The sequence below is a fragment of the Natator depressus genome, chromosome 3, assembly GCF_965152275.1.
Source record: "Natator depressus isolate rNatDep1 chromosome 3, rNatDep2.hap1, whole genome shotgun sequence".
NCBI classification, from domain to species: domain Eukaryota; kingdom Metazoa; phylum Chordata; order Testudines; family Cheloniidae; genus Natator; species Natator depressus.
In genome coordinates, this window is record NC_134236.1 from 154,125,660 (window position 1) to 154,269,838 (window position 144,179).

Here is a 144,179-nt window from a genome sequence, read left to right on the forward strand (position 1 = left end):
ATCCTGCAGGACCTAGGTTCCCCAGGGTGGGTACTTCCAGCCCCAGAGTCAGACGAACACACACACACTCTAACAGAGCACGTCTGAGAGGACCGGGTTAATCAGCACTCCCAAGCTGACACCTTAGATGTCTCTGGCCTCCGTAGGCTGGATCGAGCAGCACTTCCAAGCTGTCACCCTCATATGCCATCGGTACCGCACCAGAATGGAGCACGCCTGAGCAGGCTGGATCGAGCAGCACGTTCAGTCTGCCACCCTCATATGCCCCTGGACTCAGCACATCCCTAGCCCCACTTGCACATTACGATTGTTCTGGTAGTAACCCACTTGATGAGCAAACCCCACAGGATTTTTGGGCACTGCAGGGATCTTTTAGCTTAGGTACGAGAAGCATTGCTGCAGAGCAAATGAGGAAACCAAAAAAAAAAAAAAAAAAAAACCACCCACGAAAGGGAGAGAGCGAAGCAACCAGCTTAATCATTACAGTTATTTATTGCCAGGTAATAACCATAAGGGAGCCAAACAAACAGAAGAGTTATAATATTAAATCTAATTTAAATTTGATTATAAAAGTCAGGTTTAGAAAACTATAACAGATCACACAAATCAGAGTCAGAAGGCTAGAGAGAGAGAGAGAGAGAGCTGGGTTCTCACCACTCCATGAAGCTTGAATAGATCAGGGGTCCCAGGTGGTGATGGTAGATGAGGGTCCAGAGTGCTGGAGACAGGCAGAGCCCCCAGCACGGTCACTCAGGAGAAGATGAAGTCCCAATGAAACTGATGCAGATTTTGGATCCAGGCGTCAGAACACTTACTTGAGCGTGGGTAGGGGTTTTTGTAGAGAAAGGACAATGGTTCAAGGGAGAACACTAGATTTGTTTATGTGTAAACAAGGGAGAATACCAAAGTCCTTTTGTTCAGGCTAGACATGGGGGCTGATCATTCCTGGCTTTGGGCGGTGTTCCTTGGAGGGAGCTCATAATGCAATTAGGGAGCTTCACTATGTTGCATACCAATAAATGATTTGTTACTAGAATTGGTCTGATAACTACTGAGCTGGGTGTGTGCAGGTGTGGGTTTATTAACATCTGGAGCAGAGATCCCCCATCATGCAGTGCTTCCCTGCTTTTCTGGTCCCAGAGTTAAGTGCAGTTCTTGCCTTAGAATCTCTGTTCTCCATTCTGTATGCTAATAGAGATGCCTCCTTGTCCCATCTTCGATGGAAATGAGGCTAGGGTAGTTTCCTTAATTCTGTCACCCTTGTCCGGAGGGGTTTAAGTGTGTCTCCCACTGCCTTCTCATTGCTTTTTGTAAGTCTTTCTTCTGATACAGATTTGGTTCGAGCAGAGGCTGGGGGCGGGTCTTTCGTGAGTCAGACAGGCTGGGTACTGCACCCTGGTTCCCCAAGAACACACAGCTGCTAGCTAACACCATTTCCAAGCACTAGTTTGCAACGCAGGATACTAGATCCTTAAATGATTTGATCTTTACTATAGTCTATGCTTGTCAAGGCTGAATCCTCACTCTGACCTTCAAGTACAGAAGGTGGGGGCTCGCAAGGATTTTAGAAATTAAATCTTGCCATTCCAGGCTTGTATTAAACTCCCACGGTTACAGCTTTTCTCTGACCTTGGCTTGGTAAATGCTGCCATCACCGAAATGCAAAAAAATCCCTTGGACCCAGGAAGGAGTATTTGGGAATTCCTCCCTGTGGTGTATCCTCAAGCCCTTTCAATCCCTCTCCGGGGAAGAGATGAGAAAGAAAACAAAGAAAATTAGCTGTTGCTAACAGTTAATCAAACATGCACAAACCTCTTAGGACACCAAAAATCCAATCCTGTTCTTAAAAAGGTAAATTTTATCAAAAACAAAAAAAATACACCTGGAACTTAGGCTTCTGCTAGATTTTAAAAGAGCAATTCTAAAAATTAAGCACCCAAAATAGCTTTCTTGGGGGTTCATCTTAGAGGTTACAAGCAAACAAAAACAGAGGTGATCCACAAGCCAAAAGAAAGAAATAAACCTGATCGCGTCTATCGAAACATTCCTAATTTACTTACATATTTGGGGCATTTCAAATAAGTAATTCTAGATATGATCTGATGATTTCTCATACCTGGCTTAAAGCTTTACACAGCATTTCTGCTTATAGCATTGCTGCTCTGTGTCTCCTTCTCCAGAGAACAACAGTCAAAGAGGAAGTTTCTTTCCCAATTTTAAAAAGTTCTAGTCTTCCCATTAGCTCTTTTGGTCAGGTACCCACTCCTTTTCTTTTATCTGTGGGCTTGTTAACCCTTCCAGGTAAAGCAAGCAGAGAACAGACACCAAGAGGGATTTTACAGCTAACTGGCTGGCTGGATGTCCATAAATGGGAGCTAGCCCCACTTCATTTATCACAATGCTCTTACAATTATTTTTTTTAAAACCCTACATCTCTCACTGTTTGTTGCTCTGTAACCATTGGACCATGAAAAGAACCAAGCTGCACTGTGCTGTCTCTTTGAAGGCAAGCTGAATTTATTGCGTCAATAGCACAAGGTAATGATCCAGCATTGTCTTTACATGCTAAGCAATGGCTCTATTTGACACCATCAGTGGTCCCCCTTTGTACCCTCTATTACATTTCTTTCAGCCTTCAGGGATTTGCTTTTCAGGGGTCAAGAACAAATCCCTGTTGATATACTATAGACAAGCTATAACAAGAAGTCCCACAAAATCTCCCTGAATCTATGCTAGGGTATGTCTACACTGCAATTAAAAATGCATGGGTGGCTCGTGTCCGCTGACTCAGGCTTGAGGGGCTCGGGCTAAGGGGCTGTTTAATTGCAGTGTAGACATTCAGGCTTGGGCTAGAGCCCAAGCTCTAGGACCCTGTGAGGTGGGAGGGTCCCCAGAACTTGGGCTGCAGCCCAAACAGGTACACTGCAATTAAACGGCCCCTTAGCCCGAGCCCTAGTCAGCTGGCATGAGCCAGCCACGGGTCTTTAATTGCAGTATAGATCTACTCCTAGTCTCTCACACAATTATCTGAGCCAACAGGATTTTCCATAACATACAACACAGCCTGGGTGCTGAGCATTTCTTCATCCAAACAATATTTACAATTAGCAGGCTTTATTCTCCTGCTTGATGAGAGCATTTCCATCCATGGTTTATTGGGTGAATAATGTGCATTTATAATTAGGTTTTTAAATGCATATTAAAGACCTAATTGCCTGTAGCAGCCTTTTGGGAGGCACTTTACAACTGTCTCCTGTCAATACATATTTAGGCATATAATAAAAATCCTCCAGTGATTTCTTGCTGCACTGACCATTATCCAAGATTTAAAACATGGCCACTTTAAAGGACTAAAGAAACGCACACAACAGCAAGAGGAATTAGTCTTGATTATATGTGAATTACACACCATTATTTTTTAACCTCAAGATTGCTTAATCCCCTGCAATTTCCACACCGCAGTTTTAGATAGATTTCAGAAAGTCTCTGGCTTTGAGGTGATGGATCCTAGTCAAGTGTCCTTTTCATTAGGGAAAAATCCTGGCCCTAATGAAGTCAATGGCAAAACTGACTTCAGTAAGGCCAGGAATCCATCCCAGACATAGAAGGGATTTACACAAGGATGTCCATTCAGAGGGAAACAGACTAGGATGCCAATCAGTGACTTTTCTGCAGCCCTTCCTTGCCTGTTTGAAGTGCTATTGCTCCAATCCTACTGATCATCCAGAGATGACAATTATAGTTATCACTGGTCTGTTTGGCAAGCTTTGTATCTGTGTGTTTAGGCGCATTTTATCAATCCAATCCAACTAAACAAGAGATGGAAAGGAGGGTGTGGGGCAAGAATGAAGGAAGAAAAGCTAGCAGAAGTAATCAACAGCTGTTGTTCTAATACTGATGCTTCTTCCCAATCCACCAAAAGTCATTTTCCTACCTTCTCCCCCAACCCACAAGTTATACAAAATACAAAAGCTTAGAAGTGATCCAACAAAAGGTGCATGTAGGAGTCCAGCAGACTGCCGTCCAATGCAATGTACTCGCACCTGTTAAATTACACACTAAACAAAATAAGTTTGGTACAACTAGATTTAAAAAAAAAAAATCCATAGGGGAAATCCATTGGTAACACAAAGCTATGTCCTTGTACAATTGACTATTACTCCCTATGTTTTCGAAAATGGTGGGGGCGGTGGGGAGAATACTACATTTAGCATCTGTAGGGTGACCACATATCCCATTTTGGCCAGGACAATCCCTTTTTTTTAAAGCCTGTCCTGGTTGTCACAACTTTGGGGGGGGGGGTCCACAAAATATGGGCATTTGTCCCATTTGCTCTTGCCAACTTGATGAGTTGGGAAGACCAAATGGGATAAATGCCAAGTTGTGTCAAAAAAGTAGGGTGCAGGACAGAGGCACATGGTGGGGGGTGAGCGGAGATGCCAGCCCCACACAGGGGGATAGGCAGGGCTTGTGGGTAGGGCGGAAGGCAGTGTTCCAGTGACCAGCAACAGCCTGGCATGTTGGGGGCCTCAGGCAAGTGGCTGGGGGTGTCCCATTTTCCCTTTGGGAAATATGTTCACCCTAAGCATCTGGGCATCAAGGCAAGAGGTGCCTTATTTAAAAAAAAAAGGGGGGGGAGGCGAATATAAGACCTTGTCTACCCCCAGAATGCACATGTTTAAATACACATCTTTAATTAAGCCAATACAGGCGTGGGTGTAGTCAAGGCCCCCTCTCCTTCACTTACGAAGAATCTCATGGACCTTTTTGAATTTACAATCCTAATAGAGGGTATTAACAAGTTAATATGAAATCCTGCATGTGCCCTGGACATTGTCATACATCGTAGCCGGACATTGAATTCCGTGGGGAATTGCATCAGTGTAATGGAGTGGGGAGCAGGTCCTGTGTTTTCCAAAATGAGACACTGATTAATCTCGGAAGGCAAACACTTGTCAAATGTACCAGGGCAAGAGCTCCACACAGACACTGCAGTCGCACTTTTGTGCGCCTGTTCAAATCTGACCAAACCTTTTGGGGGGGGGGGGGCAGGGAGGGGTGTCGCACAGTCATGGTGAAATACAATATTTTCCCCCTATGGAAACTAAACAGCCTAATCATGAATAACTGAGAATAAGGATTTATAATAAGAGGGCCTGGTTTAATGTGGGGGAATATGTCTATGTCAAATTGCAAAATCCATTTTGTTTTGGGAATGCCATTTTGAATGTAACTTTCCCTGGTCATTGTAACTTCCACCCTGAGTTCAAATATCCAGGTGGGGTTGAAAGCCAGTCATGTGGTTGTAATGACTGGCATCTGTCAGCATCGCTGGGCAGGATCGAATGTGGGGCCTCTGGAGCTTAGTGCACGAGCCTCTACCTCATCAGCTAAAAGCCAACTGGCTGTTAGCTAAGGCTATAGAGCAGACTCATTTAACTCTCTCTCTAAGTGGCCTTGGTGCCCCTAGATGGGACAGAACACCACACGCACGTGTGTGTGGGCTACATGATGACAAGGACAGTCTATTCTGGACACAGCGCTCATGCTAAGGAGTGGGACACTTGAGAATGCTAACAATGAAAGCACCATCAAGGGCCATCAACTGCATTAGACTCTCCTTTGCTGATTCAGGTGTTGTTGTAGCCACGTTGGCCCCAGGATATTGAGAGAGACAAGGTGGGGGAGGGTAATGCCTTTTATTGGACCAACTTCTGTTGATGAGAGACACAAGCTTTTGAGCTACACAGCCAGGCGGTGTTGGGGGAAGCATGGCTAAGGAAATGGGGGAACTTGGAATGTCTGTGCCACTGGTGGGGTCTAAGACAGCTAAGCTGCGGGGTCCCACTGCCCAAGAAGCAGGTCAGACTCAGGGCCTGCACCTGGAAATGTGACCAGCCACTACACGGACTCAGGAGATTCAGTGGTTGGATCTCCTCCCAACAGATTGGTGTCCATCCAGAGAGCAAGATGGGACCAGGTTGCAACAATGCCACCTTAGCCTTATGTAGGCATTTGAATCAACATAGTGCTGTCACACTAGCATGAAGTGACATGCAATACAATGGTGGTAGTGTTGTAGGAAGTATTTCCACTTCAAGAAAAAAATAGTTTGAAAGGTGCATTTGGGAGAGGTGTGGGAGGACAAGGAGAGCCAACGTTGATACAGTTCAGGACCGAGATATTGGCGGAGTTGTCTGGGGGAATTAGGGAAAAGGAAGGTGCTGAGCTGAGGTGCTGCAGAGTGTGTCTGAGGGGTGTTGGCAGAGTATATTGGGGGCTTAGGATTGGCCCAGCAAAGGTTGCTTTGCAGTCAGGATTGAGGCTCACTTGCAGAGTTGTGCACCTTGGAATAAGTGGGTACTGCAAGTCACAAGTGAGACACATTGGCAGAGCAGCGGGGGCTAAGGCTGGCACAGCAAAAGGTTGCTGCAGGTCAGGATTGAGGCTCATTAACAGAGCCGTTTGGAGGAAGCATGAAGAGGCTTGGTCACACTATACCCGGTGCTAATTAATGCTGTTCATTGCACATGGATAGTTGCCGTTCATTCACTACAAATGTAAAAAAAAAACCTCAAATATAAAGTCCCCCCCCCCCCCTTATCTTCTCTTATACTTAGAGTGTAAGTACTTTGGGGGCAGGTGTGTGTGTGTGTGTATTGAGATCTCTAGGTGCTAGAGCAAAACCACCATCACGAAGACTGGCACAAATGCAGGCTTCCCTAACCTAGACCCACATTTCTGGAGTACTACACTGCAGCAAATACCAGCCACCACCAAGCTGAAATTGAATGTGTATATTCCTGTGTCCAGGACAGAAGTGATAAGACAATTCCGATCATAAAAAAAATCCAAAATATAAATAACTGTAGCATGCAGCAGAAAAGCAGTGCGGAATGTGCTGGTAGCACTAAAAATGCTTATCTCATTTCTAGCTAGGTAAGTTTTGGACATCACAGTCCAAGTTATTTAAGAATGCAAGCCCCTATGGGTGGGCAAACTACTGCCCGTGGGCTGGATCTGACCTGCCAGCCATTTTAATCCCACCCTCAAGCTCTCGCTGGGGAGCGGAATCTGGGGCTTGTCCCGCTCCGGTGCTCCAGTCAGGGAGCAGGGTTGTGGGCCGCTCCGTGCGGCTGCCAGAAACAGTGGCACATCCCCCCTATGGCTCCTACGCGTAGGGACAGCCAGGTGGCTCCGCTCCGCACGCTGCCTCTGCCCCAAGCACCACCCCTGCAGCTCCCATTGGCTAGGAACTGCAGGCAATGGGAGCTGCAGGGGTGGCACTGGTGGACAGGGCAGCACACAGAGCCACGTGGCCACGCCCCCATGTAGGAGCCGGAGCAGGGACATGCACCCCTGAGCCACACCTAGCCTGCCCTAGCCCGGAGTCCCCTCCTGCACCCTGAACTCCTCATTTCTGGACCCACCCTGGACCCCTCCCAAACCCCAACCCCAACTTCATGAGCATTCATGGCCCACCATACAATTTCTATATTCAGATGTAGCCCTTTGGCCAAAAAGTTTGCCCACCCTTGCCCTTTGTGATATTCTAGCAAAGTGACCCATATGCCTAGTGTACCTGAGCCACATTTTGGACAGAGAACTAAGGTGCAGATTCTGTTCCTACTTACATCGGCTCAAATCCAGACTACCTTCAGTGGAGTAACTCCAGATTCATATAGATGTAAATGAGAGCAGAATTTGACCTTCAGTCAAATTAGGCATCTGCTGACCTTGGCCTATCATCTTAAAATGTGTACTTATTTTTCCTCTTGAATTAGAAAGCTAGTCTCTGATGTGACCGTGGACTTTGAAAGAATAAACCAGGATCACTCAAGCAGCTACTGCTGAAAGTAGGGTAAATACACAATAGACGTGCACTCTAATGAACACTGCACTGTTCATTTCATGGTGCTTTCAGGGGTTGGTCTGCAGAAGGACAGAAACAAATGGAACCCTTTTCAATTATCTATTTATGCCCATTTGTGCCTAGATTCTATTATGATGGGCTACTACACTGCATGTATTTTGCCCCTGTGTCTTTTTCCTCTTTCCTCCACCTGCTTCCTTTCTGTTTTTGTCTTTTTAAACTTCTGGGATGGACAGCGGATCCTAGCTGTTGACTATTTCATGCTGCTTTCGCCCGTGCTTCTCTACAGGCATTTGCTCCTGCTATACAAACATGACTGCTATTTCTGGCCAAAATTGGTTTGTGTTTATCTTCTCAGATATTCCACCATCTCCCCCTCAATTTAATTTTTAATATGAATGTTAACGCCGTGCTATAGAGAAGAGGCTGATTGACAGCCCCACAGACCAGAGCACCATGCACACAGAGGCTCACAACCAGTTTGCCTCAGTTCTGACAAGCAAAGCACAGCCAACTCTAGTACAGAGTGAAGTTCAGTCATGGCTCATTCAATCCTTGGTTTCTCTCCTGAGCTTGTCAACGAGGGGACTATTAGGAGTTCAGACCAGCTGTGGTCAATGCCCCCAGCTGGTCATTAATTCATAAGAAAGGTCATCCACGTGTGATTGTCATCACTTTGTATGCTCCATCGGCCAATGGCAGAGCATAGAAACAGGCTCCATCTGGAGAGTAGAGATGGTAAAAAAAAAAAAAAAAATTCCAAGATGCTGTTTTTTTCTTTTTTTAAACCAAAAAAACCCAAGTCTTCCCCCATGCCCTTCAGGCACACGCACACACAATCAACGTTTTTCCAAAAAGTTTCACTTTCTGTGAGCAGGGGGAAAAGTCTGTTCTCCCACAGAAGTAAAATTTTCAGAAAAAAAAGTTTAAGAATTTTCAAAACAATAGTATACAAGTTCTCTGTATATATTTCCTCCCCCTGACACGCACACAAAAGATAATTTCTGTTGCAAGTTTTCAATGACTGATACTTGTCTTTTTCTGACCAACTCTATTAGGGAGTAGTAAATATCTATCAGGCAAAAAAAGTTATTCATTCCATACCAGAATTAAAAATATTCTCCATTGTTCCATTACTCAGTGTCAGAGGAAGAAGTCAAAGAAAGGAAGTTGTGCTAAGAGGCTTCTGAATATAGAATGAAGTCATCCAATACGGATTTTCCCAGTAGTTTCATAAAATCCATTTACCAGTACAACTGCAAGATTTTTTTTAAAGTGCTTGAGCTTACTGCATATCAATAAGCAAATGCAGCTTATGCCAATATACACCCCATGTAGTAAGGACAGGGACACTGGAAATGGAAACTGCACAAGTAAACAAGAATAAGGAGGATGAAAAATATAACCTGGGTCTCCCTATCTCTAGTCCCTGTTTTTACTCCAGGGCATTCCTCCTCCCTGTATATTTTCTAAAGCACTCTTAAAACTCATTGATCTATGTGCATGCCACCCAGATACCCCCGTTGTCTCCTTCGTCCACTTTAGATTACTCTGGGCCAGACCCTCAGTGTAAATCAGCACAGCTCTGTTGAAGACAATGAAACTGAGACACACTGACTGAATCCTGACCGGAGGTGGAGAAAGGTGGTATATCACCCTGGCCCTGTAATCTTGAGTGCTTTACAATGCCTTGCTGTCATAGCTTCCACCAGGTCTGCCCACGTACAGCCTTCCAGCATGCAAGCCACACCCTGATTGTAACTGCAACCTGCCAGCTACACCTTGGCTCCCACCAGCCTTGGCTATACTGCAGGGTGACCCCAACACGCCCACTGTCCCGAATTTCCCCCCAGAAATGTAAGTCCTGTACTGCCCAGCCCGCTGCTAGACGATACAAATGTTAACGGAATAAGGCTAATGGAATAATTTGCCAAATTACTGTAAACAGTTTCCCCAGACATTTCAATTTAAACACACTGGATTAGCTAAAATAGTAAAACAGATTAACTACAGGAGAGAAAGATTTTGAGTGAGTATAAAGTAATGAGGCATAAGAGTCAGAAATTGTTACAAGATAAATGACTTAGTAGTATCTACTAAAGAAACCAACTTAGTTAAAAGCAAGCTCTCTCACCACGTTTCCAGTAAGGCAGCGGTTCTCAAACTGAGTCGGGACCCTAAAGTGGGTTGCAACCCTGTCCAAATGGGGTCGCTAAGGTTGGCTTTAGATTTGCTGGAGCCCGTGTCTGAAGCTCAAAGGCTTCAGCCCTGGGTGGCGAGGCTCAGACTACAGCCCCCCCGCCCGCCCGACCATGGCTGAAACTCTGGGGCTTCAACTTTGGGCCCTGAGCCGAGGGCAGAGGGGGCTCAGGCTTCAGTTTCCTCCCCCCTCCCTGCCCTGATCTGGGGTTGTGTAGTAATTTTTTGGGGGGGGTGGGGCAGAAGGGGATCGCAGTGCAAAGAAGGTTACTGACCAAACTCTTCAGGTCAGGACCCCTCCAGCCTGAAGTCCAATGGGTGTTTCCTTTTGTCCTCTCAGGTGCAGAGAATGTGATGGACAGCGGGGGGGGGGGGTACCTTGGGGTCTCTCTTCCCCCTTTTTATATAGTTTCAGTCCCCCTCTGGAAAAGCATTTCCAGCTGAGACCCAGATGCCAAAGAGTCTGTGGCAGTACATGTCCTTCTGTTTTTTTCACCTGTTTGAACTCCTCCCCTCCCCCCATTCCTGCTTGAGACCTGTTTACTGCTGAAATGCAAATTAAGGCAAGCACACCATTCCTTCCTTTGTTTAGAACAGACCTGTTCGCCAACTTCTGTTTGGACAGGGCTGTGGGGCTTGGCACATGTGTTACCACCACCATAGGGGGAATCTTATGGCTTCACATACCATGTTGCCACATATATATGTTATCAGGACAATACTGACCAGCAAATTATGTGTTTTCAAATGCTACCTTACAAGGCGTACCTTGTACAAAAGATTGCAATAGTGTGTAGAGTGTAAATACAAGGGCGTATTCCGTCACAGAAACTTCCTCCATTTCCATCTGCTGAGGTTCTGGCCCTTCGTGCCAGCTTTTGGGCTGCCCCATATGCCTAGAATAGCCTGTTACTCAAGCTCCTCCTTTCAAAAAGCTTTTAAAAATTCCATCTCGTACACTTTTTTTTTTTAAGAGGAAAATTGGGAGAGGTGTTCATATTCTTTAGTCAATGTGTATTATACTGCACTTTATCTACTGTGCCTTGGGGCAGGGACCTGGTATCTGTTTGGAACGTATCACTTATCGCACTGTGCCTGATACGTTGGCAGAGTCATGTAAATAAATAGCCCATGGCTGAGGTCACCATGCAGCGTGCATGCTGAATACCCGTAAGGCAAATTAGTGCTGGCTGTTGGGTATACAGCCACTAGACACTGCCATTAGCTGCACCAGACCCTATAAAAGGTTTCCATGCCTTCTTTCAGCCTACAATTCCTTCTGTAGATTGCTTATTTACCCATCATCTCCAAAACACTTATAGGAGCCGAGGGCTGCCTGCAAGCAGAACCCTTTTAAAAGGTGGCATCAGGCCGAAAGCTGTTGGTTGATAGGAGCTATAGCTCCACACAGTTGCTCACCCCTCTCTTGCCCTCTGTGTAGAGGAGGAGATTATTTAAGCTGCATTTACCCAGCAATGCAGTCACCAATGTTAGTAAAGAGCATGTATATCATGTCTGTGCCCTGCAGTACTGACTTAAAACAGACAGGTTTCAGAGTAACAGCCGTGTTAGTCTGTATTCGCAAAAAGAAAAGGAGTACTTGTGGCACCTTAGAGACTAACCAATTTATTTGAGCATAAGCTTTCATGAGCTACAGATTATGCTTAGATAAAGTGGTTAGTCTCTAAGGTGCCACAAGTACTCCTTTTCTTTTTTTAAAACAGACAGCCATTTCCTCTTGAGCTTTTGTATTTTCCTTGTGAGGTACAGCATATTGCAACTGCTGGAAGGGGCCGCCCTTTAGGCTGTTAACCTCTGCAGCCTTTTCTCACGCTCACCAATTGCTGATTACAATGCCAATGCCTATGCCTACAGGCAAGCTTCACTTGTGGAGGATGGCGTTGAGCAGCATGACCTTTTCCATCTCTAATTGCCATGGCCTTGAGAAGCCCAGCCTATGGCAAAGTGACGGCTTATGGCAGAGCATTACATCTTTGCAAGGAATTGCTATTTTGTGATCTAACAGCTTGTATGCTAAGCATATGGGGTCAAAGCATTCAATTGGCAGGCCAAGGGAAAGTGGAGCTGGAGGACATGAAGAAATAGCACCATGGCTTTGATTGCTTCTAGCAGCTAGATCAATTTGCCAGAGACAGAGATGGTACTGTGCTAGCAGGATCGATTGATGCACTTTACCTGGAGGAATGCGCAACAGGGTAGATTGGACATTAGACAAAACAGAATCCAGCAGGGTGAGCAATTCTGTTCTGGCTCTGAGAATAAGCGACATGGATAAGAGTCAGGGGGTGGGGGTGAGAGAGAGAGAAGGGAGGGAGGAGTCTGGTGGAAGGGATTAAAAAAAAAAAAAGTTTCCAACCATAGCATTGGGAAAATAAACTAAAAATAGTATACTTTGGGAGTAAAAGTTTTGCCCTCAAAGATGTTCTCAGTACCTGGAAATGTTGCACAAACCAAATCAACATGTAACTTTCTCTGCTTCTGGTGTTTAACAGAAAAATCATCATGTCAGAATGAGCCCAGGCTTTGGGGAAGTTCTGGATTGGTATAGTGAGTCTGCACATCACAATACACATTTTGCATAGTGATGGGCCTAAGTGACTTTATCTGAAGAGAAATTGAAGAGATAGTTTAGAAAGGAGACATACAAGATAATGGGTACCAAAAAAATTTGGCTCAGAAACTTTAGTTCACTCTGTGTCATAATACAAGAACAAGGGGATATTCGGTGAAGCTCAAAGATGGAAATTCAAAACAGATAAAAGGAAACTAACACTAGACTGTCCCAGTCTGTGCTCGTGCTGGCTGCTGCTTCTTCGGTTTCCCCTCTTGGGCTCCTCAATAACCCCACGAAGATTCTGTCTAATACCACCCTTTCGGGGGCTGGTTTTATTAACGTTCAAAATGTAAATGCATGCCCTTTGGTGGGTCCCTCAGGATTCCAAATAATATCCAACACCACAAGACATAGTTCATATGTTTAACTGTGGTGTCTCCTGCCAGCCATGGGCTCCACCCTGTGACAAAACCGTGTTTTCACACAATGCAAAATTAGCAGGTGGAATTCATTGCCACAAGATATCACTGAAGTCAAGCACTTAGCAGGATTCAAAGAAAGGATTAGACGTTTATATCAAGTAGAACAGAATTAGAATAGTGAATATTAAAAATATAAACAAGAGTTTGGAAAGATAAAAATCTCATGGTTCAGGACATAAGCTAGACACTAATTCACTGGAAATTTTTCCTGGGGATAGGATATTCCTTAACTTGGACCTTCCTCCGAGGATAGTCGCACCTTCCTCTGAAGCAGCTGCTGCTGATCACTGTCAGAAACTGGATTCCGAACTAGATGGACCATGGGTCTGAACCAGTCCGGCAATTCCCACATTCATCTCCTCTGTAGTTGCAGTTTTCCTCTGCTATAACTGGAAATACAACACCACTCAAATGAAGAAAAGACATACAGCAGGATTATGAATTTGACTATTCAGAATCCATGAGGAGAAACAAGTCCTTTAATCTGGATTAATAAACTTCTCTGAACCTTTACCCTATCCCTCCATCCTTTGAGGTTTAAAAAGTTCAGGGTTTTTGTTTATTATTATTTTTTAATATAAAACTTGGCCCTTAAACTCCTAGATCCAAGTACCCCTTAATTTTGGGGAAGTTGAGATCAACAGCTAGGTCGGAATCTGAACTTCATGGCTGATGAACTGATGGGCAGGATCCCCTGGGAGAATAACATGAGGGGGAAATGAGTCCAGGAAAGTTGGCTGTATTTTAAAGAATCCTTATTGAGGTTAGAGGAACAAACCATCCCGATGTGTAGAAATAATAGTAAATATGGTAGGTGACCAGCTTGGCTTCACAGTGAAATCCTTGCTGATCTTAAACACAAAAAAGAAGTTTACAAGAAGTAGAAGATTGGACAAATGACCAGGGAGGAGTTTAAAAATATTGCTTGGGGATGCAGGACTGAAATCAGGAAGGCCAAATCACACTTGGAGTTGCAGCTAGCAAGAGATGTTAAGAGTAACAAGAAGGGTTTCTTCAGGTATGTTAGCAACAAGAAGAAAGTCAAGGAAAGTGTGGGCCCCTTACTGAATGAGGGAGGCAGCCTAGTGACAGAGGATATGGAAAAAGCTAATGTACTCAATGCTTTTTTTGCCTCTGTCTTCGTGAACAAGGCCAGCTCCAAGACTACTGTACTGGGCAGCACAGCCTGGGGAGGAGGTGACCAGCCCTCTGTGGAAAAAGAAGTGGTTCGTGACTATTTAGAAAAGCTGGACGAGCACAAGTCCATGGGGCTGGATGCGCTGCATTCGAGAGTGCTAAAGAAGTTGGCGGATACGATTGCAGAGCCATTGGCCATTATCTTTGAAAACTCATGGCGATCAGGGGAGGTCCCGGATGACTGGAAAAAGACTAATGTAGTGCCTATCTTTAAAAAAGGGAAGGAGGAGGATCTGGGGACCTACAGGCCAGTCAGCCTCACCTCAGTCCCTGGAAAAATCATGGAGCAGATCCTCAAGGAATCAATTCTGAAGCACTTAGAGGAGAAGAAAGTGATCAGGAACGGTCAGCATGGATTCACCAAGGGCAAGTCATGCCTGACTAACCTAATTGCCTTCTATGATGAGATAACTGGCTCTGTGGATGAGGGGAAAGCAGTGGACGTGTTATTCCTTGACTTTAGCAAAGCTTTTGATATGGTCTCCCACAGTATTCTTGCCAGTAAGTTAAACTAGTATGGGCTGGATGGATGGACTATAAAGGTGGATAGAAAGCTGGCTAGATCGTCAGGCTCAACGGGTAGTGATCAATGGCTCCATGTCTAGTTGGCAGCCGGTATCAAGCCGAGTGCCCCAAGGGTTGGTCCTGGGGCCAGTTTTGTTCAATATCTTCATAAATGATCTGGAGGATGGTGTGGATTGCACTCTCAGCAAGTTTGCAGATGACACTAAACTGGGAGGAGAGGTAGATACGCTGGAGGGTAGGGATAGGATACAGAGGGACCTAGACAAATTAGAGGATTGGGCCAAAAGAAATCTGATGAGGTTCAACAAGGACAGGTGCAGAGTCCAGCACTTAGGACGGAAGAATCCCATGCACCGCTACAGACTAGGGACCGAATGGCAAGGCAGCAGTTCTTCAGAAAAGGACCTGGGGGTTACAATGGACGAGAAGCTGGATATGAGTCAGCAGTGTGCCCTTGTTGCCAAGAAGGCCAATGGCATTTTGGGCTGTATAAGTAGGGGCATTGTCAGCAGATCGAGGGACGTGATCGTTCCCCTCTATTCGACATTGGTGAGGCCTCATCTGGAGTACTGTGTCCAGTTTTGGGCCCCACATGACAAGAAAGATGTGGAAAAATTGGAAAGCGTCCAGCGGAGGGTAACAAATATGATTAGGGGTCTGGAACACATGACTTATGAGGAGAGGCTGAGGGAACTGGGATTGTTTAGTCTGCAGAAAAGAAGAATGAGGGGGGATTTGATAGCTGCTTTCAACTACCTGAAAGGGGGTTGCAAAGATGATGGATCTAGACTGTTCTCAGTGGTAGCAGATGACAGAACAAGGAGTAATGGTCTCAAGTTGCAGGGGGGGGAAGTTTAGGTTGGATATTAGGAAAAACTTTTTCACTAGGAGGGTGGTGAAGCACTGGAATGCGTTACCTAGGGAGGTGGTGAAATCTCCTTCCTTTGAGGTTTTTAAGGTCAGGCTTGACAAAGCCCTGGCTGGGATGATTTAGTGGGGGATTGGCCCTGCTTTGAGCAGGGGGTTGGGCTAGATGACCTCCTGAGGTCCCTTCCAACCCTGATATTCTATGACCCTTATCTACATACATGAGCCAAAACCCTCGATCTGTACCTCTCTAAAACATTGGAATCCAGAACTATTGGTAGACTTTTCAAACCATCTCTACAAAGAACATTCAGGTTGTAACACTACCACATATGCAGAGCAATAGGTATTTAAGGACATAATTTAGAAGAGTGGCCTGTGACTTTAGTTGCCCAACTTGACACAAAGCTTGAGCTACAGTAGTGCTGAGCACTTACATATTAATTAGTAGCCAGTGGGAGCTGTAGGTTCTGGTGTAATTGAGTTCAGAATCAGGTGTTTAATTGCAATGCTGCCACATTCTCACCTAAGAGCCATCAGTAACTTGTCCCCCTTTTTAGGAAGTGGTTCTCAGTTAAATACCTCAGTACTAGAAATGGTCAGGAAATTTATTCTTTGTGAAAAAAATTTCCAACTCAAATTTTAAAGATTTTGTTTTTCATTGATAAAAATACCTACCCTCCCAAAAACCTCCAAACACAAAATGGTTTTTCAATCTGAAGATTTGATGAAAACTGATTTTTCCCTCCACAAAGATTTCCATTTAGTTGAAATGCCATTTGCAGTCCAAATGTTTTTTGACCAGCTATATTTAATAGTCTCAAGGTCTGACTAAACTTCCTCCTTTTTAAAATAGGAAAGTGACAGTCTGTGAGAATAAAAACCTGAGAGCTTGCAAAAGATATATAAAAAAGCACTTTAGACAATGAAAATGAAGAACTGGATATATCTTTAACTTGCCTCTTTCTTGGCAATTTAGTAGAGAAGCAAAGGACTGAATAGGCAATTTGCAGCGCTGTTGTAGCCACGTTGGTCCCAGGATATTAAGGGGACCAACTGGGTGAGGTAATTTCTTTTATTGGCCCATCTTGGGTAATGGAGATTGAACTCCCCCACTTCAGTCTAGAGCATAACTCCAGATCAATTTAGCTCTATATAGATTTTAAAATACATCATAACCCTTCTGTAGGCTTTTTGAACCATCCTATAGAATTCAATAGAAAAAAACATCCAGTAGAAGTCTGTAGCAGTGCTGTTTCCCTCCCCCCGCCCCCCTCATAGGAATTATATGTACTGAATACTTATTTCATACAGATTTTTCTATTAGCGATTGCAACTACCCACTCATATTTTTAATTGAATTCGCTTTAACTAGCCTCACCCTCAAATTGTGAGGAACAGTCTTTCAACCAAGTTTTACTGGCACAAATATTTGTGCCAAGTGAATTTCAAAGTCACAGGTACAACTGTTCCAATCAGAACCAAAAACAACCAATCAGAACCATCAACATAGATCAAGTATCAAATCCTTGCAGAGAACTGGTCAAGGTTGATCCATAGAGTAAATTCAAGGAGGCCATGATCTGCTCTTGGATATTCTGCAGGGAAAGGTTTGATTCATCCAACATGTTATTTGCTGAGAATTATTCACTCAACTCACGTTAAGGAAGCTTCCACTGCTGCTGCCTTCCCTATAGCTGTTCTGTAGTTAAACACTATGCCTCATTCTCCATGGCTGCGTAGCCAGCAATTTTAAGTGAATTTAGTAGCACTGAAAGGACTTTGGGGTGTTTATTTTAAATGCAATCTGTCAGCAGTCAACATTTCAAGGTTCCCTCCCCCCCAAGCAAAATTAAGATGAATATTTTTAAACATCTTTTTAAGAGAGTGAATTTGTTACTTTTCAGATGAACTCTGTTATAACTGAATAATTAAGGGATGCATTTTGCATAGACTCACTTAATATTCAAAACAGCTTCCTGAAGAGATTTCTTGGAGGCACCCTCACCTGGTTTGTACAGGTGCATGCACACAGAACTCTCACCTTCTCTGGCTTCCGGTGCCAACAAACTGAGCTATGCTGTTGAAACCCCCCCCCACACACACACACACACTAGATTACACAATATTAATTATAACTAGCAAAGACTGAAGTTCTGTCCCTGCTACTTGCAATTGACAAACAACACATGATAGCCATGGACAATTTGGCATTAAAGGACCCATCTAATGCCATTCAGGACGCATGGCAACTATAGCAAACGTTACTTAAAGCTTATTTGCTTGTATGTATATGAAGCTGCTGGGGCAGACTTTAAAATTCACAAGGAAGCAAATGTTGCCAAATCTTGAGTTCACTGAAGAATAAATAATAGACTGCTTAAAAAACATCCACTCTGGAGAGAATTTAGGGATGGTTTATAGTGCCAAATAGCCATCCCTGCAGAGTTAATTCCTGTTTATCCACAGGGAAGGTACAAAACAATGAGAAGGAGCATAAGCTTACCCAAAATCACACCAAGCCAGTTTGCCTTAGCCATGACCTGAAACAAACATTTCCAGAGCAGAAAGAGGAGCTCAGTTTCTGAAACTTGTTCATTCCTTGGCTATTCTGCTGCTACTGTTTACACGGAGGCAATTAGCACCAGTTGTGGAGGCAGACAGGTGTCCACATCACAGAACACTAATGGAGACTGGACTGCAATACTAGCCACTCATTACACACATGGCACTAAACAGAAATGGTGTCCACCAAACTGGACTGGATTTGAACTACACTACATGCCAATGACTGGATTGCTTCAAAGAGCTCTTTGTGCTTGCTGGCTAGGGAGACTTGCTACTTTAACAGCACACACACCAATGAAATGGTTTAGGGCAGTGTCTCCCAAACTTGTTGCGCTGCTTGTTCAGGGAAAGCCATGGCGGGCTGGGCCGATTTGTTTACCTGCCATGTCCACAGGTTCGGCTGATCGTGGCTCCCACTGGCCGTGGTTCGCCGCTGCAGGCCAATGGGGGCTGCGGGAGCGGCGGCCGGTACATCCCTTGGCCCGCGCTGCTTCCCGCAGCCCCCATTGGCCTGCAGCGGTGAACCGCGGCCGGTGGGAGCCGCGATCGGCCAAACCTGCGGATGCGGCAGGTAAACAAACTGGCCCAGCGCACCAGGGGCTTTCCCTGAACAAGCGGCGCCCCTAGTTTGGGAAACACTGGTTTAGGGCATCTAATCACTGGTTGTATTTAGCCCCAGAAGTGGATGCAACTTAGTGGAGGATGAAGTAATCCCGGTGTGCAGTTTATGTATCATTTTTCCATTTGTAAGGCCTTTCATGGATTCCTTAAGGTGACAGGCACCAAGGTCTCAATTCATCCCTGCACAAAGAGTGAAAAGGAAGGAGAACTGTGAGGAGAGCTGAGCTCCTGGGTCAAGTTAAAGCAACACTGACGGCCTCCCTAACTTTTACCCCCGCTATAATAGCCCCATGGAAGATGAAGGATGGTCTCGTGTTTAGGCCACTATACCTGGGTTCACTTTCCTGTTTTGTCACAGAGAGTCTGTGACATTAGGCAAGTCACTTAGCCATTACAATGCCTAACTTTTAGGCACCCTACCACCTTGTGGAATTCAGACCCAAATCAGGCACCCGGGCTCCCTATACAATGCATAGAGAGAGACAGACAGACACTTAACTCAGAGGGATCCACAGAAGCCAGAAAAACTAAACTAGCCAGTAAGGGCTTATCTACAAGGTGCAGCAATGCGCACTAAAAGGTGTGTGACTGCACACTGAAATACTGAACACTATTTGGTCTGTGTTGACCCTGCTGGTGTGCACTAAGTAACTTTTAGTGCACATCAATACGTGGTATACAGACCAAATGGGGTGATTTAGAAATCACCCTCCACCCCCAGCAGAGTGCACATTGCTGCATTGTGTAGACAAGCCCTATGAAATGCCAAGGAGAGAGGTGTGGCTTAAGTCCCAACCCTCAAAGGGAGCTTGGCAAACAAGTCCACTTGGTATTTGTGGATTTGAACCCTCTCCTGGAATTAGATGCCTATGCCAGCCTCAGTCAGTAATTTTTTACAAAAAACAAACCATGGTGGAGGAGGAGTCACCACTGGCACCCTTATACCTAACAGCCCTTGGGTTCGAGCTCTCACCTAGGACATGGGAGACCCAGGTTCAGATCCCCACTCTGCCTCATTCAGAACAGAGACTTGAGTCCAGAGTCAGTCTGAGGTTTGAATGCCTTAACCATTCTGGGTCATTCTGAAAGCTCACAGTCTGGCCAGCTGAAGCTGTTCCACTCTGTATAGAATACCTGAGCATTCATTAGGCCAGACAGACAGACAGACACACAAAATACTCCAGTGCTTACAGCCCTTAGACCCAAGTTCAAGTCCATGAACATTTAGCTAGGCACCAAGCCCTCATCTCTGTACCACAGTTCACCCATCTGTAAAATAGGCATACCACTGCTTCCCTACATCACAGGAAGGTTCTGAGGTGCTCAGACACTACAGTCATAGGGGCTTATGGCTACCTTAGATAAACAGATAAGTTATGAGAACACTGCAGAATATCTGGGATGTAGAAACATCCCAGCCATGCCTCTAGAACACCTCCTCTAGAGGGACAATCCCCAGGAAGGTGGCAGGTTGCTATTTAAATGCCTTAAGGACCCTTGGCATAGAGAGACCACATGGCACTGCTGAATTTCTCTGTATGTGAATATATAGATATGCATATTAATGTTACATATCTATACACACTCAGTAGTCACCCACTCTTTGATTGGGGGTTTCAGAGACTGACAACAGAACTAAAAAAAGACCATTTCTAACTTATTCTCCCCTTTTCTCAACAAAGCAGTACCCCCTGGACTACATAAGGATTGCTTCTGAACCAGTGAAAATTAGTCACTGAAATACTACTAAAAATCCTACATCCACCCAACCCCCCCTTTCCAGGACTCCTGCTCATTTTCCAGGTCTTGTATGTTGTTTATCAAACAATTTCATATATTGAAAGTGTCAGCATGTTTGCAGAGTATTTTAAAGTCATTGATTTTACTTGCAAACAGTGATGTGTATTATGGGCTGAGGAACCTTGCCCAGAAGTGCAGAAACCACCTCCTGGACTGAAATACTAGGATGAACTGGTGATTCTCAAGAGGGTTGTAGAGGAGCCAACACCCCCAGCTTTAGGTATGAGCTGTGAGGCAACTAAGTGACAATAGGTGATTTGCACAGAGCAGTTCTAAATTAGTGGTTCTCTGCAGCAGGCTGATATTGAATACAAATAACGGTAGCTATCTCCCTTTCTAAATGTCTGCTATCTAAGGTATTTTTTCTTGCCCCAGCTACCTTAGAATTGGATCACTCTGAACATTTAGGGTGCAATTTTCAGAAGCACACCGTACTTGTCTAACTCTCCTCCTGCTGAAGTCAATAGTAATCAGTCCTTTTCAAAATCCTACCCTTAGAGTCCAATCTGGCAGATGTTTGCATTGTGACAGCCCACAGCCAGCCCAGAAGACAGGACCGGCTCTCGGCACCAACAAAGCAAGCATGTGCTTAGGGCGGCACAATTCCAGGGGTGGCATTCTGGCCATCCCTTTTTTTTGCTTGGGCAATTGTGGTCTCGGAGCTTGGGGCAGCAAAAAACCTAGAGCCAGCCCTGCCAGAAGAGCCCCATACTCAGAGTGCCCAGCTTCAGAGCACGGGGAGCAATTTTCACTTTGAGTTTCTTGCGTGTGCTGAGAAAACAGTCAATCCGAAGCCACAAAGTATATATCAGTGAGGGAATGAGAAAGGGTGGGGGGCAGAAGAGTGGCACACTGAACATACGAATTGCCATGTGAGAACAAACAAACAGTCCATCTAGTATGGAATCTGGTGTCCAGTAGCCAATGCTAAATTTTTCAGAAAAAGCGTAAGACTACAGCAGGTGAGAATGGGGAATGTTTTCCAGACCCCCGAGTTGATCAGCTTCAACCCTAAACCACGAATATGGAGCATCATCATCATTTTTAATCCTAGTAATTAGCACAGCTAGTTGAATAGTAAACAGATGTGACTATTTTAATGTATAAAAGCAATTAATTTGGTTCACACGATTTGCTGTTCACAAGTATCCAGATGACAGCAGAGTATTTGGGAAAATGTTTGCAAATCCCAAAAACTTCAGAAATTTTTCCAACATGATTCTTGGTTCCTCCAAAAGTCCCTACCAATAATGCATTATTTATCATTCACTACTCATTCTCCTGATTTTAAAAAAGTTTCAGTTAACCAATCATGGAGTAGAAACAACTGGAGATGACCAATTCCAAATACCAACTAGACAAAATGAATGGTTCATTGATAATCCATAGTCTGAAATTATTCATCCAAAGTATTTAGCCAACATTTAAGAATAAATAATCTGAAAAAGAATAAGCCATGGTTTGGGAATGATTCCCTAACCAAAGTATTGCATATCTGCAATGAATATTATTTGAAATTAATAGTCTGACCAGCTTTGCTCTATAGTGTAATGGCAGATGCTATAGGTGTCTAATCCTCCCCCGCCATTCCCTTTAATCTTACTAAGCCATTTGTCTAGGTTTCTTGTGGTCATCAGTTCCACAGATGATGGCAAATGTGTTTTTCCATACTGAATAAGGAGCTGCAGTATATCTATGACTGTGCCCTACTTGATAAAGCATAAGTTTAACATGTATGAAATGCTATTCTTTAGGAAGGATTACATTGCCATTCAGTACCTAGTTACATAAAAGGGAAAATCAAACTGAGTGCAATGGTTGCCACTTACCCAAGAGATTACATGTCAAGGTTTCCTTACTAAAGCAGTAGCTAGTGCAAAGGACCAGGAGACAGGATTTGTGGTGTCTCCCACTGATTCATTGTGCTACCACCAGCAAGTTACTTAACATTCACACTCCTCAGCTTTCCTCCTTGTTTTCAGAAGGGGAGACTAACAGGAGTATTGTAGGGATTTTCATTCATATTTGGAGAGCTCTTGGAGATCCTCTGATGAAAGGTGCTATCTGGCAATTTTTTAATATTTAAAAAACTATTAATGTAGGACCTATGTACTTGCAGAACTAGATTTACTCTAAATCCTGGCGAGGCAGTTTAGATTAACTTGTTGGCCTTGTGGGTTAGGATGAGGGCAGGGCTTCGATTGTGGAGCCCTATACAGTAGATTTGCATTACAGGCCTTGCTTCAAAGCCCATCAGTCCTTGCTGTTTGTAGGGAGGGAGGTCAATCCCTCTCTCCCTTTTTCTACCTACACTTCTTTGCAGAGTGAGACTGAGTTTCATGCTGGCTGTTTGTACTGGGGCCACTGAGCCAGCTGGCTAGCTGCTATAGCTTTTGACAGCTGTTCTTAACACCTAGCCTGGAAATTTTCAAGTGCAATAGTGCCTCCCCAAGTTTGAAGAACCAGCCCAAAAGAGGATTAGGGAAAACAAAGCAAAACATCACAAAAGAACAAGCATTGTTTAATAAAAGCTTTTTCTGAGATGCACCCAGCTTTTATTTGAGCATAGAAAGACTCCCGGGTATTTAGAGATAGAAGCATCAGTATAACCAGCATAAAAGCCAACTCATCCCAACAACTCTCGCTCAGCAATTCTACACACCCCTCTGTAACTAGAGTCATTAAGCATACGTGCAAGTCAGACACATGCAGCTGGTCATGGAGAACTCTGGGGGCTAAACCCCACCAGTAATATCACAAGCTGAAATACTGCAGGATGCAATAGGATCTGCTGCCATTGATGGGGCTGGAGCAGCTCCAGCCCTCAGTATACTTTGCAGCCACTGAGGCACTTTTGCAAAAAGAAAAGGAGTACTCGTGGCACCTTAGAGACTAACCAATTTATTTGAGCATAAGCTTTCGTGAGCTACAGCTCACTTCATCGGATGCATACTGTGGAAAGTGTAGAAGATCTTTTTATACACACAAAGCATGAAAAAATACCTCCTCCCACCCCACTCCCCTGCTGGTAATAGCTTATCTAAAGTGATCACTCTCCTTACAATGTGTATGATAATCAAGTTGGGCTATTTCCAGCACAAATCCAGGTGTGGAAATGGCCCTACTTGATTATCATACACATTGTACGGAGAGTGATCACTTTAGATAAGCTATTACCAGCAGGAGAGTGGGGTGGGAGGAGGTATTTTTTCATGCTTTGTGTGTATAAAAAGATCTTCTACACTTTCCACAGTATGCATCCGATGAAGTGAGCTGTAGCTCACGAAAGCTTATGCTCAAGTAAATTGGTTAGTCTCTAAGGTGCCACAAGTACTCCTTTTCTTTTTGCAAATACAGACTAACACGGCTGCTACTCTGAAACCTGAGGCACTTTTAGCTCTGTAGTGCACAGACTGCAGGCCCATAGAGAGAGAAGGCAAAGAGCAAGGACTAGTGGTTTCGATGGGACCAGCCCCAAAGAGGCAGCATATAGGCATGTCTGTGCATACTCCTTACTGCCTCTGCTCCTGTGTTTTTGAGAAACAGCAAGAAGTTTGTGTGGTGGAGAGGAGACAGTGGGGAGGATTGTGTCTCAGCCCACTTATTGTTAGAGGGGAAAGGAAAGAGTTCTGAGCCTGCAGGATTGCGTGGGGGAGGTAGGGGACACGCCAAGCCTGGCAGTGTCACGTGTGAGAGTGTTAAGAGGGTGGGGGTGATCGAGTTATGGAGAGGTTCAATAGGAAGAGGAGGGGTTTTCAGCCTGGAGGACAGCAGTGTGTGCGTTTGTGTTGGGGAAGAGATTAGTGTCGCTATTTTATTGTAAATCTTGCAATATTTAGTGAGTTTCCTTTAGTGTCTCAGCTCCCAGAATCATGTGATTTCATGACAATCTCAGCTTCCAAAAACAAAATAATCATCTAGTCCCCATGGTTGTCCCCCACAAAAAATGTGCAAAACTCAGAAGGCAAATAGTTGTTTTTTTTTAAATGTTGGGATCTTTTTATGAAGAAGACAGTATTATGAGTTTTGGGGGGGTTGATTTGTGGTTTTTACATTCTTGGGGTTGGCAATGCTAGGGATGTTTTTAAGGAGATAGGGTGTGGGTTAGAGGGAGTTGAGGAGGGTTGGGAGCCTCTGAGTTGGGTGGGGGATCAGTTGGATTGGACAGCAGAGCGAGACAGCATTGAATGTAGCAGGGAAATAGGTCAGTTGATGAATGTCTGTGCATGCATGCGAGAGAAACACACACACAGTGGCAGAAGGACATGAGCAGGGGGAAGAGTTTGGGACTAGTAGCAAACAGTGAAAAGGTTCACAGAGGGATGACATTTTTTTCCTCCCACCCTGCCCTTAACTGTGGCCCAGTTTCTCTCTCTCTAGAAGGGGCAGAAGAAATGGCGGCACTCATGTGTCGTCCCACTTCCCCCACGGACTCCCTTATTACCCACCCAAATGACACCCATGATTAGTGTCCCAGTTTCTACCTTGAATATAAGATCAACTTGCAGGCAGGGCTAGGAGAAAGATTGATACCTGCAACCTCACCAGTTATTTTGGGAACCAGACCCCACTGCAACATTAGCTGTGACAAAGAATCATTTTCCCCCCTAGTGTTTTTAATTAACCAACATGGCAGACACTCAGACAATGACACCTTAAGTTGATGGAGCACGATTATTGTGTAAAGCACATATCTAAGCCCCGGTAGGTGTAGCAATTGCTTTTCCACTTGCTCTGTGTTTTGGTATTTTTATAGCCCTGTGGAAAAAGTTGAATCACCGCAGCTGTCTCCTCATGGCCAGGTGTGGTATTGCAGGCCCCCTCCTCCAATACCCCCTAGCAAGAGTCACTCTGGTCCTGTGGCAGTCTGCCTCTTCTCATGTCTTAGCCCTCTAGTCAGATCACATTTTATTTGCATCCCTTTCAGGGTAATAGGAAGTCCCGTGTCCTTACATCAGGTTTTGGTCTCTGGTTTGGTCCCATTATCCCTTACACATTTCCATCCCAAGGCTTTCAGAAATCCTTATACGCTCTGAGGAGCAGGTTCTCACCACATTCCTTGGTAGCTAGTAGGGGAAGCAAGGCCCTCCCTCTCCTCTGGGTTCCAGCATGGGGATCCTGTAAGAAGGCAGGCAAGGTACATATATTCAGACCCACTCCCTGCTACCTCCCTAGGCTTCTTCCTTCCTCAGTGTACAAAATAGGCTTTCCCCACAGTCCCCTCCTGGACCCACTGCATACCTGTATTTCAGTCAGGCTCCCAGAGGTTTCAAACGTCACCCCTCCCTCTGGGCCATGACTAGCAGGATTCTCTCCTGGAGTTCTCCAACAAATTCCCAAACAAAAACACAAGTTTAAACCACTTCAGTCCTTCACAGGTCTTCCCTAATACTCTACTCCTTATTTCTCTCTGAGAGCAGGAACTCCCCCACCTCCTCTTTGCTAGATCTCTTCCTAACTAAGCTTTTCTGTCTTGTTAAGGAAATCTCAGACTCCTGCTAATTAACCTACTTAACACTGGCCCTCCAGGGATCAAAAGGAATGTTAATTGAGTTCTGAAGCTCCCATTAACCCTCTCAGTACCAGTGTGGGGTATACACTCCATCACATGCTCCCATCACTGTTATATCTGAGCACTTCACAATCATATAGGAATGTGTGTATCCTTACTCCCCTTTGAGGCAATAATGTATTATTATCCCCATTTTATAGATGGGGAAACTGAGGTACAGAGATTAAAGTGACTTGTCTTAGGTCACACAGGAAGTCTGGGGCAACACTGGGAATTTAACCCAGATTTACAGAGTCCTGATCCAGTGCCTTACCACAAAACCTGCCTTCTTCCCAAACCCTATGTCAGTAGTCACCCCTACCCCAATTTCCCCATTGAAACTTGCAGGGAGAATGTAGGCAGTGAAAAGTAATTACCAGAGTTGCAAGCTGGCCAACACCTTGCTTTTTATGAGAAATCTGATAATTAAAATAGGAACATAACTCCCCCGCAAGTGGATGTTGTCTCTGTTTTACCCCTGTGTCATCTCCAGCAGCTGCACAGCACTCCTCATTATAAATTAATAAACAACATGGAGGGGGCAATGATGGATTTTTTCTCCCTTTATTGGACAGGGGAGATGACACAAGCAACTTCTTCTCTACCCTTCCATGCCAGCGCCAGTGTCCAGGGGCCCCGGCCAACTGGGGGCCCCTGAAAAAATGGGTGCCCCCACACCCTGACCCCACACCCTGTCAGGAGCACCAGGAGGGTGGAGTGGAGTGGAGCAGGGCAAGGGAAACCCCTGTGCCCTGACCCTGCTCCCCAGCAGCATGCCGGGTGGGGCAGGAGAAACCCCGCACCCGGACCCTGGCTGCGGCCCTGGGATTGGAGGAGCTCTGTCTCCCTGCCATGACCTCAGGGCTTGGGAGCTCTCACTCCCATTACGGCCCTGGGGCCCTGGATGTTGGGGTCAGAGCTTCTCTGGTCTTGGGGCTGGGGGCGGGGAGAAAGGAGCAAAGGGGGTTGTGGGGCTGCAGTGCGGGGGCGGAATGGGGAAGACCATGGCTGGAATGGGGTGCGGCCACAGCGGGAAGGGGCAGAATGGGGGTGGGAGTGTAGGTGGAAGGGGTAGGGAGGGCCCTCCACGTGCTCTGACCGAGGGCCCCATGAAACCTTAACTGCCTCTGGCCAGGGCTGAGAGGAGGGAGACTATTTGGTGACACAAATCTTTCAGGATCAGAGCAGGGAGTACTCAGGATAGACTGCCATGACCATCCCCCTAGAACACTCCTTCTGCGGGGGCTTTCAGGGAGAGGCCCACCAAAGACTGAATACACATTTCAACAGCAATGTGCTTTAGCCTCAATCCTGAATGAGTACCAGTTAAGCAGAGCCTCTGCCCCTTCAACAAGCCCTGTTAAAATCAGTTCATTATCAGTACGTGACTATGCATGGTGCAAGACAGTGGAGAAACAAGTCCAAAATGTACAAACCACTATACATGAGTAGTAAGCACAAGATCAAACTTATAAGCAGACAACACAGTTTGTTCACTAAGGCTCTGATCAGTGAAATCAAAGGTTGACCCACCAGAGCTCACTTCAGGATGGGGGCCACAGTGAACAAATAGCATAGGTTTGACCATCATCGAATCACATGTATATTTGTTTGTTCAGTCTGGTCCTGATTCTCCATGCCCTGCAACCTGACAGTCATTTATACCTGCACAGAGCAGGCGTAAAACACTACCGGATAGAATGACTGCGTTTCCTCCCTACTTCACATAGCAGTAGATGATGACACAAGTTGCAAGGCAAAGGAGACTTGTCACATGAAGTTTAAATTGGACCCTGGTGCAGAGGTGAATAATAATAGGACCCAAAATATATGAATGCTTAAATCTCTCCTACGTGTAGAAACTGTTTGGGTAGCTGCTAGATGTGACCATTGTCTCCACTGCACCATGCAAGCATGAAGACAATACAAATAGATGGTTTCTCTGGTGTGGCTGAGCTGTGCTACGTGCAGCGCTGGTGTGATAAGGGTGGCTTCAAGTCACCTTTTCAGCTCCTTAGTCCTGGCCAGCTCAGGACTGGGCACTCTTCCAGGGCAGATTACAGCAGCCATGCAAGGTCCCACTGCTACGTCCTTGAATAGACTCAGCAGCTCTGGAGGGGACTGCTGACTACGCTACAGGCATGAGGCAGGAAGCTTTGATATAAATCCAAATTTCCCCAGAGTTTAATAGAATTTGGACCCAACATTCTGAAGCAGTTCCATCTCTAAATGTTCCCTACTTTATTTTGTACAGGCAGTGAGGTCTTAAATCACATGAAGAACTCACTACAGCGATCAATAGCGTGACCTTATCTGGAACACTGTGTACGCTACTGGTCATTCCTTGTCAGAAAGGCTATAGAAACTAGAGGGGATTCAAAGAATGTCAAGCCCAATCAAGGGTCTGGAAAAAGTTCTCATATGACAGTGATTGGGATTGTTTACCTTAAAAAAGTGATTAATAAAAGGAACATGATAAAAGTATATAAAATAATGAATGCTCTAGAGAAGGTAGGTTGGGGCTCCTTGGTTCATAACACAAGAAATGGGGTGATTTGTGGAAAACAAAAAGTGGCAGAGGAAATACTTGTTCACACAACACATTGTTAGAATGTGGAACTCATTGCTACAGGATGTCATTGAGGCCAAGAATTTAACAAGATTCAAAGGGGTATTAGATGTGTATGTAGATAACAAGAATATCCAGAGTTAGAATAATTAATGATAAAAAAGAACATTGGAAGAGATATAAAGTCTCCTGCTTCAGGGTTTAAGCCAATCTCTAACGATTAGGGGTTAGGATGAGACCTTCATAGGGAGCAGATTATCCCACATCAGCCTAATGCACCTAATCTTGTACCTTCGGTGCGGGCTATTGTCAGAGACTGGACACTGGACTAGATGAGTCTGAGCCAGTCTGGAAAGTCCTCCATTCCTACAGAAACTCTGCAATTAAATCTTTGCTGAGAAACTGAAAGTAACTATGAGCTTTTTAAGTGAGAATTAATATTGTGTGGATTAGCCTAATGCAGATTAACAAGGCTGTGCCTCATGTTATCTGTATTCAGTTTGATCAGAAAATCTCTTTTCTTTCTTGCCCGTACCTCTCCATTTCTTTTCCTCTCCACTGCTCTTTGTCTGCATAGAACGGCTTATCCAGGCCTTGAAATGTCCAGTGGCACAACATGTTTGGGAAACTCTGTACAAAGTTGCCTGACTGAGCATCCGCTGCACTTGGGGTATTCGGTGTGAATGAAATGGGGGTAGGTTCTTTTCACCCAGTGTTCCCTGGCCAAAAGCAGGGAAGACCCATTAGAATTGGAAACACTCTATGCAGAGTATACCATGCCAGGCTCCCAGCTAAAGCCATTATAAACAGCTGTCATAGAAACACGTGTGCTCCTGTAAATATGGATTTTAATTTCAGAATAACTCTCAAGTCCCTTAGGATATTAGAGAATTTCCGGAGTCCTGTCTGCGCTGAGGCTGGGCTCACGCTTGCTGAATGATCATCACAGGGCCATAGGATATAACTCCCATCTCCTTGAGGTATAATGCAGGACTTGATTGTGCTTCCAGTCAGCTGCTCCAATCCTTGGCCCCAGCCAGCTCCGCTAATGAACCTCAGATGCAAAATGCACTCCCACTCAAGTGCTGAGACCCCCCCAACCCTACCAACAAACCTCAGTTGTGACCTATGATCACCCCTGTGCCTCCAGATCTGGACCTCTCCTGAGCTGAGAGTGACACTAAACTGTATTAGCTGTAACGTGATGGGAACCTGAAGAAAACCTCTACGGCTATTACTGCATCTGACCCAAGCCGAGATACAAACTAGATCTGCATCAAAGGCTGGTGCATTAAAATACTGCGCCACTGAGCTGCCCATGCAGAATTTACACTCACTGCGACAGCTTCTGATCATGTAATAAGGCTGTAAATTCTGAGCAACTCCACCGATGGCAATGGGGTTCCTCGGCACTTACTGCACTGCAATGGAAATCCCAAACTGATCAAAACATACAGAGGGGAGGTTTAAAAAATAGCAGGGAGGGTGAAGCGTTCTTTGTCATTTGCAAAGTGTCTTCTCCAGTGAAATATTTTGAACGATGGGCACGGAGCAAGAGTGACTCTGACTGCTGATATGAGCCCAGAATGGGAAACTGGCCCCAGAAATGCAGACACATTCCTCGCTTCTAGGTCTGATTAAGTGACAGCTTGTTGGTACCACTGTTCCAGCCACTAGCCTGCTGACTCACAAGTGCTGCATATGTGATGAAAGATGCATTGGTGGAGTGGCAGCAATCTGTCGTAATACACTAACGAGCTGCCCCTTTAAACAACATGGCCACCTTTCAACAAATGGTGGACAGCAGTCCAGTGGTTTGAGGAAAGTGTTATCTGTTTGGTCTAGTGCTCTGAGATCGGAGGCACGGGTTAGTGGGTGGTATTAAAGGTGCTTGTTTAACAGCTGTGGAGACCGAAGTCCTCTCTCCACAGCAGAGATATGGGCAGTGGCCCATGCTGGCAAAGGAGATATGGGCACCAGTATGAGCCACACAAGTGTCCCCCACACCATGACACTGTCATGCCAATTTGCTTCAAACCTGGCCTGAATGGACAAGGCCAAATTCATCACTGAGGAGTGGAGTAACCCTATGGATGAATCTGGCCCATCCCACCTAGTGGCAAAGAGGTGGTCAGTCTTCAGGACCCATTCAATCCTTGGCCTCTGCTGAGTCTGCCATAAATCATGTCAATTTTAGGGTTTAATAATAATACCTAGCTCTTATATAGCACTTTTCATCAGTAGAGCTCAAAGTGCTTTACAACAGAGGTGAGTATCATTACTCCTTTTACAGATGGGGAAACTGAGGTACAGAGAGGCGAAGTGACTTGCCCAAGGTCACCAGGCCAGAGCCAGAGCCAGGAATACAACCCCACGTCTCTTAAGTCTTAGTCCAGTGCCCTAGACACCAGGCCACATTGCCCTTCCAACACCAACTGACATTTTTTCCAAAGCCCCCAGATTTGGTGGTACTTTCAGTCATACTAACTTTGTTCAGTGACCTAGACTATATCTACACTACAGCACGTGCAGCTGTGCCACCATAACGCTTGTGGTGGAGATGCTCTTAGCCATCGGGGGAGAGCTCTCCTGTCAGCTTAATAACTCCTGCCCCCACAAAAGGCAATAGCTATGTCAGCAGGACAGGCTCTCCTGCTGATGTAGCACTGTCTACACCGCTGCTCAGGTTGTTATAATTTACGTCGCTCAGGGGTGTGGATTATTCACACCCTGAGCGACATAAGGTATACCAAAGTAACCTGTAGTGTAGACAAGATCCCAGAAAAGAGAGACTCTCTATTCCATTACTATTGCCCAAGACATCCACCCCTCCTCCTGCAATGCAAACAACAAAATGTTATCGTTCAGGAAACCAACAGTTCCAACTAGCAATGGCCACGGACATTGATTAAAAAATCACTCCCATTAGGTAGCCATGCAGTGCAAAGATATATGCGGGAGATAAAACATCTTCAGATAGCTCCTGTTTTCCTCTTTCATACTTCATTTACTCCTGGGCATTGGAGCAAAGATAACAACATGACTTCCCAGAAATCCAAAGGAAACAAGACTAACCATTTGCCATTAAACTCTAAAAAATGGGGAGAATGGAAATTCAGATAACGCTCACAAATAAACGTCAGAAATAATTACCCAGGATCTGCCGGAGCCCCTCTCTAGATTTCTTGCCAAATGCATTGGTTTCCAAGAATCACCAGGCTCAGATGAGCTCAGAGACACAGTGAAGCAGGAGAAATTATCTCTGGGCTTCACTGGGCCCTGCTGCAGCCATTTACACCTGTGCAAGGTGGGTGTAAAAATACTGCCAACAGTATGACTAGAGTTTTCTGAGTCATTACGACTTTGCACTGGTGCAAATGAATGCACCCAGCAGGGGAGAATCAGGCCCTTTTTTAAAAAAAACTTTGCCTCTGGGATACACTGGGAGGTTTAAATAGAATTTTACACAGAGGTCTGCTCAGTAAGGGCATGTCTACACTACAAAATTACGTTGACCTAAGTTTAGGGTGACCATGTTTCCCCAAATGAAAACGCTGCTCCCTCCCCCCCCGCAAAATGTTCCTCCGCATCCTCCTAGAGGGATGCACCCCGCCTTTTTGGCAAAGCTGGGCATTTGTCCCGTTTCCTCTTGCCACCCGATGCTCAGTTGGCAAGAGCAAGAGACAAATGCCCAGTTTTGCCAGAAAGGTCAGGACATCTGGGACAGGGCTTAAAAAGGGGACTGTCCCAGCCAAATGGGATGTAGAGTCACCCGACCTAAGTTACATTGCCCTACCACTGCAGCAGTGATGAAATCTCTTTTGCATGTCCACACTGCACTCCTTGTGTCAGCGACGCGTGTCCTCCCTAGCAGCACTGGCATTGCCGCAGAGAGCAGCTATCCCACTGTACAACTTGCTACCATCTTATACGGGGTGACTGGGAACAGGACTTCAACGTCCCATAATGCAGTGTTCTCCAACCCATAATTTCATCTGTATCCCATAATGTTTCATGCCTCTTTTAAAAAATCCCAGCAAACCCACCTCTCCCTCCTCATTGTCCACTATCTGTGTCAGAAGCATGGATCCTGCTATACACTACTGTAATGAGCATTGCAAGCACAGGGTGCCTGATCCTGCAGTAGTTGCCGAGCCAACAAAGGAGCCATGGGGAACACAATGATTCCTTGGAGACTAGATTACTGTGGGACATAGAAAGAAAACAATTCAAAGTTGTTGGAGGCATTCACGGAGCAGCTGCAGATGGTGGAGTGCCAATTCTGGGCGTGAAAAACAGGAAATGACTGGTGGGATTGCATCATAATGCAGATTTGGACAAGGACAATGACTGCAGAATGTTTGGATGCGCAAGGTCACATTCCTGGATCTGTGTGCAGAGCTCGCCCCAGCCCTCCAATGCTGGAACACGAAAATGAGATCCACACTGACAGTGGAAAAGCTAGCAGTGAGTGCTCTGTGAAAACTTTCAACACCCGATTGCTACTGATCAGTCAGGAATTGATTTGGAGTTGGAAAATCCACAATGGGGGTTGTTGTGATGCAAGTGGGCAGGGCCATTAATCACCTAACTACGCAGGACTGTGACTCTGGGCAATGTGCAGGACACAGTGGAGGGTTTTGCAGCAAAGGATTTCCTGAACTGAAGTGGGGCGATAGATGGCATGTATATCCATGGGTAGCGGATACCATAGGCTGGGGGAGGCTGTGCCTCCCAAAAGAGCCAGGCATGGCCCTGCCTATGCTATACCCCCAGACTCCCCCCTTCCCACCCACACTTCAGTCCCCCTGTGCGGTGGCCATCGCTCAGGCTGCGGACGCGCACTGCCTGCCTTCCTGCCGCTCCGGGGCTGGCGGGGGGCTAGCCTGGGGCAGGGGCCAGCGGCTGTGGTGGGCTCTGGGCTCCAGCGGAGGGGACTGCACAGAATCAGCAGGGCCTCAGGTAGAAGGGGCAGGGCTGGGGCTAGCCCCAGAGTACATCAACAGAAAGGGCTACTTTTCTATGGGATTACAAGTGCTGGTGGCTCACCATGAACACTTTACTGACATCAGTGTGGGACTGGACAGGCAAGGTGCATGATCCGTGCATTTTTAAGAATGCAAGGCTGTTCAGAAAGTTGCAAGCAGGGACTCTCTTTCCATGCCGGCGGACTACCAGTGGGGATGTTCAAATGCCAATAGTGATTCTGGGAGACCCACTCTAACAGCCTACCCCTTACTCCTATGGCTCATTGAGCCATACACCGGCCACCTCAACAGCACCAAGGAGCACTTCAACTACAGGCCCAGCAGACGCAGAATGACAGTTGAATGTGCCTTTGGTCATTTGCAAGGTCGCTGGCCCTGTCTACTCATGAGATTGGACCTCAGTGAAAAAAAAAATATCCCACTCCATAATATCTGTGCAGCAAAGGCAGAAAAGTTTCCACCGGGATGGAGGGTGGAGGTGGGATGGCTGTCTGCTGATTTCGAGCAGCTGGATACAAAGGCTATACGAAGAGCTCAGCTCAGAGCTATTTGGCTCAGGGAGGCTTTGAAAGACCATTTCAATAGTGAGACACAGTAATGCGTGTTGCTGGAGCGTGCTCTACCTGGTACTGCTCTTTTGCACCCTGGCGTGAACCTTGTAATGAGTGCTGTGTGGGGTAATGCAATATTGCAGATGCACCTATTATCATCGGTGAATGATAGCCCCAGACAGCATATGATGTGAACAAATAAAGATGAATTAAGCTTCCATAAATAGACTTTTATTCCATACCCATGCAGACACATTTATAACTGAATGAAACAATAAATAAAAGGGAAACAGCTTTTGAAGGGGAAAGAACAGTCATTTCCATTTCACAAACACATATTCCAACTGTATCTTTCACAGGTCTGTGTCTGTGCGGCTGTGAATGCCTGTACTCTAGAGGCACGGGAACCTGCGGGGGTGGGGGGAGGGCGGTGCAAGGGCTCTCCCACTTTTTGAAAGTGGGGGGCCTGTCCTTTTCACCGTGGCAGACCTACCTCCTTCCCCTCCTCTTCCCCCAGAGACACCCCCCCCCACATCAAGAGTCTGCAGCATGTCTGCTGCTTGAAAAGTGATCACATCTCCTGCTGCACATCCCTGTCCTTTTCTTGCCCCTTTCTTCTCTCTGCTCTATCCCTGTCCATTCTGTCCACGAGGGTGAGCCTCGGTGATCAGTATCCGAAACAGCCGAGGCTTCCAGGATCTCTTGGAACATGCCATCCCATGTCCTCTTCCTTCTCCTCCTGATCTAGCGGAGCTGCTCCTCTGGTGTGGATGGGGAGACCCTCAAGGCCACATTTCCAGCTGCAGATGATACAATGCACAGAGGTACTATTGCGAGTGTATTCACAACATAAATGGAAACTTGGTATACTGAACTCCCTACAAGCACTACATTCTCACCTCTCCTTGGGATTCATAGAGCATGGTGGCAGTCCCAGCCCTGGGGAGTACAGCCCTGGGGGGAGCGGGTGAGTTGGGGAAATAAGGGGGATAGCTCATGGGCATGAGTATATGTGTATAGAGCAACTGAACTGAACACTGGCACCGTTTTCCAAAGGCAGTGGTGATCTTATCTGATACCCTCAGGAGTGAGATAACGAAGGCTGAAATGGAACAGCTCCTGCAGGCACCTGGCTGCAGACAGGGACCCTATGCCGCTAGCCTGTATGCTGCAAAGGTGCCTGCTGAAGTAGTTGCTGAGTGGCATGGGAAAGTGTCCTACCGCAGAGGAAGAAATAAGGCAGCCCTCCCCAGAAACCTTTGGCAGAGGATTGCAGACTACCTCCAGGAAAGTTTCCGCAAGATCTCTACAGAGGATTCATGGGACATCCTGGTGGACATAAACAAACTATTCCACAGCCCCACCCTCTGCCTAACTCTTCAGGGGAATGAAAAGCAGATAGCTATTCTATCTCCATTGGTTGTTTCACTACCTCTTCTAGCATAAGTAAAAATAGAATAAATCAACAGAGGTGTCCTGCTACTTTGGGGGTTCCACCCCTGCAATTTCAAAGCAAACTGCTTACTTACCAGAGGTTCCTTGCCCTTCATCAGGCTCGCCCGTGATGGACTGCCTAGGACTCAAAAGCAGGTCCCGGCTCGCTGCGGCTCTGGATCCCCCCGTTGTCTGTCCCCCATACTCCTCCTCCTCTTCCACCTCCTCCTCATTGTTCACAGTGGGGGCCTGTGACTCAGGCTCCTCTGAAGTATGCCCAGGGTCTTGTGGTGGGGGGGGGGGGAGTGGAGTCTCGTCAAAGGACGGCACACAGCTCTCTGTAGAAGCGGCAGGTCTGCAGTTCCACACCAGAGAGATTGTTGGCCTCCCTTGCCTTCTGGTACGCCTGCCGCAGCTCCTTGGCTTTCCCATGGCACTGCTGTTGGTCCCTCTTGTAGCCCTTCTCCTCAACGCCTCAGACGATCTGCTCGTAGATGGAGATGTTTCTACGGCTGGATCAGAGCTGCCTGCACAGCCTTTCCTCCCCACAGAGCCAGGAGATGCAGCACCTCCTGTGTGCCCCAGGCAGGAGTGTGTCTGCAGCGTGGGGCTGGCATGGCCAGCGTTGTAGTTGTTAGGTGAGTTCTCCAAGCCAAGCAACCAGGAAATGCAATTTCAAAGTTTCATAGGTCTTTAAAGGGGCAGGGAGTGTTCCTGTTTACTGGGCAGCAGAGGTCAAAACGGTGACCAGAGTGGTCAATGTGTGGCATGGTGGGACACCTCCTGTGGGCCACTGAAGTCAACGTAAGTAATGCAGTCTCTACACCAGGGGAAGGCAAACTTTTTGGCCTGAGGGCCGCATTGGGTTTTGGAAATTATATGGAGGGCCGGTTAGGGGCCGGGGGTGTGGCCCGGTCCCCACCCCCTATCCGCCCCCCTCTGCTTCTTGCTCCCAGGAATCTTGCCCCATCCGCCTCCCGCCCCGCTCCGCTCCCTGTCCCCTGACTGCCCCCGTAACCCCTGCCCCGACTGCCCCATGCCACCCCATCCAACCCCCCCTTCCTGACAGCCCCCGTTCAACCCCCCTGATCCCCGCCCTCTGACCTCCCTAACCCTTATCCACACCCCGAACTCCCCTGCCCTCTATCCAACCCCCCCCCACTCCCTTACCGCGCTGCCTGGAGCACCGGTGGCTGGTGGCGCCACAGCCGAGCCTCCCAGCTGGAGCCAGCCACGCACCGCGCAGCACAGAGCACGGGGTCAGGCCAGGCTCTGCAGCTGCGCTGCCTCAGGAGTTTGCAGCCCAGAGCATTGCGCCAGCAACGCAGTGAGCTGGGGCTGCAGGGGAGGGGGAACAGCAGGGGAGGGGCCGTGGGCTAGCCTCCCGGGCCAGGAGCTCAGGGGCCGGCAGGAGGGTCCCGTGGGCCACACAGTTTGTCCACCTCTGCTCTAAAGGAACATCCCTGGTTACAAGGACTGAACTAGCTCAGGTGAATTATGGGTCTTGAAGACCAAAGTGCTCAGACTCTCTGGAGAGGGGGTGACGTATTTGGGCCAATTCTGATCCCACGGGAGAGGTGGTCAATTAATGCAGGTACTCTGATGTCAAACTGCTTAGGAATATCATGTATGCAATGTAGTTTTAGCCGTGTCGGTCCCAAGATTTTAGAGAGACAAGGTGGGTGAGGTAATATCTTTTACTGGACCAACTTCTGCGGTGAGAAAGACAAGATATCATCTCACCCACCTACTTCTCTAGGGATATCTTGACTATTTGCTTAAGGATCAAGGCAGCTGGCAAAGGTAGGGTCTCTGACAGAAGCTTGCTTTACATGATTTTGGCTATGTGGAAACCAGGGTCAGATTCATTCCTGGGGTAGCACTACTGGCTTTAGGGATGAATGTGGCTCTGAAAGAGCAGAGGTTTATGAAAACAAGAGGAGTTTGTGTGTGCAAATAGCCAACTGTAGGGTTTGGTTGGCATTATGGTCACAGATTTAGCGCATTTCTCCCTTAGGCTGAATTGGCCCATCCATCCCATCCTGTGAACATTTTCCCCCTTTTCCTTTAAATAGCATCTCTGAGCCAACACAATGCAGCCCAGCGGATACTCTTAACATGCAGTTTGAACTGAAACTGAAGCTCTTAAAATGTATCATAGCAGCCCCACAGAGACACCCTCTTCAGAGGAAGAGGGCATCAAAAACAATGGCTGGGAATGCACAGATTCCTGAGGTTTTACCCCATGTGGGACCTCTGCTCTTCACGTGCAGCCTGGGACGGCACTTTCACGGCTGATTTCAGGTATTGCTTCCTGCAGAGTTTTACTGTACTTCAAGGGCAAGGAAGAAGACAGAGATGATGATATTTAGCACAAGAAACAAGCATGGCTAGGAAACTCAGCCAACACAATCCAATTGATGGATGGCACCTAGGCTCCTTCTGCATGCAACTAATACTTAAAATGCTATTCACATGGTCCTATGGCACAAACAGCTCATCTCTTACATTCCGTCTCTTACAGAAAAATAAGTCTTGCCATACTGGGTCAGACCATTGGTCCATCCTTCCTCAAGCAATGGGGCAATACCTGATGATTCAAATGGCCCTGGATACCACAGTGATGGCAGTCTTAAAAATGTTTATACATAAACATGCAATGAACCAGCAAGATGTGCACATAAACCAGTGTAACCATATCATTTTATTTTTGGAACCCTTGTCTACCCTCTCCATCTCCTCTCCCACACGGTCTTGTTATGTTTGTTTCTGGTCTTGTATACAAATCGTAAGCTCTTTGGAGCACAGAATAGTGTCACAGAATTTAAGGCCAAAAGAGGCCACCAGATCTGTGTAACACAGGCATGAACCACCACCCAATCAACAACCAGATTTAGACCAAGGTATTACGGCCCTCAGCAGACTCAACTATTGTGTGCCACAGACAGAACAGGAGGGACCGAGGTGCACCTATGCCCCAGGCTCTTCCAAAGGGAGGAAACTGATATAAGTGAGATATAGCCAGATGAACCTAGCAAGTGACCCATACACTGCTCTGCACAGCAAGGCATCTCTATTTGTTTGCAGGCTCCCTACCATGCTTTGGGGTACTTATTAAATTGTGGTAGACAGGAAAGTAAATCTTCCTATAATATACCTAGCCAATTGTGTAATGCTGAATGCCAGGGTCCTGCCTGACCCCCACAGGTGATCTGTTAACCTCCCGAAGTGTGAGATTTGATTACACCTAATCATAACCTTAGTTTGTACGACTGGAAAAGTTACTGGGCATAATATTACCCAGCCCTTGTAAAATCCAAACCTCAGCGTTTGACTATGACCTCCTAAGGCTGAGATCTCCACAAACTGATTATAAGCTGCTTAAAAATGTCTTCCTGCATTCTGTAGCCAAGACTAAAAGATATTAAATATATTTAGGATATACAGATGAAACAACATTAACTAATTCTTATAGAACACAGGGCCTAAAGACCTCAGGCAAAGTATTCATCTTAGCCACACAAGGGCCTTAGGCTTGAAACAGGTTGACATGATTAGAGAGATAATCCTGTACCATTGGAGAGTAAAATTACAGAACAAGATGTGTTAGGTGCTGATGTTCTGGAAACTACACAGCAAGAGACTGGAAAAACATGCTTCAATGTATCCGTTAATATCACAAGATGACTGGTAGTAACATGGGGAATTTTAGCTTGACCATCAGTTGCTATGGTAACTATTTGACATAAATGTTAATAAGAATAAAGGGAAACTAAAGAGCTATCCAGTGAGAAATAGGGAACCCCTAAATTAGCGGGGTGTGGAAGTATGGATAAAGAAAAAGGGGTTGGAACCCTTATCCAGATGTATGAGCCTTAGCAGGCAAAAGCATTACTCAGGATAAAGAGGTGTTGCCGGGTCTGTGTGCTGGAAGGCGGAAATGCACAGGGAGATGCCAGGATGACCACCATGAGTGATGATGATAATGGACACTCCTAAGTCCCCCAGCAGGCAATGCCAGTCCTCGGGATAAACACTGAATTCTTGCTGGCTGCTTTTGTATTTCAAACGTTTGTGGGATTGTTTCAGTTAGTGGATCGTTAATAAAGGGACTTGTGATCAATTGCAGTTTTTTCTTGTGTGCTTCTAGGGTCTTTTATTCTAATGCTATGGATATTATTTCTGATGCTATAGCCTTCAGGAGACCAAAACGTTTTTGCCCATTGCGGTTTAAGAGATTAATCAATATTAATAATTAATCCATGAATAAGGCTACAATTCACTCTCCATGCACCTATTCTTAATATCAGCAAGAGAGCTCCCTGTTGTTGCATTTTGGGTCTGCATAAAATGGAAGCTATGACCTTCATCATCATAAGGTTAAAACAGAGGAAAATATCCAGCCCCAAAGCAGCACAGACTAGGGCCTGAATCTCCTCTCTCACTGGATTTTATGCTAGTGTGTACCTCTACTGATTTACGTGGGTGTACATGAGAAGTGAATCAGGCCCCTATTGTCTCTAAACACAATGACTCTGCTATGTTAATTTAACAAGCAATACTGCCCAGTAAACAGCTCCCATTTCTTCTGGGATGTTATAAATGGCTGTACTCTAAAAATATTAGACTAATTAGACATCTGTTCTTCCCCAGTTTACACTGCTTTGTTATTCAGCCTGCTATTTCTTCCTTGTTGGCATATGGAATTAATTTAATCTTCATCTCCTTTGTCCATGCTCAGCTTCAGACCTGCCACCATGCTGCCCCTTATGCCTGGTTCAAAAATCAAGTCCTCCTCCACTCGTCCTTCAAATCGCTCCTTGAAACCCACCTCTTCAAGCAATCCTCCTCAGTAATAATGTGTTGTCTTCTGTGCATTTGTCTTGACTTAGCTCTCCAGTATAGGGAGTGTGTCTTAGCAGCATAAAGTGCTGCGTAAATGTTACAGTGCTATATAAATGTTTTGCAATAATAACCTTTTTTGTTGTGTGTGGGGGGAAATAAAAGAGGAGGAGGGGAACAGACAGTTAACTCCACAGAAGGAAAATTGTCACCTGCCTGAAATTAACAAAATGATCACAGAAGCACAACCAGATGAACGCATTGGAAATTATATCCTGAACTTGTTCCCAGCATTTCAATGTGACAATGCAGCCTAATCGCACTGCACTATGTGAGTCCAACGAGTATCAAAGTGATGATAAAGATATTATGATACCCATAGATATTATGTACCCATACCCATGGTATCAGTAGGCACTGAAATAAGGTCTTGATGAGAAATGGCAAACATCACAAAGCAGAATCAATGTAATTATTTTGTTCTGAAAAACAAATATGAACAGGTGGCAGCCCTGGCTGTATCCTTGGCCTAGTTTAAAATTGAGGGGCTGAGCTGTGAATCACCCTGTGACAATTCTCCTTTTTTAATAGTGGTGCTGTGCCTTTGAAGAGGCAGACCTCTATCATCGGTCCTAACGGGAGGTTCTAAGCCTAGCACATACCTTCTGGTCAAACATGTCCAGCTGCTGGGTGATGTTATTGAGCAAGCAGCAGTCAGAGGAGTAGGTTGTATGTATTCAGGCTCCACCCTTCAGCCCTATGAGGGAATTGGGAAGGTCAATCAGAGGCTATAGGCAAACTAGGGGAGAAGTTAGCTGAATACAGGGTCCAAGAGGCCTAGAGAAGGGAGAGGCTTTGTGAGGCAGTTGTGGAGCTGGAAAACTCCTACAGCGCCAAGTCTCTGGGTTTGTATAACTCCTGGGCTGCCTCTCTCAGAGAATAAACACACTTTGGTGGTATCACCCTTGCTCACTTTCACAAGCATGCATTGGTTTTTGCTATCTGACACCATTCACTTTTATAGGAATGAAGGGGGACATGGCTAATTTTCTGCTCCAGCTCCCCAGGATTTGAATACAATATCTGATCAGTGCCCAAGGCCTGCTGTGAGTGAGCCTATCACGCATAATGGAAATAGCCGTTACAATAGGAGGGAGACTCGGAGAATAATATGTCAGAAAGTCCAGACTAGGCGTTGCGGGGGAAAGATGAATCTGTCTGCTTGTACTTAGCCAGGGAGGATCAATGCCACACACACTTATACACAAAATGTGGGGGGAACCCAGTAATTATATTGGGGGTGGGGGGAAGGGTTTGTTTAATAGTGGGGGGGAGGGAAGGGATGAAATTCTGTAATCATGTGACCAGATATGGCAACCTACTGGTAGCCAGAGTAAAGTGCAGGCTACGCTAAACAATCCATACAGATTTAAACATATGACAGTCCTCAAAAGGAAAAAGTTAATCAGTTCTGAAATTCATTAAAGCCCATCACCACCTCTTCAGATTATAAAAATCTTTGCAGCCCCAGGGCTCAGGCGGGGTGCAAAATTTACCCTGATCAGTAAAAGTCCTGTTACCACTCAATTGCAGCTGGACCCCTAAAAAATACAGAGCCAGTAGCACTAAAAAATAAAAAAATAAAAAAAAATAAAAAAAGAATCGTTCTAGAGTGACCACAGCTCTCTGCAGCTTTTTAGATGACAGAACTATTAACTAATCCTCCACCAGGCAGGGAAAAGGGAGATTCTCAGGGCTGGGAATTAACAGCTACTGTGGCTTCATTTCACTGTTTCTAGACTGTGGAGAAATGAGATTCAAGAGGTGTTTTATTTGCTTGCTAGTTCAGAAAAAAAAAACCAAACTTCGTTTGAATAAGAAAAGTGCCAAAGGATTCCTGGCACCTTCCGAGTTCACGGACTTGGATTCTATTCCCTGTGGGAATACGTGACAACAGACATTAGTCACTGCAGAAGATATTAGAATGGCAAGCTAGCCCAGAAGTGCTTGTACTCATTCTTTTTGCCTTCAGTGCAGACCTCTGTCAATAAGCAAATCCAAATGAAGCCCAGAAAACTAAAGTGTCCCTTGAGAATGGAATGTGCTTCTTATTTTGATTTTTCTGGAAGAATGACATTTTCACTTCAAGGTGCATCTTTTCATGTTGCATTTTAGTTTGCATGGAGTCTAACAAACTGTGCACATGAACGTTGGATCTGGGCACATTTTTACTTAGTGCAAGATCCAGGTTAATGTGACTCAATGTGTTGCCACTCTCTGAACCTCCCCTATAATCCTGCATTCCCATTTGAGCAGATGGGAATTTCTACCTCTATGCAGTGCTCTGTAGGACTCCAGAGTGCTGAAAATCAGGGTGCTGCAGAGCTGAGAATCAGGAACCTAAGTCCCAGGGTGATGCTATAGCCAAAAGGGCTAATGCAATCATTTGATGCATAAACAAGCGGATCTCAAGGAGGAGCAGAGAGGTTATTTTAATTCTGGTTTCGGCATTGGTGTGACCAGTGCTGGAATACTGTGACTATCTGGTGCCCACACGTCAAGAAGGCTACTGATAAATTGGAGAGGGTTCAGAGGAGAGTCATGAGGATGATTAAAGGATTAGAAAACATGCTTTATTGGAGATCCTCAAAGATCTCAGTCTATTTAGCTTCTCAAACAGAAGGTTAAGGGGTGACTTGTTTACAGTCTATAAGTACCTACACAGGGAACAAATATTTAACAATGAGCTTTTCAATTTAGCAGAGGAAGGTACAACACAATCCAATGGCTGGAAGTTAAAACTAGACAAATTCAGAATGGAAAAAGGCATAAATTTTTAACTTTGAGAGTAATTAGCCATTGAAACAATTTACCAAGGGTGATGGTGGATTCTCCGTCACTGGCAATTTTAAAATCCCGATTGGATGTTTTTCGGAAAAAAAAATATATATGCCCTCTAGGAATTATTTTGGGGAAGTTCTATGACCTGGATGATAAAGGAGGTAAGGCTAGATGATCACAATGGTCCCTTCTGGCTGTGTAGTCTATGAATCTGTTGGTAGTCCATTGCTGACAATTCTCATCTATGACTATGCATAGGACTCTGAAGTCAGAACCTTGATGCACAGAGTTGGCCGCACTGAGGGCATGGGAAGTCCGTATCTATGATATTCGATGATGCAGCTCTGTGTCGCCTTTCACGTGCAGCCTGGAAACAATTTAATCCATCCCGCTCAAACCTGTTACATACTGATCTTGTCAGAGACCACCAGTGAGTCCTGTTCTGAGCCATTTGCTTGAGTTTTTTGAGATTGATGCCAGACCACTGGAGACTGCTCATCAGGTTATCTTTGAAGTGCTTATACTGACGATCCATCTTTCTTTTGCCCTGCCTCAGCTTCCCACAGAAGATCTGTTTTGGGAGACAATAGTCTTCCATTCTGAGGACATGTCTGGTCCACCTAAGTTGTGCTCTCAATAGCATTTCCTCAGTGCTGGTGTTGTTTGCTCTCTCAAGGACCTTAATATTGGTCACTCTGTCCTGCCAGTGAATTGCTCATTATTGAGCAGAGGGCGCACATGTGAAATTGTTCAAGCTGCTTAGAAGTGCCTCTATAAAAAGTCCATGTCTCAGAACCATACAAGAAAAATGTTAGGACCACTGCACTGTAGATCTTCAATTTGGTGGAGAGACGCATGTTGTGTTGGTTAAGGACTTTTGTTCACAGTCGGCCAAAGACCTGGCTGACTTACTGATTCTGGAGGCAATTTCCTTATCGAGGGAACCGTCACTCAAGATAGTGCTGCCCAAATACTTGAACTGAGCCATATTTTTCAGCTGTGTGCCTTGGATGAAGATGGCTGGCTCTGGGGCATTGGAATGAGGTGCTGGTTGGAACAAGACCTCTGTCTTCCCGAGACTGATTGTGAGGCCAAAGAACTGGGATGTTTCAGAAAACCTGTCAGCGATGACCCAAAGGTCATCAAGTCTGTGGGCCATCAAGGCACAGTCATCTGCAAAAAGTGCTTTGATGAGAAGTCTCTCCAGCATCTTGGTCTTAGCATTGAGTCTTTGAAGATGAAAGAGGGAGCCATCGAGTCAGTAGTGGATGTATATCCCCTGATGCAAGTCCTTTGTGGCATGGCTGAGGACGCAGGTAAAGAACAAGATGAACAGCACTGGAGCAAGTATGCAGCCTGGCTTCACTCCATTCAAGATTTTGAATATGTCAGAAGAGTCACTGTTGGAGAGCACTTGCACGGTCATGTGGCTATGGAACAGATGATTTGTATGAACCTTCTTGGGCCTGAAAGTTATGTTATGGGGCAGGCAATACTTAGGGCACATTTTATAGCCCCTTCTCTTAAAAAGGGTGAACAGTACTATGCTAGAAAGTGCTGCTGAGCCACTTAGTATGCTGCCCAACTTCTCTGCTGCCCCGGGGACAGAGCTGAATGGCCACTAGCCCCATGACGTGTTCCTCTGACAGAGGTACTACCCCTCCCTAATACCCCCCATATACACAACGTATATTTGTAAGGGGTAAATCCGGAGACTTCAGTGAAATTTCACCAGCGAGGAGTCTAGCCAAGTGTTTGAATATATTCTCCCACAAAACCTTATGTTCAGATTCTTCCAAGAGAGTCTTCTCATTACACATGGGGCCATCTCATCTCAGGTTCCACTTCACCAATTAGTCACCTAACAGATGTGGCTAGAGATCTTGCAGTGCCTGATGGTGAACCTGCCAATCACCAGAAGAAATTCTGACCCTGGCACATTTTAAAAATTGCATATTGTTAGTGATCACATGTGTACTGGATGGGCTGCAAGTTCTTGTACTCCCGAGTTGGAGGGATACAATAGTGGACAAATACTATGGAGAGAGGACTGGATAAAAACAGGGAGTTATTATGCCCTAATTAGGGGAGAGGAGGGTAGATTTGATAACCCCATCTAGAAAGGCTAAAAGAGCAAGCTACTCAGCCCACTGCAAACCTAAGCAAACAGTAGAAGACTAAAGGATGGCTTGTGGTGGCTGCAAACTGCAGTTATACAGGGTGCATCTGTAAATCAATTAGTTTTTTCCTTTAAGCGTATTGAAAGGTATTTTGTATGTTATCCAAATATTGACTCTTCATGATTGAAAGCACCACTTGCGAAGGAGGCCTCCTGCCTCTCAAAAGACATCAGGGTTAACAAGTAATGAATGGCACTGATAGTGTTTGCCATCCATAAAACTGTCCTGCAGTGAATGAATTACTGCCTTTTATCAGTCAATATCCAGTCCTTTGGTATCTGTATGCTTTATAGGCCTTCTCTCCTCTGTGGCACTCATGGCACAATTCTTGTGTGAAATCAAGTGTTTGGCAAACTTTGTTTGTGGGTGTGGGAGGTTTAATTACATACAGACAACCAGCTTAGAGGCAAAAACTCCCTGTAAAATTCTCCTGGTGTGTACTGCAGGCTGATATATTTATATAGGCCCAGATCCTCAAAGGTATTTGGGCACCTGAACTTTGAGGGACTAAGCCATAGTGACGTTCACTTGAAGATCTCCAAGGGCTTGACCAAAGGAGGCCCCAAGGAGCCCGTTTTGTAGACGAAGAGACCAAGGCACTGGAAAATAAATAAATAAATAAAAATCAAGCAACTTGCTTATAAGTAAATTAATGGCAGGGACAGGAACAGAATCACATAGTCCCAATCCCCAGTTCCAGGCTTGAACTATTAGACAACACAGCCTCTCGTAATTTTCAGTTAAAAGCCACATTGTCTAGTTGCTGAATGAGCACAAATCAGTTTCAGGATTTTGGTGATCTAAGAGAGGGGCAAACAAACCCTTTCATCTGAAATAACTTGAATTTTAGATCAAAACTCAGACTGAACCTTAACCATGAAATCATTCTATTTTCCCTCCTCTTGTCGAGTCAGGTTCTCATCATGCCCACCATTATGACATCTAAGTAAAAAAGTTAACCAGTTTCCAGAACTTGTTCATTTTTTAAACTTTCAATGTGCCTTTGCAGTTGCTGATTTCATGAAGAAGTGATGCACTAAATAAGAAAAGAAACTCTTTCAGAAGTAGGTCTGATCTAGATGAAACCATGAATTTCTCAAAACTCATATGAGAAGGCTGTTCCCATGATGCATTGTTTCACCTAGACTTTCCCATTCCTTGAAAGTGGGAAATTTGTACAGTAGCGGGACTATTAACAGGCAGTGAGATAAGGGTTATGGATCTTTGCTACTGGGCTAATTAACCTAAACAAGGCAGCTATAGCTCCCTAATGACAAAGAACTGGTTAATGTGTATGTGATCTGCTACTCTCCATTGGAAGGAATTGGAACTGCTTAACAGTGTGTCATAAGACCTGTATTGCTAACAGCTAATGGAGACTCTTTTAACATGTACCGGCTTTTGCTTGTACAGGAGAAAGAACTGAATTCTACCCCTCCAGCAAAATTCAGAGTAGCCATAGTGTGTAGAACAGTGATTGTTGTGAAGCTTGAAAGGGCCACAGCTATGTTGCAATACAAAAGTTTGTTTTTATAATGTAAAGACTGGAGAGAAAGAACAGAAAGTAAGAGCGAGAGATCACAACTGGAGCAGCAAGCAGACAAATAAAATCTATCATTTAACTCCTCAACAAGGCCAGGATTACACTAGCTATGCAGTTTGCGTTGAAATTGACATCTAGTGCCAATGGGCATGTTAAACAAGATACGATTCCCAAGTTCTCAGAGATGAGCAAAACCAGTTTGGCCCTTTTATTTATCTACTCACTGTACAGTATAGAGAATCCCTAGTGTAGTTCTGGGCATATTAAAATCACTGCTGAACACATCACCAGTAATAAAGCCCAATTCTGCCCTCTCAGCCCACAGACTTCATGTCCTCTCCTCAGTCATACCTGTGCATCCTGTTTGTCTTCATGGGGGTTGCACAGGTGTAAGTGAGGGCAGTTTGGCCCTGCCACTGGAACTTAGTTCATAAAGCTGATAATGGAGGAGTCAGGAGAGAATCTATTTCCCTGTCCCCTAGCTATGTTTTTATTGCTTCTTGGGAAATCTTATTTTTGCCATTAAAGTCACAAGCTCTGACTGAGTATTCACAAGGAGCAGGCATGGAAACAGGGTGGCTGTTTCCTGCAGATGATGCAGTGGGGGAAGAGGGGAGGAAGTCTACCCAAATCCCCATAGAGAGTGACCCAAGCTAGCTAAGGGGTGATCCCAGGCTCAGTGGACAGCAGAGCTAGTCCACTACCTTCCCTTCCCAGGAAGCTATGGCACAGCTGAAAGTTTCTGTGGCTAAGACCCCAACCCAGGGGGAGTCAGAGAGGGAATCCATCCCCGGGAAAGGAACATAAATTTATCCCAGAGAGGTATGATGGTTTCCTCATACATCCCAGAAGAAGAGGCTGACCCCTAACCTGGGGGAAAAGCAGGCTGAATCCCTTTCCCATCTGACAATGAGAAACTAGAGACCAGGAGTTACTGCTTGGTTAAGACCAGATTTGCAGGGGTAGGCCTCTCCTCACCACCCAATCTATTGGGGGAAAATGGGGTGCTTCCTTCACCATCGCAGAGCAGGCACTACCTATGTATGAGGAAGTTAGGGCATAAAGGGAAAGATCCAGAATAATTATTAATCTTTTTCTTTTGCCTTGCTATAAACACAGGAGGGCTTGCAGATTATGAGCAAGGTTCACATAACATAGTTTTCTGGCTACTCCCAATATCCCTCAGACTTTAAGCTGCTGGGTTTTAATACAAAGGTCAAGTTATTGCACAGGCCAAGCCCATGGGTGCTCCTGATCATGCTCCGCATCTAAAGGTTCAATGCAGTGTAGGAGTGGATAGTGGCAGGCGCATTGGGTATGCGACTCAGGGACACTGGATAAACTTTTATTTGCAACAAGGATTGATTCAAGAGAGGATCAGAGCCTGTTGGCTTCATTGCAGGTTGGGTGGCAGGCTGGGAGGCAGGCTGGGAGTACTGACAGCAAAAGAAAAACAGAGAACCTACCCCTCTAGTGCTGGTTTGTCTGGAGACTGAGTTAGGTATAGAGGTGGGTATCTCACTCACTATTCATAAAATGGAAGGAGCATTGCAGTTGGCTAGAGGGTCTGGGGCCTTCAAAAAGATTATTTTGCATGAAGCACAAGCTTGGGTGGTCCCCCCAAGATAGGTATTTTACATGTTGCAGTCAGTTGCCACTTCACTCATAGCCAGACCCAATCTATTAAGGGCAAATTAAGAGATGGAGGGTGTATTGATTGTTGGACAACACAACCCAATGCAATAGGGCTTCTTGGAAGAGAGGACCGGATGACAGAGTTGGACCTGAAAACTGATTCAGATGCACGGGGTCTGGGGATTCCACCAGGGTAAGTGGCACCCATTGGGCTTAGGAGAAAGACTGATAATTCTGAAATAAAAACTTAGGCAGTGGTCCTTGTTGTTCACTACAATTCTCCACACCATTCAGAGTAAGAGGTGGAGGGAATTTGCAGGATGATAGTGAGAACCCGTGAGGAACCCATTTGGGCTCAGCTAGACCTCTGGAACCACAGTTCTTGATCCATTTTGTCAAATGTATAAATCAACTGGCATCTTGGCATTTCAGGTATATATTGTTTACATAATATTGTTTATTGAGCAGCACATGCTAAATGAGGGATATTGGGTTAGCAGAATCCTGGTAGCAGGTCTTATTTAGTCTATTGGAAGGGTGGTCTATCAGCCTAATAAGGGGTCAGCAAGGGAGGCTTTAGATGAGGCTTTGGCATTTCAGATATCCATAGGGAGTGGCGGGGGGGGGGGGGGGGAAGATCCGACATCCTGACATTTAGATCATCAAAAACAATTAAAAGATGGTGTTGCAGAGTCATAGTATTACCAACGTATAGGGAGACTAAGAATGACCAGTACAGACTTGCTTAGTGGAAGCTGATGGTAGCAGACTACACCTTCCTCTTGGGGAAGGGAGTTATCTAAGAAAAGGAAATTTCAGTTCATGAAGGTGTCAAAGAGCACGTATTGTTGAGGCTCCCGTGGTGGAGGGGGATGCAGGATTGGAGTGGTCACATCCACAACATAGCTTGGAATACAAGTCCCATGGGTTATGCCTATCAAGGGTAGCATCTGAATGCATACAAGGTATAGAACATCCAGTTGGGAAGATAATTCAGTGGTCTAAAAGTTCTAAATGGTTCCTATTCATCCCTTCCTTTGGGATAATGTGAATGGGTCACAGGAGTTGGTGACAACGTGCAGGCACAATATTGGGCATACATGGGGGGCCAGTTCCCTAGGGAAGTCCATTGCTTGGATCTCAGTGTTTAAGTAGTTCTGGAGTTGGCATGGATGGGGGGCATGCTCATGGGTCAACAGATGCCCCTCATAAGTTTGTTGGGCAGGGAGGGCCATATGAATGGATCAGTGTGCACCTGGGAGGGAAACAGTTTAGGGATTTAATAGAGGAGTAGGACAAAGATTAGGGGTGGAGTCAGGTCTTCCCAGGGGTAACTGTAACCTGGCCTGAGATGCCACAATGGAGTTGTCTAGTAGGAGAACTGCTGGGTCATCATGAGTGGACAAGGTCAGGAGAGAGGTAAATTGACTAGCAGCTAAAATTATGTCAGTAGGAAAGGCTAGCAATTGCCTATCATGAAATTGCATATCCAGGGCATATGTTATTCAAAGAAGAGGAGGTACACCTCTCTGACTGGGAGGTGGATAGGACTCTGGCCACCTTTGGGGTAGGAGGGAGACAGCCAAGCAAACTGCTTGTGCCTCCTCAGGGTGAGTACACTGGTAATCATTCAGTAGGGGTCCAGTTCCCTGATAAACCAGAACAGGAAGTGGAGTACGAGAAGCCATCCTCTAAAGAAGGTGTGGAAAGGCGTTGGGGTTCCTAGTGTCTGGTACAGCAAAGACAACCCCCTTCTTCACTCCCTCTACCTCTGTAGAAGGGGACAGTGGTAGGCTCCCTCCAATGGTGCTGGGACCAGGTTAGTGGGGTTGGGGCTGAACTGAGCCCTCAGCCAAGTGACACAGATTCCAAAGGAAGAATAACCTGCACTGGGCGAGTTATTGCCTGCTGTGTTACTTGGTAAGACTATTGCATCGTTAAACCATATTCCTAGTGTCTTGGCTGTGTTCCTGGGATGGCTGGGACAATATCTTATTTTTGCCATTGAAGTAATTAGAACTGACTGAGTACTCTGAGGGAGCAGATGTACTGTGTGAGAAATTGCCAGTTTTAGTGTCACTTCACAATGCAGCTGCATACTAGCCCCTTAGGGTACGTCTATCCTACAATTAAAAATCCACAGCTGGCCAGTGCCTGCGGACTCGGGCTCACAAGGGGCTATTTAATTGCTGTGTAAATGTTCAGGCTTAGGCTGCCTCCTGAGCTCTGGGACCCTCACAGAGTCCTAGAGCCTGGGCTCCAGCCCAAGCATCTACACTGCAATAAAACCTCTCCTTAGTCCAAACCCTGCCAGCCTGAGTCAGCTGGCATGGGCCAACCATTGATCTTTAATTGCAGTTTAGACACTCCAATAGCCATTCAACTCTGCCTATGCCCTAAAGTTATTAGGCTTCAGCACAGTTACATTGGGTGAAGTGATAGTAACACTGACTCTTCTCACTCATTTTACAATGCTCTGACACTCCCCTGCTGTCAGTACACTTACTCTTGATTTCTACCAGTGCAAGTGTGGGGAGAACCATGCCTGTTAACTCTGGCTGGCACGGTTTGCTGGGCAAGGAATAACTCTTGCCAAAACAGTTGTAAAAGATAATAAGGAACTTAAGCGCCAGGCACAAATCAATCTATCTCCTCTTGGATAGGATCAGGGGCCATGTCATTTCAAATACACAGCGCATTTCTTTTCTTTAAACTCTGCAGTGCACCATTAGTTGCCGTAATGGATTAGACTGCTGGTTTTTGCACAGGACTGGTGGCCAAGAACAACTTGGTAGAGAAAGGCAAAATTTTTCATGCAAGTAGTTTTCTTTCCACTGACAAAGGCTGATTTAGGGTGACCAAAACTACTCACAAGTTTGGGTTGATTTTGGGAAATAGTTTCAGTCACAAAAAAATTTGGAAGCATCACACAGTGGTTCATTTTGCTATTTCTGAAATTAAAAAAAAATCAATTTTTCATTTCAGAAGGATATTTTGTTTCAAAATGTCCCTATGTTTTACTAAAAATCCATGAAAAATGTTTAACTGATGCTGCCCTGCCCTACCCCACCCACAATGTTTCATTTCAGGTCAAAGAAAACATTGTTTGATGTGAACTGTTTCTTCTTCATTTTGCAAAAAATTTGGAGCATCAGCTACCATTGTTTGGCTCTTTTATTTTAAGAGCCCAATGGGAGAAGTGGCATGTTCTACAACTGAGCAACTGTAGCTTGTGAATGGAGAGTCAAATGTACTCACTGCATCAATTCTCTGCTGTATAAATTGTTATAACTCCATTGACTTCAGTGAAGCTGTTCCATTTTGCACCAGCAGAGAATTCGACCCATTGTGTTTATGCAGACTTGCCATAGTTCCAGAATGATATTCAAGCCTCATTGTGTTTTATCCATGTTTCTGCAATTCCCCCTTGGGATACAATTTTTCCTCTCCCCTTCAGATCCATCTGTTTCCTTCTGTCATAACTGTAGATTGACAACTCCTTGGGCCAGGGACCATCTATTTACATCATTTCTGTACAGCTTCTATATCAATGGGCCATGAAACCTAAATTAACGTCCCTGGCACTACTTCAACAGAAAAATAAGAAGGTAATTTGTTATATTATGACTCCTAAAGCATGATCAGTGTCTGAGTGGCTTCAGGAAGTGTTGCTATGTGTAAGAGCAAGTCACCACAGTAAAATAGCTCCTCAAACATGCCTACCTATAAATGGATGAAAGGTCATAAGACTGTCCCATCTGCTCCTGTGAATTCCATAGGCCGACTACATTGTATTGCTTGTTCTATCCAGCAAGAGCAAAAGCAAATGACTTCCAGACAACAAGATAAGTAATCATTCTTCTCACCTGGATTGATGTGGTCATCCACCCTCACTGTATTAGTTATCTGGCAGATGTTTGTTCCCTGTGTCTCACTTCTCTTGCCAGCCACATATGACCTGAGCCCATTAGCTTTGCATCCCCCATAGCCGATGGAGGAAAGCATCGCTGTTTTTGCCTCTCAGCCCGTATCAAAGTTTCCCACCAAACACTAATGATGTCACAGTGCAGCATCCATCACTATTCCCATCCATAATTCCTTTGAAGTTGTCTAGGCAATATTCAGGGAGCTGTTAGCTGGCCAAACAGAAAACTGTGGGAAACATAGTACAGACTTATTTCACTATTCAGGAGGGTACACAAATGGCCCTGCATACATCCGGTCACATTTTAATTAATGGCTTGTTTAGCAGCATGGGCTAAAAGGATTTGAGAAACACTTTACCAAACATTGCAGCATTCTGGTTTGGACTGTCCATCCTGGACTATCTCCGAGACAGCAACGGTTTCCTAACAACCCCATTAAGGATGTTGTGTCTTAATTTTTCTCGGTGATAGAGACTTGTTTATAATTTAATGTAGGAAAAACAAATCAAGCAATATCTTAATGATAGAGTCTTCTCTCTACCCTACATCCTTGGTGATTTTTTAATCATAGAATGAGTGCAATGAAGTGGCTAGTGTGTATGTGTACCACTGCTCTGATGTACTGCTGTTCTGGAATCTGAACAGTGTGTCAGTCACTATACTGCTAAAAACAACAAGTGGTACAGGCTTGTCCTCTGCAGCAGGAGGCCAATGAGTTCTAGTCTCACCATGGCCATCAAATTCTGAGTGGTCACTTCTTGCAGCATAGCATCAACCATCAAGTTCCTACATGGCCAGGGATTTTATATAGTAGCTTTATTATAGCTAGCACTTTCAACTAGACTATTAAAATAATTAATTACAAAAGCTAGTTTAAACTATCGATACAATTCCTATATCTATGCTATAGAACATTAAACCTGTGACAGGATTTTAAGAGTCATTCATTTTTCACCATGTCTGCTATCAGTGCTGTCTTTGGCTTTCCACAAAGGCAATGAAAATAGGACAATGGATTTGACTATCTGGATCGCCTGTCCTGTTACGGCTTTGCATTACTAGGGCTGTAGGCTCAGAAGAGGGATACAGTATACTCCCAATTATTCAAATAGCATGGGGGACATGTATTTTGTTTGGAAAACCAAGAGTTCAGGAGCCATTCAGCAGCAGAGTGGCTTGCACACGGCCAGGGGCTGCTCCTCCTCCTCACAGTCTGGCTGGGATCTCTGCTCTATCCTGCTCAAGAGCAGCGGAAGTTTCCAGACAGACAGAGTGTGTGTAGGGGGTGGCGGTGGACCACAGGCACCTGAACCATAGCCCTGCCCCCACATCTCCCATCGCACCCCCCCAGCCCCACCCTCTGCTTGCTCCTCTCCGCTCCCTCCCCCCATTGCTCACCCTTACGGCCAGTAAAAAGTGAGGGGTGTCTTCCCTGTTCCAGCGCACCTGGCCCTGCTCACTCACTCCTGTGACAGTGGGGCTGCAGAGGGCTCCCTGTGCTGCCACAGGGCTAGTGACACCCGATCCCTGCAGGTGCAAGCTGCTGAGCGGGGTGGTGGGGGGAAGGCTGCAGTCCTGGGGAGGCAGAGCTGAGACATCCAGCCAGGACTCTGCTCTGCCCCAGCAGGCCTGCAGTTTTCCTTGCACTTCGCACCTGCAGGGATCGGGTGTCACCTGCCATGTAGCAGCCCAGCAGTGCAGGAAGCTGTTCAGCAGTAGGGTGGCCTCCCCCACGGCTGGGGGCTTGTTCTCCTTTCTGCAGTCCTAGCCAGGGGTCTCTGCTCTATTATCCAAGCCACTGCATTATCCAAATCCCTTCTTTGTCTCCAGAGGCAGTGCGAGCTCATTGGGGGCCCTAAGCAGGAATATTTGTGCCCCCCCACCCCAACACATACTAAAGAAAGCAAATGCCCCCCCGCCCCGAGCTGCTTGGGGCCCTAAGCAATTTGTTATCTGCTTATGCCTAGCACTGGCTCTGCTCATCTCCCAGCATGAGATCCATGCTGCAGAGGGCATGCATCTAATGCTGAGGGGACGAGAAAAGGATTTGGATAATAGAGTTGTGGATAAATGGGAGTATACTATATATGAATCTATCAAACGGTTCTCATGAAAATCTTTTCAGTTAATATTAGTCTATCTGTAGATTAAAGTAGTGAAACAAAAAGCTTTGAAGAGCTTGCAGAGGCGACTTACAATACAAATAAATATCACATTTTTTAAAAGCCTAAATGATATTGTGTCTTTAAATGTCACAGCCTTTCCCTATCTCCATGAGATAGGGAATCTTTTTTCCCCATTATTAAGTTTCATTCCAGGCTACTTTATAGCCAAAGTTTCAGGGCAAGATCCTCAGCTGGTGTAAACGAGTGTTGCCCCATTTAAGTAGATTTACACCAGCTAAGGATCTGGCCTTCAGTTTTTCTGAAGTGATAGTTTTCCCTCACTGAAACTTGCAACATTCACTTATTTTGTGTATTTCAATGTGAACACTGACCTTTGGCAAAACACAATTTTTGGATATTCAAAGTGTCAAAAATATTTTGTTTTGTTACATAATGGGAGAGGAGTGAAAAGCCTCAGTTTTGAAAAAAAAAAAAACAAAAAAAAATTGTTTTCATAGTTTTGGCCCTGATCCTGCACACGCTTATACAGCTGCTTAACTTTACACTTATGTGGCAGCCCACTGATTTCATGGGGACTTCTCAGTTTGCAGCATGGTTGCTTTTTGTTGCAAGTATTTCACATTGCCTTAGAAGAGATTGTTATTCCTATCTGATTGGTGGCGAAAGAGAGGCACAAAAATGTTACTTGCCCAATATCACACAGCAAGTCAGTAGCAGGGACCTAGCTTTCACCTCTAGACATGAAACTAACTATACAATTTTCCTATACTAGCCTTTTTCCTTTGCTGTTAGCACTTCCACTCTATTGCATTAGTAACATGCATTTTTGGGAAACAAGTGCTGGCAAGCTGATAATAAGTTTCCTTTGTACATTAACAAAATGAAAACTACTAATTTGATACAGGTATTATTAAATGAATTCACTTCAACAAAGAAAAATGAGTAATTATTAGGACAAGACTCTGATCCAGAGTACAGCAAAGTGTAAGCCACTATAAAAACGTCTATACGATTAGGAACCTTAATTTATACCTACTGCAAAAATAAGTCATATAACAAGTTAATCATGAAAATATGTGCAACATATCCATTATTCTAATTGTTTACTTACATTAGTGTTACTGGCTTTTTTACAGAATTAATTAAGAGTCAGGTTTCAATTCTGTTATCTACAGACTTGCAGTGCTGGCCTGGACTTCTGCTAAGCTAGTTTTCCTATTTCATTTGTGTTTGAAATTGTTTCCAAACATATTATATTGTCATAAATGAGGAATGTAATGAGACAGTGATACTTTGTTTTTTAAAATTACCTGCTTTAAAATGGGGGGAGGGGTTGGGAAAGAAGGGGTAGGGGGAGAATTACAAGCTTCTGGGCTACAAAGGAACATATTAGGTGCAATTTTTTCCCCATTCCATGCTGGTATAAGCAGCTGCACACTGAATTATAGTCAGTGGGGTCTATATATTGTGACCAGATGTGCACAGCTGTGAATTTTCACCAGTGAAAACTGAGATTTCCACTCGTCTTTGAGAGAATCTGTGACTTTGGCCAAAGGGAAATGTTGCCACTCTCTTGAGAGTAAACACCCCATTTTACCCGGTGGAGAGGTTATTTCATAAGGGCCTGATTCAAAGCTTATTGAAGTCAACAGAAACCTTTTACTGATTTCAGCAAGCAGTGGATCAGGTCCTAATTGCCCAGTTTGGGTTGTTTTCACCTGCCAGTTAAGTACATGCCACTGGTCAGAGACAGAATGTTAGACTAGATGGACAATTGGATGGATCTTGGTATGGCTATTCCTACATTCTAGTCTCTCCTAGGGAAAAAAGTGTGAATTTCCCCACTGTAGCTTGTTGGAGGAAAATTAACCCTTCACATTAAAATTCCACCATGCTGCTTCAATTTCTGTGGCCATAATAATAAAAAAAATTAAGCTACAAATTACTGGGCTCAAGTGTGTTCACTTAAGCAGCAGAGTAGAATTCCCTTCTCAGCAGGAATTGCTCAGTAAAATTCTCCCACCTGTGTTATGCAGCAGGTCAGACTAGACTATCAGAATACTTCCTCTTGGACACAAAATCTATAGACCCAATAGAGTATCAGAGAAAGAACTGGAGAAAACAGGTAAGTAAATGGTTCCAGCTTGAGGTTCTCAATCTCTGAGGGGTTATCTTGAGGTTTAAAGCATATTTACAATTCTCTGTATAACCTTTAGAAGTTGCCTAACTGCAGCCTTCTTTATTTTCTCTCCCAATGGTAGAAAGGAAGAAAGTTAAAATAGGCCACAGGATGCTAGTAGACCAGGTTCCTACACAAGCCAAAGTCCCCATGTTTCAACTAAACACTGACAAATGCACAGCAGGAAATCAGTCTGATCACCTGTGTGTTAGTGATGTTAAAATAGGTATTAGGATGATAATGTGTTCAGACTTTATTGAATGCTTGTCAGTTGCTGCATGTTTTCCTCACTTATAACATCTGTATCCCATATTGTAAGGTGTAATGAGGTTCACTACTCACCACTGGTGTGCCTCCTCGTGGCTCAGCTGTGGAGCAGCTGGCCACTAATCAGACACCCCTTCCTGCAGTCACTCAGCCCTGGTCTACACTAGGACTTTAGGTCGAATTTAGCAGCGTTAAATCGATGTAAACCTGCACCCGTCCACACGATGAAGCCCTTTATTTCGACTTAAAGGGCTCTTAAAATCGATTTCCGTACTCCACCCCTGACAAGTGGATTAGTGCTTAAATCGGCCTTGCCGGGTCGAATTTGGGGTACTGTGGACACAATTCGATGGTATTGGCCTCCGGGAGCTATCCCAGAGTGCTCCATTGTGACCGCTCTGGACAGCACTCTCAACTCAGATGCACGATTGTTTGCCGTTGCTCTGACGCAGGGAGGGGTGACTGAGGACACGGCTTACAGGGTTGGCTTCAGGGAGCTAAAAATCAACAAAGGGGGTGGCTTTACATCAAGGAGTATTTCAGGCAGGACTTCACGCAGGGTTCCAATAAGAAATGGTGCACCTAAGTTATCGTTCTTATTGGAACAAGGAGGTTTGTCTGGCCTCTGATTGATACATGGCTAGATTTACCTCGCTGCACCTTCTCTGTGAGTGACTGCAGTGTGACCTAAAGGGATGAGTCCCCTAGACAGGGGAGGGGGGGAAGCAAATGAGTACAAAACAGATCTGGTCTAGTTCTTGTTTTGATCCACTCCATCTATCTTTTACATCTTTGGCTGGCAGCAGATGGTGCAGAAGGACTGCATGCCATTCACATCTCATGGCTGCTCGGCAGAAGATGGTGCAATACGACTGCTAGCCATCCTCATCTCTTGCCTGCCCGGCAGAAGATGGTACAGTACGACTGCTAGCAATCCGTATCGTCTGCCTGCTCACCATAAGACGGTTCAATAGGACTGACTGCAGGACTAAAGAGAATGACCTGGTCAAGTCACTCCAAATTTAGTCCCTGCTCCCATGTCTGCCCAGGCGCTCCTGGCCGACGTGGCCAGGAGCACCTCGGACAGGACGATGACGGCTACTAGTCGTATTGCACCGTCTGCTGCCAGAAGGCAATGGGTTGCTACTACTGTGTAGCAATGCCGTACTGCGTCTGCCAGCACCCAGGAGACATACAGTGACGGTTACCTGAGCGGGCTCCATGCTTGCCGTGGTATGGCGTCTGCACAGGTAACTCAGGAAAAAAGGCGCGAAATGATTGTCTGCCCTTGCTTTCACGGAGGGAGGGAGGGAAGGGGAGCCTGACGATATGTACCCAGAACCACCCGCGACAATGTTTTAGCCCCATCAGGCATTGGGATCTCAACCCAGAATTCCAATGGGCAGCGGAGACTGAGGGAACTGTGGGATAGCTACCCACAGTGCAACACTCCGGAAGTCGACGCTTGCCTCGGTACTGTGGAAGCACTCCGCCGAGTTAATGCACTTAGAGCATTTTCTGTGGGGACACACACACTCGAATATATAAAACCTATTTCTAAAAAAACGACTTCTATAAATTCGACCTAATTCCGTAGTGTAGACATACCCTCAGTCTGCTGTCTCAATCTCACGCTCCAGACTCTGGGTAGTCTTCTTTGTAATTTGGCCCTCTGGCCTGGTGACTTTAGTTCTGCCCGTCCAGAAATCTGTCAATGTTTTTCAGGACGAGCTGTCCCTTTGCTGTTGCAGGCAGTCCTCCATTCTACATCCAAGACTGAGCCACTTCCCCGATGGCTAGTAGGGGAATCCAGGCCCACCCTCTACTCCAGTTTCTAGCTCAAGGACACTATGCTCTACAACTATGGACTACTTACTCTCAAACCTGGTTTCCAATTCCTTGGCATCTGTCCTACTTCCATCTGCTGGGTGTACCACCTGTCCAAATTTCTTCTACTCCCTGTAGCTACGCTGGCTTCTTACTAGACCCTGTAATCTCTAACAAACCTCCTGCCCATCAAGGATTGATTGCAGATTATTTCTCTCTGCAGTACTCCTCTGTTCTCAGCTTTATAGAAGCCCTGCCTGTTCCTGTCCAAGTGAGCTTCATCCTTAATTCAGCATTATTGATCCCTGGCTACCTTCTAGGTGAAGCCAATGTGGTTAATTGGTCCATCTAGGCTACCTTAATGCCTTCAGGAAAGCTGTAGAGTGGACACCTCATCACAGAAGGTAATATTTGAGCATTTGCATTGTAAGCTTCCATAACTGTGTAAATCAGAGAGGACAGAGACATTAACTAGTGTGAAATGCTGGTCCCCAGCAGAAGGTGTTTGGTCTTCCTTGTTGGGCAGGACATATCAACACCAGACAAACTACTGTGGAACATCAAAGAGGATGAAAGGCTTTATTGATTGTTCTCCCCTCCATGAAGGTGAGTCATGTAAGTAAATGCCTCCTATCAGCTGAGTTTGCAGCTCAGAGCATAAGTGGGGGAAGGGAATAAGAAACCCCAAACAAGAAGGAACTGCATCTCTGTCGGGGGGGGGGGCAGGTTTCTAGGTATAAGCAGGGCATCCCCAGCAACTTATCCTGAGTTGGTCCTAAAGAACATCTAGAACTTGTTAAGTATAGAAGCTTCTATTGCATTCTGAACCTTAAGATTGTAACTCATGTGTGTTTTTACATATTTACCAGCTTTAACCTTGTAATTAACTCATTTCCGTTTCCTATTTAATAAATCTTTACATAGTTTATTATAGGATTGGCTACTAGTGTTGTCTTTGAGAGATTTAAGGTGCAATTGATCTGGAGTAAGTGACTAGTCCTTTAGGACTGGGAGTAACCTGAATATTACTGAGATTCTTGGTGTAAGGGACCATCTGACACAAAGATCGGCTTACCTGGGTGGTAAGACAGGTGGAAGAACCCAAGGAGACTGACTGTGACTCCATGTTAAGACTGTTATAGTACTTGAAGAGTTTACACTTGGCAATTGGTTGGTGAATTTGAAGGTCAGGTCTACACTAGGAAATTAGGTCAGTATAACTACCTCACTTAGGGGTATGAAAAATCCAACCCCCAGAGCAATGCAGTTAAACTGACCCCAGTGTAGACAGTGCTAAGTTGACAGGAGAATTCTCCGATCAACAGAGCTACCACCTCTTGGGAAGACGAAGTACCTGTGCCAAAAGGAGGAGCCCTTCCATCAGTGTAGGTAGCATCTTCAACGAAGTGCTACAGGAGCTCTGCTGCAGGGTTTTAAGTGCAGGCCTCTCCCCAACCCTCCACAGGTGCCTCGAGTGCAGGGACATACTGGGGTATTCTTTGGTGAGGGGAGGCATAGCAGAGAATCCCTAGGCCCCAGCTATCCCTGACTGCTGTGACCATCTATAAGGGCCATTGACAGTCAGGCATAAGTAGCGACATCTCCTGAGGCTCTATTAGCCTGCATGTGGCGGAGGGGTCTGAACTAGCCCCTGGCAGCTCCTATGTAGGGAAGAACAAAGGGCATGTAAAGTGATCATTGCCCCTCCTTCTTGGTCCCTGCACCACTCTGCTTGGGGGCAAGGGTAAATTCGGCCCATTATGTAAAGTTTATGTCTTTCTCTGAGACATCGGACATTGGCCACAGGCAGAAACAAGATATTGGAGTGGCTGCTTCATTGATTTCTTATATTCCTAATTAGCAAAAGGGGCGCAGTATTAAGAAAACTACAGATTATGGCTGGTAGGGAGCTTGGCAATGTATCCATGTCTCTCCTTAAGGATCTCCAGTTTTCTTCTACCCCTTGGCATTAATTCTCAACACTCTCAGAATTTTACCCTATCAGACGATGAAATCTGACCCTTTGTCTTGGGTAACTGTCTCCACCTGATGAGCAAAGATAGAAAAAAAAGCCTGTTTAATAGATCTGCTGTTCCTACATTCTGTTTCCAATTCCCCACTATTATTTCTAAAGTGGTCCAATTTTCTCTCTGTAGCTCTCAACCACAAATATATCTGAAAACCTCTTTATGATTACCTTAAATCATCCCTGCAATTTGACTTTTGATATTCCATTTTACTCCTCAATGACTCTCTAACTCAGCTCTGTTTATTTTTATGGCTCTCTTCAATATTCCTTCTTACTGGATTGTTTATGCTTTTTTCCCCCCTTATTATTTAAGACTTAACTGGGAAACTCCTCAGCTGTGGCTCATCCAGCTGTTCACTTGCAGCTATACTACCCCCCTGCCTGTGATTTTTGTCACCCTGCCTAAACTGAGCTGGATTGATGCGTACATGGGAGACCTCAAGGCACTGTGGGAAGTAGTCCTGGTGACTCAGTGGGCAATCCTCTATCTGAATCAGTATCAAACCAATGCTCCGGAAGCATGTGGGCAACTACCGTGCTGCTGGAGGTGCTGTCTTTTGGAAGAAACGTACTAGTAAATCCAAGGCTGTAACCACTTCTAGTCTTTAAAGACACGGGACACGTTTTGTTAGAGTACGGACATTAATTCTGCTCTCCTGACTAAATTCTAATTGGGTAATTGCACCCTGTCCACCAGTACCAAACATTCCCCTGTACTTTCAGCTGGCTATGCTATTTTTCGTTTACTGCAATTACTTTGCTCTGTTTAACAGCCACTGCGTTCCACCTAAGAGGCAGCTGCATTTCAGTGATGAAGTGATCCCTCTATATAAAGTGTGTACACTTTAGGGAAAACTTTGGCGTCTCTGAACGAAAAGGAGCCGTCTAGCTATCCACTATAATTTCCAAAATGGTAACACTTTTCATAGAATTACATGAAAACCAAACCAAAAAGCCAAACAATCACATTATTAAGATTGCAAAGTCAAGCACTCAAAAGTTTAGAAATTCCAGAATTAGGTTGCCAATGCAACCTGACTTTGGCCTTCTGTCTCAGAATACATATGCTGAAGTCTTTAACGGTTTTGACTGAAATTTTCCACAAAAAGATTCAGCCTCAGACGGACACCAATCATGGAAAAATTCAGCCTGAATGGTTACTATTTGACAGAGTTATAAGTAACTTATAAACAGGGTCTCCTTATGGGAAGTGTCAGGGAACCTTAACAGGTAGCACTACCACCCTGCCTATAATACAATATTTATATGTCTGCTTGGAAGAATTAGATTTGTTAATATGTCAATTTCACTATCTGCACACAAACTGATGGGGAAAATATTTCCCATAGTAATAATTGCCTATCAATACATTTCAAAGTCAGAAAAGTGTCCCTGGAAAACTTAGAGTTTGATTAAAGGCTATTTACTTTGTATATTTTGACATGCGATGTTGACAATGTGTTTTAACTGTTAAAAAGTTAAAGCTTTATGAATCTCAATCTCGGTCATTAAATAATTATCTGACCCTCCATAATTTCTTGCAGCTGTAAAAATTTAAAAACAGAATACTTAAAAACCAACACTGATATTAGAAAAAAAAATTAAAATACAGTGCAAACATATTGTAATGAATCTGTGCTCCACATAACGGATACAATTACCTGATAAATTACACACTCCTGGGGACTAGAACCCTGGTCCTTTAGTTCCAAAAACTATGGGCTGCTTGAACTAAAATAAACTACTCCAAAGCGGGAATAGCAACTAATAGCTTATCTTCCCTATTTGCCAATTATTAGAAGTCAATATGACACACAATTACAATAGGAGACATAAGCCTAGTCTCCAATTGGTGCAGATCTATATTTTAAAAATACACATTTTACCCTTGGTGGATTATCTTTCAGTCTCATAGAAGAAACACATTTAAAGGATTCTGGATACTGATTATTTTTAAAACCCTGCTCATTTTCCTGGCTAAACCATGTTTGCTACTCCAAAATTTGCTAATAGCCTGCTCCCTTTTCAGTCTATATTCAGGCTATGCTCCGATTGACAAGACTTCTGATCTGAATGAAAGCTTTGCCTGAGTAAGGACTGCAGGATTTGGCCCTATACTTATGTCTCAAATTCAGCCATTTTATATATGCCACGTGCGCATTCAGGGCTAGATCCATAAGTAACCAACAGCCCCCTTGCATCAGTTAGGCTGGCACAAACTGGCTATAGAGAGTGGGGCTTACGCCTACCCAGGAAATACCACCAGCACAGGAGATTTCTACCCAGGTGCAAAGCCAACTCTGCCACCTCTTCAGGAGTCCTGGGCACAAAGAACAGCCCAGGTGTTCTTACCCTTCAGCCATTTTGCACTTCTGGCACATAAAAGTTATTTCAATTGTGAGAGAGTTAGGACTACACTCAGGGCTGTCCTAGCCTGCGCCGGGGCTGAATTGGGCCCCGGGGAGGGGAATCACAAGCTGCCATTTATCCTTGTGCCATGGAGGTGGTTAATTCTCAGTCTGCAAAATGTCTATACCATGCAAGGGGCCACGAACAAGAAACAGAAATAGATTGGGTTGTGAGCAAACAACCAACCTGAATGTGCCGGATTTCATCAGTGTAAAAGCTAAGCAGGTTTGGGCCTCTTAGCATTTTGGATGAATGACCAACTGTGAGTAGCTGGAGGTCCAAGCTTTGTTGCTTCTGGGTGCCTGCTCTTAATGATTTCACATAAAGAGCCTTTGCTTCAGCTCACTAGGTAGCACTACTACTTTAAGATGAAAAGGTCCTTGGGTCAGTTCCTCCCTGGATTGGATCCCTCACAAATAAGGATAATCCCTCATTTGATGCCGTCTCAGTTGGTTGCTTTCCTGTATTCGGGCTTGTCATCTTTACATACTCTTATCCGAAAGCATGCTGTGCTTGGGAGGGCAGGAACAGAGAGACCTAGGGTCTAGTCCGAGCTCTCACAAAGGCTTGCTTGTGTCAATCAGTTAATCAGTGGTGATGTTGGGTACATCACTTAATCTTTCTGGTCCAGTTAGGTACCTAACTACTACTGAAATCAATGGGAGTTAGGCACAGATCCTCCAAGGCATTTAGAAGCCTTTCTTTCCCTGACTGTACTCTACCTGCAGATATACTGTGCATGACTATCAGACAGGAATGTTGTAAGGCTGCTTTTATTAATAATACTCTTAAATGGTTTTAAGATTCTAGGATGGAAGGAGATATGCAAGTGCTAAGTATTATTATTGTTTGCTGTTTTGATTAAGTTAGCTGTTACACAGTAACAAACCATTTTTTTAACAGTAAAGAGCCTATGACATATTTAATAAATGTCACATGTTGTGTCTATTGCCTTGACCAAAATTCCGTTTTCCTATTTAAGCAGTGTACTAGTCACAGATGGTAACTGCTTTCCACCCCAGAGGTCGCGGCATTTTAAAGTGGTGTTGAATATGTTAGTATAAAAATCTCTTAAGGAGCCTTCTGTATGTTAACATTGGGCCAGAATGTGAACCCCTGGGTCAAGTTAGTGCGCAGTTACTCACACACGCAGTGCCATTACAATCAGTTGGATGACACGTGTGTGTGTGTGTAAGTAATTGCTCACCAGTTTGGTCAAGGGCGTCACAGTCTAACCTACTATTTTTATTAAAGAATTTGTATCATGGCAAACACTGTAATTAAGCTTACAAAAAGATTTCGGTTGTAACCCCCAGATGTTGCATGCTCACAATTTTCTGAGAAATGTCACCTTTGGAACGAAGTGTTTCCTGGTTTTTTCCTCTGTCCCAAAGGAAAGTTTCAGCAAAATCTATCCAGGCATTTTAAAGTATCTGCACAAGGAGGAAGACGGGTCGCATTTCCCCTTTTAAAACAAACAAATCTAGCCATATTTTTTTCTGATGGAGCAAACACAGCTGAGGCTGGAGGTTTGAAATTGTGTAGGTGAAAAGTCCTTACTCAAGACTAATGTCTTGCTAAATATGTTAACAAGAGTTGATGAGAGGCACTCAGATACTGTGGTAATGGCCAGCATTAAAACCCCATAAATACATAGTATCAAATCTTGTTAGGTAAAGCTGGTAAGACTTAGGGACCTAAGGGTGAAATTCATCCCTGTGCAGAGGTCTAGCACAAGGCCTAAGCAGCACACACACTCTCGCTCCTCCAAAATTTTAGAAATTGCCAACAAACCCCAAATCCATTATTTGCACATCTCTACTTCATAGACCTTGGAGTGGTCCTCTGCATGGGGCAAACTTCATCTACAGTCAAGCTCAGTAGATGCTAGGATTCTTTTGCTGTAGTGATATGAAATTACGATTGTCTGTACAGGATCCAATGATGAATCAGTCTGTCCATCATCTTGCCTCTAACAGTGGCCAATACTAGTTGCTTCAGAATAAAGGGATAGATAGAGCTGTTTTCATTACCTGGTGAGTAGCCTCGGTTGCGGATCTGGATGATGTATCTATCGATTAACATTTTTATTCAGTTGTAGTTATGAATTGCAAGTCCCTTCAGTTCCAGGGCTTGTGAAATGGCGCATTATGCGGGTGCATTATTTAGGACAGGATATGGTGTGACACTGCATTGCAAAGGATAGATTTGCATATGTAATGCTTATTTGTCTGGAATGTTTTATATCTAAAAATAAATATTTTTTAAAACAAAGACCACCCTCCATCTGGGGAATGAAATGCAATGTGAATTTTCCTCATCTGCTCCTAGACCATAGACAGTTTGCTTTTATTATCCTTACCTTTCCCTAACCTGCAACATTTACTCTCATCATCCAAACTCCCTGCATGACTAGAAACCATTTGTATTTGAGGTGGCCTGTCAGCATTGACCTGCCCCTGAATCACTCTGAGGTTTGAGCATTAATGAATGCTAAAGAGAAATGGATTTCCTCCACAACTGTATTACACACCCATAGAGGCATCAAAAAAAAAAAATCACCATGATTAACAACATTACTCTGGATAGCAAGGAAGGCCAATTGATTTGGCAGTTATTATAAAGTGCTGCCCAATTTCCATAGACTATATAAATCCAGATAGCAGAAACAATCTGCTCTTACACTGTGCCCACTTAGTACTGTTAATACTAAATGAGCTAGTATTTATTGCTTTACAGCTCCAGCACAGACTATGATGATTTTGTTTTATATCAAGGACAGCAGCAAGAATTTAATTAAAGCATATTGTTGGCTTCTCCTATTTAACAACTTAAAGAACAGGGATTACAAATAAAAATGGAGGGGCAGATCCTCTGCTGGTATAAATCAGCCTAGCTCTATTGACTTCAACAATTCTGATCTATTCTGTACACCTGCTGAGGACTTGACCCATAAGCTACAGTACTTTATATAGGTGGGTTTTCATTGACTTCAGTAATATGTTTATTAGAAAATGGTTGCAGGCCCAGGCTCCAGCTCTTGTTTTTTTATCTGCTAGAAAACAATGGGGCCAACCCACAAAATTAAAATCTGGACACACTCACTAAACAACCTGCATTTCTGGCATGTCCTGACCTGGGTTGTTGGTTCAGCACATTGGAGAGATGTGGCTGTTTTCAAAATGTACATCCAGACTCAGGTTTCAATGGACATTTTTCCTGAATATTTGATTCTGCTACAAGAGACCAGAATCCTGGGCCTTAAGGTGCTTTTAGCCCTGAAGGTGCTTTTAGCCTGAAGCCCTGAAGCCCTGAAGGTGCTTTTAGCAAAGCAAGTCTCTTGCGAGGGGAAGAGGAGGAGATTTCCAGTACCAACTAGTGCCATCCAGGTTGGATGTATCACAAGTACAAATATCAAGATATCAAGTTTAAAGCACAACTCTCTTTAGTCTCATAGTATTTTGGCACCAATAGGTATAAAGGTGCATGGAAATGAAGGGGGTGGGAATGAACCTTAAAAACAAAATTAGAGTCAGTTCAAGTTTGGGGGGGTGGTCTGAGTCACACATCCCTAAAATGAATTCACTACTGAATTGCCTTATGGCTGACTTCCTCACTGGCATCCTGAGAAGATCCCCTCCAGATTCTTGGCCAGAACTACTGATGTTTGCAACACCTGCTGAAAAACTCCATCCCAGGTTTTACAGGGAGTCCAGAACAAGCTGGCAAAGGACTTTGGGAATTCAGTTAGTGCCATGGAGATATAGTCAGGAGGAAGAAAGGATAGTATGGTGGCTAACGCACCACCCTGGGAGTCAGGAGATCTATCTTTTCTTCTTCACTCTGCTACTGACTTCCATTGTTCTTGGGCAAGTCGCTTAGACCCAGATTTTCAAAAGCAATTGCTAGTTTTGTGTTTCTTAATTTCTGGGCTTCCAGTTTGGGACACTTAAGATCCACAGAGCACATGTCAGGAGCCTCCAGTGAATACAACCAGTGTGTGTGTGTGTATGAGGGGGGAAGGTTCTGTACAGCACAGGGGATTCATCAGAGACATTCCAGGCTGGTACAGAGGAGGGAGTGGGAAAAGTCATGGCCAGGGTACTCCTGTGCCATGTCAGTTCCATGCAGCTGCAAGCCCTGTAGGAGCTTTGGCAGCTGGAGGCATAAGTTAGGCCATCTCTGGCTACCTCAGCCTATGCCAAGGACTGAACCAGCAGCCCCTGCATAGGGGAGGCAGAAGTTGCTGCCCTAAGTTCATAATGCTGGCACAGGGATGAATTCTGCTGGGATCTGCCTTTCAGAAGTGCAAAGTGCCCATAACACTGAAGTCAATGGAAACTGTGGGTGCTCACCACCTTTGAAAATCAAGTGCTGCTTGAAGTTGGGCACCCAAATACTGTGGCACCCAGAATGAATAGATACTTTTGAAAAAGTGACCCTCAGCTTCTCTGTGCCTCAGTTTTTTTATCTGCAAAATGGGAGTAATGATCACAATTACCTCACAAGGGTACTAGAGAGATATGGTAGGTGTGATATTATCTTTTATTGGACGGACTGCTGTTGGTGTAAGAGACAGAGTTGTGTAGTTTGAAAGCTGGTCTCTTTCATCAACAGAAGTTGGTCCAGTAAAAGACATTACCTCACCCACTTTCTCTCTCTAATTTCCTGGGACCAACACAGCTAAAATAACACTGCAAATCACAAAGGTACTGTCAGACTTAACTCACTGATGCCCAAAAGCACTTGTCTTTGGGGTCCTTGCATGGAGGGTGCAAAGGACAGTATATTGTAACAAACTGGCCCGTGTCTACGTGTGCCGCTGCTCTTTATGGCTGTAATCAGAGCCGCTCAGCTGGTCATGGGTTCGCAAACTTCTTACAGTGTGGTCCCTATCTTATGTTTTCTCAGTGACACCTACCCTCCTGTCTGTGATCACAGTACCTCCCGATGGCACCTAGACTGACTGCGCTGTGGGAAAGTACCATTAGGAAAGTATGTAATGTATTTTTAGTACTTTTAAATGCAATTTCACAGCTGGAAACAAGAGGGTGAAATCAGCAGCAGATGACCGGCCAGCGCTCTGCAGACCAGTAGCCAGTGCCTCCTAACATACAGCTTGGGAAGCTCTGTGTTAGATCGCACAGAGCTAAGGAAGATTCTCTCTTATCTCAAGTGGTAGGGGCCACTTCTCATCAAGCAAGCTGCTGTGTTCAACCTCTGAATGGCCATGGGCTGCAGCGGAGCAGCAAAAATAGAGTTTTGCTGGTAGACAACACAGATGTATTTTGATTATTGCTACCGTTGTTTTGTTCTGTGTTTGTACCTTTCCTAGTAGGAGTAGATTTGTAGGTGATCAGAGCAGATGTTTCCTCTCAGTGAGTGGCAGCAGTATCTCCAAATGGTCTATGAACCAGTCGACATTTTTCTTGGTATTCTAAGAGAGAAGCTCGTAAGGTTGTTCAAAAAGTGTCCAGGAGGTGTGCTCTAGAATTCTGTCTGGGTCTCTGTGACAGCATCCAACGGGCAGCTGACAAAGGTGACAGGAGATGGTTGTAAGCGGGCATTAGAAAGGCCGTTGGGCCGATAAAGAACAAGATAGCTCCACTGAAAGATCTGGATGGCAATATTACAACAGATAAAGGGAAACAACCGGAGAGGTGGATTGAGGATAATGGAATGGTATACTCAAGGGAGTTTGTCCTAGAAGAATGTATTAGATGAATTGCCTGGGTTTGAAGTTATGTCTTTGCTGGATGCCAAACCTACACTAGAGGAACTAAAGGAACTTGAACAAAGCATCAGGACCTGACTGTTTACCTGCTGAAATCTATAAATGTGCAAACAAAGACTCGCTGGAAAGACTGCACAAGGTATTGCTACTTTATTGGAAGGAAGAAACTGTTCCACGAGATTTTAAGGATGCTCGTTTCATCCAACTCTATAAAAACAAAGGAACAGAAGTGACTGTAATAACCGCAGAGGTATATCTCTTCTTAACATCACGGGGAAAATCTTAAGCTGTATTCTTTTACCTAGACTTCAAGCTGGATGGCAGGAGAGAGATCACTTGATCATTACCTGTTAGGTTCACTCCCTCTGGGGCACCTGGCATTGGCCACTGTCGGCAGACAGAATACTGGGCTGGATGGACCTTTGGTCTGACCCAGTATGGCCATTCTTATGTTCTTGTGCGACACAACATTAAAAATGACAACATACCTAAGATATTCAGAGTTTTACAGCTCACACTCGATGTTTTGTCTGCTGTCACACGGATTCATTCTGTCATTAGAAACATGAGCTAAGGAGTGAGTGTGGAGCAAGAGGACTGGTAATGTCCTGGCTTTTGTCAGTTTGCAGTTTGCTACTGCCTCTATTCAAATGAAATATAGATTTAATTTTTTGCACTGAGTTTCATGTTTATTCCTAAAGCAAAACCAAACCATCCACAAAAGGTTATAAAACATGCAATGCTTGCCCAAGAGATGACCTATTCTCTGTAAGAATATCTTGTTTTGGCTTCTGCAAATGGCTAGTTTGAATCCACTTAGGTATGTATTTATGCATTTTTAAAAGCTTCCCTTTTGGCCTATTTCATACATTTTCTGGGTCAGGCTCTGACTTCACAACCCTATTCTGGGCCAGTCAGATGGCATCTCATAGAGCATTTGGTTCACACATTTATGTCTCCCCAAAGACTGTGGTACCATAGCCTGTTCATCATTAAGACTTCACTGCATGCTTGAGTTAACATTTATTTAAACCCAATGCAAGAAGTAATGACACTTAGCAGAAACAGTGAGGAAAATTCACACACGCACACACACAAAGAACCACCAAGCAAGAAACATAGTAAATCCATCTTCTAAGCATGACAAATGTGAAAGTTCTCTCTTTAATGGTTAGATTAGAAGGAAGGAACTTTACACACTAATAAATATAAGCACGAAGGGGCTTTAAATAACATGCATTTCAATGGTGCATTTCATCCGAGGATCTGAAACAACTTCATGAATATTCATTCATTCTGCTTCCCAAAAACACTTGAAGCATCATTTCATCCCCTTTTCACAGATGAGGAAACTGAGGCGGTTTTTTTTAATGACTTGACCAAATTCATCTGGAAAGATCATGCCAGAGCAGGGAATAGCTCTAATCACTTATCAACCCACCCCCAATTATAATTGGGTTATCATTACACTTATTTTTTTAAGCAAGAGGGTTAGTCAACAGTCATGTGTGGCCTGCTGGATGGGATGCTGGAATGGGACTCAGGAGACCTGTGCTCAAGTCCCAGCTCTGTGGCTCCTTTTCTTGGGCAAGTTATTGCCCCTCTCTTTGCCTCAGTTTCCCCATTTTACAAATGGGAATAATGATCCCGACCTTTGAGACCTACTGTTGAAAAGTGCTACATAAAAGCTAGGGATTATTGCTGAAGGTTCTGTATTAACATAAAGAAAATTCTTTTTTTTATTAAGATGTGCCACAATATTTTTTCCCTTTCAAAACACTGTATTATGTTATTATCGTGGAATAGCAGAGAGATCACTTTTAGTACCCTAGCACACTATGCTAGGTTGTAACACTACACCACTGAACTGCCTCCTTCTCTTCCAACATGCTAAGAATGTGCAAAGACTGCTGCACAGAGTACCTGTACTCTATGATATCACACCTGTAATATCCAGCCCTAGTTTCTCACTTCCTAGTGCCTGGTTAGGGGCTAGGAGTGCCTAAAGCAAGAGTGATTTCTGTCCATGTCAAAGCCTTCTGTTGCTCAATAACTACCTCGAGAGTTGATTAATGAGCATCAAGGATGCTCCTAACCACCCAGGAAAGAAAGTACAATCTATATATGGCAGTGACTCTGCCAACAGCAGCCAACATATCTAGGCTTGGGAAATGCTGAGGGCTTTGCTGCTGGTATTGCAGCACCCAAGGAGTAAAGGGTAAATGGCCATTTAAAAATGTGTGTGAGGTGGGATCGGGCCTGGTGTATGGTGAAAGACAGTAGAAGGACAGAAGAGAAGGGGCTGCTGTGGTGTGGCCATGTATCTGTTTAGATGTTTTGTTTCATTATTGTACCTTCAGACTTCCAACTTCTCTTCCTTCTGCAGCAACTGGCAGCCATTTTGTGCTCAGTAGAGTGCAGACTGTTACACAGCAGACACACACACACTGGGCTCTGGTACTTTTGTTCTTTCTTGTTTTCTTAATTTAAAATAAAAGCCCATCTGATTAAAATGACCACTATGCTTTTTTGCTTATAAAGCATGATGCTGTGGGCAAACACAGAGGAACTTTTCTGAGAACCTGCTCAAAGCAGCATGGCGGTAAAATGGGGAACTTCACTTTGCTCAGCTTCTTTCATATGAATGCGTTGCAATGTTAAACGATACAGGTACAGATCTAAATAAAAGGACATGGGCCCACACTGAAATCTAATTCCCAGGGGATAGGGAGATGAAATTAAATCTGGTTGAGTTGTCTGGGGAACAAATCAGGATGTTTCCAATTTAAATTCAGCTGAGCAAGAATGGGGAGCATAGAGGAAATAGTCCAACACCCCAAGAAGAAAAAAATACAGTGATCCTACCGTAACCGGTGTGGATTGTAGAACCATACTCATTCCATGTGAATGATCAAAACCCATGAGCGCACAGTGAATAACTCTGACTTGTTCTATGTGCCTGCCAAGTCATCTGCATTGGACTGGAGACAGCACAAGCTGTCCTGCAATGGCTCAAGAGCAGGGGTACCAACCTCAAGGCAGACTGTTAAGACGCAGGGCACGCACCCCAATTTGGTTGTGAGTTCTATACTTAGATTTCTCAGGCACTATAACAGCCTTAACATGGAGACACGGACAGTCCCCTTGGGTACTCCTATCTGTCTTGCCACCCAGGTGAGCCTACCTTTGTGATAGATGGTCCCTTAGTCCAAAAATCACAATAATATTCAGGTTACCCCCAGACCCAAAGGACCAGTCACTTACCTGTGATCAACTGCACCTTAGATCTCACACTAAAGGCAATGCTTGTAGCCAATCCTACAATAAACTATCTAAAGATTTATTAACTAGGAAAAGGAAATAACAGTTATTTAAAGAGGTTAAAGTAGGTAAACATACACACACAAATGAGTTACAGGCTTAAATTTCTAAAGGTAATATAAGCTTCTATAATAAGCAAGCACTATATGTCCCTTAGGGTTAACCCTGACTAAATAATGGAAATCTCTTGCTTATGCCTAGAAAACCTTGCCCTTGAGAGTACAAGCAGCATAGAGATACAGTTTCTCCTTGTCAGGGATTTCTATTCCCTTCCCCGCTTCTCTGAGCTGACAGTTCAGCTGAAGGGGAGAATTTACTTGCACCACTTCTCTTCTTGGAGGATGTGGGCATGGGGGGAGCAATCAACAAACTCTTTTGTTCTCTTCAGTGTTCCACAATAGTTCACCTGGTGTTGATGGGCTTTCTCTATGGGGAAAGACATAACACCTTTTGTTATAGGCCAGTATTTCACACAACTAATGTTTCTCGCCTGTCTGGTGATTTACACAGCTCCAGAGGATTACAGTGCAAATGCTTAAATATTACCTTACCCTATGGGATACAGATGTTATGAGATTAACACATGCAGCCGTTTACAAGCATTCAATAAAGTCGTAACTCTAAGCACATTTTTATAACTCTAATACCGATTTTAACAATAGTATCACAGAGGTAAACCAGATTAATCCCAGCTATGTATTTGTCAGCGTCTACATGATACAAGAGGACCTTGGCATAAGCTGGCACCTGGTTTGCCAGCATCATAGGCTGTTCAGAAGCTTATATGACATGAGCTTCTGGTTCTTAGCACCCTTCCTAATGGGACAAAAACCATCATCATCGTTGATACCCCATTTGGCAGCCTCAGCAGAAAGCCTGAAGACTAAACGGGCTGTGGAGACCACACATTTTTTTCTCACTCCTAGAAGTGGTCCCAGCAAGGAACATAAGGAGGAGTAGTGCAGAGGAAGTTTGCCCAACTGCAGCTGTTCTGCAGCTGTATAGCATATATCAATGTCCAAGGCTCTTCCCTTGTCAGTTTACCTATTGGACGGAGTCCACTGAGTCCTTGGCCTCCTTCTGAGAACACCGGGTCTTGTCCAGAGTTCTCTGCTTGGTATCTCCCTCTGGATCCCTTGATTCATAGCCACGATCTTCACTCCCATTCCTGTTTGTTCCATTTTTGTCCCCTGTACTTACTTAAGTCCTGGTCCTGTGGGCCTTCCCTCACTTGAGGGGGCAGCCCTTACATTCTTGTGGGCTCCCCTCACCAGTCCCAAGCTATTAATGCACTAGCAATTTTCACATCTCTGTTCTTGTGTGGCCCCCTCCTCACTTCTAGCAGGGAGGTCTTTCTTGTTACTTTTTCTGTGGCACAGGCCTGCCTCTTTCAAAGGAAGGTCAAACAAGCTGGCAACATTTGGTGTCACTAAAAACACATGAAAAGATGTAAAGAAAGCAGCCTGGAGCCTTTGGATGGGAAAAGGAGGTATCTCAAAATAAACACTGACATCGCAGCACAGTGATTCACACAGCAAACTGGAGGAAACCCCAGTCCTGGCTTCCCAAGGAAAGAGTTTCTTTCTCATGATAGAATTACACGTCCTTTTAATCGTGTGGGTTTGTTTTAAGCAGAAGTAGGAGCAACAGTAAACATCTATCAAAAAGAGTTTAATTAAAATGTTAAATAATTCGCCGTAGAGAAATCTCCTTTTCCAGCAATAAAGCCTTGCTACAGAGTTAATTATTTAAAGTAATGTATTTGCTTCTCTCTGTCTGTATATGAGAGATTAACATATTAATGGGAATGTAATTATGTTATAAAATTCCTTTTTATTTGCACTATATTTCAAGATGCAATGTTTCAATGAAATCTAATTCCTCCCACCACTACCCCTTTTGTAACCTCAAGAGCACAAAGCCATAGTTTGTAGCATTGTTGGTGGAAGCACAGAAGTTCTGTGCACCATAAAAAAGGGAACTTTTCTTATTCTTGTTCTCCAGAGGTTTTGAATTCACCCTTTTGAAACGTCAGAGAATGCTTTCTTGTGTGTTTTTATGAAAATATTTTTTCTTGGGAGACTAGGTGACTAAGAGGATACACAGCCTTTTCCCTTTAATTTTAACTCCAGCTCAGCTCAACAGTACATTGTTATTGTCTGATTAGAGTAAATGTCTGTGTCCTGTGTACAATACATTTGGTGGTTTCAGTCCATTTCCCATTGGACATGTGTCCATGCCATTAAAGCCAGTACACATTGCATACCTATTGGCAGTCCTGCAGAAAGGCCAAGGACTGAATGAACCATGGAGACTAGACAACTTTCTTTCACTAAGGACAGTTCTATCAGTTCATGTTTGTAGCGTAGTGGTTTCTGGGAAGTTGAGCCAGTATTTTCCTCAGTTTCATCCTATTACTCCTAGCTATGTGTCACCCAAAGCAACTTGTCACTTTTGCATGTAGGAATTTAGTCTGAAAAGGTGCCTTCTCTCACATATCTGAAACATCCGATTTTGGAAATGCAATTCATGATTTCCGGTGTGTGTGTGTAGGGGGGGGGGTGTTTGAGGAATTGTAGCTCCCGGTCCTGTTTCTTCCACATGGGTTGAACTCCAGGTCAGCAGGCAACACCTTGGAAACACAAGCTACAGTCAAATTCTAAACATGGATACATCCAACTATGGAAAATAATGTAAAGTTTAAAGTTAGGTTTCAATAAAATGAGAACCAGCTAACATATATCGGGAAGAAGAGAGGGCACCACAGATGAGCAAGTGCATGAAAGGCTGATACTGCAACATGTAAAACATCAGATTCAGACAAAAGTCAAGCAGGAGAGGAACGCCTGCTCCAAAGCTCATTGAAGTCAGTGGAAAGTCTCCCATTGATATTGATGGGCTGTGAATCAGGGTCCAATTCCCGCACAATTCAAGCGGCGAGCAGATAGAGAAGCAAACAGCAATAAAAGATAGCATGATATGAAGTGTGTGAGGGAATGAACTGTCTATCGCTATCCTAGTTTGGGTGATTACATTGTGCCTGCTTAGCCCCCAACCCCTACTGTGTCAATAAGGGAAAGGTCAGAGTTGCAAAATCTGGATCTGAACATTCCCATGTTTCAGGGGCAGGGAGGGACTGGATCTAGGATTTTGCTTCAGCCCATTAGGCCTTCTTTATACTAGGTGAAAATTTCCTCACAATCACTTATACTTGGTCTGGTGAACTGGAGTTAGTAATGTGAAGAGTGTAGTGTAGACACAATTGCTGCAGCTGACACCATTTGCAGCACTGTGTTGTCCAGTAGATATACAATTCCTAAAACTGTCTTGGTCACAGGAGCCCTGTCTGCAGTAAGGCTCTTTGATTTGTTAACACTGGCTCAAAGGGAAATTCTACAAAAAAGGTACCAGCCTAGATAAAATCTTAGGGAGAACAAAGGCAGCTGTGAAGTTCTCATCTGGATTCAAATATTGTGTTGCACAGGTGTCAATCAAAACCAGTCAGTTACCAATGCATCTGGATAATTAGAAAATGTAGGCAGCCACTGTCAGCTCAGAAACATCCTTACATTTTAAAGGGACCTCTGTCTTGGATGAAATTTATACAAACCGTTTGCTCAGTTTCTAAGTGTTCTCCCCAAAGCACAGGACAATTGACCTAACTCATTAGTGCACTGGGAGGCACTGCAGTGCTGTTTTACAACACCTACCCCTTCCTATTTTAATTATAATTTAGTTCAGCTGATTTATTTATTCCATGTATTTCCCATATTATGCCACTATATGCAGATCACATGCAAAGGGTTAAGTACATTTTATTGCTTATCTTTTCTATCTCATCTTGTTTTTTGGGGAAGTGCCCCCCCCCATTTTCTGCTGCAGCATACACATTTCTCTCTTGCAGCATCTCCTATGGATTAATGGTGTCTGTTTGCAGCATGCCTCTAGGCAGCAACTGCAAGTGGCTCTTGAAGCCATGTCAAATGAAAACTGCTCCTTAGATCTTAAGGGGTGACTCTCCGCAGAGAGAGCAACAATATTCCTCAGAGACCCAGGGCTCAACGGTCATGGCCTCTCTCTCGCTCTCTCTTTGCAATGAGGTGTTCGGAAAGCATGCCAAAGTGTATCCACACAGGGCCAATTATCACCATCATTAAGATCCATTTTCCTCCTAGTTCAAAGTTCAGAAGAGAACTAGCATTGCCTTCAAAAGCCTTTCCACACACCTTGTTCACAGGGAACAGATTGCACGGCAGACAGGAACTTCCCCATATGGCCCATGAGCCTTTGGTCTGTTCTCTTTGATGATGCTGATGGGAACATATTGCTCAGTGTGTGCAAAACTCTGTGCTGACAAACTAAGCAGTGACAGTAAATAGTTACAGACCCTACAGTGTACAATTAGTATTCAAAACATGAAATTAATTTGTCTGAGAATATAGAAACCTTGTAATTTGTTTCACTTTTACTTTATTGTCAGACAGGATTCATTTTCTACATGATTTTATGGTTGGATAGGATTCATTAGAAATTTTCCCCAAACTACCTCTATAAAAAAAAACCCTCTTTCTATTCTTTTCACTGCAAATATTGTGCTGGCTTTTCTTCTGAAAATGAGCCTTAACTTGAATCTAGCCACACACAATGCTCCGCTCCATAGCCTTAGGATATTTTTTATAGTATTGTTTTAATTTTCAGCTCCAAAGAAGATGTTCCTATACACGTACTCGAATGAAGACAAATCTTGTTTGAAGACTAGCAAAGGCCCTCTAAATTATACAGCGGACAGAGCAGTCTATATATTTTTTTAAGTGTTAAATTTTCCAAACTTGGCTTTAAGTTGGTTTATTGAAAAAATTTCTGACCCATCATTTCTAATTACAGAAACAAAATAATGTTTTAAAATTCAAATGGCATGATGGCTTATTGTTCATATTATTTTTCTTTTGTATAATAATCCTTCTTCAGAAGTGAGATGTGTATTCATACTTGCATTGTACTTCTTTGTTACAATTGCTTTATCTCAATTTCTTTCACAGTAGCCACAATTGCTTTCACTAATAAGACTCCTGCCTCCATGCAGACCTCCAGTGTCTTAAACGGGGCTCTGCACAGGTATAGGGATCTTGCTGCGAGATCATGGCCTTATTTTATTATCCACTGCACAATAGTGGTCAGTGATGGATGTGTAAAGACGAAGGTATAATACCTCTGACCACTACCCCAAGCCTAGTGTACCTCACTCAGCAGTACTATAGTAAGGTTGTAGAGTAAACTATTCTTATGCTTATCTCATGATCGGTTCATGTGTGGAAGTAGAGTGAATAGTATACTGGCGAAAAATAATTACAGAATTTCATCTCCCTTTCTCTCTTGCTGTTGCTGCCGTTGAAATGCAAAATTCAGCAAATTTTGTCCAGTTCTAGAACTGGAGGAAAAAACAGGATAATTTTATTTTTATTCAATACTTCCATCCTGTTGTTTTTTTCCCCTCTGAATTTGCTCCGTTGATGAAAAAAATTGTTAAAAAAAGCACACACACACACCCAACTTGGGAGAATTTTGACCATCTCTACCCAGATGTGAGAAGTCTGTCACTGAATGTAATTGATTCTTTCTTGTGTAATTTAGATACAGTAAGGGTTTCTAGATTTCCAAACTAGGAATCAAAACATTGTAAAGTTAAATTAACTCAAAGCCAACTCTGAAGAGTTCAAAACTTTTTTTTCTAAAAACAATATTATCTCCTAGACTAATTCCTCATGCACTAAAACTTTTCTGGTGATATCCAACTAACCCCTCTTTCACCTTCCCAGTGGGCAGTGTTGTCAAGTGGTTAGAGAAGAGGTCTGGGATTTGGGACCAACGAGCTATATTCCTGGCTCTGACTTGAAACCCTGGCTGACCATGAGCAAATCATTTGGTTTATCTGTGTTTCCATTTCCCCATCTGTAAAATGAGGACCATAATAATCTGTGTAAAGGGCTTGAGATCCTCGGGTAGAAGGTGCTATAGAAGGGCAAAGTATTGGTATCATTGTTATTGTTGGGCTACATTCTGGTAAAACAATTCTCATTCTGTTTTAAGCTTCCTGCCTGTTTGAGTACCTAAGGGAAAATTATACACTGCCCCTGCCTTTCTGAACTAGGAGGGAGAGAAAAGAATTTTCATGAAGCCCCTTTGCCCTCTGTGCACCCACTCTAGAGCAGAATCGGAGACAATCCAGTGTCCCACAGAACACAAGATGAGGGATTCACCTGGTGTAGTAGTCCCCTGACCACGTGCTGCCATTGGTGGGAAGGGTAGGTTGTTCCTTTCTAGAGGAACAATAAGGAGCACTAAAGAGTGCATGTTTCCCAGTCCCCTGAGCAGCCAGGATGGCTCAGGGACCTACCACCACTCCAGTCCCTTCCCCAGTACTCCTCAGACTCATGAAGAGGGCATTCTGCCTCAAACTTGGCGCAACTGTAGGGCCCAGTCTTGTTCCCATTGAAGTCATTAGAAGTTCCTCCCACACACTTTATCCCACACACATTGTTTTCCACAAGGGAAAGGGACAAAGATCAGGCCCTCAATTTGTAGGTTATATAATACACTTACCCACTTTAGTTTGATTTTTTTTTAATATTGACTAAAGTTTTCTATTACTAATATATTATTAATCCAGTCTGCAGCCTTTTGCCAGTGGGGAAAAAAAAAGTCAATACAAGCGAAAGACCGTGCCCCAACAAATAAATAAATAAATGAAAAATGATTGCATCTACAGTTCTGAAAGTCAATGCACTTTAAGAGCATTTGGAATTCTTTACTGCTTCTCTGATTAGCCAGTCAACCTGAAAGGCAGCCATGTCAGGGAACTGATGTTCAGCTTTCATTCTAAAAATCAGGGTTAAAGAAGAAATCTAACACTAGGACAATGGAGAGGATGGGCACCCTCATTGTAGGGATTATTGATTGGTACATGGACACTCAAGTAAAACTGCTCCCCTGCTACATTCACCAACCAGTGGGTGGGAACTGGGCACTCTGATCTATTTAGAGAGGAAAGTTGTTCCAGTGGCTAAGGCAATAACATGGGGACTTGTGAAATCCAGATTCAGTTCCATGAACTGTGATGCACTTGCTGTATGACTGTGGACAAATTCCTTAGTGTCTCTTTGCCTCAGTTCCCCATCTGTAAAATAGGGGTAACGGCAGTACCCTACCCCATAGGGGTATTGTGAGGTGCTCAGGTATTGGGGTGATGGGAACCATATTCGTACCATTGTTTACCTGATCGATTTGGTGCCGTTAGGATCAGTTCATCATATCCTTAGTCATGTTGAATAGTAGCTTAGACTACAATTTAATTGGAACACTTTATAAGCAAGGGGTTCAGAATCCGGCGCTTAGTTATTAGAGAAGGACTCAAGCCATATAATTTTACTCTAGATCCAGATATAGATTTTAAACACAACAAAGTTTGAGGGTGCTGGTTCACCTCCTTATAAAGCAAGGAGTTATTTGCAAAATTAGGATACACATTTTGGAGTGTTCAGATTCAGGATTTTAATTTACACATGCATCTAATACTAATCCTTTAGATTTACTGCATGGCCATGTTTAATCCTAGAATCTCAAAGCACTTGATAAATATTCATTAATTCAGGCTCATACCAGTACTGCCAGATAGGTAAGGGGTATACTGTTTATATTACAGATAGGTAAACTGAGGCACAGAGAGGTTGAACAACTTGTTTGAGGTCATGCAGAGAGTGAATGGCAGAGTGGTAACACAACACAGGAGTGGCAGGGACTGTCTCTTACTCTATTTTTATATTGTGCTTAGCACAATCTCTGATCTCAGTTGGAGCCCCTAGTGACTACCATAATACCAATCTCATACCAATTATTAATATTACAATTATTACTCAATCTAAATTCTGAGGCCTTGTGTACATGATGGAATAGCCCTGACTCAGCCATTGGTAGCTTCAGTCAGTGTAACTGCACCAGTGTTGACCCCAAGGTTATGTCTACAGTGCACACTAAGCCTAGGCTCTGACTCAGGTTTGAGCTCAAGCCCTTCCTTCCATCCACACACAAATGAGCCTGACTCGGGTCAGCAAGCACTCAGGACCCAGGTCCTAGGACCCTGCTATGGGAGTGAATTCTCCTTACAAGTGATGGGAAAAAATGACAGGCTAATGCTGGACCAAGTACTCTTTCCCTTTACACTATGGCAGGTGTTGTGAAGGCTGATGACAAACAGGACCTTCCAACACTAAACTGGGAGGAGTGGTAGATACGCTGGAGGGGAGGGATAGGATACAGAAGGACCTAGACAAATTGGAGGATTGGGCCAAAAGAAATCTGATGAGGTTCAATAAGGATAAGTGCAGGGTCCTGCACTTAGGATGGAAGAATCCAATGCACCGCTACAGACTAGGGACCAAATGGCTAGGCAGCAGTTCTGCGGAAAAGGACCTAGGGGTGACAGTGGACGAGAAGCTGGATATGAGTCAACAGTGTGCCCTTGTTGCCAAGAAGGCCAATGGCATTTTGGGATGTATAAGTAGGGGCATAGCGAGCAGATCGAGGGATGTGATCGTTCCCCTCTATTCGACACTGGTGAGGCCTCATCTGGAGTACTGTGTCCAGTTTTGGGCCCCACACTACAAGAAGGATGTGGATAAATTGGAGAGAGTCCAGCGAAGGGCAACAAAAATGATTAGGGGTCTAGAGCACATGACTTATGAGGAGAGGCTGAGGGAGCTGGGATTGTTTAGTCTGCAGAAGAGAAGAATGAGGGGGGATTTGATAGCTGCTTTCAACTACCTGAAAGGGGGTTCCAAAGAGGATGGCTCTAGACTGTTCTCAATGGTAGCAGATGACAGAACGAGGAGTAATGGTCTCAAGTTGCAATGGGGGAGGTTTAGATTGGATATTAGGAAAAACTTTTTCACTAAGAGGGTGGTGAAACACTGGAATGCGTTACCTAGGGAGGTGGTAGAATCTCCTTCCTTAGAGGTTTTTAAGGTCAGGCTTGACAAAGCCCTGGCTGGGATGATTTAACTGGGAATTGGTCCTGCTTCGAGCAGGGGGTTGGACTAGATGACCTTCTGGGGTCCCTTCCAACCCTGATATTCTATGATTCTATGATTCTATGATTCTATAACACCAACACCACCATAGAGATAGGAGGATTAGAGAAAAAAGATGTGGTGTAATGAAAAAGAGCAAGAAGAAAAGAACATCTGAACTCTGCTTTGGACTTTGTGTACGTGTCTCCTTCCCTGGAAGAGTCTCTTCTCTTAGAGCTTGATCTAAAGCTTACTGAAGTCAATGGGAGCATTTCTGTTGTCTTCAGTGGACTTTGGATTAGGCCCCTAGCCAGGGCTGACATTAAACTCACTGGGGCCCAGGGCAGAAAACCAAAACCTGAGCCCTTTAGTCCGGGGCTGAAGCTGCAGCCTGAGCAATTTAAAGCTTTGCGGGGCCCTTGTGGAGTGAGGCACTGGGCAATTGCCCTGCTTGCCACCCCCTAACGCCAGCCCTGCCCCTAGCCAATCCCAGTATCAGTAATTTCCTTCAGATGAAGCAGCAATGACAAAGAAATGTAAAAAGAAAAGGAGGACTTGTGGCACCTTAGAGACTAACAAATTTATTTGAGCATAAGCTTTCGTGAGCTATAGCTCACTTCATCAGATGCATGCAGTGGAAAATACAGTGGGGAGATTTTATATACACAGAGAACATGAAACAATGGGTGTTACCATACACACTGTAACAAGAGCGTGATCAGGTAAGGTGAGCTATTACCAGCAGGAGGGGGGGAACCTTTTGTAGTGATAATCAAGGTGGGCTATTTCCAGCAGTTGACAAGAACATGTGAGGAACAGTAGTGGGGGGGAAATAAACATGGGGAAATAGTTTTACTTTGTGTAACGACACATCCACTCCCAGTCTCTAGTCAAGCCTAAGTTAATTGTATCCAGTTTGCAAATTAATTCCAATTCAGCAGTCTCTTGTTGGAGTCTGTTTTTGAAGTTTTTTTGTTGAAGAATTGCCACTTTTAGGTCTGTAATCGAGTGACCAAAGAGATTGAAGTGTTCTCCAACTGGTTTTTGAATGTTATAATTCTTGACGTCTGATTTGTGTCCATTTATTCTTTTACGTAGAGACTGTCCAGTTTGGCCAATGTACATGGCAGAGGGGCACTGCTGGCACATGATGGCATATATCACATTGGTAGATGTATAGGTGAACAAGCCTCTGATAGTGTGGCTGATGTGATTAGGTCCTATGATGGTGTCCCCTGAATAGATATGTGGACACAGTTGGCAACGGGCTTTCGTGCAAGGATAGGTTCCTGGGTTAGTGTTTTTGTTGTGTGGTGTGTGGTTGCTGGTGAGGATTTGCTTCAGGTTGGGGGGCTGTGTGTAAACAAGGACTGGCCTGTCTCCCAAGATCTCTGAGAGTGATGGGTCATCCTTCAGCATAGGTTGTAGATCCTTGATGATGTGTTGGAGAGGTTTTAGTTGGGGGCTGAAGTTGATGGCTAGTAGCGTTCTGTTATTTTCTTTGTTGGGCCTGTCCTGTTGTAAGTAACTTCTGGGTACTCTTCTGGCTCTGTCAGTCTGTTTCTTCACTTCAGCAGGTGGGTATTGTAGTTGTAAGAACGCTTGATAGAGATCTTGTAGGTGTTTGTCTCTGTCTGAGGGATTGGAGCAAATGCGGTTGTATCGTAGAGCTTGGCTGTAGACGATGGATCGTGTGGTGTGGTCAGGGTGAAAGCTGGAGGCATGTAGGTAGGAATAGCGGTCAGTAGGTTTCCAGTATAGGGTGGTGTTTATGTGACCATCGCTTATTAGCACTGTAGTGTCCAGGAAGTGGATCTCTTGTGTGGACTGGTCCAGGCTGAGGTTGATGGTGGGATGGAAATTGTTGAAATCCTGGTGGAATTCCTCAAGGGCTTCTTTTCCATGGGTCCAGATGATGAAGATGTCATCAATGTAGCGCAAGTAGAGTAGGGGCATTAGGGGACGAGAGCTGAGGAAGCGTTGTTCTAAGTCAGCCATAAAAATGTTGGCATACTGTGGGGCCATGCGGGTACCCATAGCAGTGCTGCTGATTTGAAGGTATACATTGTCCCCAGATGTGAAATAGTTATGGGTGAGGACCAGCAAATTCAAATTCATGGTGATCAGATTTGTATTTTCTAGCCACCAGTCTTCTCCAGCAACCAGGACTAAGACTGAGCAGTAGAGATTTTTTTTTTTTTAAATTAGGAAATTCCTACATTTCCTGGGTTTTTTTGGTCTGAATCGGAACAAAAAGTTGAAAACCTAACACTTTTGGCAGAGCAGAAAGTTAACAAAATATTGAATCAGAAATGTTAAAAAAAACATTTTGGGTTGAGTTCACATTAATCGGCATCCACCCAAACCAACACACTACCTCATGGGAATTGCAGATGTTTTGCCCCATGCCACATTCTCCCTTATGGGCCAGGCTCCCTATATATCTCCCCCGCTAAGACTTAGTTTCTATGGTGCACCATTGGAATCCCATGATCTTTGTGCATCTTGGGAGATATAATCTGGCCAGGCAGGCCAGCCATAACAAGAAGGGAGTGGGGGTGAGGAACTCAAACTCCCGTGAGGTACCTTGATTGCTCAGGAGGACAGACCTAAGTTGCTGAACCAACCCAAAATGAAATGTTATGTTTCAATCTTCCAAAACTTCAGCAAAACAAATATTTTCTTATAGAAGATTTTAGAGGAGCCCACCTTCCTGACCAGCTATATTGTGCACATTGCTCAAAAGACAGAGAAGTTCAATATAGTTGTTATCATATTTACTTCTAGGCATTGACAAATAGGATCTGGCCAGATATTGACCCAAAACTTGCACAAAAACCTGTGGAAGTTTGTGTAACGTTCTTCTTCTTTTTTGTTTGTTTGTGCCTTGTGTCTTCATTTCTAACTTCTACTTCTCTGTGACCCCACACCAAACAAAACCCAGGTATCAGGGATTTGAATCAGACCACAACTCCCTTTCCCAATATTCAGGTGGACCTGAATTCAATGTGGGCCCTTTAAAAAGTTCTGCAGGAAGAGAGGGAAATCTGTGCTGGGGACTGAACCACCACCCAGCTGCTGCCAAAGGTTAAAGCCGTAAATCCACCTTTCTCCAATCTCTCCTGGTTCTCTGGGCAGAGCTCCAGCACTCCTGAAGATCCAGGCCCATGTTTCAGCACAAGACCAAACAAGTGCTCAGACTGATCTCATGAAGATAGGTGTGGTACTAATACCAACATTAAAAAGGGTCTTTCCAGCATACCATATCCTGCATTGGGCTACCAGCGGTGCTCCCTCCCCACAAAGAAAGAAATTGGGTTGCGTTTTCCTGGAGAGGTCAAAGATTGTCTATAAAGGACCTTATCCAGTTCCTTCCCTCATTATGCTGGACACTAAATTACAGGCCAGCAAAGATTGCTGCCAATCAAAAAGGCAGCAAGATTAAAGTTATTTTTCAACATGTAAGTCAGAGTACAGTGCATACGAAGCTTTCCTTAGCCATTTGATTAGAATAAATGTTCTCCAGGCATAATAAAGTAAGCAAACACTCTCGGTTTCTCATTGCTATGTTTTAGTTCTTTGCTTCAGCTGGTGTTGTGGTTTCTTTTTCTTTTGCTCTCTGAACTAATTAAGGGTTCCTGATATTTCACCCACCGTACCTTAAACATTTCAAGAGTGCCTTTATGATTGTAATATTCTTTCTACTTACAGGAGAGTAAATAAACCCTACAAACTGTAAAATCGAGGGGTTCTTATTTTTCAGGTTTCTTGTGGGTGTCTTCCCTTCCAAAGCACATTATGATGTGAAAGGCAAGGTGCCAGGAACAGGAAGAGACCACTAAGAGCAAATTAGCACAAGCCTATTGGAAAGATCACGCTCTTAATATGAGTATGGACATTGTCCATTTGTATAATGAGTGATGGGATAATGCAGTGTTGTATATACTCATACACTGCAGAGGTCCGGTCTTGCTGCTAGTTAATCATTTATTAACCTCTGATGTAGAGACCTGACTTCAAATCCCTTATCAAATCAAAACTGAGAATAACATGGTTGGCCTAATGAGTGCTATTAGTCTGGAATAGTCTATACAGGAGAGGATGAAGACTCATTGCTCAGGACACTTAAAACTCAACTGGACAAGGCTCTGCAAAAGGTTTTTATAAGAAGCAATCTTGTACTGGCTGAGGGCATGGAATTAAATGAACTCATAAGTCAGCAATGTTTGGAATAGGATTTGGGTATATTGGCTGAGTGGGTGGCGGGGAATGCAGCACTGCAGGGTTGCAATAACAAGGGATATTTCAAGTTGAAATCTAAGTGCATTGGTAGAGCAGTGTGCAGGGAGAGATTTGCACAGTAGCTGTTTGCCTTATGTCTGGGACAAGTGAGTGCTATGAGACACTGACTTTCATGATCATGAACATTCATTAAAACAATGAATGAAGAAGCTTTTCCCCACTCTGGCCTGCTACTTCCATTACTAATTCTCATGTATGTGTGAAGCCCACCAAGAGCTTCTTCTCCACCCACAAAGACCCCCCTCCTGGGCTCCCCCACTACTCCCATTTCCTCCTCCTATTCATACTGATCCCACATATCTAGGAATTCAATGCAATCACATCTCTGTGCCCCTACAGTTTTACACAGGCCTACAGTGTCTTCTCAGTGAAGTATAAAGCTGTACAGTGATGCCATAACAGCTGTTGATAGAAGCTAATGAACCTTCATAGGTACACTTCTACCACAGATATGGGATATCAATGAGTTGTTTAATACAGTCAAAGTGACAGCCATTTAAAATTCATCCTTTTGCATTCTGGCCAACACCCAGGCTGCCTAAACTAATTTCACTACATACAGTAGTTAAGCAGCCAGACATCATCGGAATGTTTTTATATATTAGCCATGTGTTTATTTTCAATCAGTTTACATAGCAAAGATAACCAAGGCAGGATGTTTCGAGTCTGCTTATCCAGTCTTCATCTGCTGCCGGAGATACAGTGAGCTGATTGAAATCTGAACAAAAAGATTACACAAGGGGAGTGTGGGGAGGGGTAAATGCATTCTTATTGCGTTACTCCATGTCACTGCATCTCTTCCTTGAGCTGAGCTGGATTTTATATGATCCCCACCTGTCTTTGAATGAGATCACAGGCTCTCAAGTGCTTTTAGGGGAGCCAAGTCATTCCAGTTTAGGGCCCACCAACTTCTGTACAGGAGCTCCAGTGCCTCTCCATGCAAATCCTGCCTGCTGCGAGCTATATGGTGTCCTTAAGGGTGTGCAGCCCCACAGTAGAGACGGAAGCTCAGATTCAGAGAACTCAGCAAATGGGGCTTCCATGGGAATATGTTCAAAGGTTGGTGTGTGGTGGTAGTAGAAAGCTGGCTGGAAATGTGATGGTCAAGTACAGGCTAAGGAAGAGAACCTGAGGGTGTTCAGAGGAACATTACAAATGCTGACTATTTACTAGCTATCTCTATAAGAGTATGTCTCCCAAATGGGGTCCTGGTCCATGATTAGGGCTCCCAGGCACTATAGTAATACAAATAATAGATTAATAAAAGAATACTACACGTGGAGCTGGGGACATAGGTCCGAGCTCAGGGAGACATACCCCCACTAGTTCTAGCATACTAAAAATGGAATGTAGGTATGGCACTGTGAGTGGCAGGATGGGCTAGTTGGCCCCAAGTACATGCCTAGCATCTCAGATGGGTACATACTCAGGGCAGCTAACCCTCCCTCCACCTCAGCGTTGCTCTATTTCAAATGCTCTAGCTCAAACAGAGATTGCATGAGTATATCTCTGTGAGCTGGAAATCACACCCCCAGCTCAAAGTGTAGACATAGCCTCTGGGTTTTTTATGGCCACTTTTCACTGTAGTATCTGAGTGCTGTCCACACAAAAATCAGTAGAAATAATGAAGTTAAATTCCTAGCAGCTCTTCCTTTTCAGGTCAAAACTCTGCCAGGGGCAGGTTTGCTGGGTTTTTTGTTTGTTTTGTTTTTGGGAGGGGGTAGTGTAGGGGTATAGAATAGAAGGACATTTTCAGCTAGAACTGGTTGAAAAAATTTCATCAAACTTTGTTTCAATGAAAAATGGCTTTTCAGCACACAAACATTTTCTCAAAACCTTTTTGTCTTTGTCAAAAAATCATGTTTTCAAAAGAAAAGTTCAAAACAACATTGTTTTTGTTTGAAAAATTTCATTTAATTTTTTGTTTTTTCCCCCACCACCTTCCTCTCACTTTCTCCTGTTTTCCACCACCTACTGGAAGTGGGAGAAAAAAAGCACATTAAGTATAAGTGTTACTTTCTCTCACTTCTGAAACATCTTTTAAAAAAACTCAACCAAACAAAAAAAAATTTTTTTCTTAATTTTTCCTTGGGATAGAGGGAAGGGGAGAGGGAGAGAGAGAGAGAAAATGGAGAGACTCCAAAAAAAAATCAAACTTAAAAAAAATTCAAACCAAAATAGGTTGCTGTTTCATTTCAAATTTTCACAAAAAATAAATAAAAATCCTGAACAATTTTAAAGAACAGTTGTGTGTGAGTGCAAATAAAATTTTTAAAAATTCAACCAGTCCTACTGTTTACCTCATCTAAACCTCTGATATTTGCCCAGCACTGGTTTGAACCCTAACTTCTTACTCTTCTACCACCTTCCTTCTTAGTCCCTGTCTCCTCTAGATCTGAACCTAGAGTAGCGTAGTGGTTCTCAACCAGGGGTCCGCATATCCCTGGGGGTACGCAGAAGTCTTCCAGGGGGTACATCAACTCATCTAGATACTTGCCTAATTTCACAACAGGCGACATAAAAAGCACCCGCGACGTCAGTACAAACTAAAATTTCATACAAACAAAATGAGAAAGTAAGCAGTTTTTCAGTAACAGTGTTTTGTGACACTTTTGTATTTTTATGTCTGATTTTGTACGCAAGTAGTTTTTAAGTGAGGTGAAACTTGGGTATGCAGGACAAATCAGACTCCTGAAAGAGGTACAGTAGTCTCGAAAGGTTGAGAACCACTGGAGTAGAGAATAATGTGAGCAGTGAACTGAGTATCAGGAAGTCAAGATTTCTAATCTTAGATCTGACACTGACTCCCTCGATGGCCCTGAGCAAGTCACTGTACTCTTTTGCATCTCAATTCCCCCTCCCCCAGCTATAAAATGGGGACAATATTTCCTACTTCACGGGGGTTCTGTGGGGATGAATTAATGTTTTGAAGATAGAAAGTGCTAAGTATATTTAAGGGACAAGGTCGGTGAGGTGATATCCTTTACTGGGCCAACTTCTGTTCATGGAATGGACAAACTTCAGGTCAGACCTGAAGAATAGCTCAGTGAAGCTCGGAAGATTGTTCCTTCCATGAATAGAAGTTGGCCCAGTAAAGGATATTACTTCACTCATCTTGTCTCTCTCGCATCCAGGACAACAAACCTACAACAACACTGCAAACAAAGCATATTTAAGACACTTCTTTAGTGATGTTCCCTTCTTTATAAGACAACATAGCTGTGATCAGATCTTTTCAATCCTTTGGGGGGTGTGTGTGTGTGTGTGTGTGTGTGTGTGTGTGTGTGTGTGTGTGTGAGAGAATGATCTTCTATTGAATGGAATCAGAGTTGCCACTAATAATGACTCCTAAGCCCTTAATTTCTGACAGGGCTCAAATAGCTGGGACTTGTGCTTTTGCTGCAGTCAGATCCACATTCTCTCATCACTGCCAACATATGGTTCCAAGCAGCCATGTATGCATTTTAGTGACAAACCACAATGCCTTGTATGGCAACAGATTTGTTACAGTATGTTAGGTGTCTCTGGAATTCATTTGTATTCTTGGCTTCATTCATTCACCATCCTTGGTAACTTATTCCATATGTTTATTACCCTCTTATAATCTGCTCCTTCTTTGTTTACTCCTCACGTCTTCATTACCTAGATTAAGTTTTTTGACTCCTACACTTGTGTGAACAATTCATCTTCATCAGCTCCATCAGTCCTCCCCCTTCCCCGTCTCACTGTTCCTGCAACCCTCGCTCAGGCTGCCTCCATGCTCCCTGGCTCATGCCAAGGATAAGCCCCCGAAAGGCAGAGGGATGTCTTTGATGGATTGGGAACAGTACTGAGGCTTGCACGAGCTTGGAGGCCGCCAATAGGCCATCATTCTCCTGCCCTCCCGACAACAATCATTTCCTGGTTTGAAACACTTAACCTGAAGTTTGTGAGGCTTTATTCAACTTAAGGTGAAGGGTTCACACTGTGTTTAAAAAATGAATGAAGTGGGAGGGGAGGCATGCAGCTAAGCAGCAGCTGGTAACAGCAGCCCCTGCCTCTGAGGCACTGGACTCACTTGCTTCCTCAGAAATCAGCGATGTCCAAACCAACTGTACCAAGGAGTGTCCTTTGCATTTACGTACATTTGTAATTTTTATTTAAAGACTCCAAAATATGTTGCTTGGGTAGCAATGATGTCCCTTCCATGGGGCCAGATCCTGAAGGACCTACTCTGGTTTCACTCAGTCAAATCTCCCACTGAAGCCAGTGCACAGCCTGGAGTACAATACTGTGGGGCTCAGATTGTGCCATGTAGACACAGCACTTCGTAATGGACAGGGACTTCCAGAGCGCCCCTGTACAAGGAGGCCACATTGCTCACTACTACATTTACTGGCGCGTGGTGCAGTTTGCTTCTTCGCCCCCCTCAATGGCTTCATTGGTTGGAGCAAAGCCATGGCCGCACCTCCTAAATCCCTATCTTCTCTCTTTGGGACACCATGCATCACCAGGGAAGCAGAGCAGGACAAATCTCGCACTCCCAGGAATACAGGGGTAATTGCATCCATCCCTTGTGTGAGCCATGCCAGTGGGGAGAAGGTTCTGTAGGACCAGGCAGAATCTGACACAGTAAATTTTGCAGGATTTGGCCCCATAACAGCATCTCTCACTAGTCATCTTATATGGGACCAAAATCTGGTAAGACCCTATGCATAGCGGCCCTGCCATAAAACCCATACACAGCAGGAGAATTAGAGTAGACATTTACAGCCCCAATCCTCTTTCTAGCTCAAAGCCTTAGAAATGGCTGCACTGCAAGAGGAAACAGTGCTCAGAAACAGGGACTAGGGATCAGGAGTAGAGTGGGATGAATTTTTTCCACACAAAACTTTTTTGGGGTGAAAAATGCAGATCTGTCGACACCAAAACATTTTGCAAATACACGTCAATTGTGCCAATTTTTTTGTTAAGAAAAAACTTCAAAAGCAGAATAAAAAAAATGAAATGGCCAGATTTAACATTTTCTAAATGAACTATTACAATTGTTTGGGTCAAAATGATTTTTTGTTTCAAATTGTCCTTTAATTTTATTTTTAAAAATTAAAAAAAACTAAAAGCGCAACATCAAAATGAAACACTTTGATTTTGTTGAATCAAAGGTTTTGTCTGACCCAAACCATTTTTTTTGCTGAATTTTTGATTAGCCAAAAATACTAAAAAATGTTGTTTTTCATTCCTAAGGGGAATGCTTTTTTCAAAAAAAAAAAAAAAAAAAAAAAAATCCGTGAACCAAAATATTCAATTTTTTTTAAACTTGCTCTAGTCAGGAAGAGTGGGCCACATATGTCCCCCAAACTCAGCAATAGCTATCATGCCCACTGCACACCACACAGTAGTAATGCCAGCTGGAAGAGGGGTGCAGTGTGAAACTACTGTAGTATGTGTGCCATCATTCTGGGGAGCTGTATATGTTGCCCCCGTATCTGGAATCTCCCTTGCAAATTCACGAGGTGAGTCCTCACTCTGTTCAAATACCGAGCCTTCACTTTTCATCCCGCTCTGGGAGGTTTTGAGCTATCTAAGGGCAATTTATTTTATGTCCTTGATTCAGTTCTTTCCATCACCCGGTTTCTCTGTGTCTTACCTGTCCAAGGCTCTCAAAGCACTTTCTCTATCGGATCTATTTTAAGTGTTTTGATAGAATGCTTCATAGTAGCATCTAAGCACTGAAATCCAATCTAATCCATCAGCACAACATCTAGCCACTTTATAAACATTAATGGTCAGATAAAGTTACCCTTTCTCAGACTGAAATCAATGGGAATACTCATGAAGTAGAAGACTACTCAGCAGTGAGTAAAGGTCTCAGAATCTGTCCCTAAACTCAAATACCTCATTCTTTTTCTAGAGGCGGGGAAACTTAGGTGCAGAGAAGTGAAGTTGCTCAGGATCACACCCAGCAATTCAACTGGAAATAGAGCCCAGGAGTTCTGACTGCCAGTCCCCTGCTCTAACCAATACCTGTGAGAAATCTAATAGCTGTACAGGGAGTTGACTTGTGTTAAATGCATGTTATTTTTTCTGACTTGTCTTTGGTAATAAAGGTTTTATCTATAAAAGAAATGTCCACAACCATAATGCTTTGCTTGCACTTGAAATTCTCTTTCTAGATGAATAGAAATTGCTTGTTTGAGTTCCCCAGCAACAATCATAATAATAAAAAAAGCTACAGTTGATCAGCTATGTTCTCACCCTTCAGTTATAAGGCAAGTGTGGCCACAGACCTGCTTTTAGGATGCCACAGGCTGCATTGGGCCCTTAGGATGCAACGTGTCATCTTCTGTCCCGAATGGCTACAGTACAGAGTGCCAAGATATGAAATGAATCACAGTAGGTTTAAAAAGGTTATAAATTAATAGTCAGAGGCACTGATGCCTCCTGGAATCCTTTGAACAATTCCAAGACATTCCGCTGGAAGATAGCACACATTTTGTTTACTTCTCTTATTTTTTTTAAAGAAAATGATTCCTGAGGACATTTGCATGAAATCAAAATGCTAGTTCTTAAATTGTTTGGCTGCTGCTGCTTATTCCTAACCTGCTGTCATAATCTTCTGTTGAGACTTCAGTTTGATGCGGAGGAAATGGTTATACTAAATAGAAGACTGTAATTGATTATAATAGAGCTGTGCACATCACCGATTCTTTGGTTCACTGGCCATTTTTTAAAAAATTGTTTCAGGTCAACATAAAAGAAAAAAAAATCACATTTTTTGGTGAAAAGGGAAGTTAAAAAAAATAAAGTATTCTGGATCAACCTAAATACTTTGTTTTCCCCCTAACAAAATGTTTTATTTAGTTTGAGGCTTTTCAAATTTTTTTCAATAAAATTGAAGTAGAATTTGAAAAATAGCCATCTCAGATAAAAGAACAGGAGTACTTGTGGCACCTTAGAGACTAACAAATTTATTAGAGCGTAAGCTTTCGTGAGCTAAAACCCACTTCATCGGATGCATAGAATGGAACATATAGTAAGAAGATATATACAGATAAGTTGGAAGTTACCATACAAACGGTGAGAGGCTAATTAGTTAAGATGAGCGATTATCCTCACACCTTCTTGTCAACTGTCTAAATGGGCCATCTTGATTATCACTACAAAAGTTTTTTTCTCCTGCTGATAATCGCTCATTTTAACTAATTAGCCTCTCACCGTTTGTATGGTAACTTCCAACTTATCTGTATATATCTTCTTACTATATGTTCCATTCTATGCATCCGATGAAGTGGGCTGTAGCCCATGGAAGCTTATGCTCTAATAAATTGGTTAGTCTCTAAGGTGCCACAAGTACTCCTGTTCTTTTTGCAGATACAGACTAACATGGCTGCTACTCTGAAACCTGTCATCTCAGATAAAAAATTCTGAACATTTCATTTTGAAAATGTCAGAATGACATATTTTAAATTTTTCAGAATATTTTGTTTTTGTTTGTTTTCCAACCAAAGCAATTTGGCAAATTTAAACATAAATTTGCGAAGTGTTTCGGTCAAGCTGAATCTGTATTTTTTGTTGACATAAGTTTCTGGTGACAAATTTTGCCTAGGTCTGTTTATAATAGTACTTTGCATGTATATAGCACTATTCAGCTGAGGAAGTCAAGATACTTTACAAAGGTGGGTAGGTTTGTTATCCCAATTTTTACAGATGGAGAAAATGAGGGACACGTAGTAGATGTCTTGTCCAAACTTGCACAGTGAGTCTACGGTAGAACTGGAAATAGAACCCAGGAGTCCTGATTTGTCAGAGCCCTGCTCTAATCATTAGACTATGTTGCCTCCTTGAGGGGAGTAAAAGGAAAAAGAATAGATTGCAAATGGTACAGCTTTCAAATATGCCACCCAGTCCAGACAGAGGGTTTATATTCTTTTGAAGTGTGTGTGTATCTATCTAATACAGATAGAAAGATACACATTATATATATAAATTAGGGAGCAGGGTCCAATTCAGGAAAGCATCCTTATTCAAAACAGCACTTAAGCATGCACCATTGAAAGGCACATTTAAATGCTGTCCTGAATTAAGGTCCAAGTTTACACCCATTCTTTAAAATCTTAGCCCAGTCACTAAAGGAGAGAGGCTCTTGTTAACATGTTAATTAGTGTAAGGGTTACTTAGTAGGTGATGGAGTTAAGGCCTTAGAAGGCTAATAAGTGTTCCTATTTACCTCATCCGCTTTGAGAAGAAGAAAGAGGCACCCAATTAAATTATATAGAAAGCAACCTGGTCTAGAAGCATTTAGAGTGCAAGACTGGGAGTCAGGCAACCCATGTTCTTTTTCTGGCACTGATATATGCTGTGTACAAACATCAGTAACTGTATAGCCATTATACAGTGATTTTCGTCATTGATCGCAAAGTGCTTTACAAGCATCATTATCCCTATTTTACAGATTGGAAAGCCAAGGCACAGATCGTTTTACCTGTGTGTGCGGGAATTTTCTCCATAGAGATAACACTTACACACTTTAGCAAAGCGTTTTGAGATCATCAGATGAAGAGTACTGTGGCTCTCACTCTCCACTCTGTTTACACTGGTGTAATTCCATTGGGCCAGATCCTCAGCTAGTTGAACTATAGACTTCAATGTAGCTGTATCAGCCTAAAAACAGTGTAACTTATGCAGAATCAGGTGCTATGGTAAGGATTTTTTATACAAGCCAAAGTGAATTAGGTGCCTACAGCCCACTGAAATATAATAGGAGTCATGTGCCTACTTCCTTTTAGCACCTTTGAAAATACCAGCCCATGATGTAACATGTTGCCATTATTACGGCTGTTGATTAATCACAGTTAACTCATGCGATTAACTCAAAAAACTTAATCGCGATTAAAAAAAATAATTGTGATTAATCGCACTGTTAAACAACAGGATACCAATTGAAATTTATTAAATATTTTGGACGTTTTTCTACATTTTCAAATATATTCATTTCTATTGCCAGACAGAATACAAAGTGTACAGTGCTCACTTTATATTATTATTTTTGATTACAAATATTTTCACTGTACAAATGATAAACAAAAGAAATAGTATTTTTCAATTCACCTCATACAAGCACTGTAGCACAATCTCTTTATTGTGAGAGTGTAACTTAAAATGTAGATTTTTGTTACATAACTGCACTCAAAAACAAAACAATGTAAAACTTTAGAGCCTACAAGTCCACTCAGTTCTACTTCTTGTTCAACCAATCGCTAAGACAATCAAGTTTGTTTACATTTACGGGAGATACTGCTGCCTGCTTCTTATTTACATTGTCACCTGGAAAGTGAGGACAGGTGTTTGCATGGCACTTTTGTAGCCGGTGTTGCAAGGCATTTATGTGCCAGCTATGCTAAATAAATCCGTATGTCCCTTCATGCTTCAGCCACCATTCCAGAGGACATGCTTCCATGCTGATGATGCTTGTTGAAAATAAACAATGCGTTAATTAAATTTGTGACTGAACTCCTTGGGGGAGAATTGTATGTCTCCTGCTTTATTTTACCCGCATTCTGCCATGTATTTCATGTTATAGCAGTCTTGGATGATGACCCAGCACATGTTCGTTTTAAGAACACTTTCACAGCAGATTTGACAAAACACAAAGATGGTACCAATGTGAGATTTCTAAAAGTAGATACAGCACTAGACCCAAGGTTTAAGAATCTGAAGTGCCGTCCAAAATCTGAGAGGGATGAGGTATGCAGCATGCTTTCAGATGTTTTAAAAGAGCAACACTCAGATGCAGAAACTACAGAACTCGAACCACCCAAAAAGAAAATCAAACTTCTGCTGGTGACATCTGACTCAGATGATGAAAATGAACATCTGTCGGTCTGCACTGCTTTGGATCGTTATCAAGCAGAACCTGTCATCAGCATGGAAGCATGTCCTCTGGAATGGTGGTTGAAGCATGAAGGGACGTATGAATCTTTAGTGCACCTGGAATGTAAATATCTTGCGACACCAGCTACAACAGTGCCATGTGAACGTCTCATTTTCAGGTGACATTGTAAACAAGAAGTGGGCTGCATTATCTCCTGCAAATTGTAACCAAACTTGTTTGTCTGAGCGATTGGCTGAAGTAGGACTGAGTGGACTTTTAGATTCTAAAGTTTCACATTGTTTTATTTGTGAATGCAGTTATTTGATGGACATAATTCTACATTTGTAAGTTCCACTTTCATGATAAAGAGATTACACTACACTACTTGTATTAGGTGAATTGAAAAATACTATTTCTTTTGTTTTTTTACAGTGCAAATATATGTAATCAAAAATAAATATAAAGCGAGCACTGTACACTTCATATTCTGTGTTGTAATTGAAATCAATATATTTGAAAATGTAGAAAACATCCCAAAACATTTAAATAAATGGTATTCTATTATTATTTAACAGCATGATTAATCACAGGATTAATCACGATTAATTTTTTTAATCACTTGACAGCCCTAGTCATTATTTTATGTGGCAAAAGACAACACATTTAAAAATCTGTGGAACTCATTGCCATTAGAGCTGATCAAAGATTATCCATCATAACTGTTTTTTGACAGAAGTTGGGTTTTTGATAAAATGAATTTTTTTCATGAAAAGGGTTTGCTTTCCGAAGACAATTTCAGGTTTTCATCAAAAAAGTAACACCAGAAAAAAAAATTCAGTCTTCAGATGAAAACTGAAATATTTTGATTCTGAAATGCCCACATGGTGCCTCATGGGAGCCTCAGGCACCCAGGTACAACTCCCACCCCTCTCATCAATGGGCTGGGATCCCCAGCCAGGTATATAATCATAGAAATGTAGGGCTGGAAGAAACCTCAAGAGGTCATCAAGTCCAGTCCCCTTCACTGAGACAGGACCAAGTAAACCTAGACCATCCTTGACAAGTGTTTGTCCAAACTGTTCTTAAAAACCTCCAGTGTTGGGGATTCCACCCATTGGAGCCTATTCCAGAGCTTAACTATCCTTATAGTTGGAAAGTTTTTCCTAATATCTAACTGTAGCGGGGCAGTCACCCCGCTCCAGCTCAGAAGGGATTAAAAGTCAGCCCTTGGAGAGGGCCGGGGCTGAGAGAAAAGGCAAGGCTGATTGGGGAAACAGCCACATCTGTGGCCTTGCCCCAATGAGGCCACAGCTGGCCCTATAAAAGGGCTGTGAGCCAGGAGCTCAGGAAGTCTCTCTCTAGCAGTAGAGAGAGAAGGATCTGGCTGCCTGGGAGAGAAGGGTATCTGAGTAGAGTAGTGCTGGGGAAAGGAAAGAGGAGCCGTGGAGCTCCAGCCTGGTAACTCCCCAGGCTGCAGGCCTTGTGCAAGGCCTACAGAGGAACTGGGGCTAAAGAGGTGTAGCCTGGGGTTAGGCAGAGGCAGCTGGTCCAAACCCCCTTGCCCGAGATGAGTGGTTTACAGACTGCAGTCTGCCCCAGTGAGTGGGGGCTAGATGGTGACTGGCAGTAGCCACTGAGGCAAGGAGGGGATAGAGGGTTGGGAGTTCCCCTGGGAGGGGAGACCCAGATTGTGGATTACTGCTGGGGGCAGAACCCTGATGTAGAGGGGCACCGGGGTCTGAGAGGGACACGGGGACCAGCGGCAGGTGAGACACCAGCCTGCAGAGGGCACTTTGGAGGCTGGTGAGCTAATTCCCAGGATGACCAGCAGGAGGCGCTGCTCCAGTGAGTCTTGACCTCGCTACACTAACCAAAATCTCCCTTGCTACAAATTAAGATCGTTATGTCTTGTCCTACCTTCAGCGGACCTGGAGAACAATTGATCACCATTTTCTTCATAATAGCTCTTTATGTATTTGAAGAATGTTAGCAGGTCGCCCCTCAGTCTTTTCTCAAGACTGAATATGCCCAGTTTTTTAACCTTTCCTCATCGGTCAGGTTTTCTAAACCTCGTATCATTTTGGTGCTGGATTCTCTCCAATTAGTGCACATCTTTCCTAAAGTGTGACATCCATAACTGGACACAGTAGTCCAGCTGAGATCTCACCAGCGCTGAATAGAGCAGGAGAGTTACCTCCCGGGTCTTGCATACAACACTCCTGTCAATATGCTCCACAATGATATTAGCCTCTTTCACAACTGCATCACATTGTGGGCTCATACTTAATTTGTGAGCCACTATAACCCACAGATCCTTTTCAGAAGCATTACCACCTAACCAATTATTCCCCCTTTTGTAGTTGTGAATTTTATTTTTTCCTTCCTAAGTATAGTACTTTGCACTTAACTTTACTGAATTCAGACCAGTTCTCCAATTTGTCAAAGTCATTTTGAATTCCAATCCGGTGCTCCAAAGTGCTTGATGTCATCTGCAAACTTTATAAGCATACTCTCCACTCCATTATCCAAGTCATTAATTAAAATATTGACTAGTACCATACCTAGGACTGACCCTTGTGGGGCCCCACTAGATAATACACTCTCCCAGTTTAACAGCAAACCGTTGGTAGCTACTCTGAGTACAGTCTTTCAACCAGTTGTGCACGCACCTTATAGTAATTTCCATCTAGATTACATTTCCCTAGTTTATAAGAATGTCATGGGGGACTGCATCAAAAGTCATACTAGAATCAAGTTATATTGCATCTACTGGTTCCCCCCATCCAGTAGGCTTGTATCCCTGTCAAAAGAAGGAAATTAGCTTGGTAATGCATGATTTTGTTCCTGACAAAACTATGCTGGCTACTCCTTATAATCCTATTATGTTCTAGGTGCTTATAAACTGATTTGTTTAATAATTTGTCCCTGTATCTTTCCAGGAATCAAGTTAGGCTGACTGATCTATAATTCCCCAGGTCCTCTTTGTTCGCCTTTTTCTAAAGATAAGTGCTATATCTGCCTTTCTCCAGTCCTCTGGGACCTCACCTGTCCTCAGATTCATAAAGATAATTGTTAACTGTTCCAAGATTGCTTCATCTAGTTCCTGAGGTACCCTAGGACAAATGACATCATGCCAACTTGAATACATCAAGTTTATCTAAATGTCTTTAGCTTGTTCTTTCCCTATTTTGGCCTGTGTTCCTTTCCCCTTGTTTAATATTAATTGTGTTGAGTAACTGGTCACCACTAACTTTTTTAGTGAAGATTGAAGCACAATAGGCATTGAATACATCAGCCTTCTCGATGTCATCAGTTATTAGCTCTTCTTCCCTGCTAAGTATCCTCTCTCATGGTGCAGCATGGCCATCCAATTTCCACAATGCACCACTGTCCCTCACCATGAGGTGAGATTATTGAGTATTATTGCAGATGTAGGTTGACCAGGGAGTCCTCTCTCTAGAGGAATATGGAAGCACAAAGCTGCCAAACTAGAACTCCCACGAGGCATCACACTGGTGGCAATTCAGAACTGAAATATTTTGTTTTTCAGTCAGTCTTTCAGATTCTTTTTTTTTGACAAAAACATGGAAGAAAACCCATTTTCTGACCAACTGTACTTGCTACTAGATAACACTGAGTCAAACAGAGAAGTCAGACTTTCAAAAAAATTACAGCACTTATGTGAATACAAATAAGGTCTACAGTGACTATTAGTTAGGATAAAAATTATGAGCGCTCTCAAGTCTCTTGCTTCAGGGCATAAGCCAATCTCCAGCTGGGAGTTGGAGGCTATCAGACTAGTTAAGGTTACAGGTCTATTTTCTTATGCTCATTTCCAATTTACTTTTTAAGGTGTATAGACTAACTTTTAAAAATGTATCAGTGAAATCTGCTTGGGGCCCAAACTGGCTATATCTTCAGAAAAGATGCTGTCATCTTGACAGTTCCAGGTGTATTGTAGCTGGTGTGTTAGGTCTCAAAACGCTATTCACAAAGAGAGAAAGAAGGTGGGGAAATAGAATATTTCATCACCTTAGCTTTGCACAAATTAGAGGCTACTTTGTTCAACTCTTACTTTCATTGGTGAGCAATTAGGGCCTGATCCACAGCCTGATAAAGCCAGTGGGCACCTTCTCATCGACTTCACGGGTCTTTGCTTAATAGATTTTAAGGCCTGAAGGGAGCATTATGATCATCTAGTCTGACCTCCTGTATAACACAGGATATAGAATTTCACCTAGTGATATGGATTCAATGCAGGAATCCTTTGGAAAAAGCCTTACTCATATGAGTAGCTGTATTGAAGTCAATGGGACTGCTCAGGTGAGTTGGTGCTCACCAACCTCTGAAGTTTGCACAATTTAGCCTTAGGAAAATGACCCATTGCTGTCAGTGGGCGTCAGCAACAAGTCCAGGCTGTTATATAGGAGAGCTATATAAAGGAGTGCATGTAAAGTGTACATGTAGATAGAGAATAAAAACAGCACCGTTTACTTGCATATAAGAACATGTGGCATTGCCCATAACTGAGTAGGTTTGATCAAATTGTTATTGCTATATACTCCATGTGATGGTCCGTGCTCCTTAGAAGCTCCACCTAATGGTTAGGATGTTGGGTCCTCCTTAATGTAGAGGGAGGTTGGTAGAGCAACCCAGCCCTCCTACTCCACCAGGCACTGGCCCAGGGCCCTATAATGGTTAGGAAAGGTCTGGTGCCCAGGCATGCCTTAAGGCTGTCCTCCCTGGGCCACTTCCTCCCACCCACTCTATAATCCAAGTTTTGCAGCCGATTGTGAACAGGTAATAGAAGAACGTACTAACTGCACCTTCAGTCTGTCCAAGTCCAGCAGGTAGAGTCCTCTTCACCAAAGGAAGCCCTCTTCTCAGGAGCTTCCAAGGAAGGTCCTTCTCCCTGCCTGGTCAACCCCGATCTGAGCTTTTTGGCTTCGTTTTAAAGGTCCCTCCTCTATCTGGAGCATGCTCTGCAGGTATAGTTGGGTGGGGTTATTTGGGCCCAGAGTTACTCTTTAGTTTTAGTGTGGGGTTTATACCCCTCCCCATCACACTGCAAACAGATTCCAGAATCCAGCTGATACTGCGGCTGAACTGGTGCTGGACACAATTGGACTGCAATTGTAGAAAAGGCCATACCAGGCCAGAAACCATGGTTAAAACTTGTCATGTTGGGCACTATAGAAAAACCTAAATAGACAGAGCTGAGACTAGATTTGGATCTGTAATTGTAACTCTTATGAAGGACTTGGTTGTATTCATTGGGTGGTCATAATGCCAGAAAACGCATAAGGCCATCTCATCTGTAAACATCTTTAGAATGAATAATTTTAGGAAAGAAACTAATAATTTTATTTTATTGTGGGTGAGCAAAAGTTCTGAATAAGTGATCTAATTGCGAGATGACCCACTTCTCTGAAATGTCATCCACATACAAAGTATGTGAGAAATTATGCTAGAGGGAAGAGGCAGAGAAAAGGAAAATATGTAGAACCACTAAGTAATCTTTATAATGCAATAGCATTTAAGCAGGAACAATAGTTAATTTAGAGTGATTGGCTTTCCCTTGGGTTTTTAACTTTGTTTTTTAGTTGATTTGTTGAACAGAGGATGCTTAATTGCTTAAGGAGCCTCGATCTTATTTATTTCTTACAGGCAAACTGAAAAGTAACTGAAAATAGCTTCTGATCGTGAGCACATCTCCTTATAAAGAAGAGTAAATCACTACAAGAAAATGTCTTAAAGATAGTTTCCTGCTGGTTAATTCGTTTTAAAACTATCTTTAATTTTTTGATAACCAAGTCTGAGACATTAGAAATGCTATTTGAATGCATGAGAAAAGCAAGAGACTTTCAAAGCTAAAGTGTATTTCTCCTGCTGGTAATAGCTCACCTTAAGTGATCTCTCTCGTTACAGTGTGTATGGTAACACCCATTGTTTCATGTTCTCTATGTATATAAATCTCCCCACTGTATTTTCCACTGAATGCATCCGATGAAGTGAGCTGTAGCTCACGAAAGCTTATGCTCAAATAAATTCGTTAGTCTCTAAGGTGCCACAAGAACTCCTTTTCTATTGCTTTAGAGACCGTGTGGGAGCGTAAGTTACCAAAAGGGAGGATGGTCTTAGAGGGATAAATGAACCACAATGTGCTAGGCTGAACCCATATCTTACTGGGGCAGGCATTTCTCTACCACAGACTGTAATTTTGACCTCTAGCACCCACGCTAACCAAATCTTGGGTCTCTCCACACATCCGTTCAATGGCCCTCAGTCCTGACCTCCAGAAACCTCTGATTGTTACAGTCCTAGCACTATCTTACTTAATGTCTGTGTTCCCTTCCTGTACAATGCTTCCTTTATGAACTACCAGGCATTGTGAGATATGCCATGTGGTGCTTATTGTCCTCACCACATTCTCCCAAGTGAAAAGTCTTAGCTGGCCAAAGATTCTGATATCATTGTCTTTTATAAGCCAAGCATGCCCATGCTGAGATGGAAGACCTCTGGGGGAAAAAAACCTATTTGCTCCAATGCAAGGAGGCGGTGTTGGTGATGCAGAAAAGGAGGTGCTAAATCAGCACCCCAACACAATGCCAGGGGCAGCTGTGATCCTGAAGCGGCTGTCTTTCCAATGAGATGTAAAAGAGAGACCACTCTTTACTTCTGTCTTTTTTGTAACCTCTGTTTCGGTTGGTGCCTTTCAACCAGTGGTTCTCAAAGTTTTGTACTGGTGACCCCTTTCACACAGCAAGCCTCTAGTGCGACCCCTCCCCCCTTATAAATTAAAAACACTTAACACCATCATAAATACTGGAGGCATAAATACTAAGTTTGGGCTGGAGGTTGACAGCTTGCGACCCCCCCCCCATGTAGTAACCTCGTGACCCACTGAGGGGTCCCGACCCACAGTTTGAGAACCCCTGCTTTAGACTATCAGCCCTTTGGGATATGGCTCCTGGTTTATACTTGGCACTGATCTTCTACCGTGCACTGCCACGGACTTTTACAGTGCTATCCAAATGAATTATAAATATGATTAAATAATTAACAGCAGTGCCCTAGTCAAATTGGCTAATTCTATTTTCCCTCCATTTCCCATTCCAAACAGTTATGTAGTGATGCTGGGTGTCAGCAAACATCTGCTTTTTACTGAAACAGATATGGGGATATGATTTAATGTAGAGTTTTCTCCATCTAGTAGAAGTTTATAAAGTGCCTTGGGATCCCGTTGATGCAACATGCTACATAGATACCAGCACATTTCTAATGGAATATTCCAGTGATCCTCAACCTGTCTGATGCTAAAGCTCCCACCACCTTCCATAAAACAGACTGGACTCTAGTGCTCATCATAAATGGAGTCAAATGACGACTACAGTGTTAAGTGTGTGAAAGCATCCTTTCACTTGCTGGTGTAGATCAGGAATAAATCTGCTGAAGTCCACAGAGTTACTCTAGTTTGAAATTGGTGTAAGTCAGAGCAGAAATAGGCCCTATATATTCAATCTCTCCTGTCTTCTAAGGGTATAGCCCCATTGGTGTGCCTTTACATTCATCTGCTGGATGCATCTGTTACTGATGGTCAGGCTGGTGCATGGGGAAATGTGTAATGCTGCAATATGGAGTTGATAATCTCCATAGAAAGTGTGAGTAAGACGTGCTCAAGAGTACAAAAAGGGCCAAATTCTGTGCAAGTGGGGTTCTTGTAAACGTCACTGTGTGTGGCACATATAAGTGTTCAAGGGCAGAGTTTGGCTCAATACCATCGCTCCCTTCAGCTTGTTCATCTTGAAATCTCTCCTGAAAAATAAGTCAGCTTTGGGCTATTCTATGCATGAATATTCTGTGTGGTTTTGTAAGGAACAAACAGACTTAAGATGGCTGCTGCCATCCTCCAGTGCAGTAAATGAAAATCTCAAGTCATACTGTTGAAAAAAGATTGGTTCTGGCTGTTACTGCAGAGAGATCATGCAGTAACATGTTAGGAGGGGAGAGAGAGAGATACAGTACATCCTAGATTGCCGGAGTTTTCAAAGAGTGTGTGCCAGTATCACTCAATATGCTAAATTTGTACTAACATAGCAGTTAAGAAGCTGAACTCCAGTTTAAGTGTCGTCTGACAAGACAAACGTGCTCTGCTGTCTCCTCTTATCTTGTGAATGCTTTATCTCTGGAAGAGGGGAACAGCAGACATTCTCCCAGTCTTTCAAATCTAGTCTTTATGTTGGAGCTAGTGCTCAGAATACATCACAACTGAAGAGAGTCGAGGAAAATAGGACAGTCTCAGACTTCCTTTGAGGACATCTAAATCATGGGTGGCGGATATCACAGGCCAGGGGAGGCTGAGCCTCCGTAAACAGCCAGGTGTGGCCCCACCCACATTCTGCCCAAGGTCGTCTCCTGCTTCCTGCTCTTCCCCCATAGCCCCAGCCCAGGCTGCTCCTCTTCCCTGAAGTGGGCAGGGGCTGGGCTAGGGCAGGCCGGCCTGTGACCCCAGGACTCCGGCTACCCGGCTCTCAGGCCACCCACTGAGGGTGATGGAGCTGAGGGGTGCTTTGGCTGGCTTTGGTAGGGGGGCACAGAAGAGGCAAGGCCTCAAGCAGAAGAGGCAGGACTGGGGACCAGCCTCCCCAAATAGGCAGTTCAGGCGTCACCCATGATCTAAATAATGGGTAGTTGTTTTCCACTCAATTCTAGAAGGGGAAGAATAGTGGGTAGCAAAACTTTTTATTTTGCCTTACGTATATTCCAATTTTGACCCAAGAGCAGTGAATATACAATCCAAACACAGCCAACCAAACCACTTTCACAAACACTTCTTTGCACTCCCTCCCTCTCTCAATGTTCTGCAGATCACATTAACATGCCAAGGAATCCAACATGATCTTTTCCCAGAAAGTTACACATGGACTTTTCTTATCATAAGGACTAAATGAAGGTAACTAACTGGAATGCAGATTGTTCTAAATAACAACTCACTGGGATTCTGCCATCTTCCCAAGACAGCTACACAGTGTGATGCTCTTTGTCTTATGACAAGTTGGCTTACATAATTTGTCTACCATTGTGGATGCATTCCCTCCCCCATTCCAAACCACTGCGAAGACACTCACTGAAGATGTGTATAGTTTGATCCCAAAGACTTTCTGGGGACCTATGCTCAGTCAAGATGTAACCCAGAGACCCATCTGAGGTTTGAACTTCTTGAATGATAGTCTATAGCTACTGCACCATCAATGGTAATTATATCCACTCAAGTTATCCTTCCTGCCACTACTCTGCTTAACATCAGGAAAAACCTCCCCATGTTAACTTTTGCTGACTCATTTGCATAGTGTTCACAGTCCGTTATATGCTTTACAGGTAAATATGAAGGCATGACTTCTGCTGCAATAGTGCTTACATTCTAAGTACCTTGGAAAAGAGTCACTGACCGTTCCCTTGATCCTGGGTATTTGCATGTCCATCCTTCCTTCCTGTTTATTTCTGAATCTGTTTTTTGGAAATTGATTTGAAGCTTTGTTAATAGCATGCTGACCTAGTAGTTGCTATATAAGGGTTATATTATGACTATTACACTTAGGGTATGTGTACACTACGAAATTAGGTTGATTTTTTTAGAAATCGATTTTATACAGTCGATTGCGTGTGTCCACACTAAGCGCATTAAGTTGGTGGAGTGCGTCCACGGTACCGTGGCTTGCGTCGACTTTCAGGGTGTTGCACTGTGGGTAGTTATCCCACAGTTCCCGCAGTCTCTGCTGCCCATTGGAATTCCGGGTTGAGCTCCCAATCCCTGATGGGGCAAAAACATTGTCACAGGTGGTTTTGGGTACATGTCGTCAGTTGCCCCTCCCTCCATGAAAGCAATGGCAGACAATCGTTTTGCGCCTTTTTTCCGTGCAGACACCATACTGCTGTCAGCAGACAGTGCACTAGGACTGCTGTCGTCGTCATCCACCGTTTCCGCTGCAACTCTGCTTTGCTGCTCTTGTCTCAATAGCGAATTTCTCCATATTGTCTGTCATGTGCTCCCGGGTACTTGTGTTTTTCCTCGGGAAATGTGCGTGGTGCTAACAGTCATCCTCCACCGCTTCTGCTGCAACTCTGCTCTCCTGGTGTCATGAATCCACCTCGCAGGTCCTCTCGTAATTTTGTATAAATATCTATTCTCGTGGCATCCGTCGTCATACATCGCTTCCGCTGCAACTCTGCTCTCCTGCAGACGCCATACCACGGCAAGCATGGAGCCTGCTCAGCTCACCGCTGCTGTTGTGAGCATTGCAAACACCTCGCGCATTATCCTGCAGTATGTGCACAACCTGCAAAAGCAGGCGAGGAGGCAATGACAGCGCAATCACGATAGTGATGAGGACATGGACTCAGACTTGTCTCAAAGCAGGGGCCCTGGCAATTTGGACATCATGGTGGTAATGGGGCAAGTTCATGCTGTGGAACGCCAATTCTGGGCCCAGGAAAAAAGCACAGACTGGTGGGACCGCATAGTGTTGCAGGTCTGGGACGATTCCCAATGGCTGCGAAACTTTCGCATTCATAAGGCCACTTTCATGGAACTTTGTGACTTGCTTTCCCCTACCCTGAAGCGCAAGAATACCAAGATGAGAGCAGCCCTCACAGTTGAGAAGCAAGTGGCGATAGCCCTCTGGAAGCTTGCAATGCCAGTCAGTCGGGAATCAATTTGGAGTGGGTAAATCTACTGTGGGGGCTGCTGTGATCCAAATAGCCAAAGCAATCACTGAGCTGCTGCTATCAAGGGTAGTGACTCTGGGAAATGTGCAGGTCATAGTGGATGGCTTTGCTGCAATGGGATTCCCTAGCTGTGGTGGGGCGATAGATGGAACACATATCCCTGTCTTGGGACCAGACCACCTGGGCAGCCAGTATGTAAACCGCAAGGGGTACTTCTCAGTGGTTCTGCAAGCACTGGTGGATCACAAGGGACGTTTCACCGTCATCAGTGTGGGATGACCGGGAAAGGTTCATGGCACTCGCATCTTCAGGAACTCTGGTCTGTTTGAACAGCTGCAGGAAGGAACTTACTTCCCAGACCAGAAAATTACCACTGGGGGTGTTGAAATGCCTATAGTTATCCTTGGGGACCCAGCCTGCCCCTTAATGCCATGGCTCATGAAGCCATTACACAGGCACCCTGGACAGTAGTAAGGAGCAGTTCAAGTATAGGCTGAGCAAGTGCAGAATGGTGGTAGAGTGTGCATTTGGAAGTTTAAAAGCTTCCTGGTGCAGTTTACTGACTAGGTTAGACCTCAGCGAAACTGTGTGCGCCACGATATCTGTGAGAGTAAGGGGGAGACGTTTATGGTGGGGTGGGAGGTTGAGGCAAGTAGCCTGGCGGCCGATTACACACAGCCAGACACCAGGGTGATTAGAAGAGCACAGCTGTGCCCTGCACATCAGAAAAGCTTTGAAAACCAGTTTCATGACTGGCCAGGCTACAGTATGACAGTTCTGTTTGTTTCTCCTTGATGAAAATGCGCCCCCTTGGTTGACTCTACTTCCCTGTAAGCCAACTGACCTCCCCCCTTCGATCACTGCTTTCAGAGGCAATAAGTCATTATTGTTTTAAAACCATGCATTCTTTATTAATTCATCACACAAATAGGGGGAAAACTTGCAAGTTTGCCTAGGAGGGGTGGGTAAGGAGGGAAGCACCTGGTGGGGTGGTGGATGAAGGGAGGAGGGAAGGACAAGGCCACACTATAGTTCAAAACTTATTGAATTTAAAACTTCTGTTGCTTGAGCAATCCTCTGGGGTGGAGTGGCTGGGTGCCCGTAGCCTCCTCCCCCGCGTTCTTGGGTGTCTGGTTGAGGAGGCTATGGAACTTGGGGAGGAGGGCAGGCAGTTATACCGGGGCTGCAGTGGCAGTCTGTGCTCCTGCTGCCTTTCCTGCAGCTCCACCAGATGCCTGAGCATGTCAGTTTGCTCCCCCGTTAGGCTCAGCATTGCAACCTGCCTCCTTTCATCGTGCTCCTGCCTCCTTTCATTGCACTCCTGCCTCCTCTCATCGCGTTCATTTAATGCTTTCCTGGTCTCTGCCATTGTTTGCCTCCATGCATTCTGCTGAGCTCTTTCAGGGCAGGAGGACTGCATAAGCTCTGAGAACATTTAATCCCAAGTGTGGTTTTTTTCACCTTCTAATCTGTGCTAGCATCTGGGACAGAGATGATAGGGAGAGCGTAGAAACATTTGCAGCTGCAGGACGGAAAAAAGGGAGAGTAGTATTTAAAAAGATACATTTTAGAGAACAAAGGGAAGACTATTTCTCACTGAATCAAGCGATTCACATTACATAGCACATGTGGTTTTGGTACAAGGTAGCATTTTGCCTCCTATATTGAGTGCCTGCTGGTTTGGTGTGAGATATCACACACACTCGGCTTGTCAACAGAATTCAGCTTGCAGGCAGCCATGGTAAGGCAAAAGGTTTTGGCTTCTTCAACCTTCATAACATGTGGGAACGGTTTCAAATAGCAGCACCCTCCTTTCCCATACCAAGCAAAGCCCATTGGGCTGGCCATTTAAAAGGAGGGGCTGCGGTTTTAGGGTGAATGTGCAGCACAACCCAACCCCCCCCCCAATTCTCTGGGATGATCACTTCACACACACACACACACACACACACACACACCCCACCACATGGCTAGTATCAGGGAAGATCACTGTCAGCCAAACGCGAACAGCTCAGCATGAACGGGCCTCCCCGCACTGCATGGCTAACAGCGGGGAGGATTTCTTTTCAGCCAAAGGCAAACAGCCCAGCAGGAACAGGCACCTCTGAATGTCCCCTTAAACAAATTTCCCGTATTTGAACCAGGTGACCATGAATGATATCACTCTCCTGAGGCTAACACAAAGAGATAAAGAACGGATGTTGCTTGAATGCCACCAAAGCCCGGGCCCATTTGCTGCAATGCTTTGTTCTGAAATGATTCCAGACTATTTGCTACTGGTTTGGTGTGGTAAAAGTGTCCTACCATGGAGGATGGAATAAGGCTGCCCTCCCCAGAAACCTTCTGCAAAGGCTTTTAGAGTACCTCCAGGAGAGCTTCATGGAGATGTCCCTGGAGGATTTGCGCTCCATCACCAGACACATTAACAGACTTTTCCAGTAGCTATACTGGCCCCGAATGCATCCCAAGTCTTCAGAGCAAAGTAATCATTAAACACGCTTGCTTTTAAACCGTGTATTATATTTACAAAGGTACACTCACCAGAGGTGTCTTCTCCACCTTCAAGGTCCGGGAGCCCGGGTTGGGAGGGTACTGGATCCAGGGTGATAAACAGTTCCTGGCTGTCGGCGAGAAGGGATTCTCCACTTGCCTGCTGTGTGCTATCCTCAACCTCCTCCGCCTCCGCCCCAAAATCCTCATCCCTGTTGCGTGAGACTCCCCCCTTGCAGGTGTCCACGGACAGTGGGGGGGTAGTGGTAGGGGTGCTCCCTAGAATTGCATGCAGCTCATCATAGAAGCGTCATGTATGGGGCTCTGACCCGGAGCGACCGTTTGCATCCTTTGTTTTTTGGTAGGCTTGCCTCAGCTCCTTAACTTTTATGCGGCACTGCTGTGTGTCCCTGTTGTAGCCTCTGTCCATCGTGCCCTTGGAGATTTTGGCAAATATATTGGCATTTTGTCTTTTGGAACGGAGTTCTGCCTGCACAGATTCTTCTCCCCATACAGCGATCAGATCCCGTACCGCCCATTCGGTCCATGCTGGGGCTCTTTTGCAATTCTGGGACTCCATGGTCACCTGTGCTGATCAGCTCGCCATGCTGGTCAAACAGGAAATGAAATTCAAAAGTTCTCAGGGTTTTTCCTGTGTACCTGGCCAGGGCATCTGAGTTGAGAGTGCTGTCCAGAGCAGTCACAATGGAGCACTCTGGGATAGCTCCCGGAGGCCAATACTGTCTAATTGTGTCCACACTACTCCAAATTCGACCCAGCGAGGTCGATTTTAGTGCTACTGCCCTCGCTGGGGAGGAGTAGAGAAATTGATTTTAAGAGCCCTTTAAGTTGACAAAACAGGCTTGGTCGTGTGGACGGGTGCAGGGTTAAATCAACCTAACACTGCTAAATTCGACCTAAACTCGTAGTGTAGACCAGGGCTAGGAGGTAAGTGGAGGCAGGGTGTCGAAGGGGAGGAGTAGTGGCTAGACTCATATCTGGACAGAGCATAAGCAGAAATATGGTCCCTGGGTTGCTGGGGCAGCAGCAACACTTACGACAAGACAAATCCTGTGAATGGTTTCTGCAACTCCCAGCAACTTCAGCATAGAGGCAGGTTGGAAGGAAAGCACACGCGGAGGACAGGGGAGGGTTTCTAACAGTGGGGAAGGTTGGAAGTAGGACTTGTCTCAGGAAAATATCCTACTTTGCCACCGCACCCAGCTGGCACAAACCCTCCTGAGCCCTGCTGGATTGCCCTGTAGATACTCCCCTGATTTTTCACCAACAGCCAGGTTGAGTTTCCAGGTGCCATTGTAGAGCGTTAAGCATGACTGTAAGTTTAGTCATAGTGGAAAGGTGCTAGACTGACAGGTCCAGCCTATGAATCTGTCTCTTTTTGTTTGTTTGTTTGTTTTGTTTCCTCATGTGGTTGTATAAACTTGCCTCCACTGGATGTCAAGATGACCATCCCTATACTTCACTTGTTACCATGTCCTCCCTTCTGGCAGATCATTACAAGTGTTCAGAACACAGAACCCAGCCCAGAAACAAAAGGTAAATCGCAGTCAGCCAAGCAGCCCCTTCAAATGTGATAAACGCTGTTTTCCAGGCTCAGCAAATTCAATTGGCCTTTTTGAAAATGACCTTTCTTAATACAACTGGAATCATCAAGGAGCATCTCGGTGTCACGAGACAGCTGTTAAGCATGTACTTTTTTACAGGAAAGGCCCAGAGCTTGCACTTACATTGTCTTGTGTTTATTATTCCAGGGTATCTGATTGAAACATTTATTCTTCCATGTTTGTCTTGTCCAGACTTGTCTCTTCCATTCGGTTTCTTAAGTGGGTAGTTTATTCTGCTGTTGGGGATTTTATGCTGAGGTTTTGTTAATTGGGATAAGAGATGGGTGTGTGTATATGTGTAAAAGATTATGAGAATGTGTTTTAGAGGCAGGACCAAGTCACATTAATATCCAAATGTGAATTAATACTATCCCAGAATTCTGCTTGGATTCGGGCAGACAAAAACCAGCTGTAAAATTTGGGTCCAGAAATGGGTTCAGACACTGCAACCCCCACCTTCAATATTAGGGGGTGTTTGGATCTGGGGTTTTGAGATGGGATCACATTTAGCAAGTGAGCAGGAGGAAGAAACAGTCATTTATCCTAACAGAAAAGGGACCATTCTGGAGAGATCTCTCCTATGTGAAGTGCAGCATAGAGGAGAATGTCCACACACTATAGGAGATTTAGCCATTTATTTGAGTCATCCCTCCACTGGGTGGACTCACTGTGTAAGCATCCTGCCTGCTAACACAAATCAGATGGGAATTCAGAATATCATAGTCTGTAGGCAACAGCTCAGCCAGGGAGGTTACAATGCTGTGGCTGAGCCCATTGGAGCGGTGCTGAGAGAGTCTCAGATTGAAGGAGCTTTTGCATGTCTTTCAGCTCCACAATGCAGAGCACAGATCCTGTGGAATCTGTTGGTATTTCTGATTCTTTCTTGTTCCTTTCCAGGCCTGCTTTTGTAGTGTGCTGCTTCAGCTGTGAGAGGCGGGACAGGTCAGTCAGCTCCTGTCCTCACACATGCTACAAATGGCTGAGTACTGAAATGCTTCTTGGCCTCAGAAGAATGATCTATTTTGATGCAATATGGTCAGGGAATGAACACAAGTTGATCTAACATTGCCTCATCTTCTCAGGCGTTTCCTCTACAGTGCACCAATCCTCTGGATGTATCAAGGACAGAGGAACATTACAGGCTGGGCTCTGCTTCTCATCTCATATCTGTGTAAATCTGGAGTAAATCCATTGAGTTACACTGGTGTAAAAATGATGTCAGGAAAATCAGATCCCAAAGACTCAAAGGGAGAATCAGGCCCACAGGATTCACACTTGGCTCGATTCTGACACCCCTATTCACACTTAGCTTCTTGAATAATCCTATTGATTTCAGTGGGATTAATGGCTGCACACGGTGCTACTCAATGTAAGGGTGGGTAGAATCTGGCATTCTGTGGTCATGGAAGACCTGCCTTTCACTATGAGGAGAGGGAAGGACAAAGAAGCCTATTAAAAAGACAGATGGAAGAACACATATCAACTATTACTCCCAATAAAGATATCACACATGTAGGATGCTTGCTGAGAAAATGGATTATGTTCAATTTACTGATTTTGATCTCGATCCAAAGCCCAGTTGAAGTCAATGGCTAATTGCAGTGGGCTTTGGATCAGGACCCTCAATATTACATTATATGTGGAACCCAATTCTGAACTTCTTACTGAAGCAAAACTCCCATTCGAGTCAAAAATTCTAAGACTATGGCTGCCCCATCCAATCTTACAAGATAGCATGCCATTATACTACACACTAATTCCATACATTATATCACAAGATATCATGTACTAATTCCTTTGGAAGAGTCAACTCACTGCTGGTGTGCACCCCTGGCCAATGGCTACTCCAACGTTGTGGGGGTCTGCATCTTCTCATGACTCAACCTGCCCACCAGGTCACCATGTATTTCCACCTCTTCCAGAGTAACAGAAAGTTCAACTAAAAGTCCATAAATGTTCCAACACAAAAGATCCTCCTGCTTCTTCTTGGGCTATTCGTCAGCCCATCCTTGAGACTCTGTCTTCAGCCCCACTCTGGACTCAGTAGTGCTTATGTAATGCTTGTGCATGCCCCTCCCTCAGGGTTGGGGTAAGAGAACCCAGACTCACCTTCTGCTCAGGGTTCTGGCACAGGGACCTTATATGAAGCAGCTAGGTCTATTCATTCAGACACATTGGTGTTTTCCTGAACCACTTCCTTCCTCCAAGCCCCTTCTGATGTTTCCCTGAAGCCTGTGCTTAACAGCCTCTCCTCTGGTTCCCAGGCCTGTCTCCTCCCTAGGTCCTCCCAGTTCCCCCTTTCTCTGCTAGAACACTGACCCCTCAGGACTGCCTCTCTGTGCCTTCCTCTCTTTCCAAGGCCCACCACAGGGATTAATTCTCTTCCAGTGGCCGCCTTCAGTTTGCCTTCCCCAGGTCCCTCCCAGAGAGCGGGAACTCCCTACCTCCTCTCTCCCAGGTTTCTCTGCTGGGCCTGCCCTACAGCTTTCACTTCGTTCTTCTGTGAAGACCCAGCTCCTCCCCAACTGGGTAAAACAAGTCAATCCTGACACACCCTCCCAGCACAGCAAGCTGACCTAACTGAGCTTTCAGGCTCCTGTTAACCCTTTATTCACTTGTGTGGGGTAGACACCCCATCACAATTCCCTTGTAGCATAACATGGTATCCTTTATGTGGCACTTGTATAGCATATTTCATCCAAAGATCTCAATGTGCTTTACAAACATTAATTGACTAAATAGATAATGCCTCTGTGAGGTAGGGTATTGTCACCATTTTAAAGATGGGGAAATCAAGGCACAGAAAGGTTAAGTGACTTGCCCAGAGTCATAGTGTAAATTAGTGTCAGAGCCAAGAGTAGAACCCAGATCTTCTGAATCCTGTGCTCTAACTGGTAGATCACACTGCCTCTGCTTCACTGGGTAATCTGAAACAAACTCCCACTGTGTCTCCTGCTATATCCACGATTAGAAGAACTGTTTAATTCAGATGGCAGGAAATTGTTCAAACAAACTCTTTTGTAAGAGCTCCAAAATCAAAATATCTGGATTGATACATGAACCTTAAATCACCTCCCTCCAGTCCGCAACTCTTAATAAACATGTTGTTGAAAGATTTCTCACTTGCTGCTGGCAGTCTAAGAAAACGGCAGCATTAGAGATAAGCAGTCATGTACCAGCACAAAGAGACGTCACTCCTTATTCTTACTTATTAGACTCCATCATCACTCCCTTAAGCAACAATGCACTGGGATTTTTTTCCCCATCAACACACACTATTAACTCATTACCCCATTAAAAACATCAAAGAAACTGTTACATAAATGCACTAGCAAATTAATCCCAACACAGAGAGAGTGCTGCCGACCAACTGTGTGTACCGAATGTATCACCTATTTCTCAGTAAGGCTGCATTTAGCCTGTTGAATAGAGGACACTCAGGTAACCGCAAGGAGAGGCAGTGTGTTTTGGGGACTAGAATGTAAATTTTGCTCCTTCCCCCTAGCCCTTGACCTGGATCCTCTCAATAAAGGTCCACAGATCATAACGGAGGGCACCCTATATAAATCAGTCTGAGGCAGAGCTGATGTTAGTACCCTGTAATCTGCTACAAATAGTGCATGCTGCTGACAAAGTTCCAGGCTTCCAGCGAGAAAGAACATCATTCGTTTTCTCTTCTGGAACTGAGGTTTCAGTCTGGCCCATCTCTACGGAGGATGTAATAGTTTTAGGTTCCAGACACCGTTGTTTTCAAGCATGCAATGTGAGTTTAGTCACAGCCTGAGGTCAAATCCCTTCAGGACCCAAATGCCTTCAATTCATACTACTCTGGATCTGTTTATTACACCCTCCAAGCCCGTTGCTTTTCCCGCATGTCAGCACCCGAGCATGGAAAGTATATCTTCCCGTCTGATCCCTGGACCATACCTGTTACAATTTTGAGCCCATAAGGAACCACTCTGATCATCTAATCTGACTTCCTGCATAACACAGGGCAGCAAAATTCGCCCAGCAATTCCTGCAATGGAGGGAATTATTCATCTCTACTATAAAAGTGAACTCAATTGAGCCCAGTTATTTCATTATTATTATTTATGTGGCATAGCAACTAGAGGCTCCAACCAAGACCAGGCCCCCATTGTGCTAGGCAGTGTACATACGTTGAGGAAGATATAGTTCCTACCACAAACAGCATACAGTCTAAATAGAGAAGATTGATACATGATGGAACAAACTACACTGTTTTCCAATTCAAGCTCTCAAATGCAATATCTGCTTGGGATGACCAGCTGAATGCAATTTAAGATTTGAAAGGCCACCTTTATTACTTTTAGCTACAAATATTTATGAAAATTTTACCCTACGATTTCCATGCACATAGGGCCTCACATACATGTAACTCAAAGAGAACTATGCCTGCATATCTGAAGGCATAATGGCTTGAGTAATCAATTTGGTGTTTCCCTTGAAGCACAGGAATACTACTCAATTGAATCCTCTGCATCATACTAATATATGAGTAAGGCGTAGAGTGACACGTAACCAGCACATTATACAACAGGCTGGCCATCCATCTTTAAAGCATTCCTATCAAAGCCTGGGCATTATTTCAAGTACAGTCAGATCACCTGAACACTGGGTCAGTATTGTCAACCCAAATCATTAGAAAAACCAAACCCATGAGATATTAAAATAATAAATGCTGGGTTCTTTTTCTTTTCCTTCTGGTTATTTGAGCCTTTTGGAGCCATGTGTTCAAACTTTATCTGAAACAACAGGAGGCTAGAGTTGTACTCTTTACTAATAAAATGAAAGTTGAGATTTTCATGACTCCAGGACTTTTAGGAAAAAATATAAGTATGTGACTCATGATAAACTACCAGCATTAGCAACACTGCAGACCTGAGCAGGTTTAACAAGAGGGAGCACCATCCTTTCAGGACATCAGTATCTTGCATTTTGCATGTTCTCCAGGACTACCATTTCCCTCCCTCATTTTTCCCAGCTGTTATGACATCTTTGGCAAGCTCAGGACATTCATGGTGCAAGCTGAGTTTGTAGGGTTTCTTTACAGATATCTATGAGGCCTGGTGACATAAGTTTTATTATAACTCATCAGGGCACAGTGAGGTTCCCTGCTCTCTCTTGTGTGTGTGGGGCTTTCTTAAATATAGCGTGTCTTAAAGAGAGAGACTATCTTAGGCTAGGAGCACCCTTTTAAACTTCTGCTGGAAATCTACATTCCCACTGTCTAATCCAGGGGTGGGCAATCTTTTTGGCCCTTGGACCACATTTGGGTATGGAAATCATATGGCGGGCCATGAATGCTCATAAAATTGGGGTTGAGGTGCAGGAGGGGGGACGGCTTTGGCTGGGGATGATGGCTCTGGTGTCAGACATGAGGAGTTCAGGGTGCAGGAGGGGGCTCAAGGCTGTGGCAGGGGGTTGGGGGGGTAATGGCTCCAGCTGGAGGTGCGGACTGGGGCCGGGGATGATGGATTTGGGGTGTAGGAGGGTGCTCCAGGCGGGGACCGAGAGGTCTGGAGGGCGGGAGGGGGATCAGGGCTGGGACTGGGTCAGGGGGTTGGGGTGCAGGAGGGGCTTGGGGGGCAGGCTCTGGGTGGTACTTATCTCAAGCAGCTCCCAGAAGCAGCAGCATGTCCCCTCTCTGGCTCCTATGCAGAAGCATGGCCAGGTGGCTCTGTGTGCCTCCCCATCCGCAGGTGCCGCCCCTACAGCTCTCATTGGCTGCAGTTCCCGGCCAATGGGAGCTGAGGGGGTGGTGCTTGGGGTGGGGGCAGTGCACAGAGCCCCCTGGCTTCCTCAAAAACAGTGGCATATCCCCCCTCTGGCTCCTATGTTTAGGAGCAGCCAGGGGGCTCCATGTGCTACCCCTGTCCCAAGTGCTGCTCCCACAACTCCCTGCGGACAGGGCAGCGCACAGAGCTGCCTGGCTGCGCCTCCGCATAGGAGCCAGAGTGGGGACATGCCGCTGTTTCTGGGAGCTGCGCAAAGCCATGACCTGCGTGCATGGAGTGGCCCCCAACACTGCTCCCTGGCTGGAGCATGGGAGTAGGGCAAGCCCCAGACCCCACTCCCCAGCAGGAGCTTGAGGGCCAGATTAAATCGGCTGGTGGGCCGGATGTGGCCCACAGGCAGTAGTTTGCCCACCCCGGTCTAATCTATCTCATCATGTAGGTTGAACCTGGTATGTGTCATCACTCTGTATAGACTGGTTTATAAAACAGGCATCCCTGTTCAAGGAAACCATCTTAACACACTCTTAGCAAGAACAATTTAACAAAGCTCTGACTAGCAAGTTCCAGTACTAGTGCAAGTGGCTCTGCACACTTACTGAAGCCTTGCCTTTTGAAGTGGATCTCACATACCCCTTTTTGGGATGGTGGGGAACACCAGCTCCTTGCTTAAAGTAATGCTATCTAGTACCAATATTCAGTTTGAAAGGAAAGTAAGACAGATTTCTCTGCTTCTGCTGGATTTCACCCTGCTCTAGATACTGTTTATTGTACTACTCTAGACCTCCTTCCCAGGGGGGATTTTTATCCTTGAAACTCTCTAAAAATACTTTAGAAGCATATTTCTTTTGTCTTTAGAACACACCACATTTCACTAACTGTCAGAGTGTTTCAGAAACCTTTCCCAGAAGAGGAGAACCCTAGGCTAGCCTGACCTTCAAATTACACAAGTTAAACACTCTGCTATATACTGTCAATACACCGTGTATTTTTCGGGATCAAATAGTAAACATTTCCATAAAGTGTACTTAACAGAGTTCCTTTACCAAGTGGCAATGCTTCTCCTGTTGGCTGTGGTGGGGAAATATCATTTTTATTTAAATGGGAGAACAAATTACGAGCTTCCCCATGCTTCATTCCTCTTCTATCCAGGTCCTCCTTGCAGGCATGGAGCAGCACTGGGTAAGGGTGGAGGTTTGCTGCGGACCCCATGTTTTAAAGGTTGGCAGCACAACATCAAAATCTCAAAAGTTTTTGAGAAACAGTAAACTGACCTTTTTTGAGTTCAGGTCTATAAATAGGTTCTGTTTTGATAATTTCAAAAGTTTCATTTCAATTATGTCCTTTTTTCCTTTGTTTAGGTCTAAATTTACTAACATGTTGAAATGGGAATTTGCTTAGAAACTTTTCATCTAGAAAATGTCAAAACAGGATATTTCAACAATTTCACAATGTTTATTTCCAAATTTATTTTTTTAGTCAGGCTATTTGTTGAAACTGACCCTGTTTCGTGAGCAGCCTGCAGTTTCAATGAATTGGTACTTTGTGACAAAAAAACATTTTTGTCCAAAAGTTCCCAGCCAGCTCTAGTCTTAAGGTCCTAATTCACTTGTGGTTTTTAAATGTTACCCTGCATTCCTTTTGACTACAAAAGCTTCCAAAACAGGTCTACTGCACGGGGCTGTCACCCCACTTGGACTCTACCAGAGCTCAGAGATGCACAGATCTCCACTCCTCCTTTGGAGAGCACTCTGTGAGCTGTAATGGGGTAAATAACCTTTTCTGGTGGCAATTGGAACCTCTGTGGGCCTGATTCTCCCCTTTCATTTACATCCATTTGGCACCAGTGCAATTTCATTGACGTTAGTGGACTTACTCCTAATTTATGCTGAGGTACATGAAAGGAGAATCGGGGTAACACAGAGTATCACTGTTACCTGCCCACCTCCTCTTCTAGAAGTATGTGTGTAGGAATAAGATGAATGCAAGGCAGCCTTCCCACAGTCCTCTTGATGTTGGCCTCTAGAATATCTTCTGAGAGTTGTAGTGACTAGTGTTCAGCATACCTCTTCCAGAAAAGATTTGGTGGCCCCATGCCCCAGCAGAAGACAGAGCAGTGTTTGGGGCTTGGTAGTTCTCAAACACCATCAGACATTGCAGTTCTGTTCTGCTCTCACCTCTAACCAATAAATGTTGCTCTCTCTCCTATCTACAGGTGCTCTAAGATATGGGCATCTTCCTCACCCACTTCACAGATGTTAAAGGAAACATCTGCTGAGACCAATGTGCCACTGTGACAGTCCATTAAAGAGCAGAGATTAAACATTTACTAAGTATAAAGAGAAACACACAAACCTCTAGCTCAGAGATTCTCAACCTTTTCCTTTCTGAGACCCCCGCCCCAACATGCTTTAAAAACTCCACGGCCCACCTGTGCCACAATAACTGGCTTTCTGCATATAAAAGCCAGAGCTGGTATTAGGGGGTAGCAAGAAGGGCAACTGCCTGGGGCCCGAGGCCACAGGGGCCCCCTTGAAGCTACATTTCTCAGGCTTCAGCTTCAGCGCCCGGATGGCAATGTTCAGGGCCCAGAGCTTCAGATCCATATGGTGGGGCTTTGGCTTTCTGCCCTGGGCTTCAGTGAGTCTAATCCTGGCCTAGGACCCCGACTGCTCTCCCTCATCTTTCATTAAGTCTGTTCTCAGTTTATGCTATTAAGGTTTGTGCTGAGGTCTCTAGATTTCATTGCCAAAGAAATACATCAGCATCTGTAATGGCAAAATATAGTCAATCCTTACAAAGTTAGAAAGGAAATGGAGAGACAGAGAGGGAGGGAGGGAAGGATGGATTGATGGACACACAAATTTGCCATAATCCTTTATTCACTTTTTGCCTGTCTCTGATCCCTAGAGCTGAGCTGTTAATGTGACATATATCAATTGCTTCACTAGCTGCAGGTTATTTTTTTAATAATGGTAATAAAATAATAATAATTAATAATAATCTAATTACTGGTGGAGTGTGAATTGTCTCCAGAATACCAGGCACTTGGGGGATAAAAACAAAATTAACCTTCTCCCAATTTAAGCATAAAAAGATAAGCCAGGGCAGAACAAAGAGTGGAATTGTATATTGGTAGGATTATGACATGTGAACCATAAGAGACGACAGATTCTAATAGCTACTCTGTTACACTTGAATAAGTCCCTTGACTGTCCTACCAAGGGTCTTCAAATGGAAGGGTCTATTTCCTTATTTGAAGTGGGGCTGGCTATACTTGATTGGAAGTGGCCACTGCCCTATTAGTAAAATTCTGTTTAACAATGTTGGACCTTGGGCAAGTCACTTCACCTCTGAGCCTCTGTTTCTTTCCCCTCCCTTTGTCTGTCTTGTCTATTTAGATGGTAAACTCTTTGAGGCAGGGATTGTCTCTTGTTACGTGTATTTACAGCACATAGGACCCATTCTGCTGGGGGTCTCTAGTCACAGCTGTAATATAAATAATCAGAATAACAACAAACCTCATAAAATGCTTCTTTTGTTCTTACCTCATCCTCCCACTCCTCTTCCCCTCCTCCACCTGCTGTGTCTTTTTGGAACCTGAATTGTGATCTCTTTGGAGCAGAGAAATGTCTTCTTGTTTCTCTGTACAGTGCCTACATTGTATATTTGGCACTGGTGCAACTGCTGCGTCCAGTTCTGATGCTCACAATTCAAGAAGGATGTTAATACATTGGAGAGGGTGCAGAGAAGAGCTGCAAGAACAATTAAAGTATTAGAAAACATGCCTTACAGTGATTGAGGTCTTTGAGTCTATCTATTTAGCTTAACAAAGAGAAGATTAAGTGGTGATTTGATTACAGTCTAGGAATATCTATCTCGGGAACAAATATTTAATAATATGCTCTTCAGTCTAGCAGAGAAAGGTGTAACACGATCCAAGGGCTGGAAGTTGAAGATAGACTAATTCAGACTGAAAATAAAGCATAAATAGAATGGTTTTCTCACAGCTCTGCTCTAGGAATTATTCTGGGGAAGTTCTATGCCCTGTGTTATACAGGAGGTCAGACTAGATGATCGCAGTGGTCCCTTCTAGCCTAAGAAACTATTTGGAACCCCTATGCATTACAGGTAATAAATAATAACAAAAAACGTAGCGCAGTAAAGTGGTGCCCATTTTTCTTAGTGGAAAACAAAAGACGAGAGCACAGGATGTGATTTGCAGATCTCAAGCACCCCAAACACTTCCCTTTTGCCTGGCAGAGGCACATATTTCCCAGCAAGCTTTGCGGTGACATTAATGAGAGACAAAGCATGAGCACAGAGGACAATGTAGAGTTTTCTCACAAGAATAGCTACTTTAACAGCCCTACAGGGCTTCCACAATCAGGCCATTTCGGATAGGAATGTAATTTATAATACATGATGTCCATAAACCCAATGAATTTGCTACTTCAGATGTTCACACTGATTTACATTTAGAACCTCTGTGGTAGCTGGAGAGCCTGGCAGGATAGCAGAGTGGCGTATTTCGTGAGGAGCAGCAGTCACACTCACAAAGCCTATGGGAAACATAGCTGTCATGGCAATAAAATGATTAGTATACAGAGGAACAGAAGGGCACTCTCTAGCCTGTTTTTAATCTTTTAAATAATTCTGGCTTCTGAAGGTTAAAGGGGTTGGCAGCATGAGAAGCCAGAGCTTTGTAGACATCCAGTTCTCTTGCTCGCTCGCTTTGATTTTCTTTTGCTCTCCTGATAAGATTTCTATCAGAGGGCCTGATCTAGGCAAAGGCAGTAGGAAATAGCTACCCTGTAATCTCAATAGGTCAGGTCCTTTAGGAAGGCTATTGCCCATTATGGAGGGAAATGACAAGGCAAGGCAGAGGTTCACAACAAGCCCTAATACTTCTACCTTTTTCCAGGGGAAGGCTGGTAGTAAGTGCTCCATGTTCTGTGATCATCACAATTCTTTGTTGCTCTTAGGTCTCTGTGTACCATAGAGCTTGATATTGCGTATTTGCCATCACAGAGGGCTCCTCCTTTCAGATAAACCTTAGTGAGCTGGTCACAGATCATTCAGTTACTGCCTTGCTTGGGTTCTTTGTTACATGGGTTGCTGAGATACGGGCAGAACTGGTCCTTGGTTCAGGGTGCGCTGAAACTGTAGTCCATTGACTCCTGAGAGATGGCCTGTCATCATTCTAATGATAACAAAATTGATCACGTGCAGATTATTATGAGTGATGATCTCAGATAGCAAGCAATTCCTGCTCATCTATCATAGATAATTTGTGTACAAGAAAATATGATTTTGTGAATTTATTTAAGATTATTTTTTAATTTTAAAATATGTATATGTGAGTCAAATAGGTTAATTAGTTTCAAAATAGTATCAGACATTTACAAATATCTTGAGTATTACTGGCTGGGACAAAAAAGGCTTTTAATCCTCATGCTTCAGAGCATAAGTCGATCACCATCTGTGATCAGGAAGAAATCCCCTCATAGTAAATCCCCTCATATGTTGATTGAAGGTTCACACCATCCTCAGAAGCATTTTATTAGCCAATGTCAGATGCAGAACACATGATATGATAGGCCTTTGCTCTGTCCTGGTATAGTTTCTAACTCTTCTCCACTAGAAAGTGACTTCAAACTTCAGTCTATGAGCAGACTTGTCCTCAATTTCCATAGAAACAGCTTGCCCTGAATTCCTCTATGTCTAAAACAAAAGTAAGGTAACATTACAGTGCTTTGCACAGAGTTATCCAAGCTCCTTTTTTCAGGTTGTCAGCTATCACACAGAATGTCGCGTTTGGGGCAAGAGATTGTGTGAAGGGTAGGTGTCCCCAGGAGAGGATAATAACTGGAATAAGTCACTGAGCACCACTTAAACTGCTAAAAGTAGCAAGCTTTGGTAAGCAGCACTCATACAGGAGCTCGCTGCTCATGTCCCATAGTCTCTCAGCAAGGGAGGGAATTAGAAGTAACAATTATACAGATAAAGAAACTAAGATAGATTATAATATAGATATGCAGTTTTATAGTACCTTTCTGTAGAGGACACTGTAAAAAACACTGTACAAATATTGGTTAAATTAAACTTCATAATAGAGCTGTTAGGAATTTTTCCCAAAAAGTTTTGTTTTGTTTTTTGATTGGAAAACACCAGTTTGTTAAAAGAACAGTTTTTGCAGAAATCTATCTGTTTTGACAAAAATGTTCATTGAAAAGGTTTATGAATTTCTGGTCAAAAGGAGCGTGAGACACCATACCCAATAGCCTGGTGGTCAGGGCACTCGCCTGAGAGGTGAGAGGTCCCACTTCAAGTGCCTGATTTGGCTATAGAGTCAGTCCATCCACTCTATTTTATAAATGTCCCCCACATTCAGGAACCCTCCCCACCCCGAGGAGCCCCACTCCCCTTGCACCTGGATCCGCACCCCAGCCCACCAAGCCCCAATCAGCTACACCTGGATCCCCACCCCACTAAGCCCCTCCCCCAGCATCTGGATCCTCCACTGAGCCCCCTACACACAGACCCCACTGCTGAGCTCTAGCCCCCTCACACTCAGACCCCCCCCCGACTTAGCCCCAACCACCTTCATATAAACCCCCCTGCAGAGTCCCATTACCATTGCATCCAGAACCCCCCAACAAGCCTGTGCTGCCTAGTGCCATGCAGGAACCTCCACATTTATCTGACAAATAAAATTTGCAGAATTTTAAAATATTGTGCGCAGAATTTTTAAATTTTTGGTGCAGAATGCTTTCAGGAATAAAATAAAAGTCTTATTTAATATTTTACATTTCAAACTAACTGTTTTTTCCTTCTTTTCTGTGTCTTTAATAAAGCTTAAAGAAAAATTAATGGAGCATTTCCCATGGTAGTAAGCTGGCAGAGTTCTCTGTATTCTAAATTTAAAATACAGAGTTCCAGATGAGGTCTCACCAGTGCCTTGTATAAAGGTACTAACTCTGCCCTATCTCTACTGGAAATATCTCACCTGATGCATCCTAGGCCACATCAAATTGACAGCTCATGGTCATCCTCTGATCAACCAATACACCCAGGTCTTTCTCCTCCTCTGTCACTTCCAAATAGTAAGTCCCCAACTTATGGCAAAAATTCTTGTTGATAGTCCCTACGTGCATGACCTTGAACTATTAATTTTCAACCAATTTCTATTACTCCAGTTTTTAAGGTCCTCCAGATCTTCTGGTATGATATTCTGGTCCTCCTCCGCATTGGCAACACCTCCTAAGTTTGTGTCATCCATACATTTTATTAGCACACACACTTTTTGTGCCACAGTCATTAATGAAAATGTTAAATAAGACTAGTCCTAAGATGGATCCTGAGGAACTCCACTAGTAACCTCCCTCCAGACTGACGGTTCACCTTTCACTAAGACCCATTGTAGTCTCCCCTTTAAACCAGTTCCTTATCCACCTTTCAATTCTTGTATTAATCCACATCTTCTCCAATTTACCTAATAAATTTCCCACATGGTACTGTATCAACTGTCTTACTGAAATCCAGGTAGATTAGCTCTGATGTACTTCCTTTGTCTAAAAAAAGAAAAATAATCAGTTATTGTCTCAAAGAAAGATCAGGTTGGTCTGGCATGATCTATCTTTTGTAAAACCAAGTTGTATTTTACCCCAGTTACCATTTACTTCCATGTCCTTAAGTACTTTCTCTTTCAAAATTTGTTCTAAGACTTTGCATACAACTGAGGTCAAACTAACTAACTAGTAGTTTCCTGGATCACCTATTTTCCCTCCTTTCTTAAAAATAGGTGCTATATTAGCAATTCTTCAGCCATAGGATATGACCTCTGAGTTTATGGATTAATTAAAAATCCTTGCTACTGGGCTTGCAATTCCATGTGCCAGTTCCTGTAATATTTTATACTGTTCTTGTTACATATGGCGCCTTTAAAATGAGGGCAATTAAAATTTACTCTCACTCTAAGGCCTCTTTATACTACCAAAGTGGTGTGAAGCAGCCTTAGTGTAAATGTGAATCAGGCCCACTGACTAATGAGCCTCGACTCCAATTTCCACTAGTGCCCCTTTATGCTGCTCTGACAGCGTGAAGGGGCCTTAAAGTGAATGTAATTTTTTTTATTGCCAGTTTAAGGCCACTCTATGCTACCAGAGTGTTATCAAGGGAGCTTTAGTGTAAGTGAGAATCTGGCCCATTATATTTTAACTTGGGTGGTTTAATTGTGTTGTGGTTATTATGAAGAGGTTCAATGCTTCAGAAGTGCAAAGTAGTAAATAACTAATATACCATTTAAAATCAAGTCTTTGTTAATGCTTGGGTAAACTCTACTGAGTGAGGAGACCCTATGGTGGAATTCCTGGTTTTATTGTGCTTGTGTAACCCGCTGGTAAGTATGTGCTACAAATCCTTCTCTGCATGATCCACTAGTTAGCCAATCATGGCTGTTGAGCTCAAGCTGTAGCAGCTCGTGTTTTTAAACCTAGCGCTCACTTCCCCATGTGCCAGACAAAAGAGCATCCCTTCCATACACGCTAAGTCTGAGCTGTAAACCAACCATGCTGAGGCTAAGATGCTCTGTTTACACAGCAGAAGCATTTGCGTGGTGCTTTCAAGCCAAAATCTCCCCCGATCCGGTCCCCAGTGTCTGGTCTGAGTGACTTGGATGAGTGCTGGGGAATAACACTGGTGCATGGAGAAGAAATCGTCTCATGCAAGCTGCAGCGGGTTAATGGGGGCTAGTGCTCTCACCCTAAGAGAGGGAGAGAAGCAGAAGTTTTGGGTTTTGCCCCAACTCCAGTATCCTGTTCTCTTCCCTCTGAACCATTGGGGGCCCCCTCCGAAACCATGGGGGAGAAGGGAGCTGGATATGAGCCTTACAGCAGCAGAATTTTCACACTGGAACAAACTCAGTGAGCAGGAAGGGCAAGATCATTTAAAAGCCAGGTATGAGAATGGCTGATATTTTTTTCCTTTTCCTAGTACTGAAGCTATTTGCATTCAAAGAAGAGCTTTGAATCTCATTCCCTCCCCCACCTGAGTTTCACCAACTGCTTGATCCTACAGCAAAGTCTTCTTCCTCTACAGACCTAGCATCATGCCTCTACTGCAAGATCAAGTGGAAGGAGCAGAGAAGGCAGGAAGGATAAAACACAAAGCAAGTTTGGTAACTGGAAAGATGGGAAAGGGAAAAAATAAATGATAAAAAACAGCTTGTGAAATGTAAAGGGTGGTGAAGTTTGAAATCTGATGTGTTTGGAAGTTCCCTCCCCCACCCCAGTATGAAAACCACTCTCTCGGGCCTCCACTATCATTAATTAGAGGAGGGAATTTGATTGGTTTGATACCCAACTACAATTATAAATGAATATCGTTAGCTCTATCCCCCAATAGTGAATTATGCAATGTGCTCTGACAAAGTGAAACGAGATAAACCAGGTACACACAGGGGGAATTCAAAACTCAGCACACCTGAAAAGCTCGCCACTCCATGTCTGGAAATCCTTATTCGGTTGGGTCAGTGGACACTTACCAAGTCAAACCGAATAAGGACTTCTGAATTTGCCTCTCTGAAAACAAAAACAAGATGAGAGCAGACCATTTATTTGTAACCCACAGAGCGTAGCCTCTTTTACACACAGTAACAAAACTTTATGTATAGGCCTGATTCTTAAAGTATACTTAAAGCCACTTTACAGATTAAAGATTCCGGGGAATATGTTCAGAGGCATAAATGGCTATTAAGAGCCCATTTCCATCTAAAGTCAATAGAAGTTAGGTACCCAACAGCCATTTGTGCCCTTGAAAATCTCATTCTGTGTCAATCACATTTAAGTAGCTCCATTTCTTCATGCTTCAATATCAGTAACATCATGGCAGAATTTTTGAAAGACTTCACAATCCATCACTAACTTTCAGCCACTCAGCCGCTGACCTTCGAGTGATCTGCCTCACACCATCCGTCCATCTCCGGCTACAATGAGCCTCTCCCACTTCTTCCATAATGGCTGTCTTATGGCTATTTTCCGCTCTCTGCCTAATGCAACCCCAGTACATAAGTTTGTGTCTGTTTATTGCAGAGAAGCATGTCTGAAATCATATTTCTAATCTAGGCGTGTGTCTTTTTTTCCATCCAGGAGCTATGTGAGAGTCTCTGCCAGCACCACATTTCAAAATTTTAAATTTTCCTCTGGTCAGCAGCATTTACTTCTTACAATTAACATCCATAAATCACTATGAAAAAATTTAGCCTTTTCCCCGGTCTCATTTTTGTACATGTCAAGATGCCATGTTTTGTCCATGCTTTCATAAGGGAGGCCATAATTCAACAAGCCATCTCTACTCCCCTTCCAATTTCTCTGGAATAGCCTCCTAGCTTGGATAGATATGATCCCAGAAATTACAAATTCATGTACTGCCTTTACAGCTTGTTCATTAATTGTGGTTTCCACTAGCATCCTGTTTTTGTTAGTCGTGTCAACTTATATGCATTTTTTTTGTCACATTGTGGAATTGTATTTACTCCCATATTAAAGCCCCTTTATACAATCAGAGTGGTGACAGACACCCTAGTGTAAATGAGAACCAGGCTCTATATGCTGAGATGAAAAACAGAAAGACAGATCTGTGGAGGTCAGCCTGCCCGAAAGCACATTGATACGTGGTGCAATAGAAAAAAAACTCAGGCAGATAAATGGGTAGAAGAAAGTGATGTATAGAAAAGGAGTAGAGGGAATGAAGAGAAAACTGGAATTTAAGAGCTTTAGAGATGGAAGTGAACTGGCACACCAGTTACTGGGGGAGGTGGAAGAAAGAGGAGGCAGTAATGGGGAAAGGTGACAGATAATGGATTATTCCAAAGGGCTCCAACTATTTTTGAAAGGTTTAGTAAGCTTCACAACCCCACTGTGAAGAAAGTATTATTCTGCCTGGTTTGAAGATGGGAAAACTGAGGCACAGAGACCGGGCATGGCTTACTCAGTTTGAAACTATGAACTGGCCATGGAAATTGAACCCTGAAGTGTGCCAGAAATGGGAATAGAACCCTGGAGTGTTGAATCCAACCCCCACACTTCTAGCCCTATGTAACATTCCCGCTCCCCACCTGAAAGGGGCAGCGAGATATTAATACAGAGTAGGTCCTGGGTATTAGAGGCAGTGCAGGGAGCCCGGTAGTGAGCAGTGAAGTGTCCTTTCTCAGTTCAACACACTCCTCACACTGTAATTTGTACCTTGCCATGCAAATAGTACTTTTTAAAAAATAGATATATAAAATGTGCATGTGTGTATTACATTACATTTGTTAACTAACTAACTATCAGAGGATCGAGTTCAGAGGGTTTGATTATTTAACAAGGAATTGATCCAACACAAAGCAGCCAGAAGCAATATTTACAAGCCCCTTTGCTGTGGCATAAATTATAGTCACCTAAAGCCTCTGACCAACCCCTGAAGAGGGAGAGTGTGAAGGGCCTTTAGAGCCGTTTGGAGGGAAAAAATCCACTGGAAATTTAGATTTAAAAGCATGTTTATCAAGTTATATTATATATATTCTAGTATCTTTGTCTTTTTACCAAGTCCTGGAATCTGCACGGAGCATACAGTAATTGGATATCTTTTGTTCCACAAAGATTCTGACAAGCCATCTTATGATGCCGGAGCCACTCTGTTAAGCGCAGCCCTGATGGGGCTGTGCCTTTTCCACCTTTTATAATGTTTATAATCTTCAAAATAAAATTATATATAGAAAGGGGGAGGAGGGAGACAGGGGAGGGAGAGCAAGACTATCATCTCACTATTGTATTCCCAGAGTCTGAGGCTCTACCGGCACATCTGTGCACACAGCATTCTAATCACATGCTGTTATTTAATGATTCCAGGCCAAAATTTCAGACTTACTGAATCCCAAGAACAAAAGGCATTTTGCAGAGGGCAAAGGGGCATTGCCTAAAAATGCTGAAGCAGCAGGAACAAAAAAATTGAACAAAGTATATTCACAAAAGAAAGGGAAGAAAGGACAATCTTCCATTTTTCAGCACCATAATCAACCAGAAAAGGCACAAAAGATTTCAGCAATATATTGTGGGCTTTTCCAAAAGTCCTGAACCAGCACAGAGAATCAGTTACCTGCTCACTTTGCTATTTATACTTTCAATAGAAGTACCAGCGGGCCTGGTTAAATTTTCATTCGTGCTTGTGTAATCTGGAATAAATCAGGAAGCCAATGCAGTTACAGTGGTGTAAAAAGCATTGAAAGTGAGGTCAGTATCAGCTCCTATAAGTAACATCCATGCCACACCCAGGGTGATAAAACCACATACTATACCACAATACAACATCCTGTGTAGACTTGCTCTCCCATCATAATCATTTTACAACCATAGCACCTACATGCCCCCAAAATCAGATCAAGGCTCCTTTGTGCTAGGTACCGCACATACACACATTAAGAGGCAATCCCTGCCCTGAAGAAATTACTATCCATTTGGATAAGGCAGATAAAGGAAGACCTTTCCCAGTGTATGCACGCATGTGCAAACACACACATGCTTACTCACTATAGTCATATAATGTAAATGTCAGTTTGTATATTTTTTTCATACAAACTGCATCTCCAAGCACACTGAAGAGGTAAATGATAAACAGCAACAAAGACATTAAGAGGTGTAGCCATGGGAGGAAAAGATACCTTTCAATGGAGATTTGAAAAGAGGGACAGCTGATAAGATGAGAAACAGAAAGTGGGTTCCGTATGTCAGAACCTGCAGAGGAGAAGGTTCTCAAATCAGCAGTGTTGAGACTGTATGCAGAGAAAGTGAGTAAAAGGGCATAGGGAGCGATTGACATTGGACCAAAAAATTGTTTGTAGGTGCACTTGTGCAAGTCCAGAAGTCACTTGAGTGACTTCAAATTGGAGTCAGTGGAGGCACCATTGTAACCAAAAACAATCTGGATCATTGTCGATACAGGGTGCCCATTGTTTAAAACTACAAACCAAAAGCTACCACTCCCCAGGAGGTTGAGGCCCGGTTGAGACAGTTCCACAGTATACTGGACTAAACCATTCACATCAGGTCATTAACATTTCTGTTTTTTGTGTCTTTTTGCTCAGGAAACAGCCAAACACAGCTTGTAGAAGCATCTCTCAACTTTCAGAAAGCAGGGTTTAGTGGATACTACTAGCATCCCGGTAACAGGACAGTAAAGACTTGTTAGAGGGAGAGGTCATAGGCAATATATTGAAAAGTCTGGGAAGATTCACTGAGCCAGTGGACTCAATGATCCAGTTGATTAGGAAGGAGGCTCTGGTAGCTATGCATGAGTTCACATCTCTGGCTGAACAATACTGCACTGTCTGACAGCTGGGACAGTTCAAAAAAATCACCCTAATAGCAATTATACACAGAGCCAACAAGGTCTGTGTTTGGAGATTTTTTTACAAATGCTTTTTACTTATAAAAATTATCTCCGCTTTTGCTCAATATCTGTATTACTTCATGTACTGAGTAATGAGGGCTGGGGAAGATTTGGCAGTTTCTCTTTGCAAGGGTTTGAGCACAACATTTCCCTGTTTTGAGCCATCTACTTTCTAAAAACTCGGAGGGTATCAAGTCCCACCTTCCACAGCAAGATTCACTTCAAACTAGATCCAAACCACTTGAAGCTGCCAATTTCAGACAGTTATGATGCAAAGACATGCATCAGAGCTTCCAGTTCCACTCAAAATCTTGCCCAGATTGAATCAAAACGTTTGTGAACCTCAGCAAACTTTATTTCAATGAACTTGGCTGAATTCTGAATTTGTACCAAAAGGCAACAGAATCAGGAAACACTTCATGTGTTTGAGTCATGCTTGAACTATAGCTGATCAGGTAAAACAGAATGAAAATGTCATTTAGTGTCATTTTAACTTCTGTGGGCTGTCTTAACCAAAGCATTAGCACAAAATTATCCTCTCCCACGCCATATTCACAGTGCAGATTAGAGAGGGAAGGTACATATTTCAACTGGTCATTTGCACACACATTTTGTTGCACGTGCCATGGAGGTGCAGGAAGTGCTTATGTAAGTCAGAAGTCCAGCCATGTGTCCAATTTTCTAAAACTGTAGACCCAAATAAGGACAAATGTGTTCCCCCTTTAACATGGTGCAACCTGCCAAGACTACAGATCCCAGTATACAATACCCTGATCTGTAGTCTCCAGGGCTGCACTTACATATCAGTTATGAGGGCAGGTTCCCATAGTGATGAGTGGAACCTGTAATAGAATGCTAGTATTGTATTCTATTGTTCAGTCACTAGGTAGAGCCATGTATAACATTCCTTACTGGAGCTGGTAGCAGCCATACTTGGCAGTGCATGCAAGCATCTCAGAGAGCACATCTTTTGTATCTCTCACCACGATGGAAGCTCTGCAGCCAATCCACATCTGGTGCAGAAACCTAACCCAAGAAAGTGAGTCAGGGGTCAGGAGTGACATAACTTTGTACTATATGAGGACCCCAAGAATACAAACTGGGATGAGACTGCTAACAGTCAAGTCTTAGCATGTTTAATAAAGATCTCATCTCTACAGTCTCTCCTACTTGCCACATCACTTAACATGAGTTCCATTTCTGAAAATTATAACTCTCTCACAAACTCCATCAAAATTGCTAATAGGAGAAACATAAGCACCCCTTCAATAAAAACAAACAGACAAACAATGTGACGGCCATTGATTGTATGGGTTGGGAAAAAAATTCTACAGAGTGGCTGTATCCACAGATACAATGGCTCCATTTCACAAACTGAACTGGTCAGGGCTGGAAAGAATCCTATCTTTATATTCCAACAGGCATTACTCATGCAAATCAGCCTTGACACTAGCCCCTCACCTCACTCTGAAATGCTTCCAGCCAGTAGGGTGACCAGACAACAAATGTGAAAAATTGGGACGGGGGTGGGGGGTAATAGGATCCTATATAAGAAAAAGACCCAAAAATCGGGACTGTCCCTATAAAATCGGGACATCTGGTCACCCTACCAGCCAGCCAGAAAGAAACTGGCAGCAGTGTCTATGTAATCAGAAAGTGCTCCCCAGCACCTGAGTGCACTTAATGCTGAACTGAGAAGCCTACTGTAGCAGCATAAAGAAAAGGAGTACTTGTGGCACCTTAGAGACTAACCAATTTAAGTACTCCTTTTTTTTTTGCGAATACAGACTAACACAGCTGCTACTCTGAAACCTGTAGCAGCATTGTACCTTCATGTTTAAGATTCCTGATCTTTTACCCCACTGTTAAGTATCTGCTTCACCTACCAGACTGGCACCAAAATACTGACAGTCTATGCCAAGCCTAATCTTCTGACTAACTTTGATGTTTTAAAAAGGGCAAATCCAGTTGGAATCTGCCCTCTGTGTAAACGCCATCTTGGCCGCTTGCCCAGACAGCCCTCTTTAATTGTCCAGGGGCATGAAAGACAATAGATTGTCTCCACCGCTAAATCAAACTGATCAGCAAAGGCTTCTAATATCTGAGAGTGCCTGTTCCCTACCTCTGCTTTGAAGAATCATCATAGGTGAGAGAGATTTCATATGTCAACCTAAAAGTACCTGAACAGCTAAGCTGATGCGACCTGTCAGCTTCCTTTCCTTCAGAGGGGAAAAAAGGGGGATGGAACACAGCATGTGCGTGTGGCACACACAGGAAACAGGAAATCTGCGAAAAGCAGTTCCATCCCAGCATGCTGCTTTATTTAATTTATATTCTTTAACAAGTAATAGTTAAACAATTTGTTCTATCTAATCAAGAGCAAGGCTCTCTCATATAGTACACAGCCATGAGGAGATGGGCTCTAGTCATGGTCTGGATTTAGATCTGGATTTCAAAACACCACAGATTTAATTGCCATCTTCAAGTTTGTTAATAAAGCCATCTCTGTTGCCACGTTCAAATTCCACCCACAACTCCCTTCTTCCACAAGGTCTGTGAGAAGTGAGGGAAGGGGAGACAGGTAATCAACAAATAATTCTTCCAAAATAAAGGGCACGTGGAAATCATCAAACCATTAAGATGTGCACATGTCTTACTGGGTATCACTGTCATTCTTTCTTTCCCCTCCCATTGGCTGTGTATGATCCTCCCTTGGTGTCATGTTAAATAGAGTGCATGCACTTTGGGACAGGTATTGTATATGAGACATCTAGCATGTATATGGGAACTTGATAAAGATAATTATTTTGTAAGTTCCAAGGTGTATGGCTCTGAGGTTTTGATTCAGCCCCACATCCAGTGGCTATCTATGCATATCTGATTGTCCCTTCTGTCTGGAATTCTGCTGGGGTGACACTGGAAACTGTTGGATAAACAGCTGTAACTGTGCTGCAGTGAGTCAAAACTGAGGATGTCAAATTCAGGATGAACTGCTGAGAAATAGGGCAAACAACCCAAAACTGGTGGCTATTCTTTCATACGATATACCCAACCAGCCACAACAGTAAACTCCTGTTTCACCATACTGGCTAACAAGAAGTCATAAAAGCAGTTTCCTTGGGCATTCCAGTTCTCATATCACCACCAAAAACACTGGATTCAGAGATGAGTGGTTCTTTACCACCAGTCTCATCAAATGAAAGGTTCTTCTGATCCCAAAGTACCAGCCAAACACCCAGGTCAATATATAACTTAGATCTTACCCCAAAATCACGCTGATGCCAATCCTTTTGTATCTAAAATCTAAAGCTTAATTCATAAAAAGAAAGAAAGGTGAGAGTTAAAATTGGTTAAAGGAATTAAAAACATACAGTAATTGTAAAGTTCTTGGTTCAGGCTTGTAGAAGTGATGGAATAAACTTCTGGCTGAAATTAAGTCTCTGGCTGCTTCCAAATCATTGGAAGGACCTCAGTCCATTGGTTAGAATTCTCCCATTAGTATAGTCCATAGTCCATTGATTTGGGCAAGAAAGAGGCAAAATGGAGGTGTTTCCAGGGCCTTTTATAGCTTCTGCAATATGAAGGGCATCCCATTGTTCTTACCATGGAAAATTACAACAAGATGGAGTTTGGAGTTACATGGGCAAGACTCATGTCCTTCCATTTCACCTAGTCTTAGCAGGAAAGTCCATTAAGTGTAGATGGGCATCTCCCATGGTCCATTGTCAGTTAAATGTTTCTTTTGATGGGACACTCAATTTGAATAGCCCCTCCAAGTTGTGCTGGCTAGTTACCTTGTGGGCAGTACCCCAGGAGCAAACATTTGAAATCCAAGTACAGAGCTAATAGTTATAACTTCAAATTCAAAAAATGATACATGCATACAGATAGCATAATCATAACCAGCAAATCATAACCTTTTCATAGACACCTCACTGGACAACCGTTGTATAAGATTTGCTACAAATATATAAGGGTGGTTGCAACAATTATCTATATAGTTATATTTTTAATCACATAATGTCACAACAGCATTTAAAGGCAAGTGGAAAAGGCAGTATGGCAGGAACGGTGTCCCTAGCCTCTGTTTGCCAGAAGCTGGGAATGGATCACTTGATGATTACCTGTTCTGTTAACTCCCTCTGGGGCACCTGGCGTTGGCCACTGTTGGAAGACAGGATACTGGGCTAGATGGACCTTTGGTCTGACCCACTATGGCCATTCTTATGGCTCAGTGGGCTCAGCATGGGGCTGGAGGAAGATGGGCATTTCTGAAATATCAGCCTTGCCACTGCCTTGTTTTTGTATGTCCTTGGAAAAGTCATTTCAGTTACCCACCTAATGGTCATGGCAACTGCCTCACAGAGGAGTTATATGCACTTCTGAAGCACCCATCACATCTGAGCACTCTGCCTAGAGCATAGAATGCTCCCTACATGAGAAGTGCTCTCTCCTCCTGCACAGCTTCTCAGCAGAAGGGTCAGACTTCAAGTGGAGTTAAGGGACCCAACCCATATCTTAAGGAAATGCCTTTGAAAAGAGATGGGCCGTGCCGCCTGCCTTAGAGATGGCAAGGTCTGGACCCAGCCTACTTTCCAACAGCAGCTCATTCCACTTTGCAGGTCCTCTCCCAAACAGCTCTGCCCCTCACCCTTCTCCAGTGTGGCACTGGAAGGAGTGGATGATCATCAAGTCAGAGTTTAGGGCTGGAAGAGACCTCAACAAGCCATCTAAGCCAGCCCGCAGTGCTGAGGCAGGACCAAGAAAACCTACACCATCCCTGATAGGTGTTTGTCTAACCTCTTCTTAAAAACCTCCAATGACGGGGATTCCACAACTTTCCTTGGAAGCCTATTCCAGACCTTAACTACCCTTTATACGTTAAACGTTTTTCCTAGTGTCTAATCTAAATTTCCCCTTAGATTAAGCCCATTACTTCTTGTCCTACTTTCAGTGGACATGGAGAACAATTGATCACTGTCCTCTTTATAAACAGCCCTTAACATATTTTAAGACTTATCAGGTTCCCCCTGCACCAGTTTTTTTTCAAGACTAAAGATGTCCAGATGTCTTAGCCTTTCCTCATAAGTCAGGTTTTCTAGCCTTTCCTCATAAGTCAGGTTTTCTAAAACTTTTATCATTTTTGTTGCTCTCCAGTTTTCCTTAAAAGAGCATCAGTGCCTGATGTTGTACCTTTGTCTTTAAAAACTTCATTGTAAATCATTCTATGTGGACTGCCCAGTCTGGATCAGCCTCCAGCGCCACAGGGAGGGGAAGATTTTTTTCTTCCACTCGCATCAATTACATCCAAATTAGACTGTAAGCTCTTTGAGGCTGGAACCGTCTTCACTATATGTATGCACAGCGCCTAATACAATGGGGCTTAACCCCTGCCTGGGGCTTCTAGGAATCATTGCTATGCAAATACTAATGCTTAAAACACTTCTTTTATAAGTGTTCTCAGCTTCAAAGAGCACAGGATTTTTAAGCTGCAAAGGAGCCAGTGGAGCCATCTACCATCTCTTTATCAAGTGTACCAACTGTGAAATGGGGAACTCTGACCCTCAACATGTCATTCAATAAGTCAGGGTGACCTCTTCCATATTAAGGTTACCATGGCCTAATTCCACTTGGGTAAAACACTCTGACAGCCCAGTTTTTCACTGCAGTGTCTCTGGGCTATGGCATTCTTCATTTCCCATCTTAAACTGTTGCCAAGTGGTACTGTGAGCTGCTATATGAGATGCGGTTTCCCACCAGTGGTAGCTGCATTTCAAAGATTGGTGGAGTACATACCTAGAAAGCTAATTTGTAACATTTGTAAAGCATCTTTGGATGAAAGGAACTGTGTAAGTATCAGGCTCTATTATTAACCAGGCAGGTGGTTAAACCTGTTGTAATATCACTGACACTATTTAACCCCAGTATTCCCAATCGGAGTAGAAAAGGGGTTTATAGAAATGAAAGGAATAAGCCTGTTGTTTAAAAAATTGCTCTCTGTAGCTGTTTTCACTGAAGATATGAAAAAGCTGGAAGATCCTATACTCCTAAGGGCTTGTCTACTTGGGAAAGTTATACCACTATAAAGGTAGGCTGTGAATATAAACTACTATAGTTATCCTGGTATAACCCTCTATGTGGTCACTCTTGTCCCAGTATAAAAGAGTATGGGTTTTTTTCTGTTTTGTCACTTTGGAAGAGGATTAAGCCAAAAGATCCACTCTTATTCTGGAATAAGAGCATTTCCTGGTATAACTAGACCAGTATAACTGATAAATTTTCCAGTATAGACACATCCTAATAGAATATATAGGTTTGGACCCTGATTAGTCACTGGCCTGCGGTTAATTCAAGTTCCTTTTTTCACTCTCTAGGATCTCTATGACCCCCATCTACATCCTTTCATCTTCTTCTGGTTCCCACCGTTTGTTACTCAGTGCCTGGATTGTACCCTTGTCAGTATACAGGGGGAACAGAGTTGGGGCTGGAAGTGTCCAATTTACCCCTTGCCCTCAGCTTTCGCTGACACTGGCCTTGTAAGCAGCTGCCTGCAAAGCAAACAGTTGGGTTGGAGGTGGTGGGATTTGTCAAGTCAACCTAATAGCCTAAAAGCAGTGGCCCAAGGGAAGAATCAGGCAGTTTTAAACTTACCACTTCCTTACTATACTTGGCTCCCCTTTCAACAGAATGTTTTGTGGCTCCCTGGCCACTTTCCCTTCTCACTTCCTATTATAAGAACAAAAGGGAGAGCCGTAAACATTCCTAGCTGAGTTATTGCAGCAGAAAATGAAAGCTGAAAAGAGCAGTAGTGCAAGTGCCCTTCCTCAACCTGCACACACTGCTCCACCTGCCCTTTTCCCTTGGAATGGAAGGAAATAGGCTGCAACCCATTCATTGGAGATTCACCAGGTACTTTAAACAGAAACCCAGAGGAGTGGAAGGGACCTCAAGAGGCCTTGTAGTCCAGTCCCCTGCACTCAAGGCAGGATTAAGTATTATCTAGACCATGTCTGACATGTGTTTTTCTAACCTACTCTTAAAACTCTCTAACGATGGAGATTCCACAGCCTCCCTAGGAAATTTATTCCAGTGCTTAACCACCCTGACAGTTAGGAAGTTTTACCTAATGTCCAACCTAAACTGTCCTTGCTGCAATTTAAGCCCATTGCTTCTTGTCCTATCCTCAGAGGTTAAGGAGAACAATTTTTCTCCCTCCTCCTTGAAACAGCCTTTTATGTCCCCTCTCAATCTTCTCTTCTCCAGACTAAACAAACCCCATTTTTATCAGTCTTCCCTCATAGGTCATATTTTCTAATCCTGTAATCATTGTTGTTGCTCTTCTCTGGGACTTTCTCTAATTTGTCCACATCTTTCCTGAAATGTGGTGCCCAGAACTGGACACAATACTCCAGTTGAGGCCTAATCAATGTGGAGCAGAGTAGAATTGCTTCTCGTGTCTTGCTTGCAACACTCCTGCTAATACATCTCAGAATGACGTTTGCTTTTTTGGCAATAGGGATACACTGTTGACTCATATTTAGTTTGTGATCCTCAGATCCCTTTCTGCAGAACTCCTTCCTAGGCAGTCAGTTCCCATTTTGTATGTGTGCAACTGATTGTTCCTTCCTAAGTGGAGTACTTTGCATTTGTCCTTATTGAATTTCATCCTATTTACTTCAGATCATTTCTCCACTTTGTCCAGATCTTTTTGAATTTTAATTGTATCCTCCAAAGTACTTGTAACCTCTCCCAGCTTGGTATCATCCACAAACTTTTTTATAAAGTGTACTCTCTATGCCATTATCTAAATAACTGATGAAGACATTGAACAGAACCAGACCCAGAACTGACCCCGTGGGACCTCACTTAATATGCCCTTCTAGCTTGAGTGAGAACCACTGATAACTACTCTCTGAGAACGGTTTTCCAACCAATTGTGCACCCACCTTATATTAGCTTCATCTAGGTTGTATTTCCCTAGTTTGTTAATGTAAACATCATGTGAGACAGTATTAAAAGCCTCACTGAAGTCAAGATATACCACATCTACCACTTCCCCGCATCCATAAGGCGTGTTACCCTGTCAAAGAAAGCTATTAGGGTAGTTTGACAAATCCATACTGACTGTTACTTATCACCTTATTATCTTCTAGGTGTTTGGAAATTGATTACATACATTGGAGCTGTCTACACTCTGAGGTCCTCTGTCACAGGAATATGGGAGGTGTCCACATTCCAACGATTCAAGGGAAAAAGCTAAACATCACGTTTGGCTCGGAGGCCTTGTCTATTTGTGAAAATAGAACTAAGTCAGCAATTGGTCTAGCTGAACAGGTGCTATCCACAAGTTAGAGTTCTTCCTTGTGTCTGTTCACAACTGATCAGCACAGCTCATAATTAACTCTTGCTCTGACTCTTAGTTTAACCAAGGCTAACGTAGTCGCTGCAACTGTGCTAGCTTCCTGAGTATACAAGGCCTTAGTTACACCTTTGTAACTGTTGATTTCAGTGGGGTGGCATGGGTGGAACTGAGAGAAGAATTTAGCCCAGGATAAATAATAATAAATGATAGCTAACTCTTCTGTAGCACTTTCCATCCATAGATCTAAAGCCACTTTACCACAAGGTATCGCTAACACCATTTCACAACTGGCAAAACCAAGGCATGGAGAGGAGAAATGGCTGGCCTGTGGTAGAGCCGGGAATAAAACTCATATCTCCAGAGTCATAACACAGTGCCCCGTCTGTGGGACCATGCTCCCTCCCCTCATTCAAACACCTCTTTGAAACAATTGTTGCTGGGATCCAGTTTAGGGAAATGACTCTTGCATACCCCTGAGTGAGCCCCACATGCCCAGAAGCAACTCATCACTGGTCTCTCCTTGTAGCTGGACATGAGGTTGCTAGGCCTTCCCCTTAGTCCCCTCTGACAGAACACGGAGTAATGGTCTCAAGTTGCAGTGGGGGAGGTTTAGGTTGGATATTAGGAAAAACTTTTTCACTAGGAGGGTGGTGAAGCATTGGAATGCATTACCTAGGGAGGTGGTGGAATCTTCTTCCTTTGAGGTTTTTAAGGTCAGGCTTAACAAAGCCTTGGCTGGGATGATTTAGTTGGGGATTGGTCCTGCTTTGAGCAGGGGGTTGGACTAGATGATCTCCTGAGGTCCCTTCCAACCCTGATATTCTATGACTCTGTCTGGTCTTCTGTGGTTCAGCCCTCCAGTCAGGTCACTTAGAAGTTCAGTCCCCTTTTGGGATACTCAGTCGCAAAAGAAACACCTGTGACAATAGTCCCGCATTAAACAAAAAACATAAGTCTTTCACCTCTTCTGGGCTCGACTCTCAGTTCTCTGTTCCTCTTGTGGACCAGTGGTCTCAGGACTGCATCCCCAGAGCCTGGATAGCCTCTCTACTTAAGCCGAGAGTCCCCAGCTCTTTTCCTGGAGCCGGGGGCCCTTCAGCCTGCTGAAGGGTCTTTGCCAGATTCTCCCTCAGCTGGGCCCACTTAGTCCTTAGGCTCAGAGGGTAGGCAGCATATATGCTCGTCCCTACTTCATTCCTGATTGGATAGCTGAGGGGGAAAACTTGCCCCACTCTCTCTTTAGGGCTCTTTGTCCCTGGTTCCTAAAGATAAAGTGATGCAATTGCATCCCAAGTATCACTCATTCCCAGGACTGCTTCCTCTATAGCCTTATCCCACTTTGGTCTTTCTTGGGCATCTTTCAAACCCTTAAAGGACCATGCCATGTGCTGGGATGGGTTGACTGCTAGGCAGTATTGCCTTTAAGGAACAGACTATGTTGTCACAATCTATTTGTAACCACATTGAAAAGTTATGGAGAGGGCAATTGTTGCAGTGTTTTTATTGACTAATATTTCAATAGGCCCACTTTGTACACTCGAGTCTGTACACATTTAAAATCTCTTATGCAAACAAAATTACATGCAATGTTAGCTTTCCAAATTTTTATTCTAAAATTTTACACCACTTACTGTCTTTCTAAATGCATTGGAAGTTGTTTGAGCTTTTATAAATTCCTCTCACTGGGGAGGAGGATTCAAGCCTGTCAGAGACATAACAATAAATAAGCCTTTTGAAGATACTTTCCTGCAGCATATAGTCATTTGAAAGACACTTGAAGAATGTAAAGTTTTAAGTTTGACACCATCATAAGCCAAAGTGATACATCACATCATGACAGCTTGTGATGTCATTTTATAGTTTGTGACAATATATTGTATCATTAACAAACTGCAGAATTGTCAGTGCTTACAATTCCTAGGTGCTATGATAATACACCTTATGGCAGTAATCATCGTAACTATAAAATGGCATGCAAGGGTCTGTTCTTTTACCCCTTGCTGATCTAGACACAAATACTTAGACAAGTTCATTGGTCCTGAAAGAACTTGTCTTATTCTTCACAGTATTTGTAGGTATCAGACTTTAAAGTCCTGTAATGACATGGGTGGAGAAGATTTAGAAAGTACCGGTTTTTGTTGAAAAAAAGGAACATTTTATTTCAAAATGTTTTCATGGTGCATGTTTCCATTTTAGGACAACTTCTAATTCCAAGTGCCATTTTTTGTTCCATTTCATTTCTGACATGTATTAGCATCTAAAATCTCATGAACTTCTGTAGTTGGAGATTAATGCTTTATACTGTTTGAAAGCTGGGCTACCACCTCCTCCAAGAAAACATTAGGAATTCAATTGGCAAGAGTCCTGATTTCTGGCAGGCAGGTGGTCAGCACTTTCTGAAAACCACACCCCTTGAAGGTGTGCCAAGTGGGAACCCAAAATTAGAGTGACCCAAAATCAGTCATTTTGGAAAATTTAGGATTAGGTTTCTTGGTGTAGCAGAAACTGAAGTTTGTTGGTTTTTGTTCATGATCATTAAGGTTATGTCAAAAAACAAGTAGGAAAAAAAGAAATTGTAGCCAGAATGACATGACTGGAAGATTTCATTTTATAATCTGCCCAGACTGGAAACAAAGAGTAGAATCTACCCTGATTAAAATCATATAGTAAACATCACCAACTTCAGAATTTGGCTTAAGTGCTTTATAGCAGCGACACTCAGACCTCAGTGGTTCAGGAGCCAAATTAGTAATCAACATTACCCAAAAGAGCCACAGCACTGTGAATTCATTCGTGTATATTCATTTAATATATATAATACTCACAGCAAAATCACAGAACTGGAAGGGACCTTGAGAGGCCTTCTAGTCCAGATCCCTGCACTTGTGGCAAGACCAAGTATTATCTAGACCAGTGGTTCCCAAAGTAGGGGCGCCGCCTGTTCAGGGAAAGCCCTTAGCAGCCTGGGCCGGTTTGTTTACCTGCCGCATCCGCAGGTTCGGCTGATCGCGGCTCCCACTGGCCGTGGTTCACCGTTCCAGGCCAATGGGGGCTGCAGAAAGCGGCACGGGCCAAGGGACGTGCTGGCTGCCCTTCCCGCAGCCCCCATTGGCCTGGAGTGGCAAACCGCGGCCAGTGGGAGCTGCGATAGGCCAAACCTGCAGACGCAGCAGGTAAACAAACCAGCCTGGCCCGCCAGGGGCTTTCCCTGAACAAACGGCGACCCTAATTTGAGAACCACTGATCTAGATTTTTCCTGACAGGTGTTTGGCTAACCTGCTCTTAAAAATCTCCAATGATGGAGATTCCACAACCTCCCTAGACAATTTATTCCAGTGCTTTGCAAAGAGCAGCAGGAGACACATTAAAGAGCCACTTGTGGTTCTGGAGCCTCAGTCTGAGTATCACTGTTTTATACCATATGAAAGATGAGAATCCCAGGCACTCACTGTATGCCTAATATCCAGTGCATCCTAATGGCTTTCAAGGTAGCTGACCTTAAAACAGCCCCTGGTCCCTCAGTCTAGCAGGAGTTTTGGCCAATGGTACAGGCTTACACATAGCAAGTCCCAAACTTCTGCTGCGAATAATCTTCAACCCATGATGTGGCAAAACAAAAGGGTGGAATTGATCAGTTTGGTACCCACTGAATGGTTACAGATGTCTATGCCTGGGATGGGAGAAGGGGTCTGAATGAAATATATCTGCCAAACTTGAGCCCCACTTGCTTTGCAGTTCAAAAAAGTATGGTTAGATTTTTAATTGCTTGGTATTTTTTCATTTACCTGCTCTTCTGCAAGAAAGGATGTTCGAATGGTGCTTGAGGCCTGACTGGAAGCAGGAGGCATCAGTGTCAGAGGCCTCCTCAGAAAGGCCAGTTTTGCAGATCCAAGAGGTCTGTACAGATGTCTGAACTTTTAGATTATTGAAACCATGGTGAAGCATGCAATCTAAGAAATTGAAGAGAAGAACCTATCCAGACCCAAGGGAAAACTCCATTATCCAGTTTCACCCTCACTAGAATTCATCACTGCCAAACCACCTCTGTGCACTGTATATCGTGTGTACCACTAGCAATACATATATCGGGATTGACGCACTGCTAAAGTGCCTAAAGTGCTTCTTGGGTGGCCTGAAGTCTACACACTTCTCACTCTTACAGTCCACAAGGCTGCCCTGACAGCTCTGAGAATAGATCTCATACCCTGTATTATAGTAGGGTCCAAACAGCTACATCTCATACTTGCTTCAAGCTGATTCCACTATTAAAGACACCTTGGAGAGTTCAGCCTTTACATGTGGTTCAGTTGGGATATCCACTCCTATATGAGAACATCTCGTTCCAGCGCACGGCCCTAGAAAAAGTATCTTTCTCAGCAAAAGATGACCAAATTGGGTTAAATATGCATCAGTGGCATAGTACCTTCTGGTACCCAAATCCCCCTGTTGGTCACAGCACTTAGGCCGCAAACCTCCCAGTTACGGAACATCTCTAAAAGGGTTACAGAGCACCTCCCGCTCTCGTTGAAGTCAGTGGGAACTGAAGGCTGATGAGCACCTCACAGGCCCGGGCCGCCAGTCAGACTGTATGCCAAAACAAGGCAGTATTCTGGAGACTTAACCCTTGTCTGTGCTAATGGCAGATGTGGACACAGGGGAAAGTGCTGCACCAGAAGCAATAATTACTACTCTGTCAGAAACACAGGAAATCTCTCAAAATGTAACCTATGTAATAATCACCTGGAGGGTTCTGAGAGACCCTGAATAATACTTTAGGTCTATGAGAGATCTTTTTGTTATTCACTGGTCATTAAAAACTCTTGAGAGGAGAGAAAGAGACTGACTTCTGGTTCCAGCTGTGCAGACTCCACTGCATACAGGCAATCATTCCCCTATATTCCACACTAATAGCTATGGCTATAGGTTCAGAAGCATCCTATAAATGCTTAGGATTGATTCGGCATGTGGAATTTTGGGTGTTCACACTTTTGGATGCATACTTATGAGTGCCTGTGCTACTCCACACTTACTTTTGCTTGGCTATGATTTTGCCCATTCATTGTTTAGTGGACACTCTGCTGCCCAGTGTCCTTAAATCAGGGTTACAAATTAGACAGTCTGCATTTCATGGAGGCTAATACAGTTCAATATACTGTATCTGATCTTGGATATGTTTTTGAAGGGAAATACTTCTTTTCCTTTTATATTGGAAGCAGGACTTTCCCTGCCAACATTTGTTACACACATACACATGCTCAAAAGCAAGCTTTCTAATCTGCTTTTTTGTATTTGACAGATCACGAACTGCTCTGTTTGAAGGTCTTCAGTAAAGGAACTGAAGTCTCAGCAGGGAGGAACTTAATAGTAGAGAGCTAAAAGGAAAAAATGCAAATATGTCTGGTTGGGAATCTGGCAGGGCAGCCCCATGGCTGCTGAGGATAGCTGAGAGGGATCATGCCTTTCAATGTCGAGTCGACAGGAGTCCCTTTGTGGAGCGTTACGCAACAGACCTGAAGGTCACACTCTACACAACAGAGAGAAAAGTGTTGCCCCTACTGAAAAGGAAATAGAATGTGTGCTGGTTCTACCCAGGGTGCCAATACATCCAGTTTCCAGAGTCATTTTAAAATATATGCGCATAAGTTTGTGTTGCAAAATGAAGGTATCTAATAGGTGTTAACAGCATTTGGTAGTGCACAGTTGATTCTCCATGGACTAGATCAGGGGTGGCCAGACTTACTGACCCTCTGAGCCTCATATGACAATCTTCTGAAGTTTGAGAACTGGGGCGCAGGGCTTCAGCCCCATGGGAGGTGCCTAACAGGGCTTGGGACTTCATTCCCGCTCCTGCTAAAGCCCTGAGCCCCAGCAGGTGCACCCCACGGGGCTGGAGCCTCAAAGCCCCCCTTCCCCTGCTGGG